This window comes from Dromiciops gliroides, chromosome 5 (genome assembly GCF_019393635.1).
Source record: "Dromiciops gliroides isolate mDroGli1 chromosome 5, mDroGli1.pri, whole genome shotgun sequence".
Lineage (NCBI taxonomy): Eukaryota > Metazoa > Chordata > Mammalia > Microbiotheria > Microbiotheriidae > Dromiciops > Dromiciops gliroides.
Window position 1 is genome coordinate 188,233,380 of NC_057865.1, and position 144,179 is coordinate 188,377,558.

The window sequence follows — 144,179 nt, forward strand, 5'->3', positions numbered from 1 at the left end:
CAGCTTTGGGTGACTTTTTTTGCTACAGGGCTATCTGAAGGAGCTCAGTGACTTTCATTCACAGTCTGTGGTGAGTGCCCAGGCTTTCAGGGATAAAACCTTGGAGCCTTCTCCCCCTTTGTAGCCACATGACCTCCATGTTACAAGGGCCTAATTGGTTGGTTTTTTGTTTGTTTATTCATTTCTATTTTAGGTGAAGAGTATTTCAAAGAGGAAGCTACAACAAATCAAGAGTTGAAATCCAGGCTGGAAGGATTTCAGCCAGCCCAGCATTAATGTTCTGAGGAACAAGAAGTGATCTTTGGGATCTAAGCCAGTGAAAGCCAAAGTGAGGACTCATTCAACAGTGATGCAGCCTATGAACATGGACTTGATGGGACCAATGCTATGCAGAAACTAAGCTAAATTGAGAGCCTACACTCACAGATAGCTGTGTGGTGTAGATGAGAATATACCCCAGAGGAAATATGTTTGTACATTTGTTATTGTCTTATCTTTGAAGTAAAATATCCTTTTGTAAAAGTTAGTTGGTGGGGGCGGCTAGGTGGCACAGTGGATAAAGCACCGGCCCTGGATTCAGGAGTACCTGAGTTCAAATCCAGCCTCAGACACTTGACACTTACTAGCTGTGTGACTCTGGGCAAACCACTTACCCCCATTGCCCCGCAAAAAAAAAAAAAAAAAAAAAAAGAAAAAGGAAAAAAAAGTTAGTTGGTGCTGTGGTTAAATGGAACTGGAGCGCTAGTCAAGGGATCCCTAATAACTGTAGGGGAACATAGCTTGAGGACTCAAGTCAATGGCAGAAAGAAAAAAGCTTTTCACATGCCCCTCGGGGTACACAGAAGCCCTGAGAGGCAATATTGCTTGCCTGGCCCTGGGAGAGAGGGCCAGCTGCATGATTATTAGAGAACAGCCAGGTAGGTAAGAGGAAAGTCATGAGATAAAGTGACCCATAAATCAAAGAAAGGGAAAGTGCCCCAAAGAAATTTATTTACATGGTCAAAAGCTGCACTGCTCCCCAAAAAAACCCCAAAACCCCCATCAATTTGAAAGAGGATTGAAAAGAGAACTTTGGAGTTAGCAGTTAAGACATCTGTGTGTATCTTTCTGTTTCAAATTTCTTATAAACAATATATTGTTGGATTCTAGTTTCTAATCCATTGTGCTATATACTCTGCTGTTTTATGGGTGAGTTCATCGCATTCACATTCAGTTATGATTGTTAATTATGTATCTCCCTCTATCTTATTCTCTTATACTTTTCCTTCTCTTTGTTTCCTGTCCCCTCTTTAAGAATTTCTTTTGCTTGTAATGAATTGATTCCTAAATCTGTCCTTGCCTCTTCATTATCCATCTTTTATTTCTGGCTACTCTAGATACTCATTCTCTGATTTGTGACCCTTATAATTATCTGGTTTCTCTCTTTTTCTATGTATTCTTTATTCAATCAAAGCTTCTAAGGTATACTTTCTAGGCGCTCCCCTCTGGGAGTTTTCTGTCACTGCCTCTTAGGGATTCCCTTTTTCCATTTTCCTTACACCCAGAAAAATGACAATTATTGCCACTGTCAGAGAGGACACTGCCTTATGGTAGGAACCCCTCCACGGCTAAGTCCCTAATTACACAGCCCACCACTGATCCATAACCTTTCTTGTTGACTTTCCCCTCTGCCCACCAATATTTCCTTGGAAATCTCTTCCCTATCCACAATATCCCATGCATTAGGACCTCAGTTGTTCTAACTCTTCACACCCCCCCCCCCAATGTAGGATAAATAGATTTTTCAAGTACTAAATCCCCCAGGCCTCATGCAGTCCTCATCTCCTTTCACCAACCACCTCTCTGCACTCCGAAGCATTCATCAGTAGGACCCCCTCCCACCTGCAATATAAGGCCTCCTTTTTCTTCTCCCTCCCTTCAATCTTTCCCCTTTTCCTTACCTATTCCCCTGTAGGCGCTTCTTTTCCTGATACCACAGAGATCACCTTGCCCTCATTAAGAGCCCCTGATTTGACCCTGACAGGACTCCTCTCCCTACCTTTCATGTACCCTCCCACATTGTAATGTAGTCCCACAAAACAGCATTGATTTACTGGTAGGCAGGTCGTCAACAGGAGTTAGGAAGGCTTGCATTCAAATTCAGCCACAGACATTTACTAGCTGTATGACCCTGGGCAAATCACTGAACCTCTGCTTGCCTCAGTTTCCTCATCTGTAAAAAGGGGATAATAGGGGCAGCTAGGTGGCGCAGTGGATAGAGCACCGGCCCTGGAGTCAGGAGTACCTGAGTTCAAATCCGGTCTCAGACACTTAACACTTACTAGCTGTGTGACCCTGGGCAAGTCACTTAATCCCAATTGCCTCACCACAAAAAAAAAAAAAAGGGGGATAATAATAGTACCTATCTATCAGGGTTGTTGTGAGAATCAAATAACATAATAATTGTACAAAGCTTAGCACAGTACCTCGCCCATAGTAAGTGCTATATAAATAAATGTTAACGATGATGTTGATGATGCTCCCTATCCAACTCTTCACTCTTACCTCTGCTAGATTTCTACTTTTACTTCTGTCTCCTTTTGTACTTTCAGAAAAAAAAGTTTCCCATTGGTCTCTGCTGTCATTCTGTTTCTGTTGCCATCCTTCCTTGCTGCATTTCTTTGGTCCTCCTGAATTTCTGTTGTTTGGGGGTGTTCGAAAAGCAAATGATCCCTTCATTTCTGCTTTTCTTTCCACAACTATTTTAAGCTCTTCTTTATTATTGAACACCCATCTTTTTTTACTTAAACTCGGGTTTTCAGAATGGGTCACCCTGCACTGTATCCTGAGTTCCATTGCTCTTCCGAATATATTATTCCACTCCTTTCTATATTATTAGTGCTACAGAGTAGTATTGAATGTCTTTTCCTTTGTATCTGAAGGGCTTTGTCCTGATGGTTTGCAGAACTTGTTTCTCAATTGAATTGTTATATTTAACCACCATGTGTCTTGGAGTTTGAACCTTTGGCTTTTGTTTGTGTTTGGGGGAGGCTTTTGAGGCAATCTGTGAACTCTTTCAATTGGGAATTAATTTTCTGTGTTCAAAAGTTCTGGGCAGTTCTCTTTTATTGTTTCCTTCTTTATGGTGTTAAGGTTTTTTGTCCTGTCATGTTCTAGGAGACTTATAATCCTCAGGTTATCTCTATGCATCTTCTTTTTGATGTCAGTATGTTTTTCTTGAATAGTGAACGTTTTCTTTTAATACTATTTTTTTAAACTTCTCTTCTGGATTATACTTCACTTCTGTGTATTTGCATTCCCAATCTATTGTTCTCTCCTTTTCTTTTTTGGGGATGCTTGCCATTGAAGATTCCATTAAAAAAACAAACAAACTCTGCCCATTATTTTTGCTGTGCAGGACATCATTCTGCTATCATAATTCTTATTTCTCTTTTAAACCACTCAGGAAAAGTGGTACCATGCTCTCCTCTAACTAAATCCAAAGAGTCCTCTGTCCCAAGTGTTAGAGAATTTTCCTTTGTTTTGCAATAGTCATAGAGTCCTGAATTCATTTACCAGATCTGGATGCTATATTTCCTTCTGTTGCGATTGTTGTTCTTACTGATTTATCTGTCAAGATCTTTGAATTTTCTTCTTTCTGAAATCTTTGGTAATTTTAGTCTCCCTCTCCCCACTTATTTTTTCCTATCACTACTTCTCACTCTCTCCCCTTGGATTGTGGTTTCCATGGGAGCTGGATCTCAAGTTGTCTTATGCTGGGCAGTCCATAAAGCATGAGCCTATGTCTCTGTTCCAACTGACTTTTGAGAGATCAGAACTGGCCTGAGTTGGGTGCTATTCTCATTCCCTTAGGCTTGGTAGAGCACTGCACAACCCCTAATACACATGACATCCTGTTGTAGTGACTTGTCTCCCTCCTTTGTTCTTTTTTTTTTTTTATGAGGTAATTGGGGTTAAGTGATTTTGAACTCAGGTCCTCCTGACTCCAGGACTGGTACTCTATCCACTGCACCACATAGCTGCTCCCCTCCTTTGTTCTTTAGTTCTTAGACCTAGAACCAGCAGTTGAGAGCTTTGCAGTCTTGGTGCTTTCAGGTTGTATCCCCAGCAGCCTTTTGCTCCTGAAGGGCTGTGGCCCAGCTGGCTGTTGAGGCTTCAGCAAACTTCTGCAGCCTGGAATCAAGGTCTCCATGGCACTAGAACAAAATGGGTAGGGGACACCTGGGGTTTAGGGTTAGGTTTTGTTATTTGTGTTCCCAGCAGTTTTTGTTAAATAATGAGTTTTTGCTCCAAAAGTTGGATCATTGAGTTTGTCGTATGCTCGATTACTATAGTCACTTACTATAGTGTAATTTGTACCTATTCTATTCCACTGATCCACCACTCTATTTCTTAGCAAGTACAAGATTGTTTTGAGAATTATCACTTTATAATACAGTTTGAGATCTGGTCCTGCTAGACCACCTTCTTCCATATTTTTTATTTGCTTCTCTTGATATCCTTGAGCTTTTGTTCTTCCAGATGAATTTTTTTATTATTGTTTTGAAGTTCTATAAGATAATTTTTGACAGTTTCATTGGTATGGCACTAAATAGATTGATTTAGGTAGGATTGTCATTTTTATCATATTGGCTCAGCTTACCCATGAGCAATTAATATTTTTCCAATTGTTTAGATCTGACTTTGTGTGAGAAGTGTTTTATGGTTGTGTATAGTCCTGGATTTGTCTGGGCAAGTACACTCCCAAGTAATTTATATTGTCCACAGTTATTTTAAGTGGAATTTCTCTTTCTAACTGTTGTTGCTGGAGGCAGCTAGGTGGTGCAGTGGATAAAGCACTGGCCCTGGAGTCAGGAGGAAATGAGTTCAAATCTGACCTCAGACACATGACACTTACTAGCTGTGTGACCTTGGGCAAGTCACTTAACCCTCATTGCCTCTCAAAAAAAAATGCAAACTGTTGTTGCTGGACTTTGTTGGTAAAAATGGGAATGCTAATGATTTATGGGGGTTTATTTTATATCCTGCAATTTTGCTAAAGTTGTTGATTTCAAGTAGTTTTTTAGTTGATGCTCTAGGATTTTCTAGGTATAACATCATATTATCTACAGAGTGACAATTTTGTTTCTTCATTTCCTATTTAAATTCCTTTAATTTCTTTTTCTTCTCTTATTGCCATAGCTAACATTTCTAATACAATAATAAATAATAGGGATGGTAATGGGCACCCCTGATTGTATACGGAAGGCTTCTAGCTTATCCCCATTATAGACAATGTTCACTGATGGTTTTAAATATTACTTATCATTTTAAGGTAAACACTTATTCCTAGCCTCTCCAGTGTTTTTAATAGGTATCAGTTCTGTATTCTGTCAAATACTTTTTCTGCATTTATTGAGATAATGGTATGATTTCTATTGGTTTTGTTATTGATATGGTCAATTATGTTGATAGTTTCCCTAATGTTGAACCAGCCCTGCATTCCTGGTATAAATCCCATCTGGTCATAATGTATGATCCTTGTGATATATTACTGTAGTCTCTTTGTTTGTACTTTATTTTAAATGTTTGCATCAATGTTCATTAGGGAAATCGGCCTATAATTTTCTTTCTCTGTTTTGAAAGGTTTGGGTATCAGCACCATATTTGTCTCATAAAAAGAATTTGGTAGGACTCCTTCTTCACCTGTTTTCCCAAGTAGTTTATATAGTATTGGGATTAACTGTTCTTTAAATAGTTGGTAAGATTCACTTGTGAATCCATCTGGCCCTGGGGATTTTTTCTTAGGAAATTCACTGATGGCTTGTTCAATTTCTTTTTCTAAAATTGAGTTAAGTATTTTCTTTCTTCTATTAATCTGGGTAATTTATATTTTTGTAGAGATTCGTACATTTCATTTAAATTGTTAAATTTATTGGCATATAATTGGGCAAAATAGCTTCTAACAATTGTCTTAATTTCCTCTTCATTGGTGATGAGTTCACCCTTTCATTTTTTTTTTTTTGTTGTTGTTTGTTTGTTTTTTTAGTGAGGCAGTTGGGGTTAAGTGACTTGCCCAGGGTCACACAGCTAGTAAGTGTTAAGTGTCTGAGGCTAGATTTGAACTCAGGTACTCCTGACTCCAGGGCCAGTGCTCTATCCGCTGTGCCATCTAGCTGCCCCGTCCCTTTCATTTTTGATACTTAGCAATTTGGTTTTCTTCTTTCCTTTTTTTTTTTTTTTTGGATCAAATTAACCAATGGTTTATCTATTTTATTATTTTTCCCCATAAAACCACTTTCTAGTTTAATTTATTAGTTCAATGCTTTTCTTACTTTCAATCTTATTTTATATTTAAAATTTATTATTCATTATTATTTTTATTATTTATCTCTCCTTTGATTTGTAGGATTTCAAATTTGGTTTTTAATTGAGGATTTCAAATTCGTTCATTTTCTAGTTTTTTTAGTTGCATGCCCAATTCATTGATCTATTTTTCTCTATTTTATTGATGTCAGCAGTTAAGAGATATAAAATTTTCACTAAGTACCACTTTGGTTGCATTCCATAAATTCTGATATGTTGTCTCATTGTTGTTATTATCTTTAATGAAATTATCTATTGTTTTTTATTTGTTCTTTGACCTACTTGTTTTTAGGATTAGATTATTTAATTTCCAATTAATTTTTAATCTTTCAATTGTCCATTAGTCAATGTAATTTTTATTACATTATTATATGAAAAGGATGTGTTTACTATTTCTGCATTTGGTTGTGAGGATTTTATATCCTAATACATGATTAATTTTTGTGTAGGTGCCATGTTGGGCAGCTAGGTGGTGCAGTGGATAGGGCACTGGCCCTGAAGTTAGGAGGACCTGAGTTCAAATCTCCCCTTAGACACTTACTAGCTGTGTGACCCTGGGCAAGTCACTTAACCCCAATTGCCTTAAACATCCTGGGCCATCTCCAGTTGTCCTGATGCATATCTTGCCACTGGACCCATATGCCTCTGGAGGAGAGAGTGAGGTTGGTGACTTTGCACAGCTCTCCTCACTTAAATCCAATTCACTGCAAGTCATGACATCATCCTGATGTCATGGTCTTCTTTGAGAATGAAGGACAAACAATAAAGTGCCATGTACTACTGAGAAAAAGGTAGATTTTTTTCTATTCCCATTCAATTTTCTCCAGAGATCTATTGTATCTAACTTTTCCAGAATTTTATTCACTTCCTTAATTTTTCTTGTTTATTTTTTGGTTAGATTAACCCAGTTATGACAGGGGAAAGGGAAGGTCCCCCACTAGTATAGTTTTATTATCTATTTTCTCTTGTAACTCATTCAATTTCTCCTTCAAAAATTTAGATGCTATACCATTTGGTGCATATGTATGAAGTATTGATATGACTTCATTGTCCATGGTACCTTTCAGCAAGATATAGTTTCCTTCTTTATCTTTTCATTAGATGCATTTTCCCTTTTGCTTTGTCTGAGATCATGATTGCTTATCCCTCTTTCTTTTCTTCAGCTGAAGCATAATGGATTTTGTTCCAGCCCCTTACATTTACCGTGTGTATCTCTCTGCTTCAAATGTGTATCTTGTAAACAACATATTGTAGGATTTTGTTTTTAATTCTATTCTGCTGTTTCCATTTAATGGGTGTTCATCCCATTCACATTTATAATTATGATATCTATGTATTTCCCTTCATGCTATTTTTGCTTATTTATCCCTCCCCCACCCCGCCCCCGTTATTCTCCATTCCTTCTTCACAAGTGCTTTCCTTCTGATCATCACCTTTCCCAATATACCCTCCCTTTGTTCAGTCCCCCCGCTTATTTTATCCCTGTCCTTTTGTTTTTTACTCCCATATAGGTTAAGTTAGATTTCTATATCCAACTGAGTCCATATGTTATCCCCCTTTTTGAGAGCCAATTTTGATGAGAGTAAGCTTTCCTCACCTCACCCCCATCTTTCCCTCCATTATAATAGTTCTTTCATGCCTCTTTTATGTGGGACAATTTAGCCCATCCAGTCTCCCCCCTCCTTCCAATGCAATTTCTTTCTCACCCCCTTTTTTTTTGTTTTTTAGAGTATTATTCTATCAATGTCACTTTATAACCACACTGTCTACATATACTCCTTCTAATTGCTCTTATAAGTAATAAAATTGTTAAGACTTACAAATATTATCTTGTCACATAGAAATATAGACAGTTTAACCTTATTGTAGTTTTACATTTTTTCTTTCTTGTTTCTTTTTTTACTTTTTTGTGTTTCCCTTGAGTCTTATATTTGGAGGTCAATTTTTTATTCAGCTCTGGCCTTTTAATCAGAAATACTGAAAAGCCCTCTATTTCATTAAATATCTGTTTTCCCCCCCTGAAAGATTATATTCAATTTTGCTGGGTAGGTGATTGATTCTTGGTTATAAACCTAACTCCTTTGCCTTCCAGCATATCATATTCTAAGCCCTCTGGTTCTTTAATGTGAAAGCTGTGAAATCCTGTGTAATACTGACTGTAGCTTCATGATATTTGAATTGTTTCTTTTTCGGCTGCTTGCAATACTTTCTCCTTGATCTGTGAGCTCTGGAATTTGGCTATGATGTTCCTGGGAGTTTTCATTTTGGGATCTCTTTCATTTGGTGATTGGTGGATTCTTTCAATTTCTATTTTGCCCTTTGGTTATAATATATCAGGGAAGTTTTCTTTGATAATTTCTTGTAAGATATTGTCCAGGCTTTTTTTTAAATCATGGCTGTCTAGTCCAATAATTCTTTTTTTTTTTTTTTTGCTGGGGCAATGAGAGTTAAGTGACTTGCCCAGGGTCACACAGCTAGTGTCAAGTGTCTGAGGCTGGATTTGAACTCAGGTACTCCTGACTCCAGGGCCGGTGCTCTATCCACTGTGCCACCTAGCTGTCCCTTAGCTGTTTTTTTTTTTATTAATTTTTTTTTAATTAAAAAAAACCAAAACACCTCTCTCTTTTACTCCCAACTCTTCTTGGGAAAAAAATATGCAGTCAAATAAAACCAATTCTCACATTACCCGTGGCCTCAAAATACAGGATGTCATAGAGCTTAAAACCACATTAAGACATCTGATACATCCTGCATATGCCTCATTCTGAACCCTAATTCCATCAATAGTAGAGACTATGGCAGTATGATATTGGTTAAAGTGGGTTTTTAACACTATTTTCTGGCAAATAGATGGATTCAGCCATATCATGGTCAGTCAGGTAGTAGATATCACAATTCATCATTGGTCATCTGAAATTGTGGTTCAGAGTTAAGATTTTCAAAGTTGTCTGACTTTACAATGTTGTTATATAATTTTTTCTTGGTTCTGCTTACTTCAGTCTGCATTAGTCCATAAAAATCTTCCCAGGTTTTCCTGAAATAATTTCCTCACAACACAATAGTAATCCATTACATTTTTATACCATAATTAATCTAGCCATTTCCCAATTGATGAACAACACCTCTTTAGTTTCCCATTCTTTGACAGCAGAAAAAGAGCTGTTGTAAATATATTTGTACATGGGGCCCCTTTCCCTCTTTCTTTCATCTCTTGAGATATAGGCCCATTAGATGTTTTGCTGGGTCAAAGGGTATACACTATTTTTTAGTGACTTTTCTGGGAGCATAGACCTAAATTGCTATCTTGAATGGCTGAAGCAATTTACAATTGCATTTCATTAGTTCCACATTCATTCCACAGTTCTAATACATTATTCTATTAATTTTGTGGGGGCAGCTAGATGGCACAGGGGCAGCTAGATGGCGCAGTGGATAGAGCACCAGCCCTGGAATCAGGAGTACCTGAGTTCAAATCCGACCTCAGACACTTAACACTTACTAGCTGTGTGACCTTGGGCAAGTCACTTAACCCCAATTGCCTCACTAAAAAAAACAAACAACAACAACAAAAAAGTAAATTTTGTGTATGCTTTTTAAAATATAATTTTATTGATATCTTGTTTTTTTACACCACCAGAATTTCTCCCAATTTCCCCTTCTTTCCCCCACCCCCTTCCCCTGTCCTGGCAAACTATCCACATAACAAATAATATATATATATATTTTTGGGTGAGGCAATTGGGGTTAAGTGACTTGCCCAGGGTCACACAGTAAGTGTCAAGGGTCTGAGGTCAGATTTTAACTCAGGTCCTCCTGAATCCAGGGCCAGTGCTTTATCCACTGCACCACCTAGCTGCCCCAATAATATTTTTAAAGAAAGAAGAAAAACAGGAAGAAAAGAATAAATAGCAAAATCAATAAAAACCATAGCAAAAGTATGAAAATATAAACAATATATCTATGCATGAAAATAAAGGTGAGGCATTTTATCATATCTCTTCTTTGGAGCTATGCTTGTTCTTTCTCATTTCTAAAATGTAAATATTAATTTAGGTAGTTTTGTGTGTTTTTCTACTTACACTGTTGTAGTCACATATTTTTGTTTTCTTGGCTCTATTTCGTTCACTCTGCATCAGTTCATGTCAATCTTTCCATGCTTCTCTGTATTTATTATATGTATCATTTTTTGCAGCAGAGTAATATTCCCTTACATTCATGTACCACAATGCCTTTAGTCATTCCACAATCATTGGGCATCTACTTATCACTACAAAAAGGGCTGTTATGTTTTTGTGCATATGGGGGCTTTCTTTTCATCAGTGATATCATTGGGGGCATATATCTAGTAGTGGAATATCTGAGACAAAGGAGATGAACATTTTCATTACATTATTTGCATGATGCCAAATTCAGAGCTCCATCAACAATGCACTGTGTTTATCTTCCCATAACTCCTATGACATTGATTATTTACATTTTTTGTCATCCTTATACATTTTGGGGGGGTTTGAAGTGAAACTTTAGGGTTGTTTTTACATTTCTCTTTTTATTAGTTATTTAGAGCATTTTTCACATGTTTATTATTAGTTTTCAATTCTTCCTTGAGAAGTGTTCATTCCTATCTATTGGGGAATGTTTTTCTTGCAGCCATTACTGGGGAGAAGCAACTCCTTCAGAAGAAGGACTACCAACTGCCACTCACAGGGAAAGCAAGCCAATTTAGCTCTAGTAGCAAAGCACCCTGTGGGAGAGACAGGAGGCAGCATATGCCTGGCAAGTCAAACCACCACCACCACCACTACCACCATCACGTAACCACTACTGCTCCTCAGACTGTAATGTAGATACTCTAGGACACTGAACCCAAAAGCCTTGGGAATAGCAGTGTCCCCAAAACCTGTGATATACATGTATATTCAAGCAAAGCAAATCCCCACAAAGGTCATATTAAACAAATATGCTTCCATCTGCAGTCCAGCACCTTTCTATCTGGAGGTGGATGGCATATTTCATCATGAATCTTTTGGAATCATGACTTGTCATTTTATTAATCAGAGTTCTTAAGACTTTCAAAGTTATGTTTACAATATTTTTGTTACTGCATATAAACTATTCTGGTTCTGCTTAGTTCATACAAGTATTCCCAGGTTTTTCTGAAAGCATCCCCTTCAGCTTTTCTTACAGCACAATAATATACCATCACATACTATAACTAGTGCAGTCATTTCCCAATTGATGGGCATCCTCTTGGTTTCTAATTCTTTGCCCCTAGAAAAAGAGTTGTTATATTTTTGCACATGAATCCTTTTCCTCTTTCTTTGATCTCTTTTGAGAACAGAACTTAGTAACAGAATTGAGTCAAAGGTTATGCATAGTTTAATAGTTTGGGGGGTATGGTTCCAACTTGTTTTCTAGAATAGCTGCACCAGTTTACAGATCCACCAATAATGTATTAATGTACCTATTTTCCCATGGCCACTCTGGCACATCTATTTTTTTTTAAGTCAACCTAATGAGTGTGAGGTGCTATTTCAGAGATGCAATTTGCATTCTTCTAATTATTAGTGATTTAGGACCCCCCCCCCAATAATATGGCTATTGATAGCTTGGATTTCTTCCTCTGAAAATTGCCTATTCAAATCCTTTCAGCATTTTATCCATTGGGGAATGGCTCTCATTCTTATAAATTGGAATTCTCTTTCTCTCTCTGAGTATGTATATACACACATACATATATTAGAAATTAAACCTGTAGCAGAGAAACACTGCAGATTTTCCCCCAATTTCCTATTTCTCTCCTAATTTTAGCTGCATTGGGTTTATATAAACAGCTTTAATTTTGTGTAATCAAAATTGCCCATTTTATATCCTGTGAACCTTAGTTATGAACTCTTCCTTTATTCATAGATCTTATAGCTAATTTATTCCATGCCTCTCCAATTTAAGGTCTAAATCATATACCCCTTTGAAGCTTATCATAATATATGGTGTGAGATGTTGTTCTATACCTAGTTCCTATCAGACTGCTTTCTGTTTTTTTCTAATAGTTCTAATAGTTTTTTTGTTTGTTTTGAATAGTGAGTTCTTGCCCCAATAGCTGGAATCTGGGTTTATCAAATACACCACTGCTGTGGTCATTTGCTTTTATATATTGTGTGCAAAATCTGTTTCACTGATCAATTTTGAGGTGGGTAATTTTCTTCATATACTTATAGGATCCTAAATTTAGAGTTAGAAGAGATGAGTCTACCCCTCTCCTCTTATTTTACACATAAAGAAACTGAGGTAAATAAATGCTAAGTGACTTGTCCATAGTTACATGGCTAGTGAGTGTGTAAGGGAGAGTTTTAATTCAAGTCCTGTAATTCCAAAGCCTTCATGTTATACTTGTTCAATGAGCAATACCTTCTCTTTGAGATTTTATATTTCCATTATGGTTTGTCCTTGTAACCTAGGTTTTTATTCAGGCTTTATCTATTCAATATCCTCTCCTCATGTTGGGCAACATGCAGAATGGCAGGGGCCCAGATCCATATAGGAAATAATTTTTAGGTTGAAGATTTTCCCCAGGTGAGTTTTTAGCTCTATTTCTATCATATACTGATCCTGCTCCCCGCCCCCACCCCAGCCTGTATTGTACCCTGCATGTTAATATCTTTCTCCTTTCCCATTATCACTTTCCACTTTCTTAACCTGACTAGGCATCATCAGCATCTGCTACCACTTGTGGGGTAGAGGTGGGACAGACTAATTCACCTGCCAGAGGACAAATGGGCAGAAATGTCAACAATTGAATCCTTTGCTTGAACACACTGTAAGAAATGGATTAAGGGAGAGGCTATTAAAGGGAGTTTACTCAGTACTTTCTAGTTATACCACTTCCACTCTATACTTACGTACTTGAGCTAGGATTAAAATTTCAATTTTATCTTATTATTCTAACCTGAAAAGGTTAGCTCCCCTCCCAGAATCATGAAACATGGTACAGTGCTGGACAGAAAGCTGGCCTCAAAGCCAGGAAAACCTGGGTTTGAATTCTGCCTCTTACATGAGGGTCATGGGATCCTCAGCAAATCAGAACCTCACAGTACTCTAGACAACTTTCAAAGGTGTAGGAAAGGTACTAATCTGCAAGAATAGGAGTTTCCTTGCCTAGGAAATACCCGGGCCAGTGAAAACATAGGTTTTTTTTTGGTGGGGCAATGAGGGATAAGTGACTTGCCCAGGGTCACACAGCCAGTGTCAAGTGTCTGAGGTCGGATTTGAACTCAGGTCCTCCTGAATACAGGGCTGGTGCTTTATCCACTGTGCCACCTAGTTACCCCCTATATAAGTCTCTATTCGGCTTCATTTTATCTATGATTGACGGGTATCAACACTTGACCCAAGTCATTAATAAAAATGTTAAACAGTACAGGGCCAAAGATAGAACCTCAAAATATCCTCTTGGATACTTAATCCAGGTTGACATCAATATATTAATCAACACTCTTTGAGTCTGTTGAGCCAATGAGTATGAAATAGACCTTAATGAGTTAGTGTCCTGAGGGATATTAGGTAAGAGCCAATAGACTTACAGATGAAGTCACCTTATATGATTATACTCAAAACAATTAAATTCTGAATCAGGGAAAAAATTCCAATGAGAAAAAGAGGATTTGTTTAGAGAGACCTATGTGGATGTACAGGGAACTCACCAAGTCTGATTCATAAATGAAATGTACACTTGCTGTGTGACTCTGGGCAAGTCACTTAACTCTGATTTCCTCCTCAAAAGATGTACAAAAGTACATGTACAGAAGACTACGTAACAGAATTTAAGAGTGTGACGTGGTCTTCTGAAAAATGTTAGGAATTGTAAAGTTCCAAAAAAAAAAAAAATGGAGGAAGCTAGGTGGCATAGTGGATAAAGCATAGACCCTGGATTCAAATCTGGCCTCAGACACTTGACACTTACTAGCTGTGTGACCCTGGGCAAATCACTTAATCCCCATTGCTCTGCAAAAAAAAAAAAGAAAACAAAAAGAAAAAAGAGTTGACTGGCAAAGTAAGTTCAGGGGGAAAATGGAGTAGTTAGAAGAAAATGGAATCAGAGAAGAGATAGGAACTTACTTGGAGTGGATGGGATGATGACGATGACTCACAAGAAAGAAAAGGCAAAGTTAAAGTTCAATTCTTATTTTGTTTAGGACATCTTTTCTACTGGAAATGACAAATAAAATGACTGATGGAAGTGATACTCAAGCTAAGTAAAGTGAGATAGTGAGAAAGCACCTACCTACTCTTGGTGAGTCCAAGTCACTTGATCAAGTGGAACTAAACCTCAGATACTGAAAGAACTGGCAGATATGATTATACAGCAACACTGTCAGTGATAATTTAAACATCATGAAAAATGGGCAAGTTATTATAAGACTGGACTAAAGCAAATGTTGCAGTTTTCAAAAAAGGTAAGAATGACTACAAACTACAGGGTAGTGAGCTTGACTTTAGTTCCTAGGAAAGTAACAGAACAGATTATTATGGATAGTTTAATATAAATAGTTTAATAAAAGGAGGTATTTGTTACAAGAACCAGCATCGTTACATTAAGAACAGGTTATGCCAGACTAACATTTTTGGGGGGTGGGGATAGGATTACTAAACTAGAAAATGACCAGTGGACATAGTTGACATTTTAACAAAGCCTTTGATGAAATATCAGTCAGTATTCTGGTTTTGGAAATGGAAACATGAAAAAAATGGAGATATGAGTTAGACAATAAAATAGATGGCTTCAGAACTAAAAAAGTAGTTGTTAATAATTAAATATTGAGATGGGAAGTCTCCAGTGGAGATTCCAGGCAAATGTACTTGGCTCTTTACTGTTTAATATTTTTATAAATGACTTGGATAGGGGCAGCTAGGTGGCGCAGTGGATAGAGCACCGGCCCTGGAATCAGGAAGACCTGAGTTCAAATCTGGCCTCAGACACTTAACACGTACTAGCTGTGTGACCCTGGGCAAGTCACTTAACCCCAATTGCCTCAGCAAAAAATAAATAAATAAATAAATAAAAATGACTTGGATAACATGCTTATCAAATGTGCAGATGACACAGACAAAAGAGTTAACATTCAGGATTACAGAGTGATCAATGGGCTGAATAAATGTAAAGTCTTGCACTTAGGCACTATCAACTCACAAATATGGTAGAGGCATGGTTAGACAGTAGTTCTTTTTAAAAATCTAGGTATTTTAGTGGTCGTGATGTGACTCAATTTGATGTGGCAGTTAAAAAAGTAACCGACATCTTGAAAAGTATACTTCTAGGAATAAGGCGATAGTCCAGCTGTACTCTGCCCTGATCAGACGTCATTTGGAGTACCATGTTGAGTTTTGGATGCTATTGTTTAAAGGACATTGATAAACTGAGTGTTTAGAGGAGAGCAGTGATGATGAAGAAAGGCCATGTGTCCTTGGACTGAAGAAAATGGGGAAGTGTAGCCTGGAGAAGACTTAGACATGAAGACATTCAAAACTGTTATGTGAAGGCAGATTTTGTAATAATAATTTATAGTATTGTAGAATTTGCCTTGTTATAGTTAGGTGTCATAAGGTTTTCAAAGCATTTTATATGTTCTCATTTCTTCCTCATAATCTATGAGGTAGGTGTTATTACATGCATTTAATAGGTGAAGAAACTGAGGCCAAGAGGTTGTGACCTGTACAGATTCACACAGTCTCAGGTAGTATTTGAACTTACTTCTCTTGACTCCAAGTCCAGCACCATACACACATAAGCTATTTGCCTCTCAATTAGATTTGTTCTGGTTTTCTCCTCACCACTTCTTTTTTTTTTTCCTACCTCATTGCCTTTTCCTTAAGACCAGTAGAACAGAAGAAAATTACCCCCAGACTCTCTGTCTTACTTAATTCCCTCTATGACCCCTGAAGACATTAAGATTTTAAATGGATCTTTGGGTTTGTTTTTTTTTGCTGGAAATATGAGGTTTAGTTTGGTTGTACATTTAACATGTTTAATCTATGATCTGAACAAACATGACTTCAAAACATGTTTTAATGACTTCAGAGTATAATTTTTTTTGGTTAGGCAATTGGGGTTAAGTGACTTGCCCAGGGTCACACAGCCAGTGTTAAGTGTCTGAGGCCGGATTTGAACTCAGGTACTCCTGACTCCAGGGCCAGAGCTCTATCTACTACGCCATCTAGCTGCCCCTCAGAGTATAATTTCGTAGCCACCTTGCTAACCCCATGTCATAGATATCTCTGCTTCCCACATGTCCACTCTCCATTGCATCATGCAGTTGGTAGGTTTTTGTCATGTTACATTCAAGATAAATTGCTCAAGAGCTTATTCCCTATTGCTTATTTTTTAAGAGGAACATGGAACTAAAAGGAGAGCAAATATTAGTTACCTTAGGCGAAGGTGGAACTCAGATAACTAAGTACCTCTCTAACAGATACAAAGTTCAATTGAGGTGCTAGTGAAGTGCCTGTAGACTTCTAGGATACACTACATCTGTGATCAAAGATATTTGCATATTGTACTATCACTTAAAAAGGACTGTTATCTCCTCATCACACATTGTCTGTTGGAAAAGTTTTTAAAAAGATAACATAGGCTTCACAATATCCACAATTGAAAGTACTTGTGTAGCCCAACAAATACATGAAGTAATTTTCTCTGCCACATTCCAAGCAAATAGTCATCCAAACTTGTCTTGAAGATCTTCACTGATGGGGAATCCATTATTTGTTGAGGCAACTCATTTTACTTTGGGATGGTTCTAGTTACAAACATTGGCTTCTTATATCCATTGCTTTTAGTTATGCTTTTTGGTGCAAAGTAGTGTAAGATACATCTAATACCTCATGATAACCATCTTTAAACATGTGAAAAGCTGTCAGGTTCATACTCCATCTACTACTCCCTATTGTTACCCCATGGTACTAGTAGACTATGATATGTGGCAGTATCCATTGGTCAAAGCAGGTTTTTAACATTTTCCTGGCAAACAGATGGATTTATCCATGTCCTGGGCCCCTCTACCAAGAAATTGCATTGGGTGGGAGGGGCCAGAGAGGCAGAGAAAGGGATAATGGAGTAAAGAAGAGAGGAAAATGCCAATCCATATATTTAAGGACTGAGTTAATTAGAAGCAACACTCTTTAATTAAAGCTATTTTCTCCAGTCTATAATATTAATCTTATCTCTTAGGAGTTGTAGCTGTTCCTGCTTCTTCTTACTAACATGGTCATCAAGGAAATATACATCTTGGAAAATGCAAAAAGAATTGGTATATTGTAATTACCTAGTAATGAAAATTTCTTCTACCCACTGTAACACTAATGTACAGGAGGAAAAAAAAAATGGTTCTAACTCAATGTTTTCCAAACTGTTTCATTTCACAGGCATGCTTCCAAGTGTTTATCTTGGCACAACTTAAAGATTTGGTTATGGTCCTAAAGTACAATGATACAAATTGCAATTGGGAGAGGTTTATTATTTCTACTGAAGACTGAAATATAGTATTGGTCTTTAGAAGACAGGATGAAAAGGTGATCTGCAACTTCATATGGTTAGCACCTAAGGCAAGTCCTAATTGGTGTTCAAATATGGGAAATGAATGGATGAGCATATAAAGAAAACCAGGGGCATGCCACAAAGAGATTTAGAACTGAAAGTCATCTAGTCCAGGGCTCCTTAAACTTTTTCCACTTGTGACCCCTTTTTGCCTGAGAAATGTTTACATGACCCTGGGTATATAGGTATACAAAATAAGTATAACCTTTTGCCAAATTTTCCCCAACCGACACATTTAGTTATGTGACCCCCATATGGGGTTGGGGACCACAGTTTAATAAGCTAGGATCTAGTCCAATCCATTTATGTGACTAGTGAGGAAATTCTGGCCAATGGCATTAAGTGACTTGGCAACTAATATTCAGGTAGTTAAGTGTCAAATGAAGGATTCAAACTCAGTCTTCCTCTTTCTCTAGATCCAGTTTTTTCAGTTCTGGCTGTGACAGCAGTTTCTCATCATCAATTATCATCATGATGACAGGAACTATAGAAAGCTATGGATTAAATCAGGCTTTCTACGAAACACTGGGAAATTTCATTCTCACCGCTCTTCATTTTCCCTTTACATCAACACTCATTCTTCTGACACCACTTCTTCCTCTGGCCTTTTAACTATAGGTGTTCCAAGGTTCGGTCTTTGACCCTCCTTTCTTCTTTACGCTTTAAGTGTAACCTATGTCAGGGCTTGAACAAAAACAATATTGAAGATGATGAAATCTTTATTTTTAGCCCTGGTCTCTCCAACAGCTCTAATTATGCATTCTTGTCTAACATCCTTCTGTATATGTACATTTCCTTCATTTTCCTGAGGTTGAGACTTGGAGTCAGCTTCAACTTTTGCCTTCTCCTATCACCTATATTCAGTGTCAAAAAAAAAAAACTACCTGTCAAACAGTGTGCTGGAGCTGGTATCAGGAAGACGTGAGTTCAAAACCTGGTTGATATTAGACATTTCTGAGGCTATCTTTATCTGCAAAATATATCACCAGTTCTACTTCAGATTATAGTGAAGTTCAAATGTGATAGTGTACATGAAACACTTTACAAACCTTAGAGAGTGCTATATAAATGATTTATTTTCTTATTGCTTTGAATTTTGTCCAAGCCTTCAATCCATTTTAACAGCTTCCTAAACTGTTCTCACTGCTTCGATGGATTTCCCCTGAACCAGTTTTTGCTCAGAAACCTCCAATAACTCTTTCTATAGGACATAGACTCTCCTTAATCTGGCCTTACCCAACACATCCAACTGTATCTCCTAATATTTTCAAAACATGCCATGCTTTCATCTCTTTATTATCTTATTATGTTGTTACCCAGATGGAATTACCTTTTCCCTTCCCTTTAAGGTCCAATTTAAATATTTAGTAAGGCTTTCCTGAACTGAACCATATCAATCTTCCATTTCTTCAAATTCCTGAGGTATTTTATATACTATCTATCTTGATATTTTAATATTTTCATATTACAATGTTACTTAATGCTTAACTGTTTCACAAGTATGCTTTGATATATGGGTAGGATTTTTTCAAAGAGCACTGGTGAACATCATGGCTGAGGACATTCATTTTTAAGTATCAGAAGACCAGAATTCTTTATATATCCTGTTGGGCTAGATGAGGAATAAAAAAGAAAAAAAAAAATCAACAAACATTTGGGTGCTAAATTCTTGACTTCTACTTCCTAGGCTATATCCGCTAGTGCTTTTGACACAAAAGGCACTAGTCTCTGGTTTCAGAACAGGGATAGAACTACCTGAGGGTGCATAATAAATACTTTAAAAGTATTTTAGAAAAAAAAAAGTATTTTAGGTTTGGTAAAAGTTCTTTCAAATGGGTAATACCCAAGACCCTAAATTTACCTATTTAGGGATATTGAGTAATGATATTAAAAATGGAAGGTATGGGGCGGCTAGGTGGCGCAGTGCATAGAGCACGGGCCCTGGATTCAAGAGGATATGAGTTCAAATCCAGTCTCAAACACTTGACACTTACTAGCTGTGTGACCCTGGGCAAATCACTTAACCCGCATTCATCTCCGTCCCCCCACAACAGGAAATTACAAGGAAGAACAGAACCTCTTTTTCTTTAGGAGAAAACTATCATAGCACAATATATTCATTTAAGAGAGGGCATGTATGATGGAAAGGTAGTAAGTTATCTGAAAGGGGCAGCTAGGTGGTGCAGTGGTTAGAGCACCAGCCCTGGAGTCAGGAGTACCTGAGTTCAAATCCTGCCTCAGATACTTGACACTTACTAGCTGTGTGACCCTGGGCAAGTCACAACCCCAATTGCCTCCCTCCCTCTCTCTCTCTCTCTCTCTCTCTCTCTCTCTCTCACACACACACACGGAAAGAAAGAAATAAGCATTTATTTATTTAGCACATAATATGTACCAAACACTGTGCTCTATAAATATTGTCTCATTTGGTCCTCACAACTGTGGAAGGTAGGTTCTATTATTATCTCCATTTGACAAATAAAGAAACTGAGGTAAACAGAGGTTAAGTGACATGACCAGGGTTTCATTGCTAGTAAGTTTCTGAAATCAATTTGAACTGGGGTCTTCCAGACTCCAGGACCAATGCTCTACCTACTACCAGTAGCTGCCTACTAAAGAAAAGGGGAAGAGCAGAAAATCAAAGAAGTGCTACCAGAGAAATCAGGGCATCAGGACTCTAGCACCCAACTTATCACTCATGAATTCTAGGGGTGGGGAATGTAAATTGGAAGTAACAAAAGGGAAAAGGGAGGCATAGGACAGACAGAATAGTTCATATGTAGCTAGACTTCAAGTTCAGACTTCTGGACAAGAGCAAAGCTAAGTGTGAAAGAGGAAGGATTGGCTCTAATTGGCAATAAACAAGGCATTCAAGGTTCTGGTTTCACAGCATTTTATTATGAAAATATGATTACAGTCAAATTAGCTGAGGCTGTTGCTTCTTTCTTCTGTGTTTTGCCCCATCTGAAGTTCATCTGGTCAAATCTATCTTCATCCAAAATGACCATAAACAAGGGAGGATGATCACTCTTTACTTCAAAAACCTGAAAGAAAACTTAAAACCACAAATTAAAATCAGTGTCACTTATGAGGGTGATAAAAGGAACAGATTAACAAACGGACAGGGTTTTTAAAAAAAAAATGTCACAAATTAAGTTACCATGATTCAAGAAGTTATTCCTTTACTGAAATAATAGTATGTTTTAGGCACTGCAATTGGGAAAAGCTGACCGAATATGACCTTAAAAGGGGTTGATGTTTTCAATAATTAGAACTGAAAAACTAATCTATAGTAAAAATCTTTTTAGGTAAGAGGTTCTTAAGCTAGTGTTTGTGAAACTTTTTTCCTTCTCAAATATTTTTATTACTATACTTCGACAACTAGTTGAAAAGTGAAATAAGGTACAATTAGACCTAAAATGAAGACTTGCTAGCATAGACCTTTCAGTGCTTAGATGAAGTAGGTCACATTAGACTTACTTTTAAGTTATACAATATTTTCTATTACTGTATGTGTTTCTTGATACTTTTCTTTTTTCAGTATCTGAGATTTATAGTTGGGCCTAAAATCTTTTTAGATTGGAAAGGCTCTAGCACAGGTTTGGCACAAATAATCCATATAAAAATTTGGAGTGGAATTTATGGAGTTTGGAATTTACTGCAAAATAAACCACTCACATAATAAAAAGAGCCTTATGATCTCAAAGCACTTTGCTCATACCAACTCTAAGATGCGTACTCTTAAGTTTTAACATCTTGCTTTGGCAGGTAATGGAACTGAAGGTCGAAGAGATTAAGTGGCATGTCTGGTCATTTAACTGGTAAGTTAAAGAGCCAGGAGTCTGACTCAAATTGCCTTATTTTTTCCACTAAAACATGCTTAATAATACATGAATGAATACAGCATTCCAACCCAACATGCCCCACCCTACCCAATGTTTTCAGCTCAGGGAATACACCTATTCCCAAAGTTCTTGTGGGCTGGTAAAATGAAAGAAACAATCTCTGAGAACTGAAAAGGGTTGTTCTCAAAGTATATGAAGTGTCTATTTTCTTTTGGATGTTTTAAAATTGTATTTCAGAAACATAATTTTTGACACAAACCAACACAATTTTAAATGGCATGGGGTAGCAGAGTTTAGTGGAAGAAGCATGGGATTTGGAAATTAATCAGTGAAACAAGACTCAATGATTACTACTCAAAAATCTTGTGCCACAGGATGCCTTACATTCCATTTTATACAGAAACTGACAGAACAAAAAAGAAAGAGGCAGGATAAATTTATGGACTTATTATGTAGGCATAAAAACGTATGTGGCGATTATTTGGAATGCAAATAAGCTCATTTCTTCCAATTTTCCCCCCAAATTTCCTCATCTGGGTAGATAGCATTTCAGTCATCTTTAGGCATGTCCAACTCTGTTACTCCATTTGGGGTTTTCTTGGCAAAAATACTGGAGTGGTTTGCCATTTCCTTCTCCAGTTCATTTTACAGATGAGGAAACTGAGACAAACAGTGTTCAGTAACTTGCCTAAAGTCACATAGCTAGTAACTATGGTCGGATTTGAACTTGGGTCTCCCTGACTCTAGGCCCAGTGCCATCTACCTGCCCTGAGTAGATAGTGTACAACCTCAGATAAACATGTATAGTTTATATGAATATGCTGCAAGTTGAGAGACAATACGGAGTAATGGATAATGTTGGATCTGTAATAAAGAACTAGGTTCAAACACCATCTGTGACCCCTGGACAAACTACTAAATCCTCCTCATGTTACAACCCCACTTATCTCCTCTTTCATCCATACCTTTTTTTTTTTTTAATTTCTTTTTTTAGTGAGACAATTGGGGTTAAGTGACTTGCCCAGGGTCACACAGCTAGTAAATGTTAAGTGTCTGAGGCCGGATCTGAACTCAGGTACTCCTGACTCCAGGGCTGGTGCTCTATCCACTGTGCCACCTAGCTGCCCTCATCCATACCTTTTTGAAGAGATGGTCTTTCTCCAGCAGACTGCCCCTTCTATTATCATCCCTACAATCTCTATAATCATCAGGATCTCCCTATCCATTGGTTCCTTCCCTGCCATTTACACAAATGCTCATGATCTCTTCCATCTTTAAAAATCCTTCACTTGATTCACTAGCTATTACCTTCTATCTTTCCTCTCCTTTTCAGCTAAATTCTTTGAGAAAGTTGTCTACAATCAGTGCCTCCACTTCCTCTCTTCTAAATCCTCTGCAATAGGGCTTCCAATACTTCATCACTCCAATAGGCTCTTTACAAAGTCACCAGTGATATCTTAATTGTCAAATGGCTTTTTCTTAATCTTCATCCATCCTGACCGCTCTACCTTCTGATACTGTTGATCATCCAGTTTGCACTGATAATGTCTTTCCTCTAAGCTTTTGTGGTGACACAGACGTCTCCTGGTTTTTCTCCTGTGTGGCTGCTCTCTGTCTTTGCTGCATCTTCAACCAGATAATACCCTCTAGCTGAGGTTTCCCAGATTTAATTTCCTCTGTCTTGGGCACTCTTCTCCCTCTACGCTATGTGATCTCATCTGCTTCCATGGGTTCAATTATCACTACACAAATCCATATATTAAGCCTCAACCTCCCTCTTGAGCTCCAGTTTCATAACACCAAACTGCTTGGACATCTCTACCATCCTATTCTCCCAGTCACCCAGGATCCCATACTTGATGTCATTCTCATCTCTCTTGCATGCACTCCACACATCCAATCTATTGCTGCCAAGTTTTGTTGTTTTAACCAGGCTTCCTCCTGTTTCAGTCTACTTACACTTTACTCTCCCCGTATGCACAATCTAGTGACACTGGCTACCTCGCTGTTTTTCCTGCACAACATTCCATCTCTAACTGGAGTTGTTCCCCATGCCTAGGATTTTATCTTTTTACCTCAGTTTCTTGGCTTCCTTCTAGACTCAGTTGAAATCCCACCTTAAGCAGGAAGTCTTTCTGGACTCCCTCACTAGTGTCTTACCTCTGAGATTACATTTAACCTACACTATATATTTGTATGTACACAGTTGTTTGCAGGTTGTCTTCCCATTAGACACTCCTGGAAGGCAGAGACCCTCTTTTTGCCTTTGTATCCAACACATAGCAGAGTATCTGCTAGACCTCAGTTTTCTCCTCTATACAAGGGGGCGGAGCTTCATGACCTTTAAGGTTCTTTCCAGCTCCAATTCTATGATCCTATGAATTATTCTACGGCCAATTAAGATTAGAAAATACCATCCTGGATAAATATATACTAAGAAGCCATACGTACCATGAGCAAAATCTGGATTTTGGATTCAGGCTATGTTACTACATCTTGGCTAAGATAAATGGCCCTAGATTCAAATTGGTGCTCTGCTTCCATGTGGGGGTCTACCCCAGAGCTAAGCATTAAAAAGTTCTAGATAGACAAGTCTACCTAATAGAAATTTGGCTTAATTTAGAAATCTTGACCATATAATCTAGGTAGTTTGTCAGCACTGAGGCAAAAGATTTAATTCCTCCAAATTCAACAAAGTCCCTATTATGTAAAATCATTGTGCTGGACACTGTGAAAAAAGATACTACAGAAGTTCTGCTTTCAAGGAGTGGGAAAGGACAAGTACACAAATAACTGTACAAAAGATGAGAACAAAGGAGAAATACAAGCAAAATATTATGAAAAATCCTAGGAGTAAGAGGTTCCTTTTACTTTGGGAGAGGGAAGAAGGGGAGACATATAATGGAGGAAGTAACATCCAAGTTGTGCCCTGAAGGAACTTTCAACAGATGAAATTGAGAGAGAGGGAACTCATTCCAGGTATGTACAGCCATGCCATGAGTAAACACAGAAAGACAGGCGAGATAAGACTGAAAGTGAGAAGTGAAAGCAGACCAGTTTTTTTGTTTTGTTTTGTTTGGGGGGGGGGTGAGGCAATTGGGGTTAAGTGACTTGCCCAGGGTCACACAGCTAGTAAGTGTTAAGTGTCCGAGGCCAGATTTGAACTCAGGTACTCCTGACTCCAGGGCCAGTGCTTTATCCACTGCACCATCTAGCTGCCCCAAGCTGACCAGTTTTAATTAGAATGTAGAATATATGAAAGGGAGTAATATGAGATAAAGCCTAATAGGCAAAAGTTTTAGCCAGTTTCTGGAGGGCTCCAAATACCATAGGCAGTAGTCTAAATTTTATTTCATAGGCTATGAGGAGTCACTAAAGGTGTTTAAGTATGTAGGGAGGTGACATGATTAGTGATGTGTTAGGAAGATTACTCAGGTAGCAATGTAGCTGATGGCCTGGAGAAGGAGTAGAATCAGAAAGATCAATTAGAAAGTTGGTAAAACATTGGCCCTAGATTCAGGAGGACCTGAGTTCAAATCTGGCCTCAGACACTTGACACTAGCTGTGTGACCCTGGTCAAGTCATTTAACCCTCACTGTCCCACAAAAAACCACAAAAACAAAAACAGAAAGTTGGTACCATGGTCTAGGCAGGAGAAAGAGGAAGTCTGAACCACAGGTGTTGTGGTGGAAGTAAAAAGGAGATGTCAGATACAAGAGATAACTGAAAGATTATTAGCCTTTGTTTGATTGTATTAAATAAGTAAAAAAGAGTCTAAAATTACTCAAAACAATAGAAAACTCAAGATTCAAGTCACCTATCTTCTATAAGAACATTTTTTGCATGATTTGGAAATTGATTATGTGTCTTCTGTGCACTGACCACTGCGCCACCTAGCTGCCCCCAGTTTTTTTTTTAAGTGAAAAAAGGGAATGGAGATAAACACTCAAAAAGTCTTATTTTAGCACAATGTGGATGTTTTTCTTTGTTATAAGTTAATACATACTTCAGTTTGGGAGTGACAGTTGGAAACTCAGGGTTACCTGAGTAAGAGACCTAATTGAACCAAATACTGTTTTCCATAAGATCTTTTCCCCACCAAATGTCTGAAAGAGGACTACAATATGTCCCCTTTGGAGTTTGTTCTTAGCAAAAGACATCTACCTGGTGCTCAATGCTGTGAATATACTGACACATTTAATGTATTTACAAAAACCAGTAAACATAAAAATGGAGTACACTCAAAGTACATCACTGCACGGATTTTTCTTAACAGATATGACACTAAAAAAGGCAACCCTTTATCCTGTCTTAATAAGCAGCTTTATTTGTATAGCCTTTCCAGAAAGACCTTTATTAGATTTATGGGGATTAAATGGGGAAGCTTTATGAAACCATGTGATACAGTGGATATTATTAGTAAACTTGGGACTCAAGAGTAGAAGATTCAAATTACAGCTCTGCCACTTTCTACTCTATGACCTTGGGTAAAGTCACAACTTCTCTGGGCTTCAGATTACTTATTTCTAAAATGAGAGAATTGGGCTGGATGATCCTTCAGGTTCTTTCTAGGTCTAAAGCTTATGACTGCATAACTACAGTATACTGGGGAAGTCTCTAGGGCACTTAACAGAAATTACAAAAATTTCAGTTTCAAAGTTCTGAACCAATCTAATCTATCCAGAGTAGTCATCTAGTTTTTGATGAAAGATCTCAAGTTAGGGAAAATCCATTCCTCCCTAGAGCATTCTATTTTTCTTTTAGAGAGCTCTAATTGTTATGGCAGTTTTTCATTATATTAAACCTAAATGTGCATTGGCAACTTTGAGTTACTATTCCCAGTTCTGTCATTTGAGGCCAAACAGAACAAGCAGAATCTTCTTTCATGTATTTGAAGAAAGTGCTCATAATCATCTCTGGACTTTCTTCCAGACTGAAGAGCTTTATATAGAATGAGTTTCCTTCCTCTCAATCCTTTTCAGTTCATTAATAAATGATCCTTTATAAAACATGACACTGAGAATAGAACACAATATTCCAGATGTGACAGCCCAGGGCAGAGTACAGGGGAAACTATCTTCTCATTCCTGGATACTATGTCTCTCTTGAAAAAGCCAAAGACAGAATTCATTTTCTTGGCTGTCATATAGCAATGACTCAATGGGTTTGTAGATATTTGTAAAGTACATTAGTACAGTGCCTGGCACATATTAGAGACTAAGTTTTCTATTATATAGGTAAACAGGCAAGCAAAGAATGAGAAATGGATACAGCGACAGACTGAGTCACAGGGTTAGGAATACAGATGGAAGGAGAAAGAAAGACAGGTTCATGACAGCCAAAAAGGGAGTGAGAGAGAGGTCACCTTTTTAGTTTAATTTACAACTGGCACGTTTATGCACAAAAGTATTTTCTAGAGGGGCAGCTAGGTGGCGCAGTGGATAGAGCACCGGCCCTGGAGTCAGGAGTACCTGAGTTCAAATCCGGCCTCAGACACTTAACACTTACTAGCTGTGTGACCCTGGGCAAGTCACTTAACCCCAATTGCCTCACTAAAAAAAAAAAAAAAAAGTATTTTCTAAAAAGTTTTATTGATTCATTTTGTTACCATCTCTTCTTTCTAACTCACATTTGCATAATAATTTCAAAAGAAATCAACCTTGCTGTCCCTTTCGTGAATCTGTTCTCAAAAACCCCACTTCTCACCCCCAGCCTTGCCCTCCTCTCCCACAACAACAATAATGACGATGAAGACAAGGGCAAGAGCAGGAAGAGAGTAAAGGTAGAGTAATTCTTACTTTTCAGAAACTAGTTAAAAAGCTGTTCACTGAGATTTTTAAAAAATCACGATAGATACCAGGGAGGATATTGCATTCCAACATTAAAAGATGTTGAAATAGGGGCGGCTAGGTGGCACAGTGGATAAAGCACTGGCCCTGGAGTCAGGAGTACCTGAGTTCAAATCCGGTCTCAGACACTTAACACTTACTAGCTGTGTGACCCTGGGCAAGTCACTTAACCCCAATTGCCTCACTTAAAAAAAAAAAAAGATTTTGAAATACACAGCATAATTAAGAACTTTATTACACATATGACCAAAGATTTAGGGTTGGAAGGGACCTTAGCTACCATCTAGTCTAAAACCCCTTTTTTATTCATGAGGAGACTGAGATCAAAGTCACAAGAGGAATCAATGCCAAAGCTGGATTCTGAATCCAGGTACTCCTATTCCAAATCCAGCTCTCCTTCCATTCCATAATACTGCCACTGTAGGGCTACCTTTTCTTAGTCTATTCATTTTAAAGGGTGAAACTACACTGGCTAAAAAAGTTTTAATTACATATTGATGGGTAGAATACCCATGTGTATTTGTCTAAGTATACACACACATAATTGAATAATTTTATTGTTAAGAAGCCAAAAACTAAGAAAAGAAGACTTACCATCCAGAGTGTAAATCCCAGGAACCTTAATCTTTCTTCCATGCACTTTCCCCTTTGTTTCCATCGTCTATTTCATGTTCCACTTCCCCCTCTGCAGAATTTTCAGGTCACATATCACCCAGTCTGAAGAAGTCTTTCTTCTACTGCAGCCACCTACCAGTTTATTACTCTGCTGCACCAGAAGGGTATATAGAAGAGGTTCTGTTCAGTACCAGATCATTAACCAAACAGGGTTCCTTTGTCCAACATACCACGTTTGTGTCTTCCTACTAATTTTATGGTCCCCGGTGCCAAATATACATATCATACACACTAAGGTTATGATTAACTTAAGAAACTGATGCTACATTGGTAAAATTCCAAAATGAGAAGTGGAAAGCTTGCGCCACTCGGTAATCACAATCCCTAAGAGATATTTTTCTTTCTTTTTAAAAATAATTGGTTACTTTCCTGAATCTACTGCTAAGAACTACAAGGTTCACTTTAAAAATGTATACTTTAAAAACCTGAATTTGGTGGTCCCAAAGCCTTGCAAAATTGCATTTCAAAGATCACCAAAATAGCAATAGAATGAGCAGAAATTTAATTTTTATTAAGTTTTTCTAGAACCTAATGGGGCTGTCTCTTCCTGATTTTTCAATGTCTTAGACTACTTAAAATCACAAACATACACATATAAACACCACCTACATTTGAAATATAAAGATTTACTTGAAAACTCCTTATTACTTTATTTAGAAATTCAACAACGCTGTTTTTTTCCTACTAGAGAAAGTTACTAATACACATTTCCCCAAATGACATGCACATCTCTCTCTCTCTCACACACACACACACACACACACACACACACGAAAAGAGGGAAGAATACACATGTAAAAGAAATAAGAAAATAATTTTAACACGCCTATAAAGAGTTTGGTTTTTACAACTTATAGTAATTTATCTTCCCACCACCATTTAGGAGCATTATTATTTTTATTACACTAGCTACCAAGGTACCTAATTCAATAACCAAATGATGGTCATTAAGGAGAATTTCCTCCCTTTCCCCTCCCCCACCCTACCACTAACAAAAACAAACAAATAAAAAGGGAAGCCAGTCTGCCAACATTTAAGATGAAGACTATTCCAAGCACTGAACTCTAGTTTAACAGAGGGAGAGAACTGATGTTTCATCTTTCTCATTTATTTCCCAAATCTCAAACCCCATCCTTTGACCTCAGTATGCAGGATGAGCCTGAGCAGAAGAGTTGGTGACATCAGGGCTTCGCCATTTCCATGGCTGCTCTCAGAGGCTTGCTGTGCTTCTGGGAACTGGGGCACAGGGAAGTCTGACTGAAATCTAAAACAACATTTTGACCACCCACACCCATGCCTCATATATCCAGATCAACTCTACCAATTTTATGTATGTATGGAGGAATCTACTTGAAAATAATGTCTTCAAGGCCTCAAACTACCACAACACCTACCAAATATACTTGGGTCATTAAAAATGGGACAGTGGAAAGTCTCTAAAACCATCTCTCTATGTCCCTTAAGGGCCATCTACTCCATATCATCAAGTGTTGGCCATCAGCCACAGACCAAGGTCCTCTAGGCTCATACCTTCTTTAGGTATCTCATAATACTTCAAGAAGTGTAGTGCCCTGAACTTGGGATTCCTTCATTGAAGAATTTCAATGAAGAAAATACGATATCATTTGCCTCATAATTCTTGGTAGGAATGACCTCTATTTTATAAGAGGAAGGTGAATCACAGAATGACTTTTCACACATTCAATAAGATGCAGAGGTGATGCCAAATGACATTCTTCCTGACTGGTGCTTACTAAAACTACTGTCTCTTTGGTTGTAGGGTAAGGTGAAATCATGTAGGAAATAATCTTGAAAAGCAGTTATGTGATACAAGGCTCATCAAATTTAACTTTAAAAGAAAAATTGGGGGTAATGCGACTCTGTAAACTAGGGAGTGGTCTAACTGAACTTGTGTTTTATTCTTGATTCTGCCTCTTACAAGAAAGCATAAACTAAGCCAAACTTATATTCCACTATATTCCTCTGTCCCATCCCACTCCCCACTTCCCCAAGCTACCTCCCCCAAATCCTGTGATTTTTCATCTTTAATTTTATAGAATCATTTGAAGATAGGCAATTACAATTTTTTCTTTGTTAACAAGAGTGCCAGAGAAATTGGTACTGAAAGATTAGTACTTAAATTACTTTGTAACTAGTTACTTTCTATTATCTTTCTATTTCTCAATATTCCTGCTCAGCTTTATAATGTCATATAATCAAAGTGTTATAAGGACTAGCTAAATGCTATGGTAAAAAGTGTAACATTTAGCCTAATTCCTAATTTTACCTTTTCAAAACTCTAGTTTTTCCATACCTGTCAACTCTTAATTGATGTCTTTATACTGTGAGCTCACTGTGTACTTGGAACACCAACCCCTGTAAAAGCTTAAGCCAGAGTAGCACAATGGAAGAAACAAACAAACCCAAAACAAAAACAAATCCAAAAATTCCCCCCCACATTCTAAAATACCCAAATACACACATATGCAAATAAAAATATATCTATGCCTCTAAACAGCCTCCCCCAAGAATGTTATGTGCTCATCCCAACTAGTTCCAAAGCTCACCCAAATGGGGAAAATAAGAAAATTTATAGGTATGTTTATGCATTTTTTTCTAAGTCAGTCAGAGTCTTTATAAAGCAAAATTTTATCTTAAAATGAAATGGGGAAGGGAAGAAGAGAGCAAGGAGGGGAAAGGGCAAGTTAGAATATAGGCTGGTGATCAGAAGCAAGCAGAAAGAGTCAAATTACCTGCCAGCAGGCTGGGGCTCTGCATGGATCCAGGCTGCTGCATTTACCATTATACGAGCTGCATTATTGGGGGAAGGGAAGTTTAAAAAGGCATTGACCCCGAAAGTTCTCAAAACTTCTCACTCATCATCAGGAAGGGGGAAGGAGGAAATTTTTTTCTCTGGGTTTTTTTTTTTTTTTTGGCTCCGGAAAAGGCTGGCAAAGAACAGTAACAGTAGAAACAGTTAGAATGTTTCTTTAAAAACAAAACAAAAAACAAAAAAATAAAACATTAAAGAAATAAAAAGCCAAGTTTTCATTAATATAAGAAGGTTTAACACTAAAGTTAGACACCCTCCCCAAAACAGTATACCAACAAGAATTTGGTAAAAGAAATAAAATACCGCACAAAAAAGCCCAAAACAAAATCAAAAGCATTTCAAGTCAAATCTGGAAGAGGACTAGGAGATTCCAACAGCAGATTTTTGTCTACTACTGAGACACTCCAAAATCCAAGCTTCAAAGACGCTTAACATACTTTAAATAAAACATTTATTTTTTAAAAAGAAAGAAAAAGGAGTGAATCTGGTTATAAATCCTGCAATATATTACTTCTTAAAATCCTAGAACAATGAATGAAAACAAATTTTAAATAAAATAAAAAACAGTAGCAGCAGAGGTTACCTGTCTGAGCACCTACATTTCCTTAGGGAGGAGGGGATCGTGTCTCACCAGCCACATAGCCCATAAACCTTCTCAAAAAGAGTGAGCCAGGAAAAAAATAATGTAACACGAGATTTGATTTTACAGTCTCCCTAAGCCCTCCCATAGCCCAAAACTGGGGTTTTACTCGTGAGTAAAACAACTTTTGTTTACCCTTTTTTTTTCCTTTTTTTTTTTTTCACTGGGAAGAGTAGGGGAGTTGATTTGGAAAGTCAGTGATTTCACACGATGCCTTCTCAAAGTCTGATGGAGTGCTTGATGAAAGCATGTCTCTGTGGTTTTTTTTTCCCCCAAAGACTCAAATGTTCCAAAGCTGTTTCTTGAGCAGATAGCATGCACACAAAGATTTCAAAGTTGGGTGGAGGAAAAGCCAGCAGAAATGATTAAGCAGCTTGTGAGCATCAAAAAAAATTTTTTAAGTGGGGAAAAAAATAAAATGGAACCGTCCATAACGTGTGTGCATGCGTACAGTCCAACTTCCATCATGTGCAAGATGAGGAAACGATCCAGAAAATAATTTTTAAAAAAAAAATACAGCATTAAAAAGTACAAGTGTGACAAGCTACAATGCTCTACAAACAATTCAAACTTTGACATGATTATAGTTACACATATACTGACAGGATACATTTCTACCTTTCCAAACAGTAACGAGGTTTATACAAAAGGAATTACAAATACAAAAATAAACTTAGTTGCAACTTAAACATAAATATTTGAATAAGTCTCATTTGGCTCTTTTAGGAAAACTTTTCTCTTACCTCTATTTAATGAAGGAATAGAGGAAAACAGCTAGGTTTTACTGCTTTTTTCACTCTTTACATGTGAACTTCCAAATCATAACAAGGTTGGTGAATCTACAGTTTAGAACAGTGTAATTATGTAAAAATAGTTTTATCAAAGTATGAATAAACTAGTGATGGACTGCTTCAGATATCCTCCCCTCTTATTTTGCATGTGGATTATATGCTATGAGTGTATAAGTGCAAATGACATTAAATTAATTTCCCCTATTCCCTCCCTTTCCAATACCACAAACCCTAAGGTTCTTTCCCTTTATCGTCAAAGGGAAAAAAACATTTACTTGTACACACACACACACACACACACACACACAAAACACATTCTCACACACAGACATATTCCAAATACATCTGTCATAGAGATGTTCTCTACATGAAAACATTTGTGGTAAATGCAACTAAGCACGTTTCCTCCTTAATTTTTTTTTTACTTCTCTTGACCAAACAATGTACTGGACCCATCAAAATAACAGAATTCGATTAGAGTACCATTTGACATGTGATCATTTTCTGTTTATGGCTCACAAGTGTATGAAGATATACACAAAGTACTCTGATTATAAGCCAAATTGTTTGAATGTGATTTAGAGTATCCTAATTTTCATAATAAACTCCTGAATATAGCATCTTCCACTATGAAGTCAGACACTGGCACAGTTAAGAGTTACTATTCTATTTACCAAAAATTAACCTTCTACTGAATTTTAATAATTTAATTCTATTTTAAAATCCATTTTTGTTACATTCCTTTTTAAAATGAAAGAAAAAAAATCCTATACAAATAAGCATGATCAAACCTCTGTTACAACAGGTTAATACTGATCTTTCTTTTTATTGCCTTGAAGTCTCTCTAGTAGTATCCACGAGATTATGTTTAAGGTCCACATGAAGGTAAACAGCACTGGAGAAGCAAAGAAGTGGCTCAAATAAAAACTGCAGAGGATTGTAGGGGAGATGGTGCTTGCTCTTTTAAGAATCCTGCGGAGGTTGGCAGCATTTCCATTTGTCTCTCATACATACTCCAACACCTCTTTGGGATACCTTTATCCCTGTTCATTACTGTTGTTGTTTGTGTATATGTGTGTTTATGTGTGCTGACACCACTTTTAGCTTTAGGGCTTTACAGATTTAGTGGGCAAGGGAGAAAAAGTAACAGGGAAAGCTGATAATTTTATGAGACCCAGTTATAACTGACCCAATGATGCTGTCTTCATTTTTCTTCTTTCCTCCCACCCTTCCCTCCAAACCCCATGGGAAGAAGTGGGGAAATGCCTGGCCAAGAGAGTGGACATAAAACTAGTGGCCTTGGATAAACATACCCTGAAAAGTCAATAACTAAGGAAAGAAATCAACTGACACAAAATAACATAGAAACACAGACCTGGGAAGTATCTATTCTTCACTGTGGCTTCAAGTGGTTGCTCCCCCCAAATGCCTCATGAAGTCTAGTTCTTAAAAACAACTCACATTCTGTTCCCTGAAGTCAAAAGCTACATACTTCACTTCAGATCCCACTGACTTTATCTGGTCTTTATCTCACTAAGTATTTAGGTAAAAGAAAACCCCCACTAGCCATCTCCCACACATACATGCCCCTAAACACACACACACACACACACACACACACACACACACACACACACACACACACACACCCCTCCCCTTTCTAAAATGTGAATGCAAGTACATAATACTGGCATCATGATGGATTCAGGAGCTTAAAGCAGCTCTAATTTTCCCAAATATAAATTAATTTTCTGTCCTCACCTTAAGACACCCAACCACCACTGAAGGACAAAACAAAGGAAAAAAAGGGAAAGGAAAAAAGGATAATAAAAAAAGATGCACAGGCTTCAATTCAGTGTCTTGTTAACAAAAGGTAGCGTTTTCTTCACTTTGGCCATTGTTAAAGATGCAGGCATAGAGCAGGGAATATTGGACTAGCATGTATTAAAAAATGCAACATTAACATAGTATATATCTTCCAAAAGACTAAAACACTAACAAATACAAGGCAATGCACATATCTTTAAACTAGTGTAAGTTTTTCCACATTCGATTAAATGTTACTTTGTACACCAAACATTGCAACGCTGTTCATCTATCTTCTATTATGCAAACATGCCACTTCTGTCATTATTAAATGTTTTTACAGATCACATCTATCTTGCCCTCCCATCTAATATGAAAAACAAAATGCAACCATAAAATATGAAGCACCCATATTAAAACTGTTCTGGAAGATTTGTGAAGATATATGAACACAGATTTGGATACTGAAATGGCAGAAATTTCGGTATTGTATATTAAAAGGCTTCTTCAATTTTGGATGTTTCCTCTGACCCATTTCTAATAAGTGATCTCAGGAGGGAAATTATGATCTGCAGTAAAGTGTTGACTTTCCAAATCCAGAACATATAAGGAGTTGTGCAAGAATCTCATATCCCCTCTTCTCTGGCCCTAAAGCACATTCATTTTGAAGCTTATTTTAAAAGGTAACAATAGGGAAGGAATTATCTACTTGGGCTTGAAGACCTTATACCCCCTTTTCTGCCTTATTAATTCATATGGTAAAATTCCATTTATTGGTTCTGAAGTATTAAAAAATGGAGGATAGCAGTGACTGAAAAACATAGGCTTTTCCTTTTCTCTCTTTGTTCTCTTATCTAACCTGGCTCAGTTTCCCCTCCAGCTCCCTGACCTTCTCTCATAAACAGCATTGCAAGTTGGTTTAAAAAAAGGAAGGAAAAAAAAGGAAAAAAAAAGAGAGAAAGATTTACAAGGGCTTTGTTAATTATTTACAGGTGGAGTCACTCCACCAGGAGTTTGATTTCATTGGCTAGCAGCTGGTTCATGTTGAACAGGCCCCCTGGGAGCTTGGTGAGTAGCTCCCTCTCCGTGGTTTCAGGGTCGCTGTCGACAGAGCTGGAACTTGCGCTCATGTTGTCGACAGCAGTGATGGCTGGGGGGCCCAACTCTGGCTCACTAGTCTCGCTGGCCGTGGACACCACGGAGAGCAGGGACATGCGCCGTGTGAGCCGGCCAGGGGGCAGGAGGGAGGTGGCATAGTCCGCTATCATACCAGCTACGTCTAGATTACAAGCCTTATCAAAGGCGATGAAACCTACATTTGCATTGGCCTCGCAGACGCAGAATGAGCCATCATCTTTCATCAGTAGGTCAATGCCGCACACATCCATTCCCAAGATGTTTGACACCTGGATGGCAAGCTGTTTTCCTTGTTCACTCAGTGAGCACATCATTCCCACACCACCTAAGAAAGGCAGTCACATAGGTAGATATAAACAGGATTGAATTTTCTCAAATGAGCAGAAGAGATTACATACAAAAACTTGGCATTTCTTTTGTTTTTGTTTTTTTTTGGTGAGGCCATTGGGGTTAAGTGACTTGCCCGGGGTCACACAGCTAGTAAGTGTTAAATGTCGGAGGTCAGATTTGAACTCAGATACTCCTGAATCCAGGGCCGGTGCTCTATCGACTGCGCCACCTAGCTGCCCCAAGCTTGACATTTCTTGATATTACTAGTCTTTTTAGACTCTCAAGTTAAATTAAACCAAATGGTCTTGGATCTCATTTTTTTTTTAAGTGAGGCAATTGGGGTTAAGTGACATGTCCAGGGTCACACAGCTAGTAAGTGTTAAGTGTCTGAGGCCGGATTTGAACTCAGGTACTCCTGACTCCAGGGCTGGTGCTCTATCCACTGTGCCACCTAGCTGCCCTGGATCCCATTTTTTTTAAGTGACATGTCCAGGGTCACACAAGTTGTGTGTGTCAAGTGATGTAGTACGATGGGTACTTTATCCACTGTGCCACCTAGTTGCACCTTTTCTATCTCTTACAGACATAAAAGCAGGATCCTAAATTCAAGCCATTTATTCATGAATGATTCCCTAACCCAATCTTCTAGAACTAAGGAGTAAAGCACAGAAAAGTCACATTGTATTCTATTCTATTTAAGCCCTTCCTTTTACCACTTAGGAAGTCATAGTTATCAATAGACCTTCCATTTGAGCTATCAGTTGGAGAATCTATTGATATCTATATCTTCTAAGTGCTATCTTACCGACTCTTGTTCCTATCATGGGTAACTATTTTGGGGAATAATAAAGGAAGAAGCCTCTAAACATTCTGAAAGGATCTATGCTTTTGTTCATATAAATACTATAAAAATAATGATAATAAAAGGTAACATTTATGTAATGTTTACTATATGCTAAGCACTTTACAATTATTTCATTTGATCCACACAACCACCATGACAGATAGGTGCTGTTATTATCCACATTTTTGTTTGTTTGTTTTTTTTTTATTTTTGCAGGGCAATGAGGGTTAAGTGACTTGCCCAGGGTCACATAGCTAGTAAGTGTCAAGTGTCTGAGGCCAGATTTGAACTCAGGTACTCCTGAATCCAGGACCGGCTTTATCTACTGCACCATCTAGCTGCCCTATTATCCATTTTACAGATGAAGAAACCGAGGTAGAGAGAGGTCAAGTGACTTGCCTAAGGTCATGCAGGTAGTAAGTATCTTAAGTATGGATCTGAAGTCAGAACCTCCTGACACTGCACCACTTAGCTGCCTCAGAGAAGGAAAGTCATGTGTTGGAAAGAATAAGTAGATCATTTTTGCTGGAATATGAAGTGTTGTAAGACAGAATGTTTTGACCAAACTCAGAATCAGATTGTACAGGATTTTAAATACTGAACAATAAAGTTTTTATTTTTATCTTAGTGACACAACAGGAAGGCACTGAAGCTTTTCAATCAGGGAAATGACATACAGATAGTTCTTGCTTTATGTAAATAGACCATTCTGTAACCTCTACATAAAGTTATTTTTTTATTGTAATGTGAATTTGGCTGTGAACATGGGAACAGGAGGAAGGAGGGAGGAAGGCAGGAAGGGAACTGTACACCCATGCAGTGAAGGGACCAGAAGACATGTGGGAACTAGGGACTGAGAAGCAAGAGGAGGAGGTATACATGGGGGCTAGGTTCTGGCATTTAGGGGCCTGGCTGGAACCAGGAGGAATAATATGGGGGAGGACGGGTGAGATACAGACAGAGGAAAGGAGAGGCAACACATGGGGCCTTGGAACAGACATGCGGTACTGAGCATGGACAGAATGAAGACTGACCCATGAAAATGGGAGCAAAAGATTTCCTCTCCGTCCCCCTGCCAGGGGTCTCAAGCCCCTCTCCTGATTTAGCAGCACCAGTCTGTCCATGTGTCAGTTCTGCTTTTACTTGAAGGTGGTTTTTATTTTTTTGGTGGGGGGTGGGAGTGGGGTGGGTGTGGGAGGCAGCAGAGTGCCAAGCCAATGGGCAAGAGTGGAGAAAGAGAAAGTTAAGCTTTTTTTGGTTTATTGGTTTGGTTTGTTTTATTTTGGGGGGGGAGCATGGGGCAAATGCAGATTTCTTTCAGAAATCTTTCCCTAAAGTGAGAGCTATAAATTTGGCAGCTGCGTAAAATATGGATTGAAGAGAGACAAAGACAGGAAACCTATTGGAAGGGTACTGCAGCAGTCTAGAATTAAGATATTAGTGGGCACAGGCTAGGGTGGTGACAATGTGGATAGAGAAAAGGGGCAGATAAAGGGATGCTGTAGAGACAGAACTGATAACTGTAGTGATTAGCAGAAGAGTGAAAAGTCAAAGTTGGGAACCTGGGTAACTAGAAGTAAAGAGGTGCCCTCAACAGCAGTAAGGAAGTTTAGAGGAGCGCCTGTTTAATGAAAAAGAGAATAAGCTCCTACATACAAAATTATAATGTCAGCTAATGAAAACTTAACTTCACCTACTACTTCTGGGTAAATACACTGTACTCATAGTAGTTCTTGGCTTTAACAAAGAACTGGAAACTAATGGGATACTCTCTCAGTTGAGGGATGACTGAACAAATTACAAAATATAAATGTAACAGAATATTACTGTGTTATAAGAAATAATGAACAGGACTAGTTCAGAGAAACCTGAAAAATTTGCATGAACTAATGCAGAGCAAAGTGTGCAGAATCAGGATAAAGACAAACTTTGATGGAGCAGCTAGGTGGTGAAGTGGATAAAACACTGGCCCTGGATTCAGGAGGACCTGAGTTCAAATCCTGCCTTAGACACCTGACACCCCTCATTGTCCCCCCCAAACAAAACCAAAAACAAACAAACAACAACAAAAAGACAAACTTTGAAAAACTAAAACTGATCAACATAATAAATCAACTACAATTTCAGAGGACTGCTGAGGAAAAAAGCTATTCAATCTCCTGAAAGAGGGGTGATGGACTCAGGATGTAGAATGCAGAATATTTATATTTTGGACACAGCCGATGTAAAAATTTAGCTTGATTATGCATATTTGTTACAAAGGTATTGTTTTTGTTTTTCTATTTTTTAATAGGTTGGGGGAAGGCATGAAGAAAAAAATAGAATTTTCAATTAGCAATTGGAAAAATTAAATTTTATTTTGGAAATGTTCAGTGAGATGTTTATGAAATATCTAAGTGGAAAGATGGTGATGTTTAAGTATAGCCCCAGAGAAAGATAGGTGTATGTGTGTGTGTATTTATATAGGTATGTGTATTATACACAAAAACATAGAGGTATATGTATATACATACACACATACATATGTATGTACATGCAGATTTGAGAGTCAGTTTCCTCATCTGTAAAGTATGGAGGCTGAGCTAGATAAATGCTAAGATTATTTCCAAATCTAAAGCCTATATGATCTTAATCTAGCCATGATTACCAGGCATATCATGTATACTAGTGCAAAAATAGTTTTCATCCAGAAACCACGAAAGCATAATTCAAATTTTATGGCCAGAGTTGTGATTTTATTGGTATGGATACCTCCCTTTGAGGAAATTCCTTCTACCAGAGCTGATCAGCTACCCTTTGAAACTTATAGTTTTGGAGAACTAGACAGCGCACCAAGAGTTTCAATGCTAGTCCAGGGTCACACACAGCAAGTATGCATCATAGACAGGACTCCAAGATGAATTATCTAGTAAAAAAACATTTATGAAGCACCTACCATATGCAAGGCATTGTACTTAGTGTTGGGGATACAAAAACAGTCCCTGCCGCCCTCAAGAAGCTCAATGATTTTTGCAGTTGAACATACAACATTGTATCTCCTTGAGAATAATTCCCATACACATTAGCAGAGCCGGAGGGTGGAAAGAATGTGTAATCTGAGGAACTGAGTCCAAATCCCAACTCAGCACTTCACTGCCTGTGTATGCCCAGATACATCACAGCACCCTCTGGAACCCAATTTCCTGATTTGTAAAAAAATGAAGGGTTTTGATTATATGACTCCTAGGATCGCTGAGCTATAAATCCTAGGGCACAAAAATAACAGGGTGAAAAAAAATGCCTTTCCCCCCAATGCTTCTAGCCAGGGCTACCAACAGAGGAGCTACTTATGCCTCCCCTCAATCTTACTCCTTCCTACCAAACCACAAGATAATATAGGGTTTTGGGGGCCCTGTAAAGGTTTAGGAGATGGAAACTAAGGAGAGGTAACTGAAAGCATCCTTGTCAGATCCATTGTAATATTTGCATCAAGTTCCTGACTGAAGGAAATATTTATAATATGTTTACAGATTGGAAATGGAAAAGGAGAACCAAGAGTTTAGTGCACATTTCCACTGCTTTAAAAATAATTCGAAAGATACACCCTACTTAATAACAGGTTTATCTATAGCTGGAAGAAATTGTAGGGATCATCTAATCCAATCCCCTTAATTACAAATGAAGAAACCGAGACTCAATGGGGTTGAGTGACTTGTTCATGGTCACACAGCTATTAAATCAGGAATTGAACCCAGGTCCCCTGAGTCCATATCCTGTACTCTTTCTAGTATATTATGTTGTTCTATACAGGTGTATAACATTATTATTTATAACTTACAAAGTAAAAAAAACCTATTTACTTTGGATAAGTGCCGATCGGGAACAGCTACACTATCCATTTATGTACTTCAACAATTTTACCTAGTGAACAGTTGCTTTGCATCCTTCCATCAGTTGAACAGCGCAGCATAGTGCCGACTACACGGCCTCCCACCACAATGACACGCACATCCCGGCCATGGGATTCCTTTATATACTTCTGGAATAGGTATGGAGCTTCATGGCGAATAAGATGGCTTAGATCAGCCAAGTGGTGCTTATCTCGAGCCAAGAAAACAGCTTTACCTTTAGGTAAGAAGAAAAAAAAAAGATGCTAAAAGTAATACTATGGGCAACTGATAATTATTTCTGTCTCTTTGGCACCCTCCTCCACAATACCTAAGTTTTAAAACACCATGATACTTAAATCAATAATACTTTAGTTTTTCCCAATGAAATGTCATGATCATTTAGTGAAGTCTTAAAGTATGATATTAAGTAATACATGGCTTAACAGGAAAAGAAAAGGATACATTTCTATTTCAACTTTAACTATATTAAAATGTTTCCTGAGAGTAGTGGTGATAGTAAAAATGGCTTACATTTATTTCTATATCACTTTTTTTTTTTTAGTGAGGCAATTGGGGTTAAGTGACTTGCCCACACAGCTAGTAAGTGTTAAGTGTCTGAGGCCGGATTTGAACTCAGGTACTCCTGACTCCAGGGCCGGTGCTCTATCCACTGTGCCACCTAGCTGCCCCTACATATCACTTTTAAGGTATGCAGAACAATTGACATACACCATATCATCCAACCTCCATTACATTACCTTTGGAGATAGCTTTTACTAACTATCATCAAAGTCCTACTTTTAAAAAATCATCTAAGGATTCCAGATGATCTTGCAGAATTTGTCTTTTCCTTGAAACTTAACTTCTAAAAATAGACTATGATACTCTTCCCATCCTAGGCTTCTATTTTGGAATCCTACCCTTTCCTCCTTCACTACTGCTCCAAAGCCATCTGAAAGCATTTCTGTCACAACAACCTTCATTTCACATGCTTTGGTATCTTTGGTAGGCAGAGGCATAGCTTTCTTTACTAAAAACAATCAGAAATAACACAGTCTCTCAAAAAGGAATATTTTGATTCTTTAAATAATATAATCAAAATAACTTAAGATAGCTTTTAGTAATGGAAAGGGGAAAAAAACTGGGAGGGAACTTGGCCTTTAGAAAAAAGGATATATATAGTCCAGCTAAGAACAATAACTGATTAGCTTGGTCAGGTTTATCTCTATAGCAATCTTCCTTGCTCTGATTCCATATAGCTAGTTCCTAACTTACAAAAATGTTGTGCTCCAATCATTTATAAAATGGCTATTTGGAACTATGAATACAATTTCCCATAGAAGCAATGTAAACAAATGGTGAACAGATTTCTAATTTAACTTATAAAATGTTATGTAATTCATTTAGCTTGTGGCACCATAAAATGTAAAAGGAGCCTCAGCTGCCATGTAAACAGTTGGGCTGACAAGGTATATCAACTCTAAGACAGGTTTTACCTTAAAACGCAACCATAAATACATACAAAGGACTTATGTTAGAGCCCATAAACAGTAAAGACAATGGCCCTTCTCATTGTAAGAATTAAATTCCATGGGGCAGCTAGGTGGCGCAGTGGATAGAGCACCGGCCCTGGAGTCAGGAGTACCTGAGTTCAAATCTGGCCTCAGAAACTTAACACTTACTGGCTGTGTGACCCTGGGCAAGTCACTTAACCCCAATTGCCTCACTTTAAAAAAAAAAAAAAAAGAATTAAATTCCAATTCTTTTGGCTTAATATTTTCACCACTTAAATTCTCTGACATTCTAAAGGCAATTTAAAAGCAATTGTAAAGGTCAGTTTGAATAAAGACAGAATTATTATTTTTTTACTGTAATCCAATTCAACGAGCATTTTTGAAGCACCCACTATGTGCAAGGCACTGGAGATACTGACAAAAGGTGCTGAGTTTACAGTAAGTAAATAGATAATATATGATAATGGAGGGAGGAGATAAAGCATATTAACAACTAGAAGGATTTGGAATAGCTTCCTTTGGGTTAGGGGTTTCTATGCTTGTCAAGGGACAAGCTTCTTTGTATGGGGACTATTTGGTAAATAATATATTATCCTATTGAAGTATTACAAAAGAAGCAGTAGTTGTGAAAAAAAAGAGAAAACAGGGTAGAATGGGAAAAGATGGGAATGTTATAGTACATCTAAATATTGCGGAAGGAATAATTCCCTACCAGCTGAAACCAAATGAATGAGCTTTGGATACAAAATGCTTTTCATACCTCGCTAGAAAAAAAAAAAAAAAACAGTGACCAAGAGTCAGTAAAGGATGAGCTAATTATATCTGTAATAACCAGAAACTCAAATCTTTGGTGTACTACTTTAGAAACATAATCCTTTCTTAGTAAAGAATGTGCCTTTTGCCTCATTTCTAAAATATATACACAACTAAATCAAATTTATAAGAATGTAAGTCATTCCACAATTGAGAAATGGTCAAATAATATGTATGAACAGGCAGTTTTCAGATGAAGAAATCAAAGCTATCTATTGCCATATTAAAAAATGCTCTAAGGGGGCAGCTAGGTGGCGCAGTGGATAAAGCACAGGCCCTGGATTCAGGAGGACCCGAGTTCAAATCCAGCCTCAGACACGTGACACTAGCTGTGTGACCCTGGGCAAGTCACTTAACCCTCATTGCCCCACTTAAAAAAAAATGCTCTAAATCACTATTGAAGAGAAATGCAAATTAAAACAACTCTGAGGTACCACCTCACCCCTATCAGATAGGCTAATAATGACAAAAAAGGAAAATAATAAACGTTGGAGAATCTGTGGAAAAAATTGGAACACTAATGCTTTGTTGGTGAAGTTGTAAGACTGAGCCAACCATTCTGGAGAGCAATTTGGAACTATGGCCAAAGGGCTATGGGACTGGTGCATACCCTTTGACCCAGTAATACCACTACTAAGTCTGTATCTCAGAGAGATCATAGAAAAGGGAAAAGGACTCACATGTATTTATGGCAGCTCTCTTTGTGGTGGCAAAGAATTGGAAATCGAGGGAATGCCCATCAATTGAGGAATGGCTGAACAAGTTGTGGTATATGAATGTAATGGAATACTATTTATTGTGCTGTAAAGTAATGATGAGCAAACAGATTTCAGAAAAACCTCAAAAGACTTAAGTGAACTGTTGCTGAGTGAAGTGAGCAGAACCAGGAGAACATTGTACAGAGTAACAGCAACATTGTGTGATGATCAACTGTGATAGACTTGGCTCTTCTCAGCAGTGTAATAATCCAAGACAATTCCAAAGAATTAACTCATGATGGAAAATGCTCTCCACAACCAGAAAAAAGAACTATGGATTCTAAATGCATATTGAACCATATTGTTTTCTACTTTTTGTTTTATTTTTATTTTTTGAGGTTTTTTCCCCTTGTGTTCTGATTCTTCTTTCACAACATGACTAATGCAGAAATATGTTTAATGTAATTGTACATCCATAACCTATATCAGATTGTTTTCTATATTGGGGAGGGGGAAGGGAAGGAGGGAGGGAGAAAAATTTGGAACACTTATTAAAACAAATGTTGAAAACTATCTTTACATGAAACTGGAAGATAATAAAATAATTTTATGATAAAAAATATGTAACACATTGGTCACAGGGTTATGAGTGTCAAATGAGATAATGTATATGAAGCATTTTGCAAAACTGAATGCTCTATATAAATGTTAGTTATCAACAACAAAAAGAACGCTTTTGACTAAAATGTGCCTTAATTCCATTTATTTATTTTTTGTTTTTTTACCTTTTTTTTTAAGTGAGGAAATTGGGGTTCAGTGACTTGCCCAGGGTCACACAGCTAGTAAGTGTTAAGTGTCTGAGGCCAGATTTGAACTCAGGTACTCCTGACTCCAGGGCCGGTGCTGTATCCACTGCGCCACCTAGCTGCCCCCTTAATTCCATTTATAACAACTTATTTTTGTGAAAATTCTATTTACAATAACTCATCTTTGTGAAATCAGGATTCTGTCCTGTTTTCAATCAAATCCAGAAGGAGAAACAAAATGGTAGCTTAACATATTATGCAGGTATCTCTTTCTAAAACTATAACCAAGAATAAAACTTGTTTGACAAGAAATAGCACTAAGGGCCTCATTAATTTGATTGAGGGTTTTTTATTTGGGGGGGGGAGGGAAATGAGGGTTAAGTCACTTGCCCAGGGTCACACAGCTAGTAAGTGTCAAGTGTCTAAGGCCAGATTCAAACTCAGGTCTTCCTGAATCCAGGGTCGGTGCTTTATCCACTGCACCACTTAGCTGCCCCGAACTGTGTTCTTACAAGCATTTAACAACTTTATGATGTGAGTAAATGTTATATACTATAATACAATAAACATTTATAAAACACTTACTATGTGCCTGGCACTGTGCTAAGTGCTTTGGATACAAATAAGAAAGACAGCCCCTTGACCTCCCAAACAGATACCTAATGAGAAGACAACAAAGAAGAGGAAACTGAAAGTGGAAGTGGGAGCATGGGGGTGGCACCATGATAATAGAGAGTAGAAACCAAAGCAGTGGACCTAGCAAGAAATGAAGAATAGGCTGGGCTTCTGGGGCCTCTTTATGTTGGGGATTTGGGGAGTCATTTACTAAATAGAATTTTCTTTATAAAAGAAATTAATCTGTACCTTACATGCATATATATGCATGGTAAATCCTAGAATTTAGTCCCTTTCATGTTGAATAGAAAGTATGGGGAAGTTGACTGAAATGCATGGGATAAAGCTTATAGTAAACTTACCATAGATGATGGCATATTACTACCTAAGCTTTGAAAAAAACTAAAGATTCTAAGAGAAAGAAGGGGGGCATTTCTAGGCATGGGGGACAACGTACAAAGACTTGAAGACAGGAGATGGAATTTTAAATTCTGGCTATTTGTAACTAATTTGACCGGAAAAGTGATTCTTATCTAGTAGCTCATGAACCTCTGGGGATTTTTAACAATGGCCAAGGAATTCACAATAAAAATTATTTCATGGTACTGTAAGCACTTAATAACTTGCACAGTTATGTTACAAATATATTTCTCCCTGTGACAGCAAGCATATGCATTTTGGAAGCATTACAAGTTTATTTCTATAGTGATTTGAAAATGTTGTGATCATGAGCACAATGATTTTAGTGCTTTAGTTTGATTAGAACAAATTGATTGCTTCTAAGAACAAGCTCTTGTAGTTTCTCAATCTGTCAAATTGTTTCCAAACTACCAGAAGGAATCAGTGCAAACTGACTGGCATGCACATTTCCTCATTTGCAAGAAAGCCTGCAAAAGTCTCCTATCATATTTCACCACAAATTTGTGTGAGCAAGCATTTTCATTTTATTCTTGTTTTAAATCAAAATGTAAAAATAAACTTCATGTGGAACCAGATTTAAGACCATGTTTATAAGTATTGAGCCAAACATTGCAAACCTTTGTTCAAATAAAAAGTCTAACATTGAAATTGTTACTATGATTATTATATTATGTTAAGCATTTTTCAAGATGTAACTTATTTCATGAAAATGTTACTTACATTTGATAAAATTTGTAGAACAATAAAAAAATTAGTAAGAAGTCCTGCAGGTGATGTTAAACATATAAGGCCTTGGATTATTTCTTTTTAATTCTTTCACAATGTTGCAATAAAATATAATTATGTTAAGGGTTTTAATTTTGTCAACTTTTTATAATTATAAGTAGAATAAAATTTTATATTGTAAAATTATAAACATTATATAATGGAAATTTAAATTTGGAACAGTTGAGGCCAGAGCAAAAATTTTCACTGTAGTTATTGTAAACATATAATGAATAAATCTAAAAAATATATTATGAACATCATAACAAAATACATTGGGGGTTCAAAACATTTACCTTTTTTAAGGGAACATTTGGACATTGAAACATTCCCAAAAAATATTGGGAAACAATGGATTATGATATCAATAAAAGGCAAGAATATGAAATAAGCCGGGGGGGGGGGTCAGACTGTGAGGGATCTTAGATGCTAAGCTGAAGAAATAAAATTTTATCTTAAAGGCAACAGGGTGTCACTGAGAGTCCCTGAGCAGGGAGATAAATATGGTTATACTTAAGATTATTTTGGCATTTGCATACATAGACTTTTTATAACAAAACAAGTTCTTGGGGGCAGCTAGGTGACGCAATGGATAAAGCACCGGCCCTGGATTTAGGAAGACCCAAGTTCAAATCCAGCCTCAGACAGTTGACACTTACTAGCTGTGGGACCCTGTGGGCAAGTCACTTAACCTCTGTTGCCCCGCAAAAACAAAACAAATAAAATACTTTTATTTGGAAAAAAACCAAACAAACAAAACAAAAACAAGTCTGTTCCTAACAATTTATTTTAATCAAATGACCATTTGATCATTTTACTTAACAAGTAAAAACAAAGAAATGAGCTATAATTTTTTATCTGTTATAAGCATATCCTATAAAATGCTATTTTGATCAATGCGGTTTTGCAAGCACTTTATTAAATGTAAGCAACCTTCACTGCAACATTATTTATTTATTTATGTGTTTGTTTGTTTATTTTTTTCAGGGCAATGAGGGTTAAGTGACTTGCCCAGGGTCACACAGCTAGTAAGTATCAAATGTCTGAGGCTGGATTTGAACTCAGGTGCTCCTGAATCCAGGGCCAGGGCTTTATCCACTGGGCCACCAAGCTGCCCCCACTGCAACATTATTTAGTCAATCATCCAAGACCCAAATTGGATTGTCTGAGATGATTTAAATTAGTGTGGTAGCTCCAGAGACACACCTGAACTTCAGTTAAGCACTGCCATATATACTGCTTACAGCAAAAATAGCCTAACTGAGAACCTAACTGCCCATTAACACTTTTTCGTAACATTTCCCTAGAACCAATTAATTTTAGGCAGATTATGCATGTGTTATCAGCTAAAATTTTTAAAGATAAATTTAAATGTTACACAATTCTAATGAACTTTATTAAGGGTTGACTATGTGACAGGTGGTATGCTAGATTTAGGAATATAAAGAACTTGTAGTCTAGTAGAGAAAATATGATATGATAGCTAGAAGCATCCAGGTAGGTCAGTGGATAAAGTACTGGGCCTGGAGTCAAGAAAACCTGGGTTCATATCCCATCTCTGACACTAGCTGTATAACTGTGGGCAAGTCACTTAACATTGATTGTCTTGGTTTCCTCAATTTTAAAGAGGGGATAATAATAGCACCTACCTCCCAGGGTTGTTGTGAGGATCAAATGAGATAAGTTGGAACCTGAGTGGGGAACTCTAAACTAAGCAGTCTGGCCTTTACTATCACTGTGTCACTGAAAGTTTCTGAGAAATGTGATTTTTATCATCAGAACTGTGCAACAGAAAGACTACTCCTGTGTGAAAGACAGAAGCAGGGATAGAGTAGAGAAGCAGGTAGAAGATCAGTTAGAAGGCTACCAGAATAGTCCAGGAAAGGAAATGTAGGTCTGAATTAGGGTAATAGCACTAGAAATAAAAAAGGAGGGAATGACTGAGAGAAAAATGAAGTAATATCTTGGCAACTGGCTGGATATGGGACTCTCTACACCATACCACCTTGCTTGTTCCCACTCTGCCTTCCACTTTCCAAGTCTCCTTGTTTGTCTTACCTTTTAGAAAGTATAAATATCTTGGAGGTATGGATTGTCTTACTTATTTGTATTTGTATCCCTACTGCTTTAGCATAGTGCCTGACATACAGTAAGGCTTAATAAATATTCTCATCTAATTTTTTATTTTTATCTCTAACTTTAATATTAGCCATGTAAAGTCCCAGGAAGAATGAATCCTCTTCCTCTAGTCCTGAGCTCTGTATACCTCTTACTCTTGTTTCAAAGTAGTTTCATGATAATTTTTATTCATTATCAACTATACTTAATAAATATTAGCTATTGCTATTTTGGGTATCTGTAACAATTGGAATGATGCCACCTGCTGGAGACTTACTATAGCAAAACTCCGCTATGAGAAAGCATCTGAGGGCAAGACAGGAAGTAACATTTGCTGGTGGGAGGAAGAGGGGGCGAGGCTGGTGCTCTCCCTCTTTCGCCAGAGTGGAGAACTGTAGCTCCCCAAGACAGATGGATGAGTCTAGGCCTTTCTCTCTCTCTTTACCAAATTCTTATTCTCCTTAATAAATGCTTAAAAATCTAAACTCTTGCTAAAGCTTATAATTTATTGGTGACCACTCATTAAATATTTTAGACAGTATAGCTAGAATTTTAGCCCCCTTACATATCTTTTTTTTTTAGTGAGGCATCTGGGGTTAAGTGACTTGCCCAGGGTCACACAGCTAGTAAATGTTAAGTGTCTGGGGCCGGATTTGAACTCAGGTACTCCTGATTCCAGGGCCAGTGCTCTATCCACTGTGCCACCTAGCTGCCCTCTAATGGATTTTCTAATCCCCTTTTATGATTCAAAGATTATTTCTTACTACTATGATCTAGTCAGTATCCAAGAACAGAGACAAAAAAAAGAAAATATAACTGCTTCAATATCTGATCAAGAAAAAAACAAATCCATTCCATAAACCTTCCATTACTTCACTGTATAAACTCTGTGTGTCTGTGTCCCAGTTATACACACCTCTATGACCCCGTGTATTCTTCACCACCATTGGAAATTCCAATACTTCTGCTTCATCAATCATTTTAGCAAAATTTTCATGACCACCTGTTTAAAGAAGAAAAGAAAAGGTGTTTTACTATTATTCTCTTCTAAATTTTATATATATATATATATACACACACACACACACACACACACACACACACACACACACACACACACACAAAGTCAAAGGGAAAGCCTAATTTGATTATCAAAGTCCTGGAATAAATTTTTAGGAAGAAAATTCTGGAGAAGTAAAGATTAGTTTTACTTTTGAACTACTTGCACATTTTAGGATATGAGATATTTTAAACGCACCAAATACTTACTACCTGATCTTGAGTCTGGACATTTCACCAAACTTCTCAATACCCACAATCTATATCTTCACACTAATTCAGGTATCCATAGGATTAGTCGTACCTTTTTTTTTTTTTTAGTGAGGCAATTGGGGTTAAGTGACTTGCCCAGGGTCACACAGCTAGTAAGTGTTAAGTGTCTGAGGCTGGATTTGAACTCAGGTACTCCTGACTCCAGGGCCAGTGCTCTATCCACTGCGCCACCTAGCTGCCCCTTAGTCGTACTTTTAAAATTCCATTACCCATAACTACCACTTCCAAGATCTTCAACTATTAAATTATTATCATAACCTCCTATCCTTTCATTTCTTTCTCACTCCTTCTTAAATCTATTTTCATTCTTCCCTCTTTTCCCAGACCACCAGCTCTGTTGTAGTCTTTCATCCCTTCATAGTCTTGACCTTATAGTTAACCAGTTTAATTATATACTTTACTCATTCATGAATTCTTTGCCCTTTTCTCATGCCACCATTCAGTTGTATCAATCTCTAGGTCAGGATTACCCCCACTATCATCATCCTTCTTCTCTGATGAATATGATAGGAAAAAAAATGGCCCTTACTATAACAAGGCAATTGGTAGTGTCTTATATAGACGAGGAAGGTTTTGCTAAAGGTTGGTTCTACTCTAGAACCAAAGAATGTCAGAGGTGGAACAAAGTTTAGATACTTAGTTCAAACTCCTCCTTTTACAAATGAAAATTGATAGCCCTCCCAACTCAGGCTGTTCCCTCCATTCTTTTAATTCCTTTAAACTGAGAATATTTCTATTTTAATTCAAGGTATAATTTGAAGTGGTTACTGAAGCCTAGGTTCTTAAGTCTTTTCACCCATGTGCATTTGACAAAGTTGACCTAACATTTCATTAAGTAGAAAAAGAGTAATAAAAACATCTAGCATGGAAGTTTAAACATTTACACATAGTTCTGAAAGTAAAGAGCACTAGACTGCAGAAAATTCAAGAGTCCTATGTTCACAGACTTTTAAGCTAAAAGTAACTATACAGTAACCTCACCTCCATTTTACATATGAGAAAATAAGGCTCAGAGATGGAAATTACTTACTCAGGATTACAAACCAGATTAATGCCAAAATCAAAATTGGAAACTAAGTCTAATTATCAGTATGGTGTACATTATACTATGCTGGCTCAAACCCACAGGTTCCCAGTACCTTGAGGTATAATTCATCTGTCACCTGCAGCTTAGACTAATTTAAAGCAGTTAGGTATTATTTTAGCATCTCCTTGTTTATCTTGGGCATCAGAATCTAAGAGATGTTAGAAATTCAGAGGATCAGAAAATTAGAGATTTAGACCTACAAGGGACATTGGAAATCATGGGGGGGGGGGGAGGGGGAGGGAGGGAGGGGGGCGCAGTTAGGTGGCAAAGTGAATAGAGCACTGTCCCTGGAGTCAGGAGGACCTGAGTTCAAATCCAGCCTCAGACACTTAAGATTTGCTAGCTCTGTGACCCTGGGCAAGTCACTTAACCCCAATCACCTCACCAAAAAATAAATAAATAAAATAAAAATAAAAAAGAAATCATCTAGTCCAAATACTTCATTTTAAAGAGGAGGAAACTAAGGAACTAATAAATAGGTTGTGAATAGCCCAAGGTCACACAGGTATTAAGTGACAGAGCTAGGATTCAACACCAGGTGCTGACTAAATCCAGAATTCTTTGTACTGCACCTCAGCAAGTCTCACCCCATCTGAACAAGAAATCTCCCTTACAAGATCCCCATACAGTTGAGATTCTGCTTCTGTTTGAAGACTATCCTCCAATGAAGGAGAAGTCACTATTATCCAAGGTTGCCCATGGTACTTTTGCACAGAAGTAAATGTTAAAAGTTTTCCTTAGATCAAACCTAAATTGACCTCTTTTGAACTTTTTACTCATTGTTCTCAGTTCTGCCCTCTGGGATCAAATAGGGTAAAAGTTAAATTGTGAACAGCATAAAGAACAATCCAATATTTGAAGATAGCTCCCAGGTCTCTTCTAAGTTAAACACTCTCAGTTTCTTTACCATATGCTCATATGATATACTCTTTAAGGTCCTTCACCATTCTAGTCACTCTTTTTTATACTCTCAAGCAAATGAATATCCTTCCTAAAAATGTTATGCCAAAAGAATACAGTAATTATCTGATACCTAAAACATACATGACTTGATCTTCCTAACATCTTTAACACCACCACCACCCCCGCCGCCATTGCCACCTATACTGGTTCTACTGCCCCTCTATTCACCCTCACCTACCATACTATAGGTTATCTTTTTACAGTTATCTACACTCATTGCCTCCTCAACTTTATTTTATTTCTTTGGCCACTACTCAATTGTAAATTACAACTACTTTCACAAAGGGTGATATAAATGACAGAATGTAAGCTCCTAACTGCAGAGACTATTTCATTTCTCTCTATATATATCCCTGGTGCCTAGCACAGTGTCTTGTACAAAGTATGCACGTCATAAATGTTTGTTCGTGACTAATGTGGAAACATGTTTAATGTGATTATACACATAGAATCTATATCAGATTGCTTACTGTTTTGAGGAGGGGGGGAGGGAAGAGAAGAAGGGAAAAAAATTTGGAACTCAAAATCTTTAAAAAAAGAATGTTGAAAACTCTAACTGTAAAAAATGTTGAAAACTCTTTAACTGGGGGCAGCTAGGTGGCACAGTGGATAAAGCACTGACCCTGGATTCAGAAGGACCTGAGTTCCAATTTGACCGCAGACAATTGACTAGCTGTGAGACCTTGGGCAAATCACTTAACCCTCATTGCCCCACCAAAAAAAAACCCAACAAAAAAAAAAAGAAAGAAAACTCTTTTTAACTGGGAAAAATAAAATACTATTAAGGTTGAAAAAAAATTATATGCCAATAAAACCAAAAACCAAAAATGTTTGCTGACTTACCTCCTCCTAAAACCAATGTACTTGGCCCATATTCTTACCCTTGGTGATTTCATCTATTCGGTTCCTTAATCTCTTTCTTTACCTATCTCCCTGATCACATTGTCAACTGCCTATTGGGCATTTTTGCCTACAGTAACTCAGAAAAACTAAAACAAAATTGATAATATCTTCTACCATAATCTTATATCTACCATACTTGCTATTCCCCATTTCTGTTTACATCCTCCTAGAAACTCAGGTTCATAACCTTGTTATTCTTCATAGTTTCCTCTTCCTCATTCTTCATATGCAAAGTCTACATCATTTAAGATAGCTCTTGAATCTTTCTCCTTTTCTTCATTCACATAGCCATCAATCACTCTAGTTCAGTCCCTAATAATCTACTTCATTCCCATAACCTCCTCACCAGTTTCTCTGATACCAGTCTCTACCCCCTTATCCCCCACCTTATGCATCCTCCATAAAGCTATGAAAATAATCTTCCAAAAACACTGCTATAAGTGTATAACCTCTCTTCTGTAGCTATAAAGGCCTCCATATTCCCTCTAAAATAAAATGTAAACCTGTCAGTAAAATAAAATGTAAACCTGTCAGTAAAGACTCTATATAATCTGGCTCTAACCAGCCTTATTTCAAACTACTATTCTTCAAAGAGTCTAGGTTCTAGCTGAAAATGAACTAAATGGTTACCTAATTGAACATACCAAAACCTACTTCTATGCATTTGCACAAACCATCCCTTAGGTACGATAGTTTTGGAGTCAGAGGACTTAACATCAAATCCTAGCTATAATTTATTACTTTTATGACCTTGCACAAGACATTTACCAGATGATGTCTAAGACCTCTTATAGCTCTAAATCTAAGAAGTTGTCCTAGATCCATTTCCTTTTCAACTCTATATTGGAGAATCCTTATACTTCTTGATGGTGCTGATCTTTCCCTATTGCTAGTTCTTCTGAAATAATTTTTAATCTTCTTAACTATAAACACCATTAGAAATTATAAGTTTGGGGGCAGCTAGATGGTGCAGTGGATAAAGCACCGGCCCTGGATTCAGGAGGACCTGAGTTCAAATCCAGCCTCAGACACTTGACACTTACTAGCTGTGTGACCCCGGGCAAGTCACTTAACCTTCATTGCCCTGCCCCCCCCCAAATCTAGTATAGCGCCTTGAATTTAGTGGGTGCTTTTAATAAAAGTCTGTGTTGAATAGAATGGTAATGAAATTCTATTATTTCCTGTCTTGTAGTATGGAGTTAAATGAGAAGCCAAGATTCTGTAACTAGCCTACTCAAATTGTTAAAAATACAAAGTCTTTAAGTTATTTTATCTATGAAGTCCCTCATTGCTGGATTTTCCTTAAGCATTTGGTCATTCCTTTGAAAACTGATGGATTGTAGACTCATGCAATATTTTCCTATTGATGGCCTCACCATAAGAGAAGGTATCTGGAAGAGGAACACCATGGCCAGCTAGCTCTTGGAAAGTCCAGAACTTATTGACACAATTCAGGATAGCTTGAGGCCGGTTCATCAGCCGGCATCCCATCTTCTCTAGGTGACGTAATACAGTGATATCACTATCACTCTGCACCCAAGGTGTTGGTACCCTTACAACCACCACCTGGGGATAGGCAGTGATCAACTCCCCATTGATTCGGAGACCTGCAAACAGAGGGAAGAGAAATAAGTGCATTAATTTAAAAGGTTCAAAGGAGATGATAGAAAAGACAACAAAGCACAATAATACATATATTCCAAAGCACAGTTCATGTAATACTTTGCATTGTTATTGATCATTAAGACCCATGATGACCAACAATGCAAATGTCAAAACTATGGCAATATCGGGATTCATAACTCCATAGTTTAATAAAAGTAAATTTTATCTTCAATAGACTAGACTAGGGGGCAGCTAGGTGGCACAGTGGATAAAGCACTGGCCCTGGGTTCAGGAAGACCTGAGTTCAAATCCGGCCTCAGACACTTGACACTTACTAGCTATGTGAACCTGGCCAAGTCACTTAACCCTCATTGCCCTGACCCAAAATATATATATATATATATAAATATATAATCAGATAGCCTGAAAAACTATAAAAAAACCCAACAGACTAGACTAAAGGTTATACTGTATTGGAATGGAAATATTTTCTAAACATTGTATTTTTTTAAAAAGAAACCATTAAATTTATTATTAAAATCCCCAAACTCTTTTCCTGAATGGTTTTCTTCAAGATGGTTCCTTTAATTAATGTAGCTTTACTTTTATAGGTCATTACGCATATCCTAGAGCCAGAACCAATCTAACTTTACTGATCCAAGTAAATTTATTTCAATGACCATTTTTTTTTAACAGTTTACTATAAAGATGTTAGGTATATACAGAAAAATAAATAAAACAGTGGGGCAGCTAGATGGCGCAGTGGATAAAGCACCGGCTCTGGAGTCAGGAGTACCTGAGTTCAAATCAGGCCTCAGACACTTAACATTTACTAGCTCTGTGACCCTGGGCAAGTCACTTAACCCCAACTGCCTCAATGAATGAATGAATGAATGAATGAATGAATGAATAAAACAGTTCCTGCTCTGAAAGAATGTATAATATAGTAAAACAATATACCATATCATACTATGAAAATGGGCACTCATTCGACTCTGGGCAAGATTCCATGACCTCCTGTAGTTAACATTTCTGTGTTTTATTATTTCTCATCTAAAGGATTTATAAAATTCTGCTTTTGGGTTATTTAGATCAAGCTAAGTAAGGAGATGTATTTGAGGCTAGTCATTCAGTAAGACTACAAAATGAAAAATGCTAAATTCTACACACTGCTCACATCAATGATCAGTTATTTTTTCAAGTAATAAAACCATCATTGCTTTTCATGTGTTATGTTCTCATATACCTACATAGCATATACATACATACAAAGTCCTCTTTTTTGTTGTATTTTCTTAGATTCTGATTTTTTTTTCATTTTACCAGACTTTTTTTTTTCCAAATTACATGTAAAGATAGTTTTTAACATTCATTTTTGTAAGGTTTTGAGTTCAAATTTTTTTCTCTCACCCTCCTTTCCTTCCTCCCTCTTGAAGCCAGCTAGCTATCTGATATAGGTTATATATTACAATCATGTTAAACATATTTCCACATTAGTCATGTAAGAGAAGAGTCAAAAAGGAAAAAGAAAAAAACACACAAAGAAATGACAACAAAAAAGCAACAACAAAAGTGTAAATAGTATGTTTCAATCTGCATTCAGACCCCATAGTTCTTTTTTCTGTATGTGGAGAGCACTTTCCTTCATGAGTCTTTTATATACTTAGCTCTTAGCAATACAATGATCCAAGACAGTGCCAAGTATCACAGTTGATCAAGTGATCTCATTAATTTCTATGGGTTCACACAGGTACAAAAAATATTTATACAGTGCCAAGTATCACAGTTGATCAAGTGATCTCATTAATTTCTATGGGTTCACACAGGTACAAAAAATATTTATAGCAGCTTTTTTTGTGGTGGCAAAGAACTGGAAATTCAAGGGATGCCCATCAAACTGGAGAATGGCTGAAAAAGTTGTGGTATATGATTGTAATCACTATTGTGCTGTAAGAAATGAGGAGCAGGCTGGTTTCAGAAAAACCTGAAAGACTTACATGAACTGATGCAAAGTGAAGTAAGCAGAACCAGGAGAACATTGTATACAGTAACAGTTTGATGATTGACTATGATAGATTTAGCTCTTCTCAGTGATATAAGACAATTCGAAAAGACTCATGATGAAAAATGCTATCCACATCAAGAGAATGAATTATGGAGTCTGAATGCAGAGTGAGGTATACTATTCACCTTTTTTTTCTTTCTTTCTCATGGTTTTCCCCATTTTGTTCTGATTTTTCTTTCACAACATGACTTATGCGAAAATGTTAACATGATTGTACTGTATAACCTATATTAGATTGCTTGCTGTCTTAGGGAGGAAGGGAGAAAGATTTGGAACATAAAATCTTACAAAATGAATACTGAAAACTGTCTTTACATGTAATTGTGAATAAAATAGTATTAAATGGAAAAAAAAAGTCTACGGGTTCAATACTCTTCTATGAAGATGAGGCCCAAATCTATATTAAATCCTCAATCCTGAACTCTAGGACTATATAACAATTGTTTATTAAGACTCCTACTAAATGACCCACAAATAGATTGGGCTCAACTTAAAACAGAACTCATATTTAATCCCAAGGACGTCCCTCCTTTCTATTGATGGTACCACCATCCCTCCAGTCTTTCAAGTCCCTAATCTTGGAGTCATCCTTGATTCTTTTCCCTTCCTCAAATCTCATCTCCAGTTGTCAATTGCTGATTTTTCTTTCATAACATTTCTTGCCATGTAAAGAAAGTTCTTGCATTACTTATGTGAATTTGCCTGTGGATGTGGAAAGGAAAGGGAGGCACAGAGTTCAAAGACATATTGAAGAAGGGACCAAGAATGGAGTAGTGAGAGCAGGACAAGGAAGATGTTGGGGCTTGGATGGAACTAAGAACAACAAGCAGACACAGACACAGACAGAAGAGGATGGGTGACAGGTAGGGGGGCCAGGGAACAGACACCCAGTACCCAAGCATGGATGGAAGACAGGTAGAGGTTTGAGACAAGGGCAGGTAGGCAGAGTGGGGCAAAGGTCTCTCCCCAAGTCCCCAATCTGGATAGGGTGGTGGTCTCTTTACACATCTGTTCTGCTTTCACTTGGAGGTTCACTTTTTTTTTTCCTCTTGGTGGGGAGTTGAAGAGTAGGAGCTAAGAGAGAGAGAGTACAGTACTGTACAGTAAAGTTAATATAGGTGTTTTTTGAAATGTGGTTTTCTTTCAGAATTTTTTTAGGTAAAGTTGAATGAGTATTGTGAATTTATATAAAGCAAGAACTATCTGTATAGTCTTCTCTCCAGTCAGTTACTACCCTAGTTCAAGACCTTATCACTCTCATGTAGATTGAGATAGTTTCACCCCCATTCAAAAATCTTTAAACGGTTTCATTTTTCTTTGGGATGAAATACAAATTCCTCTTTCACCTATCCCCTAGTCTTATTTTATAACATTCCCCCCTTTAAATATCTTTCCATTCCAGTGAAGCTATTTTACTAGCTTTTTTCTGCCCACAATTTTCCTTACTTGCCCGTGTTTTATAGAGGTTGTTACCCATGCCTAAAATGCATTCTTTCACCTTCATGTTACAAAATCTTTAGCTTTCTTTAAAGCACAACCATGGCCATTTTCTTCACCAGCCCTTCCCGATCCTTCCAGTTATTAGAATTCTTCCTCTTAAAATTATTTTGTATAAACTTTGTATTTACTTATGTATATGTAGCAAACCCCCCCAACCCCCAACCTATATCCTACAGGGAAGGGAAAGTTTCATTTTAGTCTTAATATTCCTGCACAATAACCTGCCCGTTACAGCTGCTTAAACATATTTGTTGAACTAGAGGGAAGAAAATCTCCTGTATACATGTATTTTTTATTAATAAATGCTTTATTGATATTTTCTTTTTACATCATAATCATATAATTTACCATCCCCTCCCCCCATCAAATCTTTCCCTTGTGACAAAAACATTTGATACAGAAATCTTGGCTAACAATATTGGCTAAGTATTCTGTTCTAGTAGTATCTCTCCTCCCACTGTAAGGGAGAAGGTTTCTGTATACTTTTAAAGAAAAAAAAACAGTCACTTGTCAAATGCTTTGTCATAGGACTAAATGGTAGTTTTCTAATCTAGTGTGGCTTGGGAAACTAGAGGTTGACAATTTCACTACTGTTTTCACTTGGCCTGAGCAGCTGTATAAGAAACAACAACAAACATTTCTGAAGTACCTTCCATATGCGTAGGTCTGTGTCAGACACTATAGATACTAAGATCTTTACAACGCTAAATCTAATCACAAATTTTTTTGTGGGGAGGGGTTATGAGGGATACAACATATAAAAAACAAAGTGTATGTGTGTGTGTGTGTGTGTATGTAGATTTTATATATATATTTTGTGGGGCAATGAGGGTTAAGTGACTTGCCCAGGGTCACACAGCTAGTAAGTGTTAAGTGTCTGAGGTCAGATTTGAACTCAGGTCCTTCTGAATCCAGGGTCAGTGCTTTAGGGGCAGCTAGATAGCTCACTGGATAAAGTATATAATTAAGATAGGGTGTGGTGAGGCAAAAGAGAGAAAATCATCTAGAGAAATTTAAGCTGAGGCTTGAAGGAAGAACAAGATTCTGAATAGTCATGAGAAGAGACTTCATGTGGGGCACAGTGGAGAGATTTTGCAAATGTTTGGATGCAGAGGAAAAGCTGCTATGTAGTATACTTTGGCTTGAAACATTGTAGGGTCTGTATGTTTGGAAGTGGTGTGAAATGAGGCTAGAAAGGAAAGCAGATTCAGATTATACAGGGTCTTCAAGCTAGGCTAAAAAATACATAATTTATTTTTACAGGCACTGCGGAGCTCAAAGGACAATAAGATGACAGAAGGGGCAGTTAGGTGGCATAGTGGATAGAGCACCGGTCCTGAAGTTGGAAGAACCTGAGTTCAAATTTTACCTCAGACACTTACTAGCTGTGTGACCCTGGGCAAGTCACTTTATCCCAATTGCCTTAAACATCCGGGGCCATCTCCCATCATCCTGAGAACATATCTTGCCCCTGGACCCAGAGAGCTTTGGAGGAGAAAGTAAGGCTGATGACTCTGCACAACCCTTCCTCACTTAAAATCCAATTTAATGCAAGTCATGAGATCTGTCATGGTCCTCTTCAAGAATGAAGGACAGGGGCAGCTAGGTGGCGCAGTGGATAGAGCACCGGCCCTGGAGTCAGGAGTACCTGAGTTCAAATTCGGCCTCAGACACTTGACACTTACTAGCTGTGTGACCTTGGGCAAGTCACTTAACCCCAATTGCCTCACTTAAAAAAAAAAAATGAAGGACAAACAACAACATGATCAGACCAACATCTTACAAAGATTAGTTAGGCAACTTTTTAGGGAGTGAATTAGAAAGGAGAATATCTGAAACAAGGGTAGTTGTACAACATGTAACAATTGGAGTGATGCCCCCTCCTAGAGAGTTACTGTAGGAAAGCTCCCCCATGAGAAGGCATCTGAGGGCAAGCCATGTGGCCTAGGAGGTCAGTTCCTTGGCACCAGGAAGTGACGTGTGTGTGTGTGTGTGTGTGTGTGTGTGTGTGTGTTTGGGGGGGGGGGGTAGACAGGCTGTTTCAGTTTGAGGAGAGGCTTCTGGGGGGAAGAAGGAAGCTTTGGGTCCTTTTTTGTTCCTGACCTCGACATGGCAGGTCAGATGATGGGGTCTCTTAGAAATAGTTAGATTTTTACCTTTCTCTCTGATCATTAGATCCTAATGCTCTTTAATAAATACTTAAAAGTCTAAACTCTTGCTAAGGCTTCTAATTTATTGGTGACCACTCATTAGATTTTTTAGACAGTATAGCTAGATAGCAACTTTACAAACATAAACATAAAAATGAACAAATCTGAAGAAGAATAAAACAGAGCTATAAGAACAATTCATACAATAACAACTATACCATAAATAAAAACTTTGAAAGGTATATCCAGAGGATCATGATGAAACATACTATCCAGATCCTGACACGTGTGTGAGAGGTGTAGAGTACAGAATGAGTTGTATATAGAGAAGGAGGTAATTTGTTTTACTTGACTATGCATATTTGTTGCAAGGAAATTTTTTGTTGCTGAGTCATTTCACAACATTTTGGACAACAAGAAGTCTATTGTTTTGTTATAGTTGTCATGTCTGACTCTTTCCATTTGGGTTTTTCTTGGCAAAGGTACTAGAGTGGTTTACCATTTCCTTCTCCAGCTCATTTTAAAGATGAGGAACTGAGGCAAACAGGGTTAAGTGACTTGCCCAGGGTCACACTGATAGTATCTAAGGCCACACATGGAAGATGAGTTTTCCTGACTCCAGGCCTGGCACTCTATCCACTGTTTCACCTAGTTGCCCTACAAGGAAATAGTCCTCTGTTAAAAAAAAAAAAAAAAACAATGTGAAATGTTGCACACACTTCCAGATGAGGTTACTTTATTATTTAAGTTTTGTCTATTTTACTTAGTTATAAGAGATTTCTCATGGAATAAGGATGATGTGTAAATAAACATAAAGTAAAAAACAAAACACATAAATAAAAGGGTGTTTGACCCTTAGGAACGACAATTAAGAGATCATTGTTAACTTTGTTCTCTCTAAAGTTCAACTGACTAATGAGACCAGAAGCTGGATTATAAAGGCTTTACAACAAGGCTTCTTAAAACTTTTTCCACTTGCAATTCCTTTTTGGTCCAAGAAATTTTTACATGACCTGAGTATATATGTACATAAAATATGCATAAAAATCAAACATTTTTCACTATCCCCACATTTGGTTACATGATCCCATAGAGGGTTGGGGCCCCCAATTTAAGAAGTTTTGATTTAGAAGACAGTTAAAGGACTGGAAGTGAAGGCAATGTGCATTCAGATCTCTCTTCCCCATTACTTTCCCCATTGCAATTTGGCTATATCTCAGGTTGAAATAAGAAATTAAATGGGAATTTTGGAGGAGTTTTATAGCCACTGATGACATGTGAAGGCCAACAGACAACAAAGAAAAAGTTTAGAAACTCAAATGCATAAAATATATGCTTAGTATAATGTAACAATCAACATATTTTATTAATACCATAATAATTCAGACTTCTTTTCTGGAGGGCCAAAACACTTTATGTGGATTTTCCAGATGGGGGGGGGCACTGCACCCCAACTCCTGTGATGTGGAAGGGATAACTATATTATTTTTTCAGAGAATTTAACTTTGTAGAGAAATATACAACTGGTGGGGATGGTAGGAACTAGTGAGGTGTTTTTTGCCCCTTTTAAAGAATATGGAAAAATGGCCTATCTCCAGTATGCAGGGAAGGAGCAAGTAGACAGACAGAGCCAATATTAGATAATTGTAAAGCATGTTAGTGGGAGGAATCTCTTGGAGAAAATGGAAAAGGATAGAATCAAGAGTAGATGTAGAAGGGGCAGTTAGGTGGTTCTGTGGTTAAAACACTGGCCTTGGATTCAGGAGGACCCGAGTTAAAATCCAGCCTCAGACACTTGACACTTACTAGCTGTGTGACCCTGGGCAAGTCACTTAACCCTCACTGCCCCACAACAAAACAAAACCAAAATAAACAAAAAGAATACATGTAGAGGCCTTAGCTAGAAAAAGGCCCAAATCTTCATCAGAAACTGATGTAAAGGAGAGTATTGGGGGATGATATCAGGTGGGTATGAGTTATGGACAAGAGGCCAGCATGAATGGCTTTCTTTCTTTCTTTTTTTTTTTAGATAGGGGAATAGGAGTTGGAATAGAAAAGACTGAGTTAATATTATTAAGCAGCCCTGGGGCAGCTAAGTGGCGCAGTGGTTAGGGCACCAGCCCTAAATTCAAGAGGAGCTGAGTTCAAATCTGTCCTCAGACACTTGACACTTACTAGCTGTGTGACCCTGGGCAAGTCACTTAACCCCCCCCAAAAAAGAAATAGAAAAAAAATATATTAAGCAGCCCCTTTCATTAGTCAGTTGCCTTGTGTTTATAGTAACCTGGCTCAAATTTGAGATGCTAGGGGCAGCTCGGTGGCACAGTGGATAGAGCACTGGCCCTGGAGTCAGGAGGACCTGAGTTCAAATCTGGCCTCAGACACTTACCAGCTGTGTGACCCTGGGCAAGTCACTTAACCCCAATTGCCTCACACACACACACACACACAAAATTTGAGATGCTACTCATTTTTCAATTTCTATCTATGAGTGAGGCTAACTGATGGATAAAGCCAGTTATTGTTAACTAACTGCAAGTTGAACCACTAATGGAGACGTTCTCTACATAGAAGCTTTTGAATTAAGTATAGTTTACTGTAATCCTTGATTCTATTTATCAAGAATTAAGTTTTCCTCGAAACACAGTCATTCTTGTTTTGTTTTTGTTTTGAGGGGCAACGAGGGTTAAGTGACTTGCCCAGGGTCATACAACTAGTAAGTGCCAAGTGTCTGAAGCCGAATTTGAACTTGGGTCCTCCTGAATCCAGGGCCTATGCTTTATCCAGTGCACCACCTAGCTGTCCCCAGTGCATTCTTTTTTTTTTAATCGTAAAAGTATTTTATTATTTTCCAGTTACATGAAGAGATAGTTTAACATTTGTCTTTAAAAGATTTCTAGTTTCAAATTTTTCTCCCTTCCTCCCCTCCTTCTCCCCTCCAAGACAGCAAGCAATCTGATATAGGTTATATATGTACAATCACATTAAACATATTTCTGCATCAGTCATGTGTGAAAGAAGAATCCATGCAAAAGAGAAAAACCTCAAAAAAGAAAAACCAAAAAAGTAGAAATGGTATGGTTCACTCTGCATCTAGATTCCACAGTTCTTATTTCTGGATTTGGAGAGTATTTTCCATCATGAGTCCTTTGGAACTATCTGGACCTTTGTATTGCTGAGAAGAGTCAAGCCTATCACAGTTGATCAACACACAGTGTTGTTGATACTGTGTACAATGTTCTCCTGGTTCTACTCATTTCACTCAGCATCAGTTCACATGAGTCCTTTTAGGTCTCTCTGAAATCCACCTGCTCATTGTTTCTTACAGTACAATAGTATTCCATTACATTCACATACAGCAACTTGTTCAGCCATTCCCCAAGGTCACACAGCTAGTAAGTGTGTGTTAAGTGTCTGAGGCCGGATTTGAACTCAGGTACTCCTGACTCCAAGGCTGGTGCTCTATCCACTGCGCCACCTAGCTGCCCCTAGCACAGTCATTCTTAATAAATTTGCTTTTCCAAATTTCAACAGTGTTTTTTCTTTGAACTTCTGTATATGAGTACTCTCCTTATCACACTCAGTCTAAAATTAAGGAAGCTTCTGTCAAGGTCATTTTCAGGATATCGATGTCCAAGCTAAGAAGACTACCTATATCCTGAGATAATAGTCTGCAGCACTAGGACCAATTATTTTTAGGTTAATTATGAATACCAGCCCATCAGTTCTTCCATTCATCCTCTCCAACTCCAGACAACAGGCACTTACATCTAAGGACTCTGAGAATCTTGAGTATGTGCAATGGTTGAATTACCTCAACAAGCAATCATAAGTGTGGAAAAGAGTGCCTATGAACTAGGCTCATGTGTCCTGACAATCTGTATTCAAATATGACCATCTAACCAATTAGTACACTTAAAAAATCTTCAAGAAAGCTTGAATGGCATGGGCCTTTACTGATAAATTCACAGTTATAAGTATAGTTTTCATTATATAAATGCTTGAACAATCCAGGCTCAAATCCCATTATTGCCAAAGACTGATGTGTCTTCAATTCTTAAATTCATACTGGAACTTACAATGAATATGGAGAAGGTTGTCATGAGACCAAAGGAAAACTATAGGCCCATAAGTATGTACCCTTTATTTAAGAGGTACCCAAGGTTGGGGCAGCTAGGTGGTGCAGTGAATAAAGCACTGGCCTTGGATTCAGGAGTACCTGGGTTCAAATCTGGCCTCAGACACTTGACACCCACTAGCTGTATGACGACCACGGGCAAGTCACTTAACCATCATTGCCCCACCAAAAGAAACCCAAGAACAACAAAAAAGAAGTACCCAAGGTCCAGGACCATGGGAAGCATTCAGACTCTCAGCACTTGTTATTTAGAGATCTGGAGGGCTGTAACTCATCTTTCTAAGAATACTTACTCTTTAATAAATCTCACTGGAATATTGGGGGAAATAAAACAAGATGGAAAGAAAGGCCCCACCCTCAAAAAAGTTCTCTGTTTGGAGAAGATAACAGGCCAGCAACTGTGTACAAACAAGATATATACAGGATGAACTGGAGATAATCTCAGAGGGAAGATTAAGGGGGATCAGAAAATGCTTCCTGAAAGGGTGGAATTTTAGTGGGATTTGGGGGTGGGTAGGAGGAACTAACTACAATAAAAAGGCTAGAAAGGTTAGAAGGGCTCAGGTTAGAAACAGCTTTAAAAGCCAGAGTATTTTATACTTGGTTGTGGAGGTAATAGGGAATTAATGGACTTTACTGAAAGGGGCAGGTAAGGGGGAAAGAGAATGATATAGTGAGATATGGAAGACCAATCTGACAGTTGAGTGGAAGTTGGACTGGTGTGAGGACAGATTTGAGTGAGACAGACAACCAGAAGCCTGGTGCCAATAGTCCAGGCATGAGATGAGGGTCTGTAGCAGAGTGTTTGCAGTTTTAGAAGAGAAGGGAGAATATATAAGACATGTTACAAAGGTAGAAACAGGATTTGACCACTGACTGGATGGTTTAAGGGAAAAGGTGAATTCAGTTTTAGACATGTTGTACTCAAGGAAGATAGGGGACATCCAGTTTAGGATGTCCAATAGGAAGATGGAGATGAGGCTAGGCCTGGACAAGTATCTATGAAGCATCTGCATTAAGATGATATAATTGGGGGCAGCTAGATGGCGCAGTGGATAGAGCACCAGCCCTGGAATCAGGAGTACCTGAGTTCAAATCCAGCCTCAGACACTGGTTTTATAATCTGGTTGATTATAGCCAAAGTGAATCTAGACTTCGTGAAATAACCATATGGAGTGAACCTCAATGGAAGAGAGATTGTTGAATGATGGTGGTAGATGGTAGGCCTAGAAGTTATAAATGCGGAACTAGGCTGATGCCTCCTCCAATCCAGTGACAGGGTGCAACAAAAAAAGGTACAACAATCACTGGAAAAAGTGGCCAATGGATCTATTTCCGAGTGTATGAAGAGTCTTAAATAGTATTCATACAGTAATTTACATTAATCTTTATCAAATTTCATCTTGTTAAAACTTTGTTGCACTATTTCTGCCTATTCATGTGTTTTGAGATCTCAATTCTGCCATCCAAAATATTAGCTGGATCCCATTTTTTTTTCCACCTACAAATAATGTACATACTCCCCCCCCCCAATGATTTGGATAAAGGAATAAAGGGAATATTAAAAAAATTTTCAGATGGCACAAACTGGTCAAGGAAAACCAACATACTAGACATCAACAGTCACTATCCAAAAAGATCTTATAGACCAAAGCTAATACTTTTGGGTTTTTGTTTTTAAAATTTTTTTATTTTTGTAGGGTAATGAGGGTTAGGTGACTTGCCCAGGGTCACACAGCTAGTTAAGTGTCAAGTGTCTGAGGCTGGATTTGAACTCAGGTCCTCCTGAATCCAAGGCCAGTGCTTTATCCACTGTGCCACCTAGCTGCCCCAAGCTAATACTTTTTATAGGAAAAAATTTAAAGTCCTAGAATTGGAGTAAAATAATTACATAAATAAGGGAATAAGTACACAAAAGTTTGTGTGAAAGAGACCCCAGGATTTTGGTGAACTGCAAGCTCAATAGGAGTGCAAGTACAACATTGCAACAACAAAAGTATTTAGTAATTTTAATCTTCATTCAAGAAATAATGCAAAGAACAAGATGACAGTTCTATTGTGCTCTACTTGCCAGACCATATTATATATTGTATATATTCAATTATATACTATGAATTATACTGTTAGATGCATATATTATGCATATATAACATATTATATATTCAGTTCTGGGAGTAACATTTTAGGAAGAACCTCAACACTGGTTTGGAGGTGCAGAGTAGAGCAAACAAGATGGTAAAAGAACTGGAGACCTTTTCATAGGAGGACTAACCCGTATTTTCATTGATAAGGACAATAAACTTGTACTACTTCATCTCAAAAGGCAGAACTGGGAAGCATAAGTAGAAATTGAAGAGAAAGATATTTAGACTCAATATAAAGAAACACTTCCAAACTATGAGTTAAAGGTTGAAAGGGGTCCCTCAGTGGTTAGTGGAGCCCCCCATTATTGGAGTTATATGAGAGAGGATACACCTACCTTTCCAGATGTTATAGAAGGGATTCCTCTTTAAGTATAGATTGTACCACCACTACATTGCATCTAACTTTCCTTCCTACTTTAACAATTTTAATTTTGAAATGTCAGTGCACAACCTGACATTAAAAAATATACTACCAAAAAACAAACAAACAAACAAAAACCCCATGGCATACTACTGGGGCAGCTAGGTGGCACAGTGGATAAAGTACTTGCCCTGGATTCAGGAGGACCTGAGTTCAAATCCAGCCTCAGACACTTGACACTTGGGCAAATCAGTTAACACCCATTGTCCCACACAAAGAGGGAAAAAAAAAAAAACAACAATCCACATAGTACCAGGGAGCAGAGCCAAGATAGTGGAGGAAAAGCAGTAACTTTTCAGAGCTCCCCACGATCCATGATCCATCCACATACCTCCAAACAATGCCATAAGACAATTCCTGGAGCAGCAGAACCCACAAAAGAACAAAATGAGATCATTTTCCATCCAAAAACGGATTAAAAGGGAGGAAGGAAGGTCTGTTGTACCAGGGAGGGGAACACAGCCATGCTGCGCAGATCCAGCCCCAAGTAAGCCGCGCCTCCAGCCTTGGAATCATCAGCTTCAGCTAGTACTTCTGGAACTCAGCTTACAGACCAGTGAGGGAGTCCAGGGGTTGGCCAGGGGGCAGCTGGCAGGAGTCTCTCCTGGAGCTAAGGGAAAGCACTGTTGTGTTGCCCATGTTGAGAACCAGGAAGCAAACTTGAGTGGCAGCAGCCCAGAGGGGGAGGGGCACAGGCTCGCCAAGCTTGCAACCACAGAGAATCAGATTTCAATCAGATTTCTGCTGTCAGGTTAAAGAGCAAGCAGGCCTGTGGTTACTTACAGGCCAGGCAGGCTGAGAATGAGCCTCTCCTTAAATCATACCACCTGGGACCCCCTGAAGCTTGGGGCTGTGTGTCCTGGAAGCAGTGCTCCATGTTAAGAAGGAGTTAAAAGCCAAGAAATAGGCAGGCAAGATGAGCAGGCAGAGAAAGCAGCTGACCATTGAAAGTTTCTTTGGTGACAAAGTAGATCAAAATACACCCGAAGAAGAAGATAACAAAGTCAAAGCTCCTACACCCAAAGCTTCCAAGAAAAATATGAATTAGTCTCAGGCCACAAGAAGCACTCAAAAAAGACTTTGGAGAGTAAGTAAGAGGTACAGGGAAAAGTAAGAGAGGTAGAGGAAAAAATGGAAAGAGAAATGAGAGTGATGCAAAAAAAAAAAAAAGTCAACAGCTTGAAAAGCCATATTGACCAAATGGGAAAAGAGGTACAAAAGTTCTCTGAAGAAAATCATTGCTTAAAAATTAGGTTTGAGCAAATAGAAACTAATGACTTAATGAGAAATAAAAACACAATAAAGCAACCCCAAATGAATAAAAAGAGGGAAATGTGAAATATCTCCTTGGAAAAACAGCTGACCTGGAAAATAGATCCAGGGGAGATAAATTTGAAAATTATTAGACTACCTGAAAACCATGATCAAAAGAAGAGCTTAGACACCATCTTCCAAGAAACTGTCTGGGAAAATCGCCCTGGTATTCTACAAGCTGAAGGTAAAATAGAAACTAAAGAATCCACCGATCACCTCCTGAAAGAGATCCCAAAATGAAAACTTCCAAGAATATTATGGCCAAATTCCAGAGCTCCCAGGGTCAAGGAGAGAATATTGCAAGCAGCTAGAAAGAAACAATTCAAGTACTATGGAGCCCAGTTAGGATAGCACAAGGTCTAGCAGTTTCTACATTAAAGGATTGGAGTGCATGGAATATAATATTCCAGAAGGCAAAGGAACTGAGATTACAACCAAAAATCACCTACCCAGAAAAACTGAGTATAATCTTTCAGGTAAAAAGATGGGACTTAAGTGAAAAAGAGGACTTTCAGACATTCGTGATGAAAAGTCCTAAACTGAATAGAAAATGACTTTCAAATATAAGACTATAGAGAAGCATAAAAAGGTAAACAGGAAAAAGAAATCATGAGGGATGTTAAAAAATTAAATGTTTTGTTGTTGTTGTTGTTGTTGTGGGGCAGTCAGGGTGGGTTGGCTTATGCCTGGGGCTGGATTTGGGCTCAGGGCCTCCTGGATTTAAGATTGGTGCTTTGTTCACTGTGTCACCATGATGACATCTTTAAAATAAAATTAAGGGGAGAGAGGAATGCACTGGAGAAAGGGAAAGGGAGAGGTGGAATGGGGTAAAGTAGCTCACATAAAAGAAACAAGAAAAAACTTATGTAGTTGAAGGGAAGATGGAGAATGAATGAGCCTTACTCTCATCAGAACTGGCTCAAAGAGGGAATGACATACACACCCAAGTGGGTATAGTAATATTTCTTACCCTATGGGAAAGTGGGAGGGGAAGGGCATAAGGAGGGAGAGGTGAAGGAAGGGAGGGCAGATTGGGGGAGGGGGAAGTAAGAAGCAAAATACTTGAGGAGGGATAGGGTGAAAAAAGATAGAAAAATAAAGTAAATATCAAGAAGAGGGAATAGGATAGAGGGGAATACAGTTAGCAGTAATAACTGTGAAAGAAATGATGAGCTGGATGCTATCTGAAAGACTTATCCATCTACAAAAAGAAAACTAAAAAAACTGATGATATCTGAATACAGATTGAAGTATAAATTTTTTTTGTTAGTTCCTCTTACTAAAGTCATTTTGCCTGTTTTCTTTCACAACCTGACTAATGTGGAGATGTTTTGCATGACAGCACATGTATAACTTATACTGAATTGCTTGATTTCTTAAGGAGTGGTGGGGAGGAAAGGAGGAAGATAATTTGGAACACAAAGTTTTTTTAAAAAAATCAATGTGTGGGGCAGCTAGGTGGCTCAGTGGATAAAGCACCAGCCCTGGATTCAGGAGGACCTGAGTTCAAATACGGCCTCAGACACTTAACACTTACTAGCTGTGTGACCCTGGGCAAGTCACTTAACCCTCATTGCCCCACAAAAATAAAACAAAAATCAATGTGAAAATCTGTTTTTACATGTAACTTGGGGAAAATTATAAATAAATAAATTTATTACCAAAGAAAACATACTACTAGTCTTAAGACTACAATACCCAACTAAAAAAATCTAGACAGCTCAAAAGTCAGCAGAACTCAATACCACCACTAGGTCTATATTCAAAACTGATCATAAAGGGAAAAGGAGCTACATGTACAAAAGTATTTATAGCAGCTTTTTTCGTGGTGGCCAAGAATTGGAAACTGAGAATATGCTCATCAATTGGGGAATGGCTGAATAAGTTGTACTTCATGATTGTTATGGAATACTATTGTGCCATAAAAAATGACAAGCACACTGATTACAGAAAAACCTGGAAAGACTTACATGAACTGATGCAATGTAAAGTGAGCAGAAGCAGAAGAATATTGTACACATTAACAGTTAACACTATGTGACTAACTATGATTGACTTAGTTTTTTCTCAACAATACAATGATCCAAGATAATTCCAAAAAGACTCATGATAGAAAATGCTATTCACATGCAGAGAAAGAAAATGATGGGAGTCTGAATGCATAAAATTTCCACTTTATTTTTTCTGTAGTTTTTTTCTTTTTGTTCCATTTCTTCTTTCACAACAAGACTAATATGGAAATGTTTTACATGACTGCACATATACAACCTATATCAAATTGCTTATGATCTTAGGGAGGGTAAAAATTTGGAACTTAAAAAAAAAATTTTTTTAAATGTTAAAATTTGTCTTTACATGTAACTGGAAAAAATAAAATACTATTTTTAAAAGTCAGCTGGGGGGGGGGGGGCGCAGCTAGGTGGCACAGTGGATAGAGCACCGGCCCTGGAGTCAGGAAGACCTGAGTTCGGGTCCGGCCTCAGACACTTAACACTTACTGGCTGTGTGAACCTGGGCAAGTCACTTAACCCCAATTGCCTCACTAAAAAACAAAAAGTCAGCTGGGGCAGCTAGGTGGCGCAGTAGATAGAGCACCAGCCCTGGATTCAGGAAGACCTGAGTCCAAATCCAGCCTCAGACCCTTGACACTTACTAGCTGTGTGACCCTGGGCTATAGTCAACCAGATTATAAAAAAAAAAAAGTCAGCTAAATTTAGATAACTAGAGGTATTTCTGTTGTTTAGGTCAATAATACAGACAATTACCTCAAGTCGCCACTAAAACAGAGGATTTTTACATGTTCATTTTCTTTCTTTCTTTTTTTTTTTTTTGGTGAGGCAATTGGGGTTAAATGACTTGCCCAGGGTCACACAGCTACTAAGTATCAAGGGTCTGAGGCCGGATTTGAACTCAGGTCCTTCTGAATCCAGGGCCGGTGCTCTATCCACTGTGTCACCTAGCTGCCCCCACATATACATTTTCAAATGTCAAATCAAAAAAATTACCAAGTAATTTTGAATTTTAGATATGTAAACCCTTACAAAAATGTTTTCCAAGTAGTACTGCAAGATGTTAATTGCTATAAGATTTCAACAAGACACTTTAAATTACATTGAACTCTTATCTGGCCTTGTAGACATATCTTGACCACCAAGATTGTTTCCCTAGGGGCAGCTACGTGGTGCATTGGATAGAGCGCCGGCCCTGGATTCAGGAGTACCTGAGTTCAAATGCGGCCTCAAACACTTGATACTTACTAGCTGTGTGACCCTGGGCAAGTCACTTAACCCCCATTGCCTGGCAAAAAAACCAAAAAAAAAAAAAAAAAAAAGATTGTTTCCCAGACTTTCAAATCACCATCCTTCAATACTAGGCTCCAAACAATGGTGGTCACTCCTGAAGAGGACAAGTAATATTGAAAAGTAGAACAAAAGTTCAGATGATTCTCAAAAGTGTTAAATCAGTCATTATAATATTGAGTTTATGAAGGCTGATTTAGGATTCAATTGACATGCATCACTAAATAATGAGAACTAGTTTGTTTCTTTAAAGAAAAAAATGCATGCAATTTTAAAGTCTATATTCCAACGCTTGAGGAAAATTTGTGTTTTCCACTACAGTGTCTTTGTATAACATGTTTCTGTATATCTTTCCTCATTCCTCCTCAATTTCCTAATATCTTATTTCCAAATTTCCTCTCCTTTTAACTCTATCACCCATAGCCAAATTTCACTGTCCAAAGTATGCATAGTTGATAATGAAGAATAATCTAGAAGTCATTAATTTAGCTGATTCTGCTTCATAATTCAGGGACTAGAGGGAGGCTGCTCTGGCAGCTCACCTCATTATCATGAAGCTCTGCCGCATTGCAGCTGACACAGTCATGTGTTTGGGAAAAAAAGCAAGCAGGCAACTGCTGCTCCATTTTAAAATCAGTGTTGAGGTCAAAGTAATGTGACAGGCTAGCTATTACTAAAATAAAAAGAATGCATATGCTATTTCCCAGATATACTCCACCTCCAAACCAATGATTGGCAGAGGGTTAGATAAAACAAATTCAATAAGGATGAATGTAAAATCCCTACCCAAGTAACAACTCAATTAAAGCCCTTTACCCTAAATAATAATGTTTGCCCTATCTGTTTGTAAACTAAGGGGAGACATTAAGACAAGATAGAGCCAGAGCTCAATCATTAAGATGAATCTGCTCTAGTAACCAGAAAAATAGGCAAAATATTCCCAAGGAGATTTAGTATACTAGTCTTGGTAATAGCAAATCTGGGAACTAGTTTTCTTATCAAAAGGTAAGAAAATCTATTTGGTATACAAATTTAACATATCAAATATATAAGGACTTAAAGGAATATTTATTAATACTCGAAGTGGAATAGCTAGGTGGTACAGTGGATAAAGTGTCGAGTTTGGAGTCAGAAAGACCTGTGTTCAAATTTTACCTTAGACACTTACTAGCTGTGTCATCCTGGGCAAGTCACTTAACTATTTACCTCAGTTTCTTCATCTTTAAATTGAGCTGGAGAAGGAAGTGACAAAATACTCCAGTATCTTTGCTAAGAACACCTCATAAAGAGTCAGATACAACTGAAACAACTGAAACAACAAAACTTGCAATATGAACTAAGTTGTAAAGAGGGGAAAAAAGCTCGTATATTTTTTAAAAAATCAAATTACTTCTATTTGACTAGATAGGAACCAGTGAAAAGCAGTTGATTCTCTCCCCTCCACCCCACCCAATACCAGAGCACTTTTCGTTGAGATAGTAATCCTTTTAAAAAGATTTTCAAAAGCCACAAAAAGAGGAATGGTGAAATGTATAATTTAAGACATTGCTACTAAAGTTAAGTCATGAAAATTAGCAGCAGTATCCCAGCAACAGAGTGCAGCAGAGAGGGAAGGAGAAGGAAAGACATCTGTTAATATAAGCAAAGAAATGTTAACTCCTGACCATTTTGAAAAGGACTAGGTTTTCATATAATAGCAACCCCAAGTTACCATAAGACATTTATATTAGCTCTTAAACAGCTTTGCCAACAAAACATCTTTTTTTGCCAACAAAAAGATGTTTACTCAAATCTGTAATGGTCTTTCTAAATTTAGATTAAAATTACAATTAAACCCTTCAATGCGGAGACCTCACTCCTAAGCATATACTCCATGAAAGTCAAAGATCTTTTTAAAAAGGATCTTATAGGGGCAGCTAGGTGGCGCAGTGGATAGAGCACCGGCCCTGGAGTCAGGAGTACCTGAGTTCAAATCCGGCCTCAGACAATACTTACTAGCTGTGTGACCCTGGGCAAGTCACTTAACCCCAATTGCCTCACTAAAAAAAAAAAAAAAAAAAAAAAAAAAAAGGATCTTATACTCAACAAAATATTCATAGCAATTTTTTTTGGTAGCAAAGAATCAGAACAAAAGAGTTGTGATACATGGGTTTGATGGAATAGTACTATGCCATAAGATGAGTATCAAAAATTCAAAGAAGTTTGAGAAGACATATAAAATTATGCAGAATGAAGTGAAACCAAGAAAACATATACAATGATGATACCAAATTCTGCCTGAGAAAAGAATGGAGAAAATATTTGTACCTTTACTAGGTACAGCTCACTTAGTAAGAAAAATAGAGGAACATATTGAGAAAGGAAGGCAATACAAAATAACCCCAAAAATCAATAGTAATTTAAGAAAATTTTTTGCAGTGAACTTTTTTTACAAGTTTTGCATTCCCCTTACAAACAGTGCTTTACTTACAGTATGAGCTTACTAAATGTTTGACATTCCATACATCCATTCATTTAATAAATTCTCCATTATAACAATAAATGCTGTTTATATATATTTCATTAAAGGCTGCAAAGCACATTGCATATTTTATCTTGTTTGAGTTTAAAAACAACCAGGTATTTCAGATATTATTTCCACTTTACTAATAAAGCGGCTAGAAAAAGTACTAAGAACCTAGGACTCAATGACTCTATCTCAAGCACTTTATTACTACCATGCTGCCACCATTAAAGGAGTACAGAATTATTTAAGTGATAAACAAAATGGCTTGAAGTAACTTCTTCCCATAGTAGGGTTCCCATATGGGTCATTATGATAAAAGTTGCCAAAAGGAAAAACAACTTTAGTCCAGCTAAATGGAAGAGGAATCAGAAAATGATCTCATCTGTCAATATCTTGTTAGTTGGAATCCCAAGCAGGAGCACAGAAACTTTTGAAATACTGTCCTGGACAAGGGGTAAGTCTGAACTCAATCTCTTATTACCCTTGGAATATAAATGTAATAAGAAATGTGAATTAACCTAATTACTTTATTCATATAACAATAATGGCTTTTGCCAATCCAAGAAAGTACTTTGAACATAAATACAACTGTCAGCCAGAATGTTCTAGAAGCAATTTTATAACAGGAAAATGGGAGCTACAGTATGCTATTTGCTAAATGGACACCTCTTATTTTATTTAGAAGATATTGTTTTAGACTATCATTGAATGTTTCCTGCATACAGTTATACATTAGGCCCACTGACTGTATCTAAATGAATGCCAAATTAGATACCTTTTTTGTCCAAAAGCAGTGTCTTTTGAACACAAAGGCTAAAAGAGGATGACTGAAAGTGGGCCCAGCTGCAAGATGAAGATATCTGGGTTGTAGTACTGGTCAAGGAAGAAGACAGTAATCAAGAATTTGGGTCTATCTCACATAAATTCCGAATACTGTTACATAAGTTTAAACTCAGTAATAGAGTACTGTATTTAGACTATAAGACTATCTAAGGTATACAAAGACAGTAAATACTACCTAAAGCCTACTGCTATGAAAATTCTCCTTGATGACGGGACAAGATCAAAATTAAAAAATCCTAGTACCTAAAACCCTGGGTAGAACAAGCCCGGAATAACAGTAAATGTATACAGGAAGTATAAGCCTTGCTCCAAGTATGTTCAAAGGAAGCTCCTATAAATTCTGTCTGATCATCTGGGATATCTAATAAATAAGCAAACTTTTGGATCTGTGATATATGCAAGGACCTCTTGTCCTTGGAAGAGGCAGGAGACTAGAAAAACATGAGGAACATTCTAGTTCTCCATCTGCTCTGCACCTAAACTATCTTTGATTTACCTCTGATCTGAACAACAGAAAACACCCTCCATACTAGTCCCTGGGAAATTTGATCCACTTAATTGTGGAACTCCTTGTCTTGGGACTGAACTGACTTGCCTGGTGGGTGGGTGGGTGTGTGTGTGTGGCCTCCATTATTTAGAACTGTACGCTCCTTGAGGGCAGGGACTATTTCACTTTTGTGTTTGTATCCCCAGTGCTTGGCATGGTGCTTAGCACAAAGTAATCTCTCTCTCCCCTTCTTCGCTTTTTCTCCCTCTACTTTTCCCTCGCTTCCTAGTGACCTTATAAATTGATATGCATAATTTACCCAATCCAAAAATCAGAGAACCTTCAATTTAGCTCAGTCTATTGGAAAAATGATTTTCTCAGTAAATGGCTTCCTTGCCAGGACCCACTTTGGTTAAAAATAGGTTCTATGGGGCAGCTAGGTGGCACAGTGGATAAAGCACTGGCCCTGGATTCAGTAGGACCTGAGTTCAAATCTGGCCGCAGACCCTTGACACTTGTGACCCTAGGCAAGTCACTTAACCCCCATTGCCCCACAAAAAAAGGAAAGAAAGAAAAAACAGGTTCGGAAAGTAAGGTTTTTGGGAAAGTATTTGCCTGAGTAAGTGGCAAAAGCATTTATTAAGTGCTTACTATGTACCTAGCACTATTCTAAACAGAATTCAAACAGAAAATGCAAAAAAATTCCTATTCTCAAGGAACTAACTTACGCTTTAACTGGGGGAGACAACACATAAAAATCTAGAAGGATGCTTTATCACTCTTGAGGAAATCCCCAGCCACAATGCTTCAATCATACATAATTAAATGTTGGGAATACTCAGGCCGGAGTAAAAAAAATTAATGGAGACAGTGACATTTCTAGCACATATGTACAAAAAGATGAAATTCAATAGGGATAAATTGAACATCTTACACTTAGATACCAAAAAACCTACTTTACAAGTACAGGATGGGGGAGTTATATCCACTTAGATAGCCACTGTTCTGGAAAAGATCTGGAAGCTTCTGTGGACTGCAAACTCAATGAGTAAGCAATGTGATGTGACATCAGAAAAAGCTATGGGGAGCCTGGGCTTCATTAGGAGGGCATGGTTTCCAAAAACAGGGAAATACCATTCTCACTGTGCTGTGTCTTCAGATTTTATCAAAAGCGTTGTGTTCAGTCTAAGATGGACATTGAGAATGGCCACAGAAGGGCAGAGAATGGCCCTGCATCCATGATACGTGATGACTAGCTGAAGGAGACGGGCATGTTTAGGCTCAGTGAGAACACGATTATTCTCTGAGTATCTGAAAGGCCGTCAGGTGAAGGAGGGCATGGAGTAGCTATTGGGCTACAAAGGGTGAAACCAGGAGCAATGGATGAAAGTTGAAATGAGGCCAACTTAATCTTGATATCAGAAAAGAAAATTCACATTTATTCAAATGTATTAAAGAATGGGAAAGTGGGTGACCTCCTCTCAAGCAGTAAGGATTCCTTTCATGTACTGGTTAGACTCAGTGATCAGCAAAGTACATTAACTGTTTGATTCTGTGGATCTGTTACTGAAGCTATGATATTTCCTGGACATGTTGTTAATTGGAAAATAATCTCCCTCCCAACCCCATTCCCAGGACAGCAAGCAACCTGATATAGGCTATTCATATGCAACATTGCAAAACATATTTGTACATTAGTCACACTGTGAAAAAAGAAAACAGAAAAGGAAAAAAAAAAACCAAGGGGGGAAAAAACCCAAAGTGAAAAGGAATAGTATGCTTTGATCTGCATTTGGATTCTATCAGTTCTTTCTCTGGATGTGGGTAGTATTGTCTATTGTGAGAAAATAATGGGTTTTGGGACACCCAGAGGGCCCTCATTACTCTAGAAAAAAAAAATCCATGAACAAGTGCTACATTATGGCCCTCAGTTGCCTATAGGGGCAGAAAATAAGTTGTTGGTTAATATGCTTTTTTGATGGTCAGACATAAAGGAATATAGCAGTTAATGCCCAGATTATCTAGTCAGTGGCTAGCCTAATGATTATCCTGCGGGCAATTAAGGAAGTCACTGAAGCAATATAGAAGTACTAGGGCAATATATAGTACAGTACAGTATAACAGTACAGAAGTACTACAAGGAAGATGGTGACTGATAAAACACAAGGTTTATTCTATGTATTTATTGTAAATAAACAATGAATTATCATGTACTGAGTGTGAATGTATTTTATGTGAAGATCACATAGGATAGGTTTTCTCAGAAAGCAGATGTGAGTGGCAGCAGCCCAGTGGGGGAGGGGCACAGGCTCGCCAAGCTTGCAACCACAGAGAATCAGATTTCAATCAGATTTCTGCTGTCAGGTTAAAGAGCAAGCAGGCCTGTGGTTACTTACAGGCCAGGCAGGCTGAGAATGAGCCTCTCCTTAAATCATACCACCTGGGACCCCCTGAAGCTTGGGGCTGTGTGTCCTGGAAGCAGTGCTCCATGTTAAGGAGGAGTTAAAAGCCAAGAAATAGGCAGGCAAGATGAGCAGGCAGAGAAAGCAGCTGACCATTGAAAGTTTCTTTGGTGACAAGGTAGATCAAAATACACCCTAAGAAGAAAAAGATAACAAAGTCAAAGCTCCTACACCCAAAGCTTCCAAGAAAAATATGAATTAGTCTCAGGCCACAAGAAGCACTCAAAAAGGACTTTGGAGATAAAGTAAGAGAGGTAGAGGGAAAAGTAAGAGAGGTAGAAGAAAAAATGGAAAGAGAAATGAGAGTGATGCAGGAGGGTCATGGAAAAAAAAAGTCAACAGCTTGAAAAGCCAAACTGACCAAATGGAAAAGGAGGTACAAAAGTTCTCTGAAGAAAATCATTGCTTAAGAATTAGGATAGGGGGGCAGCTAGGTGGTGCAGTAGATAAAGCACTAGCCTTGGATTCAGAAGGATCTGAGTTCAAATCCAGCCTCAGACATGTGACACTTACTAGCTGTGTGACCCTGGGCAAGTCACTTAACCCCCATTGCCCCGCAAAAAGGAAAAAAAAAAAAAAAGAAATAAGCATTGCTATTTCCTGAAGTCTGCTGAATGGGGCAGTGGATACCCTTCTCCCAGGTATCTAAGGAAAAGAGACAGAGATGTAGCCATCATATTTGAACTTGGCATTAGTGTTTAGAAATCTTTTGGATATGGAGAGTTCACTTGCTCTCTGAACAAAGCTTTTGAGAACAAATTGAATATGGGTAAGGGCAAAATGACCTACCTCAGGGAGGGGAGAGAAAGAAGAGAATTTGGAACACAAAATAAAAAAACAACAACAAAAGAATGTTAAATTGTTTATACATGTAAGTGGGAATTTTTTAAAAATCATAATACAAATCTTTCAACCCTATCCACCAATTATGCAAAAAAAAATTGTTGGAATTCAGCCAGCAAATTTTCACCCTCCCTGATGTTCTTATAAACTAATTCTTCTAACAAATGGTTTTAAAATCCACAGAAACTATTTGGAAGATTTTAAATAGGTTAGAAAACTATTTCCAAATATTTTAAAGTTCAGATAAGGGTTTTTAAATAAGTAATGTATAATTTTAAGCAACAAAAACTTAGTTCTTAAATGTCTTATAAATTGTGATAACTTCATACTATCGCTCACTAATACTTCAAGGCACAATATACATTTGATGAGTTTGACCCTTAATGATCGTGAATGTTAAGTCCATATTTCAAATCTTCTTGATGGAAGTACCCATTGGGGTTTGGGAGGGAAGGAGCTGTGCTGAATTTCTGCCAGATCTGATTTAGATGATCACTGTTTTTACCTCCTATTGGGACTGAATTAGAGCTAGAAGTATTAGATTTTAAGTCATTTTCTCATTATTTACTTGTTCCCAGTGGATAAAGCACCGGCCCTGGAGTGAGGAGGACCTGAGTTCAAATCTGGCCTCCGACACTTGACACTTACTAGCTGTGTGACCCTGGGCAAGTCACTTAACCCCAATTGCCTCACTAAAAAAAAAAAAAAATTTTTTTAATTAAATTTAAAAAAAAAAAAACTGGGGACAGCTAGGTGACAGGGGATAAAGCACTGGCCCTGGATTTAGGAGGACATGAGTTCAAATGTGACCTCAGACACTTGACACTTACTAGCTGTGTGATCCTGGGCAAGTTCCGTAACCTTCATTGCCCGGCCCCCCAAAAAAAAAAGAACCGACAAATGTGATTGCCAAGGCAATGCCAATAATGTTAGAAAGATTAAAGGAAAAGGAAGAGTTAACATAAGATTGTACTGGGGAAATTTTTTTTATTTAGGAGATGAATAATTTTTAGAAGAAAAATATAAATTAAAACATGATCGATTACCTCACAACCCTAAAAGTGACAAAGACAATGTTTTTGGAAAATGAATACAATATTTAATGTAGATAGAACTGTGGGAAGACAGATGGTTTTGAAATAATAATAGCAACAATAACAATAGTTAACATATATAATGCCTACTATGCACCAGGCACTATGCTGTGTTTTACAAATATTTCATTTGATCTTCACAACTCTGGAAAGTAGATGATATTATCTCTATTTTATGGATGAGGAAACTGAAGCAAAGAAGTGACTTGTCCAGGGTTCATTTAGCTAGGTCTACTGTGCCACCTAGATGGCTGAATGAGTGGTTTTTATTACTGCTACAATCAGATTTAAATACTGTTTTATTTCTCAGGTATCCGACAAATCCATTCCCCATGGATGCTCTTATTTTTTTGTCTTTGCCTTCTATATCACCAGGATTGTTTTAGCTCAGTTGATTAGAATACTGTGCTTTATATTAATCTTGGGTTCTGAATCATAAGGCTGTTGCTTTCATTATCTTAGTACTAGATGATGGGCAGCTAGGTGGTGCAGCTCAGAAGCTGAATGTTGAACCTGGAGTTTAGAAAACCTGAGTTCAAAAATGCCCCTCAGATATTAGCTGTGTGACCCTGGGCAAGTCACTTAAACCCTGTTTATCGAAGTTTCCTTACCTGTAAAATGAGGATAATAACAGGACCTGCTTCCCAGGGTTGTGAGAATCAACTGAGATAATATTTCTAAAGTGTTTAGCACAGTGTCTGGCACATTATTTTTTACTCAAGGAAGAAAACAAGGATCTGTTCTTGGTCCCATACTTCTGTTGCTGGAAAGTGTTTTGCTCTCTGCTTTTGTAAGCTTAAGTTAACTCAATATCCCAGTTCAATTGAACAGACACTCATTATATACTATCTAAACTGTCATATCATTCTCATTGCCACTCTCCTTTTTTTTTTTTTTAAGTGAGGCAATTGGGGTTAAGTGACTTGCCCAGGGTCACACAGCTAGTAAGTGTTAAGTGTCTGAGGCCGGATTTGAACTCAGGTCCTCCTGACTCCAGGGCCGGTGCTCTATCCACTGCGCCATCTAGCTGCCCCGCCACTCTCCTTTTTAAAAAACAATTGGGGGGGGGGGGCAGCTAGGTGGCACAGTGGATAGAGCATCAGCCCTGGATTCAAGAGGACCTGAGTTCAAATCCGGCCTCAGACACTTGACACTAGTTGTGTGACCCTGAGTAAGTCACTTAACCCCAACTGCCTCACGCCACACCCCCCAAAAAATAAATAAATAAATGAAATATAAACAAAACAAAAAAAGGGGGCAGCTAGGTGGTGCAGTAGACAGGTCCTCCTGAATCCAGGACTGGTGCTCTAAGTTCAAATCCAGCCTCAGACACTTGACACTTACTAGCTGTGTGACCTTGGGCAAATAACTTAACCCCAACTGCCTCACCAATAAATAATTGAATGAATAGATAGACAGATAGATAGACAGACAGACAGACAGACAGACAGACAGACAGACAGACAGATAGATAGATAGATAGATAGATAGATAGATATGGGGATAATTAACAGTACCTACCTTTCAGGGTTGTGTTGAGTATCAAATGAATCAAATCAAATGAAAATATTTATAAAGTGCATCTTGCTATTAGGATTTTAAAAAACAACAAATATGAGCAAGTCAGAGAAACTTGGAAAGATTTGTACAAAATGACACAGAGCTAAATAAGCAGAACCAGGAGAACATACAACTTTGATATTATAAACAGAAACACTAAGCCAATGAAATGGATTAATTCTAATGCCCAATCTTGGACGCATAAAACATGATGAAACATACTTCTCTCTTTTATGTAGAGAGATGGAGGAATGTGGCTATGTAATATTGTATATGCCATCAAAACCAACAGATTTGGTTACTTTGTCAGATGTTTCTCTTTAAATGACTGTTTTTGATACAAGGGAAGGTTTAATGTGGGGCTTGGGAAGGTATTATAAGAAAAAAAAGTCTGGTATAAAAACAAGATAAAAAAACAGTTTAAAAATTCATAAAAATTTTAAAATTAATAGATAACACAGGTTCTTCCATTCTCCTATGCTTGTGAGTATAAAATTTCTTTTAAGGAATAATGTAATTTGGGCAGCTAGGTGGCACAGGGGATAAAGCACTGGCCCTGCATTCAAGAGGACCCAAGTTCAAATCCAGAATCAGACACTTGACACTAGCTGTGTGACCCTGGGCAAGTCACTTACCCTCATTTCCCTGCAAGAAACCCCCCAAAACAAACAAAAGGCATGTAAGAAATAATGTAATCTTTGTCTTTATTTTGTCTAATGACTATTTTTCTGAGTTGAGAGTTTGCTCAAGAGATTAAGCTGACACAGGGTTATCTCACATTGTCCTTATGCTTTATTCCAATTTATACGTGCTTTGATCTTTGCTCTAACAACTTCTAAAGTCAGTCATTTCCTTTTTTATAAGAAAGTGTCAATTTCATTTTTTGTGTGTTATAGAAAATTTGTCATTAAAGAGGCTTCTGAAGATTCTATAAACCTTTGGCTGCTTTCATTTCTTGACCCCAAACCATATTTTTCAGCATGGCTTTGTCTTCCCACATGTGCTTTTTACTGAAGTCGCTGAGTGTCAAGACTTCATTAGCCTTGGGATATTAGAAATTCTTCATACAATTTCTCTATTTCTGCAAAAGATGATAGCATTTAAACTACAAACATATTAATAGTATTCTCCTTGCTCATTATCAAGAATCCCATGAAATTATGTTTCTTGTAGCTCTCCATGAACATATAACCTGTGCATTTACCTGTCACTTCTATTTTTTATCACAACAAAAATATTAATATGGATGCTGTTTAACATCAACTCATTGATATCTTTGAAGCACAAAATGGCACATCATAAGAGTTTAAAAACAGTCTAAGAAAGTATGACTTTTAGCAACAAGGAGCAAGCAGATGTAAAAATCAGAGCCCAACCTGCTGAGAAAGATATTTATTGCAGGGAAGTTCCGCCATGAGGAGAAGAAAGCGTAAGGTGGCCTCTGGAGGTTTCAAAGGTTAGATTGGCATCAGAAAGTGATGTCTGCTGCCTGTGGGTGGTGTCAATTAGAGCTACCAGCCAATTAGCTTGGAGGGGTGTGTGTGTGTGTGTATGGCCCTGTTTCTGAAGCTTCTGAGAGAAGAGAGGGTCTTTTCAGTTCTGGACTTGGGGCTTGGTGGAAGGATGGAGGCTGGCTCAGAGATAGCTAGACAAAGGTTGTTTTACCCCTCTCTCTCTTCACTAACTTTTTTTTTTTTTAGTGAGGCAATTTAATTAATTAACCTTTTTTTTTTGGGGGGGGGGGTGAGGCAATTGGGGTTAAGTGACTTGCCCAGGGTCACACAACTAGGAAGTGTTAAATGTCTGAGGCCGGATTTGAACTCAGGTACTCCTGACTCTAGGGCTGGTGCTCTATCCACTGCGCCATCTAGCTGCCCCTAACTTCTAATACACGTTAATAAAAACTTAAAAGGCTAAACTCTTGATAAGCTTCTAATTTAAGGCAACAACTCATTAGATTTTAGATATCACTGCTAGAATTTTAGGCCTTACACAGAGGAGGGAAGGTATAGGCAACACAAACACCAAGGCAGACAGATACAGACATAGATTTACTGGGTAAGGAAGGGGGAGGGCAGCTTTCAGACTCAGCTTGGTACTACCATGGACCTCAGTCATCTAGAATCCATAATATTTTGAGAATGGTAGTTTCCAAGTGGGGCAGCCAGGTGGTACAGTGGATATAGAGCACCAGGCCTGGAATCAGGAAAACTCATCTTCCCAAGTTCAAATCCACCCTTAGAAACTTACTAGCTGTGTGTCCCTGGACAAGTCACAACTATCTGCCTCAATTTCCTCATATTTAAAATGGGGATCATAATAGTACCTACTCCCTAGGTGGTCGTGAGAACTGAGTAAGATAATGAGTGCAGCACTTAGAAGAGTGCCTACCACATTTTAAATGCCTAATAAATGCTTACCTGATTCCAACCCCAATGAGGCTGTCAGAACAGTAATGCTAAGCTTTTTGTCTCAGGATCCCTTTATAGTCAAAACTGAGGAGCCCAAAGGGCTTATGCTTATGTGGATTGTATCTATCAACATTTACATCATAAATTAAAACACTTATTGAGATATAAATTGTTTTTTTTTTGTTTTGTTTTGTTTTTGTGGGGCAATGAGAGTTAAGTGACTTGCCCAGGATTACACAGATAGTACCTGTCTAGTGTCTGAGACCATATTTGAACTGAGGTCCTCCTGAATCCAGGGCTGGTGCTTTATCTGCTGTGCTACTTAGCTGCCCCTGTGTTGGTTAGTTTTGCTGAACTATGTTAACATAATAACTATTTTCCAAAAATAAAGTAGAGAAGAATGGCATTGGTTTACATATTTTTTTGCAAATCTTTTTAATGTCTGGCTTAATAAAAGACAGCTGGATTCTCCTATCTACTTCTGCATTCAATCTATTGCAATATTTTTGGTTGAAGAATATGTAGAAAATCCAGCCCCACATAAATATTTAGTTTGAAAAGGAAAATATTTCAATAAGCAAATAACTTCTTGATTTTATTATGAAACAATTCTGACCTCAATGACCCACTGAAAGGGTCTGGGGTAGACCACCAACAGTCTCCAGACCACACTGGTTAGGAGGGAAATAAGGCCCTAAACATCTTAATTTTTGTTTCGTTTTGTGTGTGTGTGTGTGTGTGTGTGTGTGTGTGTGTGTGTGTGTGGCAAATGGGGTTAAGTGACTTGCCCAGAGTCACACAGCTGGTAAGTGTCAAGTGTCTGAGGTCGGATTTGAACTCAGGTCCTCCTGACTCCAGGGCCAGTGCTCTATATCCACTGCACCACCTAGGTATGCATTGGATAGAGCACTTGCCTAGCGGTGCAGTGGAACATTAAACATAATGACTGATTCCAATGTATCCAATAAAATAACAAATCTCCAATAGTGGTCTGATTATCCAAACTTTTTAAAAATATAATTCACCAAGTTATATTATTCAGTGACCCCATTTCGGTTTTTCTTGGCAAAGATACTGGAGTAGTTTGCCATTTCCTTCTCCAGCTCATCTGACAAATTTTTTAGGAAATTGAAGCAAAGTGAGTTGTGACTTTTACAGGGACTGCATTTGTACTCAGGTCTTTTGACTCCAGGCACAGCACTCTATCCACTGTGCCACCTAGCTGCCCAAATTCACTAAGTAGTACTCTGAATTAACATGCAGTCTTTTTCCTAAACCCCTAACATCTTGAATAAAATGAAACATCTGGAACTATCCAATTATTCCCATTATTTTAACTCAGAAAGAGAAAACCTTACATAAAAGCCATGCCTTTATCTGTAGTACATTACTAATATTTTTCCCCAATACAATTGGAGAATTAAGTTGAGAACATCAATACTAGACAAAAAGCTAAACAAACTTACTAAGAATTCAGAAGACAGGAAAAGTTGAGAGTAAATTTGCAACTTCAAAGAAACGGCACAGGAAAAACAGGACAAAGATAATAGTAAGTGGAGTTATGAAAAGAACACAATTAGGAGTTAGGAGACCTGGGTTGTAATGAAAACTGCCATTACAAAGCAGCATGATGCTCAACAAAGCATTTAATTTCTCAAGGTATAAGTTTTGTCATCTGTAAAATGAAGGGGTCAGACTGGATGAAATCTTTTCCGGGTTCAAAAATAAAGCAGACTAAAAGAAATTACACAAATATATGGTTGAAAATGAATTTAAGGTAAAATATATATACATATTGGGAATCACTATAACATTCTGCTGTTTAGCACATTCAAAAACCACACCCCACTGCCCCATACCACAAAAAAAAAAAGTGAGCATAAAAGTTCTGGGCAAATTTTATGTAACTAATTTCACTCCTTGAATGGTTGTAACTCAACAGCCACAGCTCCAAGCCTCTCAGGTTCTTAAAAAGGCCAAACAACTCAATCATAGGAGTTTCAAGTAGAATTCCTAAAACAGTAACACAAAATGTATTTAGAATTGTTTTCTCAACCAACAGAGAAAAATCTAGAAGTAGCTTCTGCTTAACATTTTCTATAAAAAGTTCTTTGCTCCTAGGAAACATGAAATCCTCACACTCAGAAAACTGTATAAAATAAGGTAACAAGGCAGCTAGATGGCACAGTGGATAGAGCACTGGCCCTGGAGTCAGGACGACCTGAGTTCAAATCTGTCCTCAGACATTTAACACTTCCTAGCTGTGTGACCCTAGGCAACTTTAATGAAAAAGACTTTCAGATATTTGTGATGAAAAGACCTGAACTGAATGGCAAATTTGACTTTCAAATACAAGACCCTAGAAGTGAGAAATGGGTAGTTGTCTCCTCTCAATGTGGATATAACAGTCAGTCATACTTCCCAGACCTGTTTGTAGGACAAAGGTCTCAGATACCCTCCTCCCCCTCAGGTTAGCAAGGTCACATGGTTCAAGGAGCACTGGTCTCAATTAGGTCCTCTCCAGAGTTCTGTCCATATAATGAAGTATAAAAGGTCCACTCCTGAGTTATGCCCATACAAGGAATAGGGGTGGGAATACTGAGTTCAGATCAGCTAGTTTTTGGTATAGATTGTAACCCTTCAGTAATGGGACCAGTGCTGAAAAAGGGGAAGGTCCATTCGAGTTAGGGAGTAGGGTATAAAGCAGGGCCTGTGAGCCCCCTTTCTGGGCACCCACTAGCTGCACACTAGGGTGCCTCCTTCTCATGAGGAGAAAATAAAGCCTTTGTCACCTTGCTGCTGAGTTCCTGAGAATTATTGAGAAGAGGATGAATTTTTCCCTCACACTAGAGAACCATAAAAAATTGGAGCTGGGAGACATACCTGGGGTCGTACAGTGGGCAACTGTCTTGTGTCTGAGACTGGGTTTTGGCTGGGATGCCCCTGGGTCCAGGGGTGATGCTTTGTCCACTGTGTCACCTAGCTAGGTGATGACATCTTTAGGGTTAAATTGAGGGGTGAAGAGAATTCACTGGGGGAAGGGGAAGGGCAGAGGTGAAATCCTACATGAAAGAAACAGGAAAAGGCTTATGGAGTGGAGTAAGAGATGGGAGAGGAACAGGGCAGTAAATGAATTTTACACTCATCAGAAAAGGCTCAAAGACCTTAAACTCATCAGACCTACCTCAAGGAGGTAGTCAACAGACACATCCAACTGGGTGGAGCAATCTATTTAATCTGGGCAGTAAATGAGCCTAACACTAACCAGAATTCTCTCAAAGACCTCAATCTCATTAGAATTGGCTCAAGGAGGGAATAATGTACACACTCAATTGGGTGGAGTAACCTCTCTAACCCTGCAGGAAAACAGGAGGGGAAGGGGATAAAGAGAGAGGGGCAGGGGCAGCTAGGTGGCGCAGTGGATAGAGCACTGGCCCTGGAGTCAGGAGTACCTGAGTTCAAATCAGGCCTCAAGACACTTAACACTTACTAGCTGTGTGACCCTGGGCAAGTCACTTAACCCCAATTGCCTCACTAAAAAAACAAAAACAAAAACAAAAACAAAGAGAGAGGGGCAAAAGAAGGAAGGGCAGATTGGGGGAGGGGACAGACAGAAGCAAATCCCTTTTGAGGAGGGATAGGATGAAAGAAGATGGATAATAGAATAAATGGGGAAGGGAATAGGATGGAAGGGAAACAGTTAACAATAGAATCATGAAAAAGAGAAAAGGGGGGAAAATTGTATAAAAAAATATAGCAACTCTTGGTGGAGGCTAAGAATTGAGAATCAAGGGAATGTCCATCAATTGAGGAATGATGAAAAAAGCTGTGCTTCATGACTGTAGTGGAATGGTCTTGTACTACAGGAAATGACAAACAGGATGATCCCCGAAAAACCTGGAAAGACTAATGAACAACAATGTATGGTGAAGTGAGCAGAGCTGGGAGGACATGGTGCACAGTGACAGTAGTATTGTTCAATGAGCAATTGTGAATGACTTAATTACTCTCAGCAGTGCAATGATCCAAGACAATCCCAAGGAACTAATGAGGAAGCTTACTATCCACCCCCATAGAAAGAACTGATAAAAAGAATACTTGTGGATTGTACATATATAACCTGGTTGCAATCTTGTGGAGGGGGGAGGAAAGGGAGGGAGGGAGAAAAATTTGGAACTCTTATGAAAATGAATGTTGAAAAGTACCCTTACATGTAACTGGAAAATAAAACTAATGTTTGTTGCTAGAAAAAAAAAAGAAATAATACGTGGACAGGAAGAAGTGAGAGGTAACAAGCAGAAGGAAAAACAAGAACAGCAATTCAATAAAGTTCAAAACCACCATTTCATTTTGGCATGCAATGACCCTGTATTTCTCAAAGACTATTACAGTGGAGCAAAAAGATCTAGCAGGTAATGAATGGTACCATCACACTAGAAAGGCTTTAGCTTACCCTGAAAAACCTGTGTTTCTTGTCCACGGGGGCCCCATAGCTCATCACCAAATAACTAGCTACCAGATTATGTTTCTTTGGCCACAACAGTTTATGAAAATTACATATTAGCACACTATAGGATCACAGGACTCAGAGGGAGAAAGACAGAGTTAAGCTAGATTTAATGACATTTTACACATGAGAAAAAATGAACTTCAGAGGTGTAAAATAATTTACTCAGTGACAAAAGCAGTATCAAAGAAATCACAAAATAACATTTTAAGAGCCCTTATTAGCCATCTACTCTAACCCATACCTGGAAAACTTTAGGACTCATATTGAGACAGTGGAACAGGACCACCCAGCACGGCATGCCTGCATCAAATAAGGTTTTGTGCTTTATAAGCAAAGTAGAGCTACAGTAGCTCAAAAGAAACATCTGCAAAATTTAGAAATATCTCTACTTCAAATGTTCATATGGATTATCTGTGCCCGACCTGAGGTAGAGCCTTCTGAGTTCATTTTGGTCTGATCAGCCAGTCTTGTCAGACTGTACCTTGACCTGAACATAGTGATGTCACTTTTGGTTCTCTTTGAAGAAAAAAGAGCCAACAGATGACTCAGATTTATCCAGCCCCAGCCTGTCTGCTGAGGCCCAGTTCCACTTCATCAACTGCCTGATCATTTTGACATGTCTAAAGGAAAGAAAAATCTCCTTGGAGAGGTCTTCAAGAAGAAGATAGAAAGCACTTGTCCTATATCCTATAGTGGGCTTACTTTTCTGTATGGTAGGTTGGGCTAGAGGAAAGTGAGGCAGGCAGAAGAGCAATTATATGATTTTATGAACTCATTATTCCTTCACTGAATGAATTTCTCTATTTCTGATGTGGGTGCTATCATTTGCTAGTCTTCCAGGTTCATAGTCTTGGCATTATCCTCAACTCTTCTTCACAGCCAATCAACTGCCAGATCTTGTCGTTTTTATGTCCACAATATCTTATATCTGACACCTTCTCTCTACTCACACAAGCTTGCTGTCCTGGTTCAGGCTCTCATCTGGCTTCTAATTGATCTCCCTGCCTCAAGCCTATCCAGTTCACTCTATTTGTCACACATCTGCCAAAGGGATTTTCCTTGAGTACAAATCTGATCACATCATTCCCCTACTCAGTATGCTCTAGTGGCTTCCTATGGTCTCTCAAAAAATGAACTCCTTAGTGAGGCAATTGGGGTTAAGTGACTTGCCCAGGGTCACACAGCTAGCAAGTATTAAGTAAGTGTCTGAGGCCAGATTTGAACTCAGGTACTCCTGACTCCAGGGCCGGTACTTTATCCACTGCACCACCTAGCTGCCCCTAGTTTAACTTTTAAACCCCTTCAGAACTTGGTCCAAACCCTATTTCCAGCCTCACTAAACAGCCTACTTTCTGAACTCTGTACTCCAGACAGACAAATCTTCAGCTGTTCTCACACAACATTCTATCTCCTGTCCCCATGTCCTTACATGACTGTCCCTCGTTTCTAGAATGCACTTCCCCCTCTTACCTCCACTTCATAGAAATCTTTATTTTCTTAAAGATGCATCTCAACAGGATCGCTCCAAAAAAACATCCAAATAACGCCATAGGAAAATGCCCAGAGCAGCAAAACTCACAGAACAATGTATTGAAATCATCTTCTAACCAAGAATGGCTTGGAAGGTCAGAAGGAGGGAGCTACTGTGCTGATACAGGAGTTGAGTCCAACCCCACAGTCACCCTTACACAGGTCCAGTCCCAGAAAGGCCTCACCACAGAAGGAGACCCCCCCAGAGCCTCTGAATCAGCTGAAGCACCAGTGTCATCTGGAACTAAGCTCACAGTTTGATGAGAGGGCTGAGCCGTGGGCAGTGGGGAGACTACAGGGGTCTATGCTGGTACTGAGGCAGAACTTGGATTTTTCACCCCTGCTGAGAAGAAGGAGGTAGGCTTGAGTAGCAGTGGCCCAGGTGGGGAAGAGGCACAGGCTAGTTGGTGCTGACAACCACAACACACAAAGCTGGTTGATTAGCAAGTTGGTCTGGGGTCATCTAAGGACCAGAGAACAGATTAGGTGAGTGAAGAACCTGATCCTCCTTAAATCATACCACCTTGGACTTCTTAAGCTTGGGATACTGCACCCTGGAAACAGAGCCCCACTTTAAGGAGCTAAAAGTCAACTAAAAGAAAGGCAAGATGAGCCAACAGAGAAAGGTGAGGACCATAGAAAGTAACAAGGAAGACCAAGGGACACCCTCAGAGGAAGATGGCAATATCAGGGCCCCTATATCTAAAGCTTCCAAGAAAAATATGAATTGGTCTCAGGCCATAGAGGTGCTCAAAAAGGACTTTGAAGATAAAGTTAGAGAGGTAGAGGAAAAAATGGAAAGAGAAATGAGGGGGATGCAGGAAAGACATGAGAAAAAAGTCAACAGCTTGAAAAGTCAAATTGGCCAAATGGAAAAGGAGGTACAAAAGCTCTCTGATGAAAATAATTGCCTAAGAATGAGGATTGAACAAATGGAAGCCAGTGACTTTATGAGAAACCAAGACACAATAAAGCAAATCCAAATGAATAAAAAAAAGAGGGCAATGTGAAATATCTTCTGGGAAAAACTGCTGACCTGGAAAATAGGTCCAGGAGAGATCATTTGAAAATTATTGGTCTACCTGAAAACCATGATCAAGGAAAGAGCTTAGACACCATCTTCCAAGACATTCTCAGGGAAAATTGCCCTGAAATTCTAGAAGGAGAAGCTAAAATAGAAATGGAAAAAATCCACCGTTCACCTCCAGAAGGAGATCCCAAAAGGAAAACTCCTAGGAATATTATAGCCAAATTCCAGAGCTCTCAGGTCAAGGAGAAAATATTGCAAGCTGCCAAAAAGAAAGAATTCAAGTACTGTGGAGCCCCAGTCAGGATAGCACAAGATCTAGTAGCTTCTACATGAAAGGACTGAAGGGCATGGAATATGATATTCCAAAGGGCAAAGGAAATGGGATTACAACCAATAATCACCTACCCAGCAAAACTCAGCATAATTTTTCAGCGGAAAAAATGGGACTTTAAGGAGAAAGAAGACTTTCAGATATTTGTGATGAAAAGACCTGAAGTGAATGGCAAATTTGACTTTCAAATACAAGACCCTAGAGAACCATAAAAAATTGGAGCTGGGGGACATACCTGGGGTTGTACAGTGAGCAACTGTCTTGTGTCTGAGGCCAGGTTTTGGCTGGAATGCCCCTGGGTCCGGGGGTGATGCTCTGTCCACTGTGTCACCTAGCTAGGTGATGACATCTTTAGGGTTAAACTGAGGAGTGAAGAGAATTCACTGGGGGAAGGGAAAGGGCAGAGGTGAAATCTTACATGAAAGAAACAAGAAAAGGCTTATGGAGTGGGGGAAGAGATGGGAGAGGAGCAGGGCAGTAAATGAATTTTACACTCATCAGAAAAGGCTCAAAGACCTTAAACTCATCATAGTAGCCTCAAGGAGGGACTAATACACACACCCAACTGGGTGGAGTAATCTATTTAACCTGGCTCATTTACTAATAAGCCAAATATCAGAATTGGATCAAAGGGGCAGCTAGGTGGATAGAGCACTGGCCCTGGAGTCAGGAGGCCCTGAGTTAAAATCTGGCTTCAGACACTTAACACTTACTTGTTGTGTGACCCTGGGCAAGTCATTTAACCCCAACTGCCTCACTTAAAAAAAAAAAAAAGAATTGGCTCAAAGACCTCAATCTCATTAGAATTGGCTCAAGGAGGGAATAATGTACACACTCAATTGGGTGGAGTAATCTCTCTAACCCTACAGGAAAATAGGAGGGGAAAGGGATAAAGAGAGAGGGGCAAGGGGCAGCTAGGTGGCACAGTGGATAGAGCACTGGCCCTGGATTCAGGAGGACATGAGTTCAAATCCAGCCTCAGACACTTAACACTTACTAGCTGTGTGACCCTGGGCAAGTCACTTAACCCCAATTGCCTCACTAAAAAAAAAAAAAAAAAAAGAAAAGAAAACTGCCCTTACATGTAACTGGAAAATAAAATGTTTGTTGCTGAAAAAAAAAAAAAAGATGCATCTCAAGCACCATCTTCCAAATATCATTCCTGATCCTCCCAATTGCTACTGCCCTTCCTTGATAGAGCATTTATTAAGCACTTACTATGTTCCAGGAACAGTGCTAAGCACTGGAGATTTCTAAGGAGTTTATGGTAACACGGGAAGACAACAAACGAAAGAACACTAGAAAAGGAGTGATGGAGGGAGAGGATACCCACGCAAGAAAGGTAAGGTGGTTGGCAAAGAGAAATAAGAGGAGAGTCTATTCATGAAAGAAGTGAATCATGACTGAGATCCATCTTGAAATAATAATACTCCTTGTAGGAAAGTCACTATTCAGCAGCGTGGGGCCTCAGCATAGATTCTCCAGGGTAGGAAGGCAGTTGGTCAGGATAAGGATGAAGTCTAGAGAGTTGCTTCCTGAATGTTTGCATATATGTATAAACTGTTTTCCCCTAAAGAATGTAATTTCCCTCAGATTTTTTGTTTTTTCTATCCCCAGTATACAGTACCTGGCACATAGTAGGTTTAATAAATACTTGTTAACTGAATATCTAGTAGATATCTTAATCTCATTATGTCCAAAACAGAACTCATTATGTTGCCTCCTAAACATCCTCCCTTCCCTATTATTGAGGGCAACACCATCCTCCTAAGACTCTCAACTAAGGAGTCATCCTGGATTCTTCACCACTCTCACCCCACCATATCCAAGCTACTGACAAGGCCTGTGATTTCATCTTTGCAAACATCTCTCTAATATACCCCCTTCTCTCCTGACATGGCCACCACTATTGCACAGGCCCTCATCACCACCGAATTATTGCAATAGCCTGCTGTTGGGTACACTTGCCTCAAGATTCTCTCCTCCCCATTCTATCTTCCATTCAGCCATTAAAGTGATGCTCCTACAGACTTAATAAACAGTGGTTTCCTAATGCCTCCAGGAACAAATCCAAAATGATTTTTCTTCGCATCTTCTTCAGAATCTAGCCTCCTCCTACCCACTCTGAACCCTTAATTCTCCCAACAAGAACAATTCAGTGATACTGACCTGCTGGCTGTTTCACAAACAAGATACTCCAACTCCCAGCTCCAAGTATTTTCTCTGACCATCCTCTATCCTTAGAATACTCTTCCCTTATCTGCTAAACTACTTATCTCCCTGGTTTCTTTTAAGTCCCAACTAAAATTTCACCTTCCATAGGAAGACTTCCTTAACCCTTCTTAATTACAGTGCCTGCCTTTTTTATCCTGCATACAGCTCGTAGGCTGTCTCCCTCATTAAACTGTAAGTTCTTTGAGGGCAGGGACTGTCTTTTGGTTCTTACTGATCCCCAGTGCTTAACACATGACACAGAGAAGTGCTTAATGTTTATTGGTTAACTAAAGATGCAATGTGAAAGGGTTAAGAAAGGGGCAGCTAGGTGGCGCAGTGGATGGAGCACCGGCCCTGGATTCAGGAGGACCTGAGTTCAAATCCAGCCTCAGACACTTACTAGCTGTGTGACCCTGGGCAAGTCACTTAACCCCAATTGCCTCACTTAAAAAAAAAAAAAGAAAGAAAGGGTTAAGAAAAAGACCACTGAACTTGAAATCAAGAAAAGTCTTAGTTCAAAATCCTGCTTCAGATATTGATGTTATATAACCATGAGAAAGCACTTAAAATTAAAGTGCTAAAAATAAGTAAATAAATGAAAACTAAAGTGCTATGACAGCTATTATTGCATCATGTGCACAAGGTTATTATATTACCTATGCTTTTGCTCTTTAACAGAAATATACTCACTTCAATATAAGTCCTTACAATATCGTCCAACCTGATTACTCAAATGAAAATGCAATCAATGATTTCGTTTTTCAAATTTTTAAAAATTCTTATTGTCCTTTTGTTTTTAAATCACCTTTAATTTAACAATGTAACCTTTCTTCACCCTGCCCACAAGAGCTATTTCTTATAAGAACTGAAAAGGAAAATAAACCTACAGAAAAAAAAGCAGTTTAGCAAAAGTAACCAAACAAAAACCAATTCCAACAGAATATGCAATGTTCCACACTTGCAGTCCCCCACCTTTGTGGGGGGTTGGGGGGAACACAGACATTTAGCTGGTGTAGTGTATAAAGCATCAAGCCTACAATCAGGAAGACCCAAGTTGAAATCTGGTCTTAGACGCTTACTAGCTGTGTGACCCTAGGCAATTCACTTACCCTTTTGTCTGCCTCAGCATCCTCATCTGTAAAATGGAAATAATAATAGCACTTACTTCCCAGGGTTGCTGTGAAGATCAAATAAGAATTTTTGTGACAAATTACTTAATAACCAATATCTTGGGGAGATCCAGAGTTTTCCCCCTTCTTCTAAAGCCCTAACTTAGAAGTCCAGTCTCTTTTTGAAAGTAAGACTGCACTGAATCCTCTTCATCTTGGTCAGACCCACCTCAAGCTTGCAAAGAATCTAGGGTGGAGAAGCTCACTGTGTTCTACTCAAGCTTGGGAGAAGAAAGATCTTTTTGTCTAGATCAGGGCTTCTTAAACTTTTTCCATTCAACCCCTTTCCTAAGAAATTTTTACATGACCCTGGGTATATAAGTATACATAAGCTTTTACTATTGCCAAATTTTTCCCAACCCCCACATTCAATTTAGCAACCCCATCTTCAACCCAGTTTAAGAGTTTGATTTAAATAGGAAGGCCTCTCCTTCCAAGGAGGGGTCACTCAAGCCCACCCCTTGAAAGGGGTATATATTCTTTGAATTAATAGGGAAAAGGCTGAGGGTGGTCTGGTATAGCCCTTCATTTTAATATAGCCTACTTCCAATCATGTCAACCAATTAGATTTGATTGTTATTTGATGAACCGTCTAACTGCTTCATGGGCATATGAGCTATGAGCCCCACCCCCATGATTGTCTTTGGTCAGAGAGATGGCCAATGACTATCCTTTTATTAATAACCTGCTGGCCTTAATAAGATTATTAAATTACCCAGAAACAATGTCTCTCAAATTTTTAACTGTCACATTCTAAAGCACTTAGTACAGCATGTGACACATATTAAGCACTATATAAATGTTAGCTATCGTGCATACCCTTTGACCCAGTAATACCACTTTTGGGTCTTTTTCTCAAAGAAATCATGGAAAGGGGAAAGGGACCCATATGTACAAAAATATTTATAGCTGCTCTTTATGTGGTAGCAAGGAATTGGAAGTTGAGGGGGTGCCCATCAATTGGGCTGGACAAGTTGTGGTATATGAATACAATGGAATACTATTGTGCTGTAAGAAATGATGAGCAAGAGGAGGTTCAGAGAAACCTGGAGGGCCTTGCGTGAGCTGATAATGAGTAAGATGACCAGAACCAGAAGAACATTGTACACAGTATCATCAACATTGAGTGTTGATCTGCTGTGATGGACTATATTCTTCTCACCAATGCAACGGTACAGAAGAATTCCAGGGAACTCATGATAGAAGAGGATCTCCAAATCCAGGGAAAAAAGAAAAAAAAAGAACTTTGGAGTATGGATGCTGAATGAACCATACTATTTCTTTTGTTTTGGGTGCTGATGTTTTTCTATTTTGAGGTTTTTCGTCATTGCTGATTTTTCTCTTATGGCGTGACTAATGCAGAGATATGTTTAATGTTATTATGTGTATGACACACACACACACATATAACCTATGTCGGATTGCCTGCTGTCTAGGGAAGGGGGGAGGGAGGGAGAAAAATCTGAAATTGGAAAGCTTGTATAAACAAGACTTAGGAACTATCTTTACATGTAACAGGGAAAAAAAATAAAATACTTTATTAATTAAAAAAAATAAATAAATGTTAGCTATCATCATTGTCATCATTGTCAACATAGTTATTTTTTATTATAAATGTTTTTATTTCTTCTTTGGAGGCCATGCTTTATCATTATGATAACGTTTAAGGTTTTGTTGTTCTTAACCTTTTACATCATCACTGTCACTGTATGTTATTTTCCTGGTACTTTTTTTTCACTTTAAACTAATTTTAAAAGGTCTTCCAATGTTCTTATCATTTCATCTCCCCCTATGCTCTAAACCTCCCAAATCCAGTCAAGACCTTCATCAAGACCTCTCATCTTCCTACTCTTCTGGTACTTTTTCAAGCTTCCGCCAACTTCAGTTCTATTCCTCTGGAAGTGTTCCTTTAGTTAGCCAATTCAACTCTGTCCCCTACTCAAATCTCTTGCCCTTTTGTCCCACTGTTAGCTCAATCCTTGACAAATTTCAGTCCTGGGTTATTCCCACAATGTTATTTTTCCAAGTCACAAGCTACTGAATGGAATGGCAATGTGAGAAAATGGGGTTTTTTGGGGGAACACCCAAAGACTAGATAAGCCTTTACTTTCAGAAACATGTGTGCTCTCTTTACTAATATTTAATATACTTTAATAAATGCTTAATGTCATAAAACTGGTGCTAAAGCTTCTAATTTATAAGTAACAACTTTATTAGGAACCTCAGATCAGAAAATTTTCCCCAAACTTGGGCCAGAAATAAGGCAACCACATATAGTTTTACTTGCCACAGCAATAAGTTACACAACTATGCTAAATAGGAACATTTTAATTTCATGTCATCCCACTTCAACTGGGCCCTCACTGCAGTAAGGCTATCCTTGTATTCTTACCTAATTGCTTCCTTCTCACTCCCCACAAAAAAAAACTTTCCAAATTTTTACTTCTCTCCTTAAGCCTCTCTCCTCTCTTAGCTAAGGACCTCACAGTTTTCTGTGGCATCAACCAAAACACATAAGTCCTTACTGTATATGGCACTTTTTCTTCATGATAAAGATACTAGAATGATTTGTCATTTCCTTCTCTAGCTTATTTTAGAGATATATAAACTGAGGCAAACAGGGTTAAGTGACTTGCCCAGGTCACACAGCTAGTGAGTGACTGACGCCAGATTTGAACTCAGGAAGATGAGTCTTCCTGACTCCAAGGTCTGGTTCTCTATCCATTGTACCACTTAGTTGTGGAGCTGAACTAGATGGCTTATTTGATAAAGCACTGGGCCTAGAGTCAGGAAGACCCAAGTTCAAATCTGGCCTCAGATGCTTACTAGCTGTGTTATCCTAGACAAATCACAACCTCTATTTGCCTTAATTTATGAGAAGGAAATGGCAAAGCACTCCAGCATCTTTGCCAAGAAAACCCCATGAACAATACTGGGTTGATATGATCCACAGGGTCACAACTAAAAAACTCAACAACATGTGTAGCACTTAAGAAAAAGTGAGGTCATAAAAAGCTCCCTTCTCCTTTTCTTCATCTCAAAACCACTTAACATTTCCACTCACTCCCCACTTTTTTACCAGGCTCTGAAAAGGTAGGGGACTCTTGCCTTACCAGGGTCAAGCCCTCTACATATGTCCTTGATTCCATACAGACCATGCTCTTCAACAGACTACATCCTCAGTCATCCCATCTCTCTACCATTTTTTTTTTTGGTGTGTTTGAGGCAATTGGGTTTAAGTGACTTGCCCAGGGTCACACAGCAAGTGTCAAGCATCTGAGGCCGGATTTGAACTCAGGTACTCTTGACTCCAGGGCCGGTGCTCTATCCACTGCACCACCTAGCTGCCCCTCTATCAAATCTTAAACCTGATTTGTTCCTACTGCCTTCATAAATAAGTCTCTCTCATGCTTAAAAAAGTCATTAGGCTATCATCCCCTCAAGCTATCATCCTATACAGTTATCCCTTCTATATCACAGGGGTTAAGGGGCACAGTTCCTCTGCAATCTAGAAAATCTGCATAAAATTTTATTCTTCCTTTTGTACTGGAGGTCTTAATTTTTCTTTATTCTTTTATGAGGTGTTTATAGTACCTTATAAAATTTACATTGATATTATACAATACTATACGTATATTTTATGTATTTTTGAGTTAAACTTTTCTGTGTCATTTGCTGGCCTTTGCATGTCATCTGCAGCTTCTGCAACACCCCCCCCCCAAAAAAATTCCCACTTAATTTGTTATGCCAACCTGTGATACATTGAAACTACAAAGGGAAGTCATGATGTGGAAGGGATAACTGCATATCTTTGCTCTGTTACTCAGCCAAACTCCTAGAAAAATTTGCCTCCATTTCCCTTCTTCTCACTGTCTAATCCTCTGCATCATCCTATGCAACCTATCTGCCACAATGGACAAGTAACCATTTTCTTCTAAGAAACTTTTTCCTCTCTGAGTTTTAGGGACACTACCTCTCTTGGTTCTCTCCTCCTACCTACTTCACCAATTCTTAATCTTATACAATGAATTATCATGTCATGCCTACTCCTAGGTTCCCCATTCTCTTCCACACTCTTGTTGATCTCATCAGCTTTCCTTATTCTTATTCATAAGAATAAGAGCCATGGTAAATGGCCAAAGGACATAAGGAAGCAACATTTAAGGACATCCAAGCTATCAACAATCATTATGAAACAGTGCTCCAAAAAACTCAGAAAATTGCAAATTAAAGAAAACCTGATGTTTCACTTCATATCCATCAGATTGGCAAAGGTGACAAAAAGGAAAATGACAAATACTGGAGGGGCTATGGAAAAATAAGACACATTAATGCATTGTTGATGGAGTTGTGAATGGCTACTCCTATTTGACACACCTCATCTTCAGTAATACAGGTTTTCCTCATTTTCCTCTTTAACTCTTCTTTCTTCAATTTTGTTCATTAATTTTACTTCTTTTTCCTTCTGCCAAGTATTGGACACCTAAGATAAATCTAGTCTTTTCTTGATCAATATTAATGACACTTTGTCAGAAGACAAAATTTACAAATTTTTATCAGAAAATTGCATGAGGAGGAGAGAATTGTAAAGGAAATCCAGAAGATTTAGAATTGTGAAGGAATCCAAGGGACCAAATTTGAAGAGAGGAAATGATAGGATTTGATGATTTAACTAGAGATGAAGGAGGAAATGAAGTTAAAGCTGAAGGAAGAAACGAGCAGTGACAACTCCAGAGCAGAAGAATGCACAGGCAGTTTGTCATTGTAATTATCCCTAGGGAGATACTGGGAAGAACAAGAAAAGGCTCATAACACTGAATCCAGCAAGTACAGAAGGCAGTGCTTAGAATATACAAAATGTTTCAAATTCTATCTCTGCCAACTGAATCTTATTGTTTGATTTGATTATTGACAAAGCTATTTTAAAGTTGTGTTAAGCTCAATTTTGTAGGAAGTTTTCCTGGCTGATTACCAGCATCCACACATCAACCCCTGAAAAGACTTCCATTCCACGACTACACCTAGAGGACATCTAAGAAAAGACTTTCAGAGACTTTAAATGAACAGTTTTGATTTGTTGTTTTTGTTGTTTTTTTTCTCTTTCTGTTATAATATACACCATCTGTAACATGTATTCTCTGCAGAGGCCCTCCCTTTGCAAGACTAATGTCAAAGCGTCGGTTCATGAGAAAAAAAAAAAAAAATCGCCCCTCTGGACAAAACTTTCCTCTCTTCCTTTTCTATATTGTTGTTCACATATTATTAGTTAGCAATAGTTATTATATTCTTTTTACTGTTCCGTCAAGGAAACATTTTGTTTCTTGAGGAACAAAAAGGGGGACTGTAATGATTGGAATGACGCCACCTACTGGAGACTTGCTGTGGGAAAGCTCCACCATAAGGAAAATGCCTCAGAGGCATTGTGGCTTTTCCTTGGCGTCAGGAAATGACGTTTGCTCATGGGTGCTGTCTATCAAGGCTACCAGCCAATCAACTTGAGGAGCCTCCTATGGTCTGGGAGGAGACAGGAAGGAGGAAAGGGAGCCTGCGCAGAGAGCGCTGACCTTTTTTGGCTTCCTGACTTGATGGTGGTGGCGGCAGAGGACTTCACAGGAAATTTGAGGAAAGATAGGAATGCCAGGCTGTTAGAATTCTGTTCTCAATCTTTTTCTTTCTATTTTCCAATAAACCCTTAAAAACCTAAACTCGTTTTATCAGTGATTTTTAGTCAGTTTCCCCCAAACTGGGGGAACAGATTAGAATCCACATGTAGAATCTTAAATTACACATTATCAATGCTTAAAGGGTAGGCTGGTTTTCCTCCTAGAAGGGAAGGTAAAGGGGACGAAGGAATATGTCCTGATCTCCAGGTTATTTGGAGAATAAAGAGCTTATTTAAGAGAAAAACCAAGGGTAAAAACAAAGAAAAAAAGGATCTGAAAAGGGAGAAGAATCCTGACTTGTGTCAAAATACAGGATAGAAGAATGTCAGAAAAATGGAGAAAGATGAGAACCACTGAATCAAATCAAATCAATCAATCAATCAAACAAATATCCACTGTCAGGCCCTATGATAGGAAGACAAAAAATAAAATGGTCAATGACTAAGAAGCTAACATTCTACTAAGGGAGATATTATGTACTATGTATGTACATTATATATTATATATAGACACAGACACAGACACAGACACACACACAGACACACACACACACACGGTAACTGAGGACAGGGCATGAGGGAACTGTGAGGATCAACAAAGTTTTCACGTAAAGATGACTTTGTTTTGAAGGAAATAAGGTATTCATCCTAAAGGTACAATTGAGGAAGTACATCACAGGTACAGGGAACAGCCAGTGCAAAGCACAGAAATGAAAAATGGGATGAGCAAAATGATGAGTATGAATGAACTGCAGAGTGCAGAAATAAAAGTAATGTATAATAAGTCTAAAAAGGTAAAGCAGGGCCAGGTTGTAAAGGACATAAAAAACAAGAGAAGTTTTCATTTGACCATAAAAGCTTTCTCTGGGTGTTCACTATGAAAAAGAGGAGAGAGAACAAAAGCCCAAGGAGGATGGCAGGTTTAGTAAAGGTTTCTTTCTTTTTTCCCCTTTTTTTGGCAGTGTAATGAGGGTTAAGTTACTTGCCCAGGGTTACACAGCTAGTAATTTTCAAGTGTCTGAGGCTGGATTTGAACTCAGGTCCTCCTGAATCCAAGGCTGGTGCTTTATCCACTGGACCACTTAGCTGCCCCCTAGTAAAGGTTTCTTAAAGACAGTGGAGAGATGAAAATGTTTTGGAGGCAATAGGAAGGAACCTCTTGATGGGGAAAGACAGAAAGAAGGGATGACTATAGGGGCAATTTGGTGAAGAACATGGGAGAGGGTAGAATCATATTTTAGCAAGGATATTGATCAACAGAAGCATCTAAAGGTGGGGAATCAGGACAGTGGAGGATGATAAGATTATGCCATAAGGATCAGTAGAAGAAACTGGTGATGTTTAGCTTGAAAAAGTAAAGATGGGGGTGGTGGTGAGGGCAACGGGCCATAGCCAATTTCAAATATCTGAATGTCTATTTTGCAGAAGAATTAGACTTGTTGGGCAAGGGGGGCAGGATTGTCAGGCTCTAGAGTTCCAGTATAGGAAGATCAAAAGAGGAAAACTTAGGTCAGGAACTTATAGACTACAAAGGAATCATTATGATCTGTATTCCACCAGAGAAGGAAAAAAATGGTTACTTGTATAGGAGTAATTTCTGAATCAATTGTACACATACATGCAGTTTGATCAATTTTTCTGAGTAAATAAAATCACCACCTAATAAAATAATAAAATTGAGAAAAAGATATTGCTTATAAGTGAGACAACTCCATCCTGACCTATTTAAACAATATATCTATGCCAAAAAATGGGGTAAACAAATTTTTAAAAAATAGACAGATCACTCATTTCCTAAGAGTTTTAACCAATATAAATGAACCACTACAAAAAGACCAAAAGAATCAAGAAACCACTTCAGTCAGCAAACATTTGCTCTCCTTGCCAAAGGATGCAATGGCAGCCAAGAGCAACCTCGGTTTAGAATATAGACTGATTTGTTAAATGAATTAAATATAATAGGCCACACTATTAAAAAAAAAAGAGAGAGAGAAAAGTGTCTTTTGCATCTACAGTTGGGGAAGAATACACAACTAGTTGAGAGATAAAAGACAATTTTAATTATACAAAATTAAAAGTCTTTTTATACAAACAGATCAATGAAACTGGACAAAATATGGATAGGAAAAAAAAAATCCTTTGCACCAAACATCAAGGGGGCAGCTAGGTGGTGCAGTGGTTAAAGCTCCGGCCCTGGATTCAGGAGGACCTGAGTTCAAATCTGGTCTCAGACATTTGACACTTACTAGCTGTGTGACCTTGGGCAAGTCACTTAACCCTCATTGCCTGGCAAAAAACTAAAAAAAAAGGAAAAAAAAGAACCTCTGATGCACCAAACATCTAAAATCTGTATAGGGAATTGACATAAATAAAAAAGACTAAGTTATTTTTCAACAAGTAATTAGTAAAAGGATATGAACTGGGGCAGGTAGGTGGCACAGTGGATAAAGCACTAGCCCTGGATTCAGGAGGACCCGAGTTCAAATCTGGCCTCAGACATTTGACACTTACTAGCTGTGTGACCCTGGGCATGTCACTTAACCCTCACTGTCCCAACCAAAAAAAAAAAAAAAGGATGAACCATTTTTAAAAGACATGAAAACTGTTAACAGTCACAAGGGGGAAAATGTTCTAAATTACTAGTAATAAGAATGACACCATTCTTGGTGTGGTATAACATGTGCTTTAAATTGTTAAAGACAGACACAGTGGATGTTGGAGGGAATATGGAAGGACGGGCATTCTAGCTACTTTTTTTGAAAAACAACCTGAAATTATTAAAAAAGCTAGCAAACTGTGCTCTTTGATCCTATAATCCCAAGTCTGAGTTCATTACCCTAAGGAGGTCAGCAACTGAAAATTCCTATATACACAAAAATAATATCAGCACTATTTTTGTGATGACAAAAAGCTGAAAACCAATTATGTGCTTATCAATTCAGAAATGGCTGAACAAATTGTGCTAGATAAATGTAATAGGTTGTTGTGCCATGAGACAAAATTATTAAAAATATGGCGGGGGGGGGAGGGGCAGCTAGTTGGCGCAGTGTATAGAGCACGGGCCCTGGAGTCAGGAGGACCTGCTTCAAATCCGCTCTCAGACATTTGAGGCTTACTAGCTCTTGTGACCTTGGGCAAGTCACTTAACCCTCATTGCCCAACCCTCCCCCCCCAAAATGGCAAGACTTGTGATGCAGAAAGGAAAAAAAAGCTGACCCCAAACCCCAAAACACATGATGGCTACAATGGTATGAAACAAAGAAAGCACTAATAAATCAGGTCAAAAAAAATTGTCAGCATTGGTGTCAAATGACTGGGCTTAAAACACACTTCCTTTCTTTTAAAAAACAGTAAGTTATATAAAGGTAAAAATTACATATACTACCGGTCACATTTTTTAGAGTACATGCTTTTGCTTAACTTTTTCCTAATGGCAAGGCACAATAGGGATGTTTATTGTGATATAATCAGTGTTAAATTGTATCAATTAAAAATAAAAATATTTAAAGAACTTGTAAAATCTTATGAGAAGGACAACAGAAAATTATAAGGAGGAGCACTTCATTAAAAAACAGTTAGAGAAAAACTTGTTTATATTTTTCAAGGAATCTTAGATACTTTCCAGTACATAGATAGGAGGTACTTTGTTGAACAAAGGGCCAGTAAAGTTGCTCTTTGCTACACCAAATTAAATGCTTTTCATAATTAACATGCTTAATAAGCACAATGGGAGGGTCAACTAGGTGGCCCAGTGGGATAGAGCACCAGCCCTGGAGTCAGGAGTACCTGAGTTCAAGTCCGACCTCAGACACTTGACACTTACTAGCTGTGTGTCCCTGGGCAAGTCACTTAAAAAAAAAAAAAGAATGGAAGATCCCATTGTGCTTTTTTTGGTTTGTTTGGTTTTTTGGTGAGGCAATTGGGGTTAAGTGACTTGCCCAGGGTCATACAGCTAGTAAGTGTCAAGTGTCTGAGGCCGGATTTGAACTCAAGTGCTCCTGAATCCAGGGCCGGTGCTTTATCCACTGCGCCACCTAGCTGCGCCAAGATCTTCCATTCTTAAGATCTTTCAATTAAATTGTGAAAGGGTAACAATTTGTTCCATCGTTGACTATCTCTTGTGAAAGGCAATTGCAAAGTTCTTTTGACGATATCAAACTTTCCATGGAAGCAAAAGTCTATCTTTTTAATACCAATACCAGTATTGTTATATGACAGTAAGAATGAGTCATTTAATACAACAGTCTCCAAAGAAAAGTAAATTATTTCCTGTGTTTAAAAAGTATTCTCAAAAATAGAAAAATGTTAATTTCATTAATTCTCAATAATAGTGTTTCTCTTCCCATTTTATGGGAAGTGAAGAATTGAATCATAAATTCCCATTGTGAACTTAAAATCATAAAGCAAATAAGTGGCCTGGAAAATATCTCTTAAGTCCTTATCTAGTAGTGTCCTAGCCACTAAACTAAGGGTTTTTTGAAAACCAATCAGAAATTCCAAATCCATTTAGTTAAAACACAGTACTCCCTACTCCAAGTGAAACCATCCAAGTTAGTAATAAGACCAAAGAGGAAGTTACATCTTGGTAGGGCAGAGATTAAAATACTATTGATAAACACTGACTTATTCGGTAAAACATAAGGATGTGAAATCAGTCCCATAAACCCATCCCTTATGTAGGGCCTAAAGATAAGGGTGATTGGGGCAGCTAGGTGGCGCAGTGGGTAGAGCACCACCCCTGGATTCAGGAGGACCTGAGTTTAAATCCAGCCTCAGACACTTAACACTTACTAGCTGTGTGACCCTGGGCAAGTCACTTAACCCCAAATGCCTCACCAAAAAAAACAAAAACAAAAAAACCCACCCTGAAAAATATTCAAAGGAAAAGACAGCAGAAATTAAAAGAAACTAGTACATTATTTTAGATTTTCCTCTGAAATTATCTGATTGTTTCCTACTTTATCTTAAGTGATCTATTTAATTTTGACATTTCCATTAAATAAACTTTCACTAATTCCTTTAAAGAGGCCTATTTCAAAGGTTGAGAGACTTTAACCATTAGGAAACTGGAAAGTTTTTTGAAAGTCTTCATTTAAACTAAATTGAAAATGTTGAATAATCCTTAAGAATTACTCTACACCACAAAGGAACCTCCTTCCATTAGGCATATTCTTACCCAAATTTCCTTGCTCCACTGTTAATACAACTTCATCCATCACTACAGCTCTAAAGTCTAGTTCTTCCTCACAACATTTGGCCTTTAGAGCTCGTAGTATCTCCTGTTGGGGGTAGTCTTCTCTGATTCGACGATCTGTCAAGAACCATAATCTGGCAGCAACAGAGCTACACATCTTGATTAGATCTTCCTCCTTCTGAATTATTTTCTCTTTAATTTATGCTCTACCTAGGAGAAAAACATAAAAACAAGTCAAGAAACCTATAGTAGTGCTTTGATGATCACAGCTATACAAATAGTTGAGACAAATTCTCTCACCAGAAAGAGTAGCTGGCAATGTCATCTTAAGATTGACTACTAAAATTCTTCACTCATGCCTAGGAGTCCAGTTAAAGAGCATTAACTACAGAGGGTTAACTTTGACAAACAGTAGACACACCTTATCCTCAGGGACTGGAGAAAGGAAAGAAGAAGTTAAGGTGTGAAAGGGTTTTAAGGTATATATTTAATGAAATTAGAGAACTCACATAAAATTTTTTCAGTCAAGAAATATGAAAAGTCTTCGGTTGAGGATGGAGGGTCAAGAGAAAAGAGAAGTTTGGGGAAAAAATTAAAGGACTGAGATAGGGTCAATCAAGAAAGAGTAAAAGAGTTGCTATGGAACAAAATGAGGACCCACAGAATAGATATATTTACAAAAATAAATGACGAAGGTGTGTAATAAACTAGCAGAGGAAATGAAGTAATCAGATTAATAGGAGGAATACTGGTAAAAATAAAGTTAGAAAATTAAAGGGAAGAATCCAAGTCATTCCCCAATTGAGAAATGGTCAAAGGATATGAACAGGCAGTTTTCTGATGAAGAAACCAAAGCTATCTATTCCCATATGAAAAAATGCTCTAAATCTCTAATGATTAGAGAGATGCAAATTAAAACAACTCTGAGGTACCACCTGACACCTATCAGATTGGCTAAAATGACAAAAAAGGAAGATAAATGTTTGAGAAGCTGTGGGAAAATTGGAACACTAATGCATTGTTGGTGGAGCTGTGAACTGATCCAACCATTCTGGAGAGCAATTTGGAATTATGCCCAAAGGGCGATAAAGCTGTGCATACACTTTGACCCAGCAATTCCACTGTTAGGTCTTTTTCCCAAAGAAATCATGGAAGGGGGAAAGGGACCCACATGTACAAAAATATTTATAGCTGCTCTTTACGTGGTAGCAAGGAATTGGAAGTTGAGGGGGTGCCCATCAATTGGGGAATGGCTGGACAAGTTGTGGTATATAAATACAATGGAATACTATTGTGCTGTAAGAAATGATGAGCAGGAGGAGTTCAGAGAAACCTGGAGGGTCTTATGTAAGCTGATGATGAGTGAGATGAGCAGAACCAGAAGAACATTATACACAGTATCATCAACATTGAGTGTTGAACTACTGTAATGGACTATATTCTTCTCACCAATGCAATGGTACAGAAGAGTTCCAGGGAACTCATGATAGAAGAGGATCTCCAAATCCAAGAAAAAAACAAAAAAAGAACTGTGGAGTATAGATGCTGATTGAACCATACTATTTCTTTTGTTTGGGTGCTATTGTTTTTTTTTTCTATTTTGAGGTTTTGCATCACTGCTCTGATTTTTTCTCTTGTAACAGGATTAATGCAGAAATAGGACTAATGTTATTGTATATATATGTGTGTATATATATATCTATATATCTATATATAGATATATAGATATAACCTATATCAGATTACCCGCTGTCTAGGGGAGGGAGGGAGAAAAATCTGAAATTGTAAAGCTTGTATAAACAAAAGTTGAGAACTATCTTTACATGTAACGGAAAAAATAAAATACCTTATATGTAAAAAATTAAATTAAATTTTAAAAAAAGAAAATTAAAGGGAAAATGTTTGTTAAATTGAATTAAATCAGAAACCTTGGCTGATATGGCTACCTAAAGAGAAGTAAACTGCTCAGATCCCACATACATAGAACAAAGAAAAATCTGAAATTGCTACTAGATCAAATAATGGTATTGAAATCCTTCAAAAAAAAAACAACCCAAAAAACTAGAGTGACTTCTTCCACCTACAACTACAAAAAAATAAAAGTCAGCCCAAAGGCAATAGGAAAGGGATGTCATTAGCACAGCCAACATGAGAGCAGCAAATAAGCCAGAAGCCTCCCAGTAAAAACAGTCAGGCTAGAGACATATGAAGCCTGTATGGATCTGTATTTGGAGGCAGCAAGAGCAGAAGCTAACCTAAATAAATTCCAGGGTGGTCAGAAATCCAAAATGCGGGCCTTTGAAAGCTTTAAGGAATGACAACTTGTATAGAATATCTATAAAAATAGAACATATATCCTTGACCAGGACAGTCCAAGGCTATCAGAGCTCCAAGGTCCCTAGTGATCTGGCCTGAGATGTCATAGAGGGTCCTTAAAGACCTACTCAGGACCTCAGAGGTCCAAGGATGACTACCTACAGGAATTAAAGGTGAGCACAGGAACCCAGGTTCTTGTGAATAAAGGCAGGCTGACCATCCCATCCAAAAGAACAGCAGGAGGTGGGGCCTAACACTGGCACAAAGCTCCAATTCAGGAACTAAAGTTGGAGAGATGACCTTAACCAGTATAAAAAATTGTTGCTCTACTGACTACCAAAAATTCAGCCTAGAAGAGGAAAGTAATTCCATAACAAACAGCAAGCAGAGGCAAAAAGGAAAAAATAGTTTTGCTACAAACTATACGAATACTTAAATGAAATAAAAACTTGGGAGGCAATTACTAAAAAGAGAATAAGTAGCTCAGAAGAGAAAGCTTAGAAGAGAAACCATACCCAAAATAGGAAATCTTTGAAAACTAAAACAGACTAAAGAGAAATCAATACCCTGTGAGATAGCAAAAAATAATAGAACAAAAGCAAAATTATGGGGGGAAAAAGGGTAAAATATCCAATATAAAAAAGTGACCTGAGGGGGCGGCTAGGTGGCGCAGTGGATAAAGCACCGGCCCTGGAGTCAGGAGTACCTGAGTTCAAATCAGGCCTCAGACACTTAACACTTACTAGCTGTGTGGCCCTGGGCAAGTCACTTAACCCCAATTGCCTCACTAAAAAAAAAAAAAAAAAAAAAAAAAGTGACCTGAAAGAAGGGTCAAGAAGTCAGTTTCCTCACCTATAAAATGAGGTTGAACTAGATGCCTCTGAGGTCCCTTCTAGGTCTAAAGACATGATCCTATGATCCATGATGCACTGAAGAAATCCTCACAATCACATTTCCCCCTCTCCCTTCCCCCTCCTCCCTCTGCCCTCCCACCTCCCAGAGGGATGTTACTTCTGAGGGAAACAGACCTCATCCAATCCAAGGGAGAACACAAAATAAACTAAAGGTTGGGAGAAGGGTACAATATGAATGGAGTAAGGGTAATTCTGAAAGATTGGAAATAAGTACATTTTAACCAAGGATATCATGAAAAAAAAAATTTAGGAGAATGACTAAGACAAACAAAAGCTTACTGAGAAGAAATGAGCAAGTATTAAAAAAAAAATCCATCTCAAGTGGCCAAGTACTTTGCAACAAAGGAAAATGAATCAATTTCATGGGGAGGGTGAAGATATTAGATTCTGTGAAGCCACCTGAAATGAAAAAGAAAAGCAACTCAACAACCTCTAGAATGGTCTAGAAGAACAATAAAAGAAATTAGGGAAGAAATGAAAAGAAGGTAGAGTTTTTAAGGAAGAAACCAACAAGCCTAACCAGATAGATAACAAAGAAATTAGAACAAAAGACAGACACACTATTATCAACAGATTTTTGGGGGAGGGTGGAACACTGTAGTGTGAAGAAGAGAGTTAGACACACTTCAGAACATTACTGAATTTCAAGCTTTATTATAAAGCAGTAGTCATCAAAACTATTTGGTATTGATTAAAAATAGAAAAGTAAATCAATGCAACAGGCTGGATAAGCAAGAAACAAACACAAATATAAAAGCTATAGCCTAGTGTTAGAGAAAGTCAAAGATATCAATTAATGGTCAAGTCATTTACTTTTCCTTGGGGCTTTCTTCAACCGTAAAATGGAGATCCCTTTTAGTTAAGATTTATACGATATGCCTCTCTTTTTGACATAAAACGCTAGGAAAACTGGAAAGCATTTGGGCAGAAATTAAGATTAGACCATCATCTTAATATGCCATAGTCAGTTTAAAATGGGATTTAGGACCTGAACATAAAAACTCACGCCATAAAATTTTTCGGATTGAACAAGATCAGGTACCTTTCCACAATCGTGGCTAGGGAGAGAATCACCAGAACCACTGGCTTTTTTTCACCCTCATCCTTCATGACCTCTCTGTAGTATCTGGCACTGTTGACTACCTTTCCTCTTGGATACCCTCTCCTCTGGGTTTTTGTGATACAGCTCTTGCTTGGTTCTATCTCTCTCCCAGTTCCTTTGCTGGATCATGATCCATATCCCATCCCCTAACTGTGGATGTATTGGGAAGTCTCTGTCCTGAGCCCTCTTCTTCTCTATACATTCTCTTAGTGACCTCACTGGTTGCCATGGATTCAATTACTATCTCTATTCGATGACTCACAGATTATATATTTTTATATACATATACATATATGTATATATATATTTTAAAAATGTGTGTATATGTATATATGTATGTGTTTATCCCCAACACTGATCTTTTTCCTGAGCTCCATTTCCACATCACCAAAAAGTCTATTCCTTATTTCAAGCTAGACATTCCGTAAGCAACTCAAATTCAAAATGTTTAAAACAGAACTACTCATCATCTCCCCCAAATTTATTCCTTGCAAAGTTCCCTATTGTGGTCAAGGGCAACACCATCCTTACAACTTAGTCATTTTTAAATCTTCAACCCACATAGGCATTCAGCAACCAAGTCTTGTCAATTCTATCTCAGCAAAATCTTTTTAATTTGTCCCTTTTCTTCCACTCACACATCCATTACCATGGCTCAGGCTTCATCACAAAGATAACTGCAATAGCCTCCTAAGTGCTTCCTCCTCTGCCTTAAGTTTCTCATCTTCAATTTACCCTCTACAAAGCTGCCAAAGTCATATCCCTGAAGCAGAGGTCTGATCTTGTCACTCCACTACTCAGTAAACTCCAGTGCCTCCCTATTGTCTCTGAACAAAAATACCAAATCCTTTATTTTGAGTTCATGTCTTTCACAACCTGGCTGCAGTCTACCTTTCCTAGCCTTAACTCACATTAGTCCCCTTCATATAATCTGCGTCTAGATAATCTGGATTTCCTGCTGTTTCTCATACAAATTATATTACCCTTCTCTCTGAACTTTCTTCATCATGCCTGTAATGTACTCTTCTTACCTCTGACTCTTAAAATCCTTAGCTCCCTTCAAATACAACCTCCTACATGAGATCTGTCCAACAGGCTAGTACTTTGTTCCTGCAAGATATTTACTCATATTTACTTCACATAACTTTGGTTATATTTCCATGTTAAATTGTAAACTCCTTGAGGACAGGGACTAATTTTGCTTTCCATTGTATTCCCTACACGTAACCAAGGTGCCTATTGTAGTAGGCACTCAATAAATGCTTACTGAGTGAAAAGAACGAATGAATGAAAAATGAATGCCAAACACCAGCTCTGGAAATACAAATGCAAAAATAATGGCAGACCATGACCTTAAAGAGATTACATTCTAATAGAGAAAGATCACAAACACAACAGTGGTTGGTGAGGGGTACTTTGGTTTGGAGAGTTATATAGAATTGTTAGTAGGGGCATAAACCAGTAAAGACTGACAAGTAAGGTTGATTTAGTCATGGTTTTAAAAGTGGAGACCAGGAAAAAAGAAAGGGGAACTCCCCTAAGGCAGAAGTTCAGGAGATTTAAAAAAAAAAAAAGGTTAAAACCTCCAAGTGAAGGTCTCTGGTCAAGATCAAAAAGTGGTTAGTGAAAAGATGGCATGGGAGTAGGGAGTGAGGACTACTGCGCAAAGAGGGCATAAAATTCAACTCCTTTCTGACAGGTGGCAAACTGCCAATGTTTTATTTTTAATTCCTTGTGGGATACTTTTTGGGCAGCAGAACAATTTCACTAGTAGACCCAAGCACAACCTTGCTCGATATCTTCTATTTTGACTCCTAAGAAAACATTGAAATCATAAAAGAGTAAAAGAGAAAATTGAGACTACTTAAAACTCGAAAACCTTTAAAAAATAAAGTCACAAAAATAAATCAGTTACAACTAAATGAGAAACAGTAGTGTGAAAAATCAAATCTCATAAATGCCAAGAAAAAATAATTTTTTAAATTGTTAAAATATCAGACCCCTTTGTGACTCCTGGCCCATCCATATATAGGGAAGTGACACAGGAATTATTTCCTGGTTTATAAGTGACCAAAAGAACTGCAAACTATAAATGACTACATGAAAACATGATCCAAAGCACTATTAATGATTCTTGATATCAATATAAATTATGCAAGAAAAGTGACTAATATATTCACACCCTTTGACCTGGTAATACCATTACTGGGAAATTACCCAAGGAAATCAGAGATGAAAACAAAGGTTTCCTACATACCAAAATCTTCATGGAATCACTTTCAGAGGTAGCAAAGACCTAAAAATTATGGTGGTATCTGTCAAATGGGGAATTTTTTAAAGAACCATAATATGTGAATATAATGGAACATCACTGGGAAGAAATGACAAATTGAAGAATTAAGAAACTGAGAAATAGGGGCAGCTAGGTGGATAAAGCACTGGCCCTGGATTCAGGAGTACCTGAGTTCAAATCCAGCCTCAGACACTTGACACTAGCTGTGTGACCCTGGGCAAGTCACTTAACCCCCACTGCCCGCCCCCCCCCCCAAAAGAAAAGAAAATGAGAAACCTAGTAAGAGTTGTATGAACTGATGATGCAGAAAGAAATAAGCAAAACACAAAAGAATAACATCAGGCCTCCATCTTGATAAAGAGGTGGGGAACTACTGGGATAGATTATGGCATACATTTGTCAGAAGGCAGTCATTGTATTGAATGTTAATTGTTTCTTTGTTTCAAGGAGTTCAATCTGGAATGTGTGTATCTTCAGGGAAGTGTGAAATAAGTGGGACCAATGTACAAATAGCATCGATATAACATTTGTTTAAAAAAGGTTCTTCAACTTAAGACACAGAACTAGGCCTAGGTTCCCAACAGGAGGCCAAGGCAGAAAACAGGAAGATAAAGACAACATCAAGGGAAAGCCAGATCAAAGAAAACTATTGACAATGGGGCTTACAAATTCTAACAAGCACAGGGATCTTAGAAATTTTTCAAAAGACATATACTTTCTCTTTAACAATATTTTCACTATTACTATATAACTACTTTCACATGAAAAAATACTTAAGACTACCAAGACACTTAGAAAATACTCCTCTTTTGCTAATTTATTAATACATGCTTTTTACATTATGCCCCCTTCACAACACAACCCACTAACCCCTAGGAAGATCAACAGTAAATACTTGATCTTTATATAGGAGTTCAAGCAGAGTTTTCCAAGTCAAAAGCTACTCACAGAAAGAGGACTAAGAATGTAGGACAACCCTCAAAATAGTCTGAAGTACAAAAGCAAGGGAAAAAGTAAATATAATGTAAGTTCTGAGTACAGACACTTACTCATTTTTATTTCTGCACTCCCAGAGCCTAGGAGTCTTTTTTTCTCAGAGCAGATTTTTGATAAATGATTATTATGGAAAATTAAGAAATGATCTAAGGACACAAGAACATCACTCATGGACAAATTTTTACACATTCCCATTTGAGAAGTAACTCAGTAACTAAAAATCCCCCAAATAGGCAGAATTGCATAAAATGAAGCAACTAAAGCCAAGTTTCTGCCTCTAAATACTGATTGAAATTTAAGAGTTTTCAGCCACTTAGTGAGGAAAAGTTTGGTGCAAAGAAACTTTCTCTGGTATGTGGTAAAGTTTGAAACATGTTCCTAAAGCTGTAAATGCCTAACAAACTGGGAAGTGCTCAATAAACATTACACTATACATGGCCCTGTCCTTTAAACTGGAGAGGCTTTACAGAATACTACTAACTTAATCACATGTCAAAGGAATAAGCCGACAACTGAAGACTAACTAGGAAGCACAAGGGAAGAAATCCGAGGCTGTTGTGGGCAAACGAACAATTTGGCAAAATACAGTCTGGCTTTCCAATAAAGCATTAAAATCTGAAATGCTGCCAAAGGTGAAACACCAGTGTAATAAGAACACATGTAGTTTTATCTGGCATAGCAACTCCCACATTCCTATTTTCAATTCAATTCTACAAACTATTAGGAGTCTACTATGTTCAAAATACTTTTTAAAAAATGTTGAACAGTCATTAAAGTTAACTTTGGTTATGACAGCCAACGTGGAGATTCTCAGTACATACAATAATATACACAGGTACACAAAATTCATAAGCATAAATTATTATACAAATATGAAGTGCTATATTTTTCCCAAACAATTCTAATGAATCTTTGGCAGAAAAATTACAAAAGGCAGTGTTGCATAATGGATATAAAAGTCAACCTCACAATGAAAGACCTAGGTTCAAGTCTAGCCTCTGAACAAGCCAGCTATATGATGTTGGGCAAGTGCCCCAGACTATAAAGTGCAATGAAGTCACAGATCTAAATTCTACCCTCATGAAAAACCACACAAGATAATATGCTAAACCCTGGAGATACAAAGATAAAAATTTAAAGGCCATGCTCTCAAAAAGCTTATGCTGAGAGTGGGAAGAGAAAAGGCTGTATACAACTAAGGAAATACAAAGTATATATAAAGTAATTTCCATCAGAAGTAGCACCTGCACTGTGCCTTGTAGATAATATCTTAACTATTTTGAAGAGAATACTGTTTAAGCCATACAATAAATGAATTTATTACTTAGGAAGACCTCAGAAATGAATCTGAGAAGCAAAATATAGAGGAAAAAGAAAAATACCAATTTTGCAATGATGATAATTTTGGATTAAAACAACATTTTTGTCAACATACTTATGGGATATTTTGGAAAGAAAAGTACTATATGGGGCAGCTAGGTGGCGCAGTAGATAGAGCACCAGCTCTGGATTTAGGAGGCCCTGAGTTCAAATCAGGCCTCAGACACTTAACACTTACTAGCTGTGTGACCCTGGGCAAGTCAGTCAACCCCAATTGCCTCACAAAAAAAAAGTACTATATGCTAACAAATGAACATATACTTCAACATCTTTATATGTAAACAATGGTCAATAAGAATGTGGTACTCAACTGTGACATCAACTAACAGAAGTTATATGACAATGGGGTAGAATTATCCTATTCTCACCTTAAAAAACCCATAACCAGGGGTAGCTAGGTGGTGCAGTGGATAAAGCACCGGCCCTGGATTCAAGAGTACCTGAGTTCAAATCTGGTCTCAGACACTTGAAACTTATTAGCTGTGTGACCCTGGGCAAGTCACTTAACTCCCATTGCCCCACCAAAACAAAACAAAACAAAAAACCATAACCAATCTGTCTCTTCCATTTTTCTTAAACAGGTGGGAAAAGCCTGGATTTGGAGTCAGAAAACCTGGGTTCAAATTCCAGCTCTACTACTTACTATAGAAGATGATCTTAGATAAATCACTTTAATCTCCATAGAACTCTTAAACTACCCAGCCAATATAAATCTAAGATCCTTCATCCTTCATAAAGCAGTAAACTTAGTTATTTTAATGTATTGGGTCAAAGCTGTATCAAGATTAAAATCTGTTCTTTGTATTCCTGTTCACCATTTAAGAACAAATGTATATATACTTCAATTGTTCCTATTAATCTCAGATCAGATTTCTGACGAGTAATAAATTTCAGCAACTATCTTCTAGTATTCTGACAATCTTTCAAGGTCCTTTGCAAAATGACTTGTCATATACATAGTACCTTTCTAAACTCTCTAAATCACTAAAGTTTCCCAGGAAGAGTCATCAGTAACAAAATATTTATTATATACCCTCCTTACTTTGTTTCTCTCACACTTCACATGTGTATTCAGAAGTACTACCTCCACCTATTTTCAAAGATTAGATCTTAATGCTTGATCCCTAGGGGCAAATGATACAATCTACTTCTAGCTTCCCAAATAGTGTGACTACTCTCTGTTCTGTTCCATTCTGTTCCCCTCCCCCATTCCTTTCTTGTATGCAAGTCTTTCGGTCTTTCAGCTCAGGGGGGGAGGGGAAATATTTAGATGAATGAATCTAGTGACTTAGCCCAGCACCAAGTTCCAAAGAGATGTGAGCTAGAGAAAAGGGGAAGGGAGAGAATCTTAATAGGCCATTATTTAGGAGAGTACCCCATAACTCAGGGTCTTATTTTGGGTGTTCATAGGACTAGGGAAAAGATGATAACCAGCCTTGTATCTCCTTTCTACAAAGAGATTGTGAAGGTGTAAAATATTTAAGATAGCTGATAAATCCCCTCGGAAAAGGAAAAGAAAAGGGATGGCTTCTTCATGTTCACACCATGAAGTTCCCACAGAGGTAAGTACCAGAGAGGAGGCAGAAGAGGAAAATGACATTGTCCACTTAGAAATTAAAATGGGTGGATGCTAGCCAGGCGCCCCACAACCTAGTAGTTATATATTCAGCTCCTCCCTTCCTGCGGGGGGGGGGGGAAGTGGGGGGGTGCCGCTAAAAGAGAAATGAGGCTCTAGACAGACTACACATTTGAGTGATTGACTATGCAGTTCCCCTCCTTGGCCCCTTCCTCAGAATCAAACTGCCCCCCTCCCAAAACAGGCAGGGATCAAGACCTGCTGGGAGCAGAAAAAAGATGAGAGAAACAGAGAAAGATAAAAACATCAACAGCCATGTTGCTTAAAACAACTCCATCAATTAAAGAAGATATTCACTGAACTAATCAAGGTAAAAGGAACATATACATGACCCCCAAACCTCAACTACTCATCTTCCATTTAATACACTGCAAAAGTAACTAGCATTTAGAGATCAAGAAAAGGGTATAAATTATGTCTGTTTATTTAGTTGTAGGTTTAAAAAATGGTATGTGACAAAAGAATCGAAATACCAGATTTGGATTTCAAGGTGGAAAGTACCTCAAAGTCTATTGCAGCTACTTCATGGTTTTTAGATAAGGAAACTGGGGCCCGGAGTGATTAAAAGGAATTCTACTGAATTAAAAGTCATGTTTAAATCCAACAGAAGGCCTTTAAACCTTTTAAAGTCACGACAAAAGAAAACTAAAGCAATTTTATGGCATTACATTGTTTCTGTGAAATTTTAATCATAATATATCCTTTAAGACAATTTTTACAATAAAAATCTAACACAAGAATTCAAGCCTCCAAATGAGAAAAATCATGTGAAAAGACCAACTCCACGAAAAGTGGAAATACTTTGTGAAATTAAGAGAGAATGCAGAGGAATTCACAGCAAAGTTATAAACACAGCAGGAGTATCATATTCCCAAAGATACTCTTACAAAGGAAAAATAACCTTATTTGTATTCACAAACACAAATGGAAGACAAGATCGAGTATACTACACCAATCCATTTTATACAGGGGCAAAAGTAAGATAATTTGCAGGAAAAACCAGAAGAAGGGAGTATTTCCTAAGACCATTTACTTCTGTTTGGAAGAGGGGAATGAAGTAGAAGAGGGTCTAAGTGTTTTTGGCAGTGTGTCACAATCAAACAAGGGTTAGTTCATAGCTAGAGAAGGAATACACTCTACAAGAAATGTCTATGGAGGAAAACGTGGGGTCTGGAAGAAATAACTGCAGGAGGCCAGCACGTTATCGGGATCCCTCAGCCACACTTTATAAAAGGGATTTGTACGAGGGTAGAGAAGCAGTTGAGAATGGTCCACCATTGGGTAGGGGTGGGAGTAATAAATCCACATTTCCCCTTACACACCGCGTTACCACACCCCCTTACAAACACAGGAAAGGATGGTGACGACCCATCGCCTTTCCCACTCAAGGTTACCATTCGGACTCGGCTCCCTCATTATCAGACAGGGGTGTATCAAACCTCATCGCATGTGCCCACGAACACGGGGGTCTACATCTTCTTCCCCACCCTTTCATTCACCGGGGCGATCAGTTGTCTGCTCGCGCTCACTCTCTCCCTTACACACCTTTCGGGGTGGGGATTGGGGGAGTGGGATGGGGTGGCGGGGATCACCCACCTGGCTCGGGCAGCTCCTCCCTCCCTTCCCAGCCAGCAGGGGCCGGGCCGGGGCCTGGCCGGGGGGGGGTCACCACACTTCGAGGGGCGCGGACGACAAGGCAGGCAGTATGTCGGGAAAGGACCGGGAAAGGGAAGGGGAAAGGGAAGGGAAGTAGGAGGGAAGGGAACTGAAGGGAAGAAGGAGGGGGATCTTGGGATGCTGGACGCAGGGGGAGCCGCCTCCTCCTTCTCCTCCTCCTCCTCCCGCAACGGCGGCTCCGGCAGCCAGAGTCCCCTGCCCTCTCACACACACTCTGGCGCTGCGCGCGCGCGCGCGCTCCCGCTCCTACGTTCACACACGGTCTCTCACACGCGGCCCCTCTCACACACGCACACAAATTCCCCCCTCCCCCTATCACACACACGGCCTCTACCACGTTCTTTCACTCACACACGGTCCCCTCCCCCTTTCACGTACACGTTCCCTCCCCCTTTCACACTCGCGCGTTCTTCTGTCTCACGCCCTCCTCCCTCGCTGTTACCCCCACACGCGCACGCGCGCACACACATATATATACACATACACGCACACACGCACAGACACACACAGCCTTCCTCACACACGGAGCTCGCGACGCCAGCTGAGGCCTCCCCGTAGCGTCCGGAGATCGAGGCGTGCTGGCCGGCGAGCTCGCGAGCCGAGATTTTACGCGCCCCACACACACACCCACTCCCACCCCGCGCACTCGTGTGTGTGTGTGTGTGTGTGTGTGTGTGTGTGTGTGTGTGTGTATGTGTTCGGGGGGGGGGGCGGAGGGGCCAAAGGCGGCGGGAGAACTAGCAAACTGAACCGAGACAAGCGGTGGGGGGGGGGGGGCCGGTGCGGAGAAGACGATCCCCGCGGCCTCGAGACCCTTCCTTCCGGTCTCTGCACTGTCGGCGTCGAGCTCTCCGCGGCCCCGCCCCCATCCCCGCGGAGAAGAGAAGGAGCGCGCGCCCCGGGAGGGAGAGAAAGGAGCTCTCCGAGAGCGAGCTTCTCCCTCCGCCCCTAAACCGTTCCTCCCAAGAAAAGGCGACGAGGGGAGGGGGGAAGCCCTCGCCATCTCCACCGGGGCGGCGTGGGGGAGGAGGAGCGAGAGACCCGGGGCTTCTCTCCTTTCTTCGCCACTGCCACCCCCTCTACCACGCATCCCTCCATGCCTCGCTCCCTCGCAGACACAAAGCTCGGCCGCCCCATATGCCCAGTGTCCCCAATCTCCTCTACGTACACTTCCATAATGCACTGATGCGTCTCCTACAGAATCGCTTTTCCCCCACTCCCCTCCATCTTTATCCCCAAGCAGAAAACATGACATCACGATCCTGCACACTAGAAAAGGGATTTGGGGCAGGCTGCACGGTGTCGTGGAAGGAGGACAGGGCCGGGGGTTTGGAAAGATTTGGGTTCGAATCCCGATCCTGTTTACTAGCTTTGTATTTACCTTGGGCAAGTCACCTAAAGTTCTGTGGACCCCGGTTTCCTCATAGATGCTGAAAGGCTTGACTGGAGAAGCTGAACTGCCAGTAAATGAAGACGAGGGTTCAAAATCAACCTCCAAAGCTTAATTGTCTTGTAAATTTGTGCAAGTCAATTGATCAGTGCTCCGGGCAACTAGATTAAGTTCTTGATAGTCTACCCGTGAAAGAGTTCGCTCCAATTTCTAGGCCTGAACAAAAACAAAACAACCAATGCTATTTATTATTATTATTATTATTATTATTATTATTATTATTAATTTTCAGAGCAAAGTGAGGGTTAAGTGACTTGCCCAGGGTCACACAGCTAGTAAATGTCAAATGTCTGAGGCCACATTTGAACTCAGGTCCTCCTGAATTCAAGACCAGTGCTTTATCCACTGTGCCACCTATCTGTCCCCAATGCTATTACTTTGTCCTTTTGGTTTTTTTGTTTTTTGTTTTTGTGGGGCAATGGGGGTTAAGTGACTTGCCCAGGGTCACACACAGCTAGTAAGTGTCAAGTATCTGAGGGCCGGTGCTTTATCCAGTGCACCACCTAGCTGCCCCCCAATACTATTATTTTTAATGCTGTAGTATCTGAAGGAAGTCTAGTTCTTGACCACATTAAAAAAAAACACACCCCAAAACTTGTTAAAAACAATCCAGGCAACAAAAAGTGCTTATTATCTAAAAAGTACACCTTATCGTAAATAATCCTACAATAACTAGTTCATTTTAACTCTAAGCCGTAACAGTAATGGCCCCTAAAAAGTTTCCCTCCTCCTCTGAATTTCTGAATTCTCTGAAGTTCTGAATTCAGTCAAAATCACTGAGCCCCTATTTAGGAAAAAACTTTTGATATTTAGGCAGAAGTTGGGCTTTCTGCCCACCTCTACATTTATATCTTTTTAGTAAAGCCTTGGTCTCTTTGTGGTTGAGGCATAATTCAATTTACTGGAAACGTTTGGATAACAAAATAGCACATCATATTATAGTGTCCGTGGATAGACAAGAATCAGGAGGAAAAGTTGGGGAAAGCTCACCGACCTTTTTTGTTATCTGAGGCAGGGTCTTCAGATGCAAGAGGCCTAGACTTGTGCAGCTAATAGTTCTATCACTAGCTCTCTTTTCAACTCAGTCGTCAGTCTTCTCAAAGGTGTGCTGAAAACCCGGGCTTGTTCCTTCTTTGATGCTTCTAAGACTTGGAATCTCTGTCCGGATTCGAATTAGCTCGATTTTATAACTGACCCCTCCCTTAACAAGTGGTTTTGATTCAAGGTCCGATTGAATCAAAGTTTTCTTGTCTAACAAAGGTAAATTACTGTTAAGTGGGTGGGATAAACAGATCAATTTATGCCTGAATGGAAGCTTAGCTTCCCAGCAGATTTTAATTATAGTTACAAGTGATTAAATTCTGTTTTAAGTTTGTTTTTGTCAGATAAGTACTTGTGAATCTTTTATGTTTACTATTTCTTTTGTGTGTAGGGATAAATTATATTCCATGCCTGATTCATATTGGACATTGGATACCTCTTCTTTTGGGGAAAATTTGAGACATGAACTGTAAACTAAGCTATAAGTATTTTTCCCTTATGCTCCCAGGGTGAGATTTAATGAGGTCCCCTCTCATTAGAGGACAGTCTCCCCCAAGACTGAACCTGGTCCAGATAGCCTACACAGAACCAGAGAAAAAGGAGCCTCTTGGTGAAGAAGGGAGGGGGCACCACATCCCTTAGAAATATAAGGAGAATAAATAAAAATAAACACAATATAGACAAATATAAGGTAGGGATGTCTTATGGGCCTAGCGCTCCAGAAGTTCTCTGGGGTAAATCAAAGAACCTTCTCCTTGAGAAACCAAACCAAAGGACAGACACACCTAAAGACATGTGGCACTGGGGATCAGGACTGATCTAGCTCCAGGCCCACCACCCTTCATTCCAATCTCCCCCATCCGTGGAGAGATGAGATTCAGTGTGGCTGCTGCCTTTGTGGCTTGAGGAGAGAGGTGGCTTGAGAGATCTGCAGCCACCCCTCACCCAACTCCCCCAGCCACCACCAGTGGGGGATGGCCATTCTCCAATAAGGGAACTTTCCACAGGCAGATGATCACCCCCATCAGTCCTCTATAAAAGTATCTGACTGTCTCCTGCTAGTGGAGATAGGTATCTCAGAGCCATGACTCTGTGCCATACCTTCTCCCCATGAGAAGTCCAAGGATTTTTTTCTTGGTTTCCTTTCCCTAGCACCCTAAATAAACTATCATTTTTTCTAATTGGATTTGTGTGCAAGAGGGTGTAATTCTTTTTTGTTTTGGTGGGGCAATGAGGGTTAAGTGACTTGCCCAGGGTCACACAGCTAGTAAGTGTCAAGTGTCTGAGACCAGATTTGAACTCAGGTCCTCCTGAATCCAGGACCAGTGCTTTATCTACTGCGCCACCTAGCTGCCCCCTGGGTGTAATTCTTTAAAGAGGAATTCCTAAGGACCCTATCCTAAACCCCCACCCATTTCCTCCATAACAGATGGAAGACATTTAGGGGCATCAAGAAAACCTTGATGTAGAAGATAGTGTTTGAGTTGTGTCATTAATGAAGACAGTGATTTTATGAAAAAGATACTAACACTAAGTGTATTTTAGGTACAGGAGATGGCTAGTGCAAATGCAAGGAAATGAGGGATGAAGTGTCCTGTGCGAAGAAAAAAAAAAACCACCAGAAAGAAGTCTAAATTTGCTAGATTGTTATGTGAGAAGGGAAGTAATGGACAAAGGAGTTAGACAGATTGGATCCTGATTGTAAAGAGCTTTAGAAAGCTAAATGGATAAGTTTATATTTTATCCTAGAGGCAATAGGTAGCCACTGGAGTTTACTGAGCAAGGGAAGGACATGGTCATATCTGCATTTAAAGATATATGAGCAGGGGCAGCTAGGTGGCACAGTGGATGGAGCACCTGCCCTGGATTCAGGAGGACCTGAGTTCAAATCCCGCCTCAGACACTTAACACTAGCTGTGTGACCCTGGGCAAGTCCCTTAACCCCAATTGCCTCACCAAAAAAAAAAAAAGATCTATGAGCAGCTAGCTGTGTAGCTGTGTAGAGTACAGACTAAAGTAGGGAGAAAAGTGGGAGGCAATTGTAATAATCTCAGGCAAAAGAAAACAAGAACCTGAACTGAATTGGAAGAAGTGTGAGTCCCAGAAAAGGGTAGATATAAGTGATGTTGTGGAGATAGGAGGAGCAAGATTTGGCAACTGACTAGATACTTAAGGTGAGGCAGAGTGAAGAGTCAAGTTTGTAACATACCAATGTTACAAACCTAGGAGTCTGGAGGACCCCCCCCCAAAAAAAATTAATGAAACAATCAATATAGGAGAAAATAAGCTCTTTTGTGGGGGGGGGAGGGGCAGGGCAATGAGGGTTAAGTGACTTGCCCAGGGCCACACAGCTAGTAAGTGTCAAGTGTCCGAGGTCAGATTTGAACTCAGGTCCTCCTGAATCCAGGGCCAGTGCTTTATCCATTGCACCACCTAGCTGTCCCCCAAAATAAGCTCTTTAATTGGAACAGAGGAAGTATAGCTAGTGGTATTACAAAGTAAGAAGCTAGGAATACCCAAAGATGGGAACTGAGGACAGAGTTTTTATGGGGTAAGAGAACCAAAAGACTGCTCCAGAGTCCCTTACAGAAACTACTGAGGCAGCTAGATGGTGCAGTGGATAGAGCACCGGCTCTGGAGTCAAGAGGACCTAAGTTCAAATATGGCCTCAGACACTTAACACTTACTGGCTGTGTGACCCTGGGCAAGTTACTTAACCCCAATAGCCTCACAGAAAAAACCTACTTAACTACTTAATGTAAATGAACCTTTGACAAAAGAAGCTATGGAACTGCTCCTGAGTTAAGTATAGCTTATAGCTACTACTTAACTCTAAATAGAAACTACTTAATGTAGGTGGACCCTTTTACATGGGGGGATCTGTCTTTATTTGTGTGAAGAATGTTTTGTAATTGTGTTCATATAGTTACTGAGTGTGTTTTGGCAAATAGATTCCCAAATATTTTATACTGACCAAAGTTATTTTAAATGGAATTTCTCTTTCTCTTCCTGCTGGTTTTTTTTTTGGGGGGGGGGTCTGGGGTTTAATATACAGAAATGTCAATGATTTGTATGGGTTTATATGATATCCTTCAACTTTGCAGAAGTTGTCCATTGTTTTTTGTTTTGTTTTGTTTTGTTTGTGAGGCAATTGGGGTTAGGTGACTTGCCCAGGGTCACACAGCTAGTGTCAAGTGTCTGAGGTCGGATTTGAACTCAGGTACTCCTGAATCCAGGGCCAGTGCTTTATCCACTGTGCCACCTAGCTGCCCCCTGATTAATTTTTTAAATTTACTCTATTATTCTATAGGTAATAGCTTTGCTTCTTATTTTACTTATTCCCTCAATTTCTTTTTCTTGTCTTATTGCTATACATTTTTGGTACAATATTGAATAGTTATAAGAATAATAAAGATCTTTGCTTCACCCCTTATCTTCTTTTCTTTTCTTTTTTTGCAGGGCAATGAGGTTTAAGTGACTTGCTCAGGGTCCCACAGCTAGTAAGTGTTAAGTGTCCGAGGCTGGATTTGAACTCAGGTACTCCTGAATCCAAGGCCAGTGCTCTATCCACTGTGCCACCTAGCTGCCCCCCACCCCTTATCTTCTTAGAAAGGTTTCTGTCTTATCCCCATTACTTATCATTCTTGGTTTCAGATAGAAACTACTTATAATTTTAAGGAAAGTTCCATAAAAATGTGGAATGCTTCATGAATTTGCATGTCATTGCAGGAGTATGCTAATCTTTTCCTATAGCTCCAATTTTAGTATATATGCTGCCAAAGTGAGCACTGAAATATTACTTCTAAAAAGCTGCCTGTTCTCTAGTAATGTCCTCTTTGACAAAGTCCTTGATGCATGTGTAGATGATTTGCATAAAATGTTTACATAGGTGGAAAAGTAGGTATATAAGCTTGTAGTTGTTGATACACATTCCCTTATCTGGTTTTATTTATTTTATTAGTAAGATCAAAGATTTTTTTCCCATACCTTTAGTATCTTCCCCCTGCAGAATTCTTGTGAATTCATCCTTTCACACATTTACAATTGTGTTGCCCAAAGCACAGATCTCTTCCATGCATACTTGGTCTAATTCAATTGCTTTTCCTGGCTTTGACCTCTTTAATGCCCTTTCTACTTCATCATCTGAGCATATCTGAATCTGTGATGTTGAGTCCAAATGTGGAGGTTCTAATATGATGAGAAAAGTATGTAATAAAAATCCCTGTAGATCTCTTCGATTTTTCTTCTATTTGTTGTTGTTCCATTTTCATATTTAAATAACCTCCATATTACTTTGTATATTGGATCCCTGGCCAAAATTTCTTTAAACTGATCTTACTCTACACTACTTCTCTCTTTTAATAGGTGATCCTATTCTTTTTTTTTTTTTTTAGTGAGGCAATTGGGGTTAAGTGACTTGCCCAGGGTCACACAGCCAGTAAGTGTTAAGTGTCTGAGGCCGGATCTGAACTCAGGTACTCCTGACTCCAGGGCCGGTCCTCTATCCACTGCACCACCTAGCTGCCCCTAGGTGATCCTATTCTTAATCTTTTATCTTCAGTTTCTACATCAGGAACAACTTATATCCTGTTAAAATATAATGTTTTTAATTTTTGCTCATCATATTCAGGTTTTACTGAATCTTTTTTTAAATAAAATATTTATAATATGTAACCATGAGATTTCTCTGTAATGTACAAGTTTTTGGTCTCTCATTCCTTTTTTCTCTGTTTTCTGATGTTTATTTCACATACTTACCTATTACCACCTTCATATTGATGTCAGCAAGTATCAAAGAATTTGTTTTTATCAAGTTCTTTGTAGAACTTTTCTACCTCTTCATTCTCATAAACTACATATTTTCATTGTGTTCTTTTTGCAAATGCCCATTATGAACACAGAAATGCAAAGTGATCAAATGTCCCATGAAATTATGTTTCTTGTTGCCTTTGGGCATATGATAAAATCAATTTTGCTAATTCCTTTATTTGTTTCTCCATAGAGAAACTATGAGCCATCCTTCCATTTAGTTGCAACTTGCTCCTTTATTCTTTTGGTTTGTGTTATAGCAAGAATATCAAGACTTATAAGATTTATCTCTTCTAGTAGTATTTCTATTAGTCATTGGATGAGAATCTTGCATTTAGAGCCAAGTTAAAGTTTATAAATAATTTTTTTTAATTATAATTTTTAGGGGCAGCTAGGTGGCACAGTGAATAGAGCACTGGCCCTGGAGTCAGGAGGACCTAAGTTCAAATGAGGCCTCAGATACTTGAAACTAGCTGTGTGACGCTGGGCAAGTCACTTAACCGCAATTGCCTCACAAAAAAACCCAACAAAAACAACAAAAAACAAAAAAATTATAATTTTTAGTACCTTCTTTCTACTTCTTTTCTTACACACTATCTTTCTGCCTCTCTGACCCCTTCACTACAGAAGCAGAAGGAGGTCTCACAGGACTGAGTATGATTTTTTAATCTACTTTCATTTATGGGTTTCCATGATCAGAGAATTTGTCACCTAGTGGCTAGTGATTAGCCTCTCTATATTTAGTGACCATATTAAAAACTCTTCCTGCACGGTACAACCTATTGTGTCCACTGGCAAAACCTCTGAGAACCCAAGATCACTTTCATACTAAGAAGAGACAATAAAATAGGACAGTGAGATATTTGAAGAAATAGCATAGTAATATAATGGAAGAACAGAGTATTTCACCTTGTAAATTTTTTTTTCCAGGGCAGTGAGGGTTAAGTGACTTGCCGAGGGTCACACAGCTATTAAGTGTCAAGTGTCTGAGACCAGATTTGAACTCAGGTCCTCCTGAATCCAAGGCCAGTGAACTACTTTCCTTTGATGCCTTCAATTCAATTTTCATCAGACTTACTGTCACAGATTCACTTTACTTCTTATCTTATTCCCCTACCTGGATAAGTATCTCCAGGACTATACTTCCTGAAATGGAAAAAGGCTAAGTGAAGCTGTGGTGAAGAAACCGTTTTTAATCTTTCTCTATCATATGCTTCAGTTCTGTGGAAATCTGGTTAGAGAAGTCTGAAAAGGCTGGTGACTTTTTGCACTTTCTTCCAGAAGTTTAGAATTTCTATAGTGTTTGACAAATGAAAGGCACAAACTATTATGGAAAGGATTCTCTACAGGACAAAAATTTCTGGAAAAACTAAGATAATTTGGCAGAAAAAAGTTTAGATCATCACTGTGTATATACATATGTATGCATATACACATACACTCACATATGTTTATATATGAAATGGAAGGGGGGCAGCTAGATGGCACAGTGGATAAAGCACTGGCCTTGAATTCAGGAGTACCTGAGTTCAAATCCAGCCTCAGACACTTAACACTAGCTGTGTGACTCTGGGCAAGGCACTTAACCCCAATTGCCTCACCAAAAAAAAAAGAAAGAAAGAAAGAAATGGAAGGAAGAAACTTTCAGAACTAGAGTTGGGGGGAAACTATTAATCAGTAAGTCAACAAGAACTTAATAGGTGCCAGGAACCGTGCTAAGCATTGGTGATACAAATATAATCAAGGGACACAGATGATCATAAAAGAGAAAGCTGACAATTTCTGTTAGGTAATATTAAAAAACTTTTTTAAAAAACCAAAATTAGGGGCAGCTAGGTGGCTCAGTGGATAGAGCACCGGCCCTGGAGTCAGGAGTACCTGAGTTCAAATCCAGCCTCAGACACTTAACACTTACTAGCTGTGTGATCCTGGGCAAGTCACTTAACCCCAATTGCCCCACTAAAAAAAAACAAAAACAAAAATCAATGTAGAGAGAAAACAAAGAGAAAGCAACTGAGTGAGGAAAAAGCTTTTGTATTAAATATCTTTGCCAAGAGTCTGATATTCAATATTGTGGAAATTTATTTTGATTTGGGGACCCTACCTTTAGGCTGAGATTAGAAAGCCTTAGGCGCTCAGGGTCTCTCCCCCTCCTCCTCAGCTTCAGCTGAGCGGAAAAAGCCCCGTGGGCTATACAAGATGCCAGGTGAGACAGCTGGGGGAAAAAAAGCCCCCAGCTCCCTCTGACCTGAGCGGAGCTATCGGAAAGATCCTGGATGGCCTGTGCTGAGGCACGTGAAGTGGGAGTGCACACACCCCGCGCGCGCGAGCCCCCCCCCCCCCCAACCAGCCACAGCTTGGCTGACAGATTAGCTTGATCTGTGGGGGCAAAGGAAGCCCGGAGATTTGAGTGGAGAGAAGAAAAGGTATATATAGACCTGGGAGTTAGAGGAGAGGGGCTGACTAGAGGAGGATGGACTAGATAGACAAGATTGAAGAGGGGCTGAGTAGAGGGGAGAGAGGACAAGGACGGAGGAGAGCTCGGTTTGGAAAAGGAGAGATGGGGCTGACAAGGTTACAGGCCTTAATACAAATCAGGGAATGTGTAACGTGCCCTGAGGCCGGAGGCGGCTAAGGCCCTTATTGTATTCAAGAAGTTTGAAACGCAGCAGGTGAGAAAGAGAAGCAGTGGAAAGAGACTGCAGGAAAGCAGTCAGGTTGTACATTTTATTTCCCTGTATTCTTACTTTTAAATAGTATCTCATAAATAAACTCTGCTTGGATTATTTAGTTAAGAGGCTTCTTAATCCTGTGCTTATCAATTTGGGAGTGGAGCAGTGTGGTGGAACTTTATAAACGGCCCATATTAAATTAAAGGCAGTCAGATAGCCAAATAGTCAGAAGTCCCCAGATTAGTCCTCCAGTCAGCTTCAGCCCCCAAATCAGGCCCGATCATCAAAAAATATTTCCACATTTTAATGGTGACCAGGATGGGACTTACAGCCCCAATTACAATTTTTCTAAATTTATCATTTTTCATATCATAATTTTTCATAAATCCAATTATATATAATTTTTCCAGGTTGTAGTTATTAATTAATTTTTTGTGCAATATGCATAAGGAATTGACTCTAATATATTAGATCAAAAGCCATCCCCAATAGATTAAAGTATGTGAATTTTTAGAAGAAATGCAAATGATCAATAACTATGTGAATAATTGCTTCAAATCACCAATAATAAAGAGAAATGAAAATTAAAATAATCATTCTGGAAAAGGATTTAGGATTGTTTGAGAAAAGTCAACTAACTTTTCATACTCTATTTCCGAGAGACCTGAGAGAAATTAATATTTTTCTATTATATTAATAAACAATATTTAAATTCGGATTGAGGTCTTTCCTTTCTATTTCCTCATTCAGGGATCAACCCCTTCAGGTCATTTAGTCGGTCTCTGAGGGATATTGCTGATAGATGAGATTGCTCAGATCCTCTGGATACTATGCTCTGTGATCTTGGATTGGACCCCCACTCGAGTAGAAGATCTTGCTTCTGTTTAAAGTGTAAACAAAATCTATTCTGGGTGAGTTTTTGCCCCAAGGAAATGAGCCCTTGTGTTTGGAACCCTTCATTAGAATTTAGGGTGACCCAGCTTATGAAAGAGAAAAGCAAGCAGCCTGTCTGGGTATAGATGGATTCCTTTGTCAAGATTGTTGGAGGCAGCTGGGTGTCATGATCAAGTCATTTTCAGCAGGAGGAACTGAAGACTATTAGCCCACCTCCTCATTAATGTCTACTCCCTCATGAAAGTATTCACCAATCAGGGTTAATTTTTGCCTGTCAGGGGCACCTGAATGCTATTTAAGCATTCAGGGATTGCCATGGTTTTATTTTTGGTTACTAAGAGAGATCACTGGCCATTACTTTATTGATTATTTGCTAGCCTAATTAATAAATTGATTATTAATCACCCAGAAACTCTGTCTCTTAGGCTTTTCATTTGTCTCAGATCCCACTACTGGACATATACCAAAGGAATCAATGATAGAAAGAAAGGTCCTATATGTAACAAAATAAAAAAAACTGGAAACAAAATGGGTACCCATTTCTTGGGGAATGTGACATGAATGTAATGGAAAATCATTTCACTGTAAAAAGTGACAAATAGGAGGATTTCAAAGAGGGAAAGGCTTGCATGAAGTTCAACAGCATGAAGACAATAGAACCAGGAGAACAAAAGACACAATGACAGATATAAAAGAAAACATTTTTTAGAATGTAATGAATTTTATGTCTATTTTTAGAAGTAGAATGTGATGAATTGTAATTAACAGTTTCAGACCTATAGAAATGAGAAGGAAACAGTTTTTTCTTTCTTCGTAGAGATGTGGGGACTATGGATGCTGAATGGAAAATGCATTGTCAGTCTGGTTTACTACACTTGGTTGGCTTTGCTTAAATGTTTTCCTTTGTTATAAGGAAGGATTCCCTGGCATCAGGGCCCTAGGGTGGAGTAGGGTGGCTAAGGGAAAATGACAGAAGTAAAAACAAAAGGCAACAATAACAAATTTAAATTTAACAGGTAAAGTATTCTCTCCATTCAGTTAAGGAGACCTTTAGAATGGTTTCTCCAGATTTGCTATCAACTGTAACATTAACCAAAACTAGATTTTCCTTTGGATAATTAACATTTTTCCATAAGAGGCTAGAAGAATAATTGTTAAATAAAAAATTAGGAATGATGAAGGGTAGAGGGCAGTGATAGAAAGGGGGAAAGGAGAAACAGAAACACCATTCTTATTCTCTGAATGACAGTCATGAAAGAGACAAGTCAGGTCTTAGAGGTGTGGGAAAAAAAATTCACTAGAGTGTCATGGGAGGATTATGGGCCCCGGTCACCCCAACAATTCTCTGGGGGGTTCAAGGAACCTTTTCCTTGAAACCTCAGGGGTTTTCCCTTGAAATCAAGTAGGCCTCTCCTTGAACACAATCAAGGACACACACACTCACCTAACGGAGATAAGCGGCACAGATTGAACTGAGCATGCTCCAGGACCATCACCCCACATTCCAGTCCTCCTAAGCATCTGGATGAAGTAATCCAGGAGAAGACCACCTGGAACCACCCATCAGCAGACTGCTTAGACCCATCAGGACAAAGTTGACACCCACCACCAGATCTCTCACGAGGGATTCTTCCTACCACAGCGCAACACGGGAAGACCACCAGCCCCTCACCCAATAAGAGACTCTTACCCACCCCCCATCTAAACCCTATAAAATGGCACCCCACAAGTCAGTTGGGGGGGAAAGCGTTTTGTTCTGGCAAAACCTTCCTCCCGGCCGGTTTCTCTTGTACCCCAATAAACCTGTTCTCTTATTCCTGATTAGGTCTTGTGCGAGAGTGTAATTCTTTACAGAGGAATCCTAAGGACCCACGTGCTTTCTCCTATCGCTTTCCCCATATCAAGAGGATTCATCACAGTTGAGATTGTAAATGATGATGCATTCATATATTTGTATACATATGTACATATACATACACACATACATGACAAACGGTTGTTCATTTAACAGTTTGTTTTGTTTTCTTCCTTCTTTTGAAAAAAAAATATATTCTTTCATTTAAAAACCCAAATGTATCTGTGGAAGAAAAAAGTAACCTTGGAAGAAGAAACAGAGCTACAGGCATATATATATATATATATATATATATATGTGTGTGTGTGTGTATATATATATGTATATATATGTATATGTGTGTGTGTATATATATATGTATATATATGTATATGTATATGCATTTGGGGGGGGCAGGGCAATGAGGGTTAAGTGACTTGCTCAGGCTCACACAGCTTGTAAGTGTTGTTAACCTAGAAATTAAGAAAACAATCAATATAGGAGAAAATAAGGTCTTTAATTGGTAGAGAGGAACTATAGCTAGTGGTATTATAAAGTAAGAAGCTAGGAATACCCAAAGATGGGAACCGAGGACAGCGTTTTTATGGGGTAACAGAATAGAAGGGAACCAAAAGATTGCTCCAAAGTCACTTACAACAACTTAATGTAAATGAACCTTTAACAAAAGAAACAATAGAACTGCTCCTAAATTAAATCTAGGAACTACTAACTCTAAATAGAAACTAATGTAGGTGGACTCTTTTTACATAATAACATAAAGTCCAGGGAGTAAGGTGGGTAAATGTTGGGAGGGGATCAGTTGCTTGAGGGAAGGTTCATAAGACCATCAAGAGTCTGGAAATGACAAAGATTGGTCAGCCCCAGGCAATTCATTTGTCTGGGAAAGAGGGGACTGGGTGGGGAATCAGTTCTCAGTAAATTTTGTAGTTATCAGTGTCATGTCTGAAGTCGAATTTGAACTCAGGTCCTCCTGAATCCAAAGCCAGTTCCTTATCCACTGCGCCACCTAGCTGCCCCCCTAATTCTGTCTTGAAGGTGATATCTTTTTTTTTTTTTTGGTGAGGTAATTGGGGTTAAGTGACTTGCTCAGGGTCACACAGCTAGTAAGTGTCAAGTGTCTGAGGCCGTATTTGAACTCAGGTCCTCCTGACTCCAGGGCCAGTGCTCTATCCTCTGTGCCACCTAACTGCCCCCTTGAAGGTGATATCTTAGAGAAGAGTTCTACCTTCAGACCACCAAGGATATTCTGATGGGATTAAATAGAAACCTCAGGCTTCACCTGGAGGTTCTGATAGGATTAAATATAGAGAAAACATCCACAATGGAACAAACTTGATCTTTGGCAACTCCTGAAATGCAAAGGTTGAAATGTTGTCTTCCAAATCACTTGATATCCTGTTGCTATCATTCAACCTCCCAAATAATGAAAGTGGCTGAGCAGACTCATCAACTAGGCTTCCTTTTACCACCAGTAATGTAACCCTAAACCTGTGCAAAATCTTCTATATGTATCTCCCTTTGTTCATTGGAATTGATATCCAGTGGCAACTGCCCTTAACCTGATCTAATTAAACTTTCATCTTCTAATCTTGTCTCTTGATTTACTGATCTCCAGTCAAATGAAACAAAGTAGAAAGAATTTCTCCAGTCGGTCCTTAGGACCTCTGTGTTGAGGAATTCCCCCACACTTCCCAGAGTCAAATTAGTTTCATTACACTGGGGAATATCACAAATATGTTGCCTCAGATTTGCTGGATGGGGACTATGAGCTAAGAGAATGAGAGAATCCCCTAAATGTACCCCACTGCCTCAGGTCATTAGAGAATAACACAGGGGTTACATTTTGGGGATTCAATCAGGATTATCCAATGAATTATATATATTCTACACATTTACGGTAACTGGACCTGTATAATACCTGTTCAAATACTGAAGTCTGGTGGGCATTGTACTACTATGCATTGTGGTATAAGGCTGGGCTGCATAAATGACTTTTCATTTGATAAGGAACTGTTGTACTGCAGTGAATGCACAAGTCAAGAGAAAGCTCTGTTAGATAGGGGAACTGTGCTACACAGTCATGAGGGCACCATGGGAAAGACCTGTTAGGAAGCTGCTATCATTTTCAGGAAATATTTTTGTCCTTTAAGGAGAGGAAGCATTCAACATTCGTTTGGCTCTTCTGCCAAGAGATGCACAGATTCAGTATCTGAGACACAGAAAAGTAAGTACAGCCACACTACAGAAATCATATAGAAGTATAGAAAGCCTACATTGGATATGTTGTATGTATTTTTGTAGCCAGCAGGTGTTGCTGTGGAGGCAAAGTTTTGGACGGGTGGGTACTTGCTCATTTTACTACCCTCTCCCTCAGAAAAAGGGAGGAACTCAATACTTCCTGAACTACATATTTTTCCTCCTATTGGAGTGTGTGGGATGACCTTCCTTCTGATCCCCAGTTCTAACTCTTTCCTCCTCTATTATTCTGAGGCTGGCTTGTTGCCTGAGAGCCTAGCAACCTGGTTCTGGCTACTACAAATGCTAAATGATTCCAGAAGCTCTTGCCTACTGGCAAACTGGCCTGTATCCACCTGGACCTCTCTGTTCTTTTAGGGAACTTATAGAAAAAAAGTTATTAAAAAAAACCCCACAAAACTACCATTAAATCTTCTCACACTTATAGCTGACAAATGTCCAACCAGAATACTTTCTGTCCTATAAGAAAGCTTAGTTCCCTAGCTTAATTTTTTTTCTTTCTTTCTTTTTTTTTTTTTAGGCAATTGGGGTTAAGTGACTTGCCTAGGGTCACACAGCTAGTAAGTGTCAAGTGTCTGAGGTCGGATTTGAACTCAGGTACTCCTGATCCAGGGCCAGTGCTCTATCCACTGCACCACCTAGCTGCCTTTCCCTAGCTTAATTTTTAATTTTGAGTATTCCCAGATAGTTACTTTCATCTTCCATTGGTTCCTCCCGTATGCTACTGTGGTAAAAAGTTTTTTAACAGTCGGTTAGTGAATATGGAAAGACGCCAGTTTTTAAAGGAGACCGACGATGGCCATGCACGGGCTACGCATGTCAGCCCGGCTGCTAAGCACTCCACTTCCGGGGTGCGAGCTTAAAAGGCAAGGAGAGAATGGAAGTGGGAAAAACCAGGTGGTAGTCATCAATATGCAAGTGTCATGGGGTGCAGAGCACCCCAGAAGTTCTCTGGGGCACACCAAGGAATCTTCTCCTTGAGAAACTAAACCAGAGGACAGATAACACCTGGAGAGATAAGCTGAACCAAACCGGACTGAGCTAGCTTCGGATTCCTACCCTTCATTCTGGTCTCCCTTACCCTGGGGAGATAAGTTTGGGTGTGGCTGTGGCCTTTGTGTTCTGAAGAGGGATCTGTAGCCATCCCTCACCCAATTCCTCTAGTCACTACCAGTGGGGGATGGTCCTCCACTCCTCACCCAATTCCCCCAGCTACCACCAGTGGGGCATGGTCTACCTTCACTAAAGGAACTTTCCACAGGCAGATGGTCCACCCCCATCAGGCCTCTATAAGAGTACCTTCCAGTCTCCTGTTCGAGGAGATTTGGTACAAGCATTTACTAAACACTGTGTGTTAGGTAATGTGCAAAACCCTGGGGAAACCAATAAGGTCAAAAAGCAGTCCCTGTCTTCGAGGAATTAATAACGGTAATATAAGGGGCTAAAATTCTAGCTAATCTGTCTAAAATATCTAATGAGTGGTCGCCAATAAATTATAAGCTTTAGCAAGAGTTAGACTTTTAAGCATTTATTAAGGAGAATAAGAATTTGGTAAAGAAAGAAAGAAAAGCCTAGATTCATCTATCTATTAAAGGGAGAGCACTTTTCTAGCTCCCTTCTCCACCCGAGTCCTGATGAAAGAGAGCGAGAGCACCCGCCTCGCCCCCTCTTCCTCTCACAAGCAAACGTCACTTCCTGATGCCAAAGAGCCAGATGTCTTGTCCTCAGATACCTTCTCCTCATGGTGGAGCTTTGCTACAGTAAGTCTCCAGCAGGTGGCGTCATTCCAATCATTACAGTACAAAATATAAGCAATGTGTAACCCTAGGAGTCACTGTTAGGTATTTGGTGTGATGGGCAGATTAAAAAGCCCAAATTCTTAGTAATTCTGCCCTTGGCAGTTTAGTTACAAAGCACAAGGGGAGGAGATAGCTTAGAAACATCTTTCCTCCAAGAACAGAAGGAAAGCAAAAGCTTTTATAGAAGAAAGATGGGGTGACCACCTGACAATGGAAAGTTCCTTCTTGGGGGTGGGGTGGGGAAAGCTTGAATGAGGGTTTGGTGCTCCTGACTTCTGGAGTTCTCTCTCTAGAGCTGTTCCAGTAGTAGCCAAGCCTATTGGACTTATCTCCCCTTACTTCTTAGGTGTGTGTGTCCATCCTTTAGTCATCTTTGTGAGTTCAAATCTGGCCTCAGACACTAACTAGCTGTGTGACACTGGGCAAGTCACCTAACCCAGTTTGCCTCCGTTTTGTCATCTCTAAGATGAGCTGGAGTAGGAAATAGCAAACCACTTCAGGAACTTTGCCTAGAAAACCCCAAATGGGGTCATGGAAGAGTTGGCCACTAATGAAAACAACTGAACAGCAACAACAAAATGTAAAGTGGGTGAAAAATGAAATTAAGCCTGTGTGTAATTTAAGATTCTAAATGTGGATTCTAATCTGTTCCCCCAGTTTTGGGGGAAACTGACTAAAATCACTGATAAAAACAAGTTTAGGTTTTTAAGGGTTTATTGAAAAATAGAAAGAGAAAGATTGAGAACAGAATTCCAACAGCCTGGCATTCCTATCTTTCCTCAAATTTCCTGTGAAGTCCTCTGCCGCCACCACCACCATCAAGTCAGGAACCCAAAAGAGACCGAGCTTTCCATGCAGGCACAGGCCCTCTTTCCTCCTTCCTGTCCCCTCCCAGAAAATAGGAGGCTCCTCAAGTGGATTGGCTGGTAGCCTTGATAGACAGCACCCAGGAGCAAACATCACTTCCTGATGCCAAGGAAAAGCCACATGGCCTTGCCCTCTGAGGCATTTTCCTCATGGTGGAGCTTTCCTATAGTAAGTCTCCAGTAGGTGGCATCATTCCAATCATTACACCTGTAAGCCTGGGATCTTGAGAGGTTAGAGGAAGTTTGGAAGAGAGGATAGCTTCTGAGGAAAGATAATGAGTTCTGTTTTGGATATGCTGGATTTGAGATGCCTCTGGGATATCTAGTTTCTAAAGATGTATAAAAGTTAATGTGAGAATGGAACTCAGGAGAGAGATTAGTGTTGGATATATATCTCTGGGAATCATCTGTATAGAGATGATAATTGAACCTAAGAGAGCAGAGAATAACACAGGGGTTACATTTTGGGGATTCAATCACCAGGGGACATGGTATAGATGGAGAAAGGAAGAGGACCCAGGACATCCCCATGAAGGGATATTCATAGTTAATGGGAATGACCCTGATATAAATCCAGCAAATAACAGATTACTGGTGATTTTGGAGAGATCAGTTTCAAATTAATGATAAAATTGGAAGCCAGAATAAAGAGGATATTTAGAAGTCAGTGGGAAGAGGAAGTGGAGGCAGTGTATGTAAATGTATTTCTTTAGGACTTTAGCCTAAAGGAGAGGAGAGATTTAGGTAGGACAATAGTTGGCCCCTATGGTAGGATCTAGCCAGCATTTTTTAAAGATAGGGAGTTTTTGTTTGTAGGCAGCTAGGTAGGAGGCTGGGATTGGGAGAGAGTGATGATTAGAGAGATAGAGGAGATAGGAGAAGCAGAAATCTGGGAAGGAAGACAATTTGCTTGAGCCCCCCACTTATCCAGGTAGGCAGAACAATTGGCTGCATTGGCTAACATACCAACAATCCTTTGTAGTGACCAGAGTAAACCTAGCCACAAAATTTGTAATTCTCAAACCAATTAAACTGATACCAGCTTTGATGCAGATCAAAACGGTTTATGGAGCTTCAAGAGACATCCCTATCGGGGCGGCTAGGCGGCGCAGTATCCACTGGCCCTGGAGTCAGGAGTACCTGAGTTCAAATCCGGCCTCAGACACTTAACACTTACTAGGTATGTGACCCTGGGCAAGTCACTTAACCCCAATTGCCTCACTAAAAAAAAAAAAAAGAGAGAGAGAGACATCCCTATCTTCAAAGACTTACCTGACTGCAAGTTAAACTATTAACATTCTATTTACCACCTTATTGTCTTCAGCAACCCTTTAAATTTGGTTATAGGGCTCTCAGAATTACCATGTTTTTGAGAGATCTCCTTATCAAGACATCTCCTAATCAAGTTTTGAACTGTGAACTGCTTATCACCAAGGATGCCTTCTGATTTGTTTATAAAAGGCCACATCCTTGATCTTTGGAATTCCTTATTCTCCCTCCCCTCCTATGGGAATGGGACCCACTGACTCATTCCTTTCTAAACCCACCTTTCCCTCCAAAATTCCCTAACTGCCTTTGTTTAAAATGTAAATAAATCCACACAATCTATTAGCTGGTGTCCTATTCAGGCTGGATATACCCATGCAGCTTGTTAAATTTTTCTTTTCTTCCCTGCCTAATAAAAACCTTTCTTTAATTTTACAAGGCATTGTCTTTCTCAGATTTCTTCCCTTTCTAGGAAGAAAGGGATTTAAATCTTAAGAACTGACCTTTGCATTCTCTGAAGAACTGGCCCTAGTGTTCTCCAGTCTTCCCCTTTGGGGAAAGAGAGATCTAAATTCCATCAAGAAAGTGTTTGCCTCTTTTTACAATTGGTAAAGGAAAAACTGCCAACTCTTCATGTGAGATGGGGTGAAGAATGTTAACCTGGAAATTAAGGAAACAATCAATATAGGAGAAATAAGTTCTTTAATTGGGGCAGAGGAACTATAGCTCGTGGTATCCAGCAAAGCTCAGAAGCTAGGAAAACCCAAAGATGGGAACACAGGACAGGGTTTTTATGGGGTAACAGAATAGAAGGGAACCAAAAGATTGCTCCAGAGTCACAACTGCTTAATGTAAATGAACAGAAACAATAGAACTTCTCCTAAGTAAAGTATAGATGCTACTAACTAATTTTTTTTTCTGTGAGGCAATTGGGGTTAAGTGACTTGCCCAGGGTCACACAGCCAGTAAGTGTCAAATGTCTGAGGTCAGATTTGAACTCAGGTCCTCCTGAAACCAGGGCCAGTGCTCTATCCACTATGCCACCTAGCTGCCCCCATACTAACTCTAAATAGAAACTGCTTATTATAGGTGGACCCTTTTTATATAATAACATAAAGTCCAGGAAGTAAGGTGGGGAAACATTGGGAGGGAATAAGCTGCTTGGGGGAAGGTTCATAAGGCCATCAAGACTCTGGAAATGACAAAGATTGGTCAGCCCCAGGCAATTCATTTGTCTGGGAAATGGGGGACTGGGTGCGGAATCAGTTCTCAGTAAATTTTGTAGTTCTCAGTGTTATATAGTGGGAAAATGGGGTACGGGTTGGGGTTGGGGTTCTTGGGAATTCCTCTTTAAAGAATTACACCCTCTTGCACACAAAACTTAGTTAGAACAAGGTGATAGTTTATTTAGGACCAAGGGAAGGGAAGGGTGGGGGGAGGGAAACCATGAAAGAAATCCTTAGACTTTTCATGGGGAGATTTGGCATAAAGCACATGGCTCAGAGGTACCAAATCTCCTCGAACAGGAGACCTGAAGGTACTTTTATAGATGACTGATGGGGGTGGACCATCCCCCACTGGTGGTAGCTGGGGGAATTGGGTGAGCAGTGGAGGACCATCCCCCACTAGTAGTGACTAGAGGAATTGGGTGAGGGGTGGCTACGGATCCCTCTTCAGGACACAAAGGCCGCAGCCACACCCAAACTTATCTCCCCAGGGTAAGGGAGACCAGAATGAAGGGTAGGAATCCCAAACTAGCTCAGTCCAATTTGGTTCCTCTAGGCGTTATCTGTCCTCTGGTTTAGTTTCTCAAGGAGAAGATTCCTCAGTGTGCCCCAGAGAAATTCTGGGGTGCTCTGCGCCCCATGACATCAGTTACATGTTTTTGATTTTGTTTTTTTTGTGGGGCAGTGAGAGTTGTGACTTCCCCAGGGTCACACAGCTAGTAAGTGTCTGAGGCCTGATTTGAACTTAGGTCATCCTGAATCCAGGACCAGTGCTTTATCCACTGTGCCACCTAGCTGTTCCAGTTTTATAGTTCTCAAGAAGGACATAGGCTCCAAAAAACATCCAAATAAGGTCATAGGAAAATGCCCAAAGCAGCAAAACTCACAGAAGAATGTGCTGAAATCATCTTCTAACCAAGAATGGCTTGGAAGGTCAGAAGGAGGGAGCTGCTGTGCTGATACAGGAGTCGAGCCCAACCCCACAGTCACCCTGACACAGATTCAGTCTCAAGAAGTCCTCACCAGAGAAGGAGACCCCCAGAGCCTCTGAATGAGCTGAAGCACCAGTGTCATCTGGAACTAAGCTCACAGTCTGGTGAGTGGCCTGAGCCCTGGGCAGGGGAGAGACTACAGGGGTCTATGCTGGTGCTAAGGCAGAACATGGATTTTACACCCCTACTGAGAACCAGGTGGTAGGCTCAAGTAGAAGTGGCCCAGGTGGGGGAGGGGCACAGGCTTGTCAGAGCTAACAACCACAACACACAAAACTGGTTGATTGGCAAGTTGGTCTGGGGTCATCTAGGACCAGGAAACAGGCCGGACTAGGGAAGAACCTGATTCTCCTTAAATCATACCACCTGGGACTTCTTAAGCTTGGGCCACTGCAGCCCTGGAAACAGTGGCCCCACTTTAAGGAGCTAAAGTCAAGTAAAAGAAAGGCAAGATGAGCTGACAGAGAAAGGTGAAGACCATAGAAAGTTTCTTCAGTAACAAGGAAGACCAAGGGGCACCCTCAGAGGAAGATGTCAACATCAGGGCCCCTATATCTAAAGCTTCCAAGAAAAATATGAATTGGTCTCAGGCCATAGAGGTGCTCAAAAAGGACTTTGAAGATAAAGTTAGAGAGGTAGAGGGGAAAATGGAAAGAGAAATGAGGGGGATGCAGGAAAGACATGAGAAAAAAGTCAACAGCTTGAAAAGTCAAATTGGCCAAATGGAAAAGGAGGTACAAAAGCTCTCTGATGAAAATAATTGCCTAAGAATGAGGATTGAACAAATGGAAGCCAGTGACTTTATGAGAAACCAAGACACAATAAAGCAAAGCCAAATGAATAAAAAAATAGGAGGGCAATGTGAAATATCTTCTGGGAAAAACTGCCTGACCTGGAAAATAGGTCCAGGAGAGATCATTTGAAAATTATTGGTCTACCTGAAAACCATGATCAAGGAAAGAGCTTAGACACCATCTTCCAAGATATTCTCAGGGAAAATTGCCCTGAAATTCTAGAAGAAGAAGAAGGACATAGGTGAGAAAGACATCAGAGTGATATGAGTGAGGAGAAAAAAAAAGTAGCTCTCAGAGAGTAGCCTCAATTTTTTTCAATTGAAGTACAGTTGAAATACTCAGCTGAAAGAGTAGGGACAGGAGTGTCATGGGAGGAGTGAATAGATTTGGAATAGCCAGTGTAGTGAGTAGGGGAGTGAATCATTTAAGGAATTGCAAAGGATTGCCTTGATGCAGTGAAGACCCCCACTGAGATTATGTACCACAAATTAGTAGTGGTCCCACTTAGCAGAGTTTCATAGTTTTCTCCAGCTCTGTTTCAGTAGTACAAAAAGAGGAGTGAAGGAACTGGATGGTGGGAATAATCCAAAATTGGATTTGCAATCCACAAAAGGTCAAGAGAACAAGTGATTCAAGTCAAGTTGAACTGATTCACTAGCGGTTGATATAATAAAAGCAATAGAATGTATCCAATGCAGGGATAATGGCCTAGGAAAAAATTGAAGGGTAGAAGGATTGGAGATCATAGAATGAGTGAAGAACAGGGTCAGAGGTCACAAGGCAAAGGGAAATATGGAATGAAAAAAAGATTATGATCAGATGAAGCATTTTCAGAGTTCATGAAAAAGGAAGTGGAGTGTTTGTGAGTCATGGCAAGATTAAGATCTCTATGTGTAATTGAGGTGGAGTAGAAGAATAGGTCATAGGAAGTGAGTAGATTGAAGAACTGGGAAATTAGAATATTGAAGGCTTATTAATATGTATGCTGAAGTCCCCTAGTGGGAAAAGAGGTGCTAAGGGGGAGAGAAAGACTCGATCAGATGCTAAATTCATTGAGTAATGGGGTCTATAGATAATAATCACTGTAGCTGGATTAAATAATGAAGTTGGATATAGTGAACTTTCAAGGAGGAAAGATTGCTGTATGATGGTGGCAGACTGGCAGTGGGGAGTGAGGAACATTCCAACTCCCCAGCCCATGATATATATGAGTAAGAGTGCAATTAGCATTGGAAATGGCATCCAGTGATGCAGTGTCATCAGGAAGGAACCAGGTCTCAGTGTATGTCAGAACAGGGAAGAAGGGAGAAAAGAAAAGGTTTTAAAATGAAAGCACTGGCTGTTAATTTTTATACGGAATAAAAATCAAGGGGAAAAGTTACAATGGGATAGACCTGGGATAAAGAGAAGTTAGGAGAGAATAAAACCTTTCCTGCAGCCTGCAGCCAGTTCTTAGGATATTCTCAGAGTGCTTTGTTCCATAAAGCAGAAGCTGGCTGCTGAAGTCAGCTTTCTATTCTTAGCTCCCAATCCCAGAGCACATATTTCAAGTTGTCCTCAGAGATTCGAGGGCCTTAGCACTGTTGCTGTTTTTCCCTGGCACAGCTTAGCCCCCAGACCAGTTTTCTCTCTCCACAATCACCAACGGATGCAAAATGGCTTGTTCTGCTCTGTTAGAGAACCATTCAAAGCTCTCCCTACTGCAGAAGTTTCCCTCCTCCCATTCCATCCCCTTCCAGATCATCTAGTCTCTTCCAGATTTTAAAACGTACAACAGTGTTCACGACTTAGTCTTTACCCAGAGGGAATCTGGTCTTAGAATACTTGTCCAATACTCTGTTAAACTTTACAAAGAGAAACCTAATTGAGGGACTTCTGGTCATAAGACAAACAGCATGGATACTTTTTTTCCAGAACTCACCAACTCTGGAAATTTCTAAAATAGAGGAATTGTGTGCCAGATGAACAATGACAGCTGAATTTGCAGAACAAAGAAGAGAGAACCCAACAAGGTAAAAACCTTATGATTTAAAACCAGACAACCTTGATACATATAGGGCTCGGCACCTCCACTCATCAACCTCTACCTCATCAGGGACACACGAGTTGACACCCTGCTTGTGCCTAGAGCCCAACTTAAATAATGATAGAAGTCAGTGCTAGCCAGACGTACAGAGATTCTCTGTAAACCTAGTATTGCACATCTTTTTCTTTCTTCTAGAGTCAGGTCAGGTGTCAGCTCCTTTGTGAAGCCTTTGCTAATTACCATGACCCCCTAATTCCCCTCCAAGTTGTTAATGCTTTCTCCTGTAAATCATCTTATATTTATGTAATAGTAGTCTGGCCATATGGCCAGAGTGCCTCAGATGGTTCTGGCAGAGTAGTGATGGTGTAAGGGAACTACCTTGCAGAGACTGGAGCCACCATGGATATTCCTTACCTCATTCAATTACCACTATGTGATAAAGAGGTGGTTCTTTGATGGGTTATAGAGGGTCCAGGAGATAAGTTCAAAGATCAGGAGGCTGAAGCTGACAGGCCTTTTTTTTTTTTTTTTTTTTTAGTGAGGCAATTGGGGTTAAGTGACTTGCCCAGGGTCATACAGCTAGTAAGTGTTAAGTGTCTGAGGCCGGATTTGAACTCAGGTACTCCTGACTCAGGGCCAGTGTTCTATCCCTGTGCCACCTAGCTGCCCCGACAGGCCTTTTTCAATAACCCTGAAATGAAACCTTGATAAGCAGGAGGACAATGATAGCATGCGTCACAAAATAAATGGAATAAGATTCAGTGCTCAGGTATTACTGCTACCATAGCCAACTGGGAAGCAAACATTCAGTCAACCAACAAGCATTTATTAGGTGCCAGGAACTGTGCTAAGTGCTGGGGTACAAAGGAAAAGACAGCTCCCTGACCTCAAGGAGCTCACATTCTAATGGGGAAGACATAATGAAAACTAGTAGGATATAGAAATGTTGCTACAAGGCCACTGATGAGCTACTTCCATGTCTGTACTGTTAATCAACAAGAATTTATTAAGGGGGGGGCGGCTAGGTGGTGCAGTGGATAAAGCACTGGCCCTGGATTCAGGAGTTTCCTGAGATCAAATCCTGCCTCAGACACTTGACATGGCTGTGTGATCCTGGGCAAGTCATTTAAACCCCCATTGCCCCCACCCCCCCAAAAAAAAGAATTTATTAAGCAACTAACGTATGCTAAACACTGGGGATAGAAAGAAAGGCAAAAGGACAGCAATTTGGATTCTCAAAGAACTTGAGTCTAAGGAGGAAACAGCATGAAAACAAATATGTACAAATAATATATGGGGTATACTGGAGATAATCAACACAGGGAAGTCATTAGTTATTTTTTTAACATCTTAAAAATCCTTTTTCAGGAAGCTAAGGTGGCGCAGTGGATAAGACACTGGCCTTGGATTCAGGAGTACCTGAGCTCAAATCTGGCTTCAGACACTTAACACTTACTAGCTGTGTGACTCTGAGCAAGTCACTTAACCCCTCATTGCCCTGCAAAAAAAAAAAATCCTTTTCTTCCCTTTTAAAAAAACATATTTCCACATTAGTCATGCTGTGAGAGAAGAATCAGAACAAAAGGGAAAAACCACAAGAAAGAAGAAACAAAAATAATAACCAAAAAAAAGTGAAAATAGTATGCTTCAATCTGTATTCTGGATGGGAGAACATTTTCCATCATGAGTCTCTTGGGAATTGTCTTGGATCATTGTATTACTGAGAAGAGCTAAGTCTGTCACAGTTGATCATCACACAATGTTGATGTTACTATGTTACAATGTTCTGGTTCTTTTCACTTCGCTCAGCATCCAGTTCATGTAAGTCCTTCCAGGTTTTCTGAAATCTGCCAGCTCATCATTTCTCATAGCACAGTAGTATTCTATTACATTATATGCACAACTTGTTCAGCCATTCCCCAATTGATGGACCTCCCCTCAATTTCTAATTCTTTACATCACAAAAAGAGCAGCTATAAATATTTTTGTACATGTGTGTCCCTTCTTCCCTTTTTATGATCTCTTTGGGATATAGTAGTGGGTATTTCTCTGGGATTTTTAAATATTATATGTCATGTATAACATTATATATGGTATATTCTTTTTTGTTGTTGTTTGTTTGTTTTTTTATTAAGGCAATTGGGGTTAAGTGACTTGCCCAGGGTCACACAGCTAGTAAGTGTTAAGTGTCTGAGGCCGGATTTGAACTCAGGTACTACTGACTCTAGGGCTGGTACTCTATCCACTGCACCACCTAGCTGCCCCATATGGTATATTCTTTAAAAAATGTTTTTTAGAATTTTATTTTCCAAATTATATGTAAAAGCAAATTTTGACATCAATTTTTTCTTTAAAACTTTGTGTTCCAACTTCTTTTCCTCCCTCCCTTCCTATCCCCAACCCAAGAACTCAAGCAATTCAATATAAATTATACATGAGTAGTCATGGAAAACAGCTCTACATTAGCTAGGTTGTGAGAGAATACAGATAAAAACAAAACTTCAGATTAAGGAATTGTCAAAAAAAAGAAATGTGTTTCAGTCTGTTTTCAGATACCATCAGTTCTTTCTCTGTAGGTGTATTGCAATTTTCATAAGGGAGCAGTTTTCAGATAAGACACTTGGTTTGCTTGAGATGTATAATGAGAGAAAATTCCTCACATTAATCTTTGGATTTGATTGGGTTTTTGATTAGCATAACCTAAGTCCGGAGTTAAGCATTAAACATATCTGGTTTCTAAACAATAAATTTGGTTTCTCAGCTATGCAGGGCTGGGTTCAAACAATCCTATAAAATTTTACCACAGTTTGTCCCTTTGGGGGCTTAAACCCAACATTCCTATACTAGTGGAA

The 144,179-nt window shown here is 38.8% G+C and overlaps 1 protein-coding gene and 1 pseudogene across 8 annotated transcripts; both read right to left on the bottom strand.

The window, feature by feature from the left end:
• Positions 1-20,816: 20,816 nt before the first annotated feature.
• RIMKLB (ribosomal modification protein rimK like family member B) lies at positions 20,817-118,855 on the bottom strand. 8 transcript variants are annotated; one of them, XR_006353305.1, is made up of 10 exons: positions 117,301-117,691; positions 105,050-105,277; positions 53,962-54,192; positions 49,217-49,303; positions 40,583-40,786; positions 31,718-35,833; positions 31,055-31,249; positions 30,616-30,686; positions 28,221-28,392; positions 20,817-20,987 (listed from the first exon to the last, which is right to left on the bottom strand). XR_006353305.1 is itself a non-coding variant. In XM_043967403.1 (6 exons), the coding sequence occupies exons 2-6, from the start codon at positions 105,222-105,224 to the stop codon at positions 35,370-35,372; spliced, it is 1,161 nt and encodes a 386-aa protein (XP_043823338.1). In that variant the 5' UTR covers positions 105,225-105,277; positions 117,301-117,691; the 3' UTR covers positions 31,258-35,369. The 8 variants fall into 8 exon arrangements, 1 of the variants encoding a protein (XP_043823338.1); XR_006353302.1 differs by lacking the exons at positions 30,616-30,686; positions 117,301-117,691 and adding an exon at positions 118,763-118,855; XR_006353303.1 differs by lacking the exons at positions 30,616-30,686; positions 117,301-117,691 and adding an exon at positions 117,902-117,979.
• A 4,706-nt stretch (positions 118,856-123,561) lies between these two features.
• Positions 123,562-123,661, bottom strand: LOC122730238 (annotated as a pseudogene).
• Between the last annotated feature and the right edge of the window lie 20,518 nt (positions 123,662-144,179).

Bases quoted from the DNA above. Each gene is read 5' to 3' on its own strand.
- RIMKLB (XM_043967403.1), bottom strand. From the start codon at position 105,224: ATGTGTAGCTCTGTTGCTGCCAGATTATGGTTCTTGACAGATCGTCGA. The intron at 54,193-105,049 runs GTAAGAATATGC...CTCTGTTTGCAG, and splicing joins AGTGGAGCAAGGAAATTTGG to GTCTCCGAATCAATGGGGAG. The intron at 40,787-49,216 runs GTGTGTATAACT...TCTTACCTAAAG, and splicing joins GAATACACGGGGTCATAGAG to GTAAAGCTGTTTTCTTGGCT.